This window comes from Myotis daubentonii, chromosome 1 (genome assembly GCF_963259705.1).
Source record: "Myotis daubentonii chromosome 1, mMyoDau2.1, whole genome shotgun sequence".
Taxonomy (NCBI): Eukaryota; Metazoa; Chordata; class Mammalia; order Chiroptera; family Vespertilionidae; genus Myotis; species Myotis daubentonii.
Window position 1 is genome coordinate 186253131 of NC_081840.1, and position 144179 is coordinate 186397309.

A 144179-nucleotide genomic window follows, 5' to 3' on the forward strand; every position below is an offset into this window, starting at 1 on the left:
AAGTTACTTTATAAGGGCTGGCTCAGATGGCAGGAACATAATATAGGCAGGCAGCTCCGTGAAGGGTCCTCCCTAAAGTGCTGGTTTGCATGAGAGGCCCCTGTTTAGAAATGGCTGCTAGACTCTGCTTGTAAATTTGAGCCCTGTAGGAGCTCAAATAGGAATCTTTTTTCACAGGGTCCACACATTCCAGTCTCCCCAGCACCTTGGGGCTTAACCTGAGACATAGTTCTGTAGTGGACAGACAGGCAGAGTAGGACAGATAGGCCAGGTACTCAAGGTCACCAGGGTGGATCTAGAAACTGGCAAACTGGAGTGGGTCCTCACCCCCCTCCCCACCCCAGGGTGACCTTTCCTCCCTCAGCATATAGCTATGTGGTTTAGAACCCCCTGACCTTTCCTCCCCTAACATGTCACTAATCATGCTGTAGACACCCTTAGGGGAGGAACAAGGAGGCTGAAGAAAAGCCTCATAGGACTCCGATACAAGCCCTTGCATCACCACTTCCTTAAGCACTAAACTCTCAGGACAATGAGGTTCTGGCCCACATCAAATAATTTTAAGAACAAAGCCTTGGGTCTGTTGACCACAGAGACAGAGTTTTGGTCAAACTAGAGATAACATCTAGGCCTCAGCTGTGTTTCAGCTCCAGGCCCCAAAAAGCAGCAAGTCCAGGTGGGGCAAGGCCATGGCTGACATCAGGATCAGCTGTGATGACTAATGACCCCCTGCCCTGGTGCCAACAAATCAGTGAAGACCACAACCCCGAGGGGAAACACCAGGAAAGCTGATGAATATTCTATTGAGATTCTCTCCTGAGACTTTCATAAAATCTTCACCTTTAAAACCCTCAAGACAAAGGACACAGTTTTCTCCCCCTGCCCCCCTTGAGCGCGCTCTCTCGCTCTCTCTCTCTCTCTCTCTCTCTCACACACACACACACACACACACACACACACACACACACACACACACACCTGTGCCTTTCCCACTCCTTCTCCCAGGCTTATTTTCTTTGCCTTTTTTTTCTCCTAAGCTCCAAGGGCCCTTTTTTTTGCTTCTGTAATTGTTTCTTCAGCCCACACAGCACAACTGGCTCACTTATTCCATGGCTCACTTCTGCCTCTGTGACTTTCTAAATAAACTTTTTATTGTATTTGAGTCTTGCCTCTGAATTCTTTCTTAGCCCAAAGTCAAGGACAGAGGTCTAACATCTGGTGCTGATTCACCATTAACAGTCCTAGAGGTAACCAATGTGTCCTTGTGGGAGAGATTACAGAAGTTTTATGATCTGTTAGGATCAGAGCAATTAACTGGACAAATAGCTTCAGATGTAGTACTCGTGGTATGTGAAGAAGCTAGGACTTTTCACAAGAACACTGAGGAATCCAAGGAAGTTTTATTTCCCACAGTGCTGGCATTTATGGAGCTTCCAGAATGGTTTGCATTTGTTCACCTCCATCCAATTTACAAATTGCTTTTCCATCTTATCTCATAAACCTGAGAAAATACCATTGCATTTACGAGGAAACGATTATAATGAATTTTCAGGGAAGAACATGGAGGCTCAGAGTAGCTGTACCCAGATGTTCAGGACAAGCTTGGTCATGCACCCACCATCTTCCTCCTATTAAAGGTTATAAAGGAACACAGGAAAGGTGCTGAGTCAGAGACAAGCACGCACCCTAGCTAGCCCTCCCACTTATGCACAAACTGCCCTCCTTTTCCAGGTGACTCTGATCTTTCCTTTCCCCTATCATTAGATGCCAGCCTTTGTGTCTGCTGTGAAAGCTAGATGTGTTCCTGACATCCTGGGGCAATGTAAATTCAAATTTACAGGTTTAGAAACATTTAAACCATTACCATCTCTGTGAGTCACCGGAACAGCATTATACTTGTGACTGTTATCTTTCCATGAAGGTTAGGAAATGAAGCCCTTCTCTATTAGCCCATTTACCTAGAGGAAGTACTCCACCAGTTGCTTTAATCTACTTTTCCCCCTGCATTGCACAAATTATTTGAGTTCTGAGGGAGAATCTGTTAGCGGTGGAAAAATAGCACCAGGTGTTAACTCAGTTCAGCAACCACAGTTGTTGAGTTCTGGCTAAGAGAAGAATTCAGAGCCAAGACTAAAGTTTACTTAAAAAGTCACAGAGGTCAAGAAAGTGGGCCACAGAAGAAATGGGCTTGGGAAACAAGTTACAACAAAAGAAGGGCCCTTAGAGCTTATGGGGCGGGGGAGGGGGGAGGGAAGGGTGGGGGGAAGGAAAGAGAGAGAGAGAGAGAAAGAGAGAGAGATCAGTCCTGGGGAAAGAAGGGAGTGGGGAAAGGAGAAAGGCAAGGGTGTGCTCCACAGAGAGAGCCACCCTGGGTCCTGCATCCTGAGGGCCTTTATCTAAGATTTCAGGGGAGGATCTCAATAGAATATTCATCAGCTTTCCTGGTGTGTCTCCACAGGGTCATGGTCTCCACTGGTTGGTCATTGCTGAGGTGGCGGTGGTGTTGGGGGCATTGGTCATTGCAGCTGGTCCTGAGGTCACCAAGGCTTGCTCAGCCTGGTTTTGCTGTTTTTCTGGGCCTGGAGTGAGTCCAGAATTTCCCAGGCCCAGGGATTCATGCTTAAGGGAATCCTATCTAATAAAAGAGAAACATGGTAATTAGCGTACGTCCACTACCCTTCCCATTGGCTAATCAGGGTGATATGCAAATTAACTGCCAGCCAAGATGGTGGCCGACAGCCAGGCAGCTTAAAGCGAACATGAGGCTTGCTTGCTTCAGTGACGGAGGACTCCAAGGTTCCCTGCCTGCCACTGCCGGGCTCTGAGCTGCAACTCTAAGCAACTATGTTACAAATATAGAAGCTAAACAAACCTCAGAAACCTGCTTTAGCCGGCCAGGCTTCAGCCAGCAGGATCGCAACATTGTTTCAAATACAGAAGGTAAACAAAGGCCAGAAACCTGCTTTCAGCAGCGGAGGCCTAAGAGCTAGAGCCAAGCCTCAGAGCTAAAGCTGGCCCAGAATAAAAAAGAAAAAGAAAAAAAGGAGTGGTTGGGAGCTTCAGTCACCTGCCAGCTTGAAAATAGCCCTCAGCCCCTCACCCAGACTGGCCAGGTACCCCAGTGGGGACCCCCATCCTGATCCAGGACACCCTTCAGGGCAAACCAGCCAGCCCCCATCCGTGCACCAGGCCTCTATTCTATATAGTAAAAGGGTAATATGCCTCCTAGCACCGGGATCAGCAGAGCTGCGAGGCCTCCCGGCACCAGGATCAGCGTGACAGGGGGCAGCACCCAAACCCTCTGATCACCCTGTGGCTCTGTATGTGACAGGGGGCGGGGCCACAACCTCCCTATTGGCCTTGCTCTGTTCGTGACAGGGGAAGGTGCCCCAACCCCCGGATCAGCCCTGCTCTGTGCCTGATAGGGGGGAGCTCCCCAACCCCGATTGCCCTGTTGCTCTATGTGTGACAGGGTGCAGCGCCCCAACCCCCTTGATGGGCCCTGCTCTGTGAGTGACAGGGGGCAGTGCCCCAACCCCTGATTGGCCCTGCTCTGTGTGTGACAGGAGGTGGCGCCGCAACCTCCCCATCGACCCTGCCTTGAGTGTGACAGGGGGCAGTGCCCCAACCCCCTAATCGGCCCTACCCTGAGTGTGACTGAGGGTGGCATCTCAACCTCCCGATCCGCCCTGCTCTGTGCATGACAGGGGGCGGCGCCCCAACTCCCCAATCAGCCCTGCTCTGAGCCCGACCAGGGGCTGCACCTAGGGATTGGGCCTGCCCTCTGCCTCCCGGGAGCAGGCCTAAGCCAGCAGGTCGTTATCTCCTGAGGGGTCCCAGACTACGAGAGGGCACCGGCCGGGCTGAGGGACCCCCCCTTCCCCCCGAGTGCACAAATTTTTGTGCACCGGGCCTCTAGTGGTCTTATAAGGGCTTACAGTTTGCCAGTTGCTGGGCACCCAGGGCTCTCATGCTGGTGACCCACTGCCCCTGGCCCATCGTTCCTGCTCTACTCAGACCTATCTACCTGCTTACTACAAATCCACTTGTCCACTCAGCTTCCAGCTTCATTAAGAGGGAAACAGATGTATAATTGTTTGAAAAACAACTTAACATATTCATTTCAAGGAGAGCTCTTTTAAAATATGTATAAACATTTGAAATACTTTAAACAGCTAGGTCCTAGCTGCTAGGATTAAGTAATAGATTATTTATACTAAAATAAAATGAATCTTTTATGTAAAACAGGGATTCTTAAGGTGAGGGCCTGCAGGACTTTCAAAATGTATCAAGTACGCTTTCACAAACAGGAGTGACACTAAGAGAGAGACGTGCCGACCAATGTCAGCCATGCAGTGGGTGCGAGCTACAGTCTATTGTAAATTTACAGCACTTGGGTATTCAGGAGGAACAAGACGTCACGATATTAAAACAAACCAAAGCAAGAAGTTTCTGTAAAAAGCTTTATTTTCATCTTATTTGTAAAAATACATCTATAAATATTTAACTTCTCTATTCCAAGATATAGAGAAACAATACATAATTGGCACTGAACAAGGCATTATGCCTTACTAGGCAGACATAAAATGTCCAAGGGATATTTAGAACATTAGTTCCTTCAATATCAGAAATGTTGACCACATACTGTGAAACAGTTTCAATAAATAACAACTGACATTCTTCTCAACAGTACAAAAACAGATGTACACAGAACATTTCCCTGCCTTCACTGTGACCTATTTGCTTGAAACCTCCACTATTTATCTCCAGCCTTCATCATAGTGGGTGGAAACGTGTGGTCTCCCACCCACCCAGCCGACTAAAAATATTAGTTGAGTGAAGAGCATTTAAAATGCATCATCATCAATTAAATAACAGGCTGAACTAGCTTTGATTTGACACAAAAATGACCATTTAAAATAACAGTACAGCAAATTACCAAACACTTTCCTGTCTTTAAATATTAGATAAAACTTTGAAAAATAAATATATTCATATGTAAATAAATAGAAGAACTCTCATAAAAAACAGTCAAACAATTTAAACACAGGTAGCCCCAGGAGCTCTTTGTCTCTCTTCTTTCACCCCGATTCCACTCAGGATGCAACAATAAACCTGGAAGCTTCCTCCTTCTCCCTAGATCAGTTGGTGCTGCTCCTGTGATGAGAAAAATGGTTGCTTATTAGGACTCAGGAACTTAACTGCTTAGCCCTGTACCAAATGGTTACTAGCTGTACCCCTGCTACCCTGTGTGGTAGAAAATGCCAGGCTACTGGATGCTGTTTAATTAGGAATAAGGGACTTGTGGTCACAATTGTATTATTAGCTTCAAGGAGCCAGAAAACAATGTTACACTAAAAAAGTACATGTATAACATCACTTCAGCCTCATAGCAAACCCCATGAGGTAGATGTTATCATTTCCCCCATATAATGGACTCTCTGAGAGATTAAATACTTTCTCCCTGCCTACATAATAGCAAAAGTAGCCTGCACCTACATTTGGAGCAGAGGATCACTGCAAAGTCCCTTGTCATCACCACTAAGATTTAGAAGCCCATGTTGCCCCAAATCAGAGGGTTCCACTTTCTGTTCTAAAGCAACCTACATTAACAGTGTTGTTCCTTAATGGGCAGGAAGCATTTGAGATCATTGGCCAAATCCACCTAATCTTTCAGGAAGACGTATTCACCCACACTCATTTGAAAGGGAATGGAGAGGGGGATGGTAGTGGAGGGCACCGGAAATGGCCCGTGCCACCAGAGCACATTCATGACGCTGGTGGCAAATCTAACTGTGAAATAATGACTTTTCACTCCTTCAGCTATACCCTGGGCTTCCCTGATTTAGTTTTCAGGAGGCAGAGGCCACTACCTGTCACAAATGACTCTAGTCACATGACTCACTTGTTTAACAGCTTGTTCACGAATTTCTTAACCAGGGGGGATGCGGGGTTGAGACAAACTTTCTGTCCATTCTTGAGAGTGGCTCTGCAGACAGAAGGGAGAACACAAGTGAGACAGGAGGACGGGCGAGGGTCAGGGTGGGGGCATCTGGGCGGTGGAGGTGACCAGGATGGTGGCAGCAGCAGAGCTGGTGGCACTTACATGACTTCTGTTCGGTCGCAGTGAGATGCTGGGGAAGTCACCTTCACACTCTGGATGTTCTTGGGGTGAATTCCCTTCATGGTCTCCAAGCACTGGCAGCGCAGTTCAGTGACCACGGTCTCCTCTGCGGGGACCATAGGCGCCGCTGCAGGGAGAACAGGCTCTTGGTTAGCGGGATGCCCCCAGTGGGCGCCCACCCTTCATCCCCTTTTCCTCCTTGGGCTCCAGGGGCTCGAGTCTCACCTGCAGCTTGCCGGCAGGCGGCGACCAGGAGCAGGAGCAGGAGCGCGGCCCGGAGGAACCCGGGAGCGCGGGGTGCAGCAGAGGCGGTGGCGGTGCGGGCCATGGGGCTGAGCTCGGAGGATCGGTGCTGCGGTGCCTGGAGTGTGAGAGTTGTCAGGAGAGCTGGTGGAGCGAGATCTGTGGCTCCCCAAGACGGGCGAACCCCTTTTATCCATGCTCGAGGCGGAAAGCTAGCAGCCCAGGGCCTGGGAAATTCCCGGACTTTGCAGGTCGTTCCCGGTCGCAGGGGGCGGGGAGGAGGGATGGTTGAGGGAGGAGGACCCGGGGGTGCGGCCCCGCCTGGCCTCCCCAGGGATTTGGCTGACTCTGCGAGGTTCTCTTTCAGCCCAAATCCCCAAAGCGGGAGCGAGTCTCTTAGTAAGAGCGATGTCACTTATTATCGGAGACAGGCACCCATGGGGAACGTTAATCTAATAGCAACATTTCAAAAGAATGTGTGCAGGGGAAACAACTGAATTTTCCCTGTTACATACGCCTAAATATCTTCTGGCTTGACGATTTTATTTTCCTTTGCGCAAAGGCACTCTTAAAATAGAGCTGTCATCTCAGATTATACAGAATATTATACATAAAATTGTTCATCTGGTATTTTACAAGCACAAATAAGTTACACTTTGTGTTATATCAGCGGTGAGGGGATGACCAATGTCAAAAGTTCAACTCAGTGTTTAATCTAGGACAAAGTGTCCTAATCCTATACAGTTTCCTTTCTCTGTGAAATTCTGGAACTTCCAGAGAGATCGTGCCACCTCTTGTGCTTAGAGGGCGTTGATTAATCCAGGAACTAGGAGCTGCTGACTGGAGGGAAGGTTGCCTTGGGCTCCCGGGGTCCACAGTTTCTAGTTTTGTCCAAACCCACCAAAAAGTCAAAGGGATCACAGCTAGTCTCTCCTGTTTCTACTATAAAGGCATCTGATGATTCCAGCCATCCATAATTGCTTAAATTCATGTCAATGATCTCTGAGCACCATCCAGTATATCAAATCTGGGCATTATTCTGAGGCTTTTAAAATAATGGATTTCAATATAAATTTTCTCTTTCCATTTACTTAAGATTTGTTTAAAACTTTTGTGGATAAGAAAAAGCTAAAGGAGTTCATCACCACCAACCCAGCATTATATGAAATGCTGAAAGGTATTCTTTAAGAAGAGGAAGAAAAAAAAGGAACTCTTACCATTTGCCACAGCATGGATGGAACTGGAGATCGGATAAATACCACATGATCTCACTCATTTGTGGAATATAATGAACAACATAAACTGATGAACAAGGACTGATCCAGAGACGGAGAGGCATTGATCGGACTGTCGGGCCTTGGAGGGAAGGTAGGGGAGGGTGGGGGGAAGGGGGAAAGATCAACCAAAGGACTTATATGCAAGCATATAGGCCTAACCAATGGACACGGACAACGCGGGGGGGGGGGGGGTGAGGGCATGAATGGGGGGGGATAGGGGGTAACGTGGGGATAAGGACACATATGTAATATCTTAATCAATAAAATATATATTAAAAAAATCTTTTGTGGAAGTAGTAATGAGTAATTGCATTACATATAATATAAACTGAAGAAAAAAGGAATGCCAAGATTACAAAAGAATATCAATAAATAGATATAGGAAATGAGGAAATGTCTTCATGGAAATATTCTTTATCACAGTATGAAAACAGCATGATGACCCTGTTTTGATGCTTCCTGTATAACGAAAGCAAAATTTGGGAAGTTGAGAGATGAGTGATAAACCACAGCAAACATATCACATGCTATGAAATATGCTTAAATATTTCAACATTTTGAAATTTGCCGACACACTTTTTATGGTCCATATAGTCTCTTTTTAAAAATGTTCCTTGTGTTTGGGGGGGGGGGGAAGGTGATTTATGCAATTATTGGGTGAAGTGTCTTTACACATCGCTCAGGCCAAGTTGGTTGATCATGTTGCTTAACACTTCTATACTGTTATTGATTCTTTATTGTTTTGCCTATTAAGTATTTAAAGAGGTTTGCTAGAATCTTTAACTATGGTCAATGTTTCATCTATTGCTCCTTTTAGTTTCTCTCCATTTGCTTCATATATATTTTTAAAATTTTTAAAAATATATTTTTATTGATTTTAGAGAAGAAGGTAGAGGGATTTATAATATAATATATTTTAAATATATTAACTTAATCCTCTAAGAGGGAGATAGAAACATCAATGATGAGAGAGAACCATCGATCTCCCACAGTGGGCATCTAGCCCTCAACCTGGGCATCGAACCCTGACCTCCTGGTTCACATGTTGACCCTCAACCACTGAGCAATGCCGGCCTACTTAATATATTTTAATAAATGGTATTAGGTTCATAAACTTTTAGAATTATTTGTTTCTTATAAAATTGCCCCCTTTTTATTTTGAATCATCTTTCATCTCTAAGTCTACTTCTTTCTTTGTGTCCTAATATATTAATCAGGCTTTCATTAATATATAAATTAGCCAAAGTGTTAATAATTTATTTCAATAATAGATTAACAATTAACAAGTAATTAATACATTAGTAAATCTATACTAGGTTTCTGTCAGTTTTAGCATGATATAACACTCAATTCTTTTAATTTCAAGTTGTCTGGGATCTAATATTTAAAGGGTGCCTTTTAATGCAGCATACATTTTTTGTCATGTTTTTGTAGTCTGTATTTAAAAAGTAAAACAAATTTCAGTTTTAATTGGAATGTTTGTTCTGTTTAAATTATTTTAATTTTTACCATAGTTGGATTTCAGTCTACTGTCTTGCTATTTTATCTGTCCTGTCTTTTTAAAAATAAACTTTAAATTTGAATAACTTCAGTTTATGAAAAAAATGTATAATTATAATTCATTTATCAAAGGTGGGTGGTTAACATTGGTACATTGTTATTAACTAAACTCTAGTCTCTTACTAAGATTTCACAACATTTCCATTGATGTCCTTTTCCTATTCCGGAATCCAATCCAGCATACCATATTGGATTTAGTCACCATGTCTCCTTGTCCCCTCGGATCTGTGACAGAGTGTCAGTATTGTCTTGTTTTTCATGACTGACAGTTTCAAAGAATACTTATTAGGGATTTTTTAGGATGGTCCTCAGTTTGGATTTTTATGATGATTTTCTAATGATCATACTGAGGTTATAGGCTTGGGGAAGAATACCATGGAGATGAAGAGCCCCCCTCTTCACATCATGTGGGGGAGTACATAGATTCCCATAACACAACTGGTGATAATAATCTCGATCACATGGCTATCTACAAGTGGTATCTGCCAAATTCTTCACTGTAATGTTATTGTTTTTCCTTTTTTTCTAATCTCTTCTTTGGAAGCAAATCACAAAGCCTGGCCCCCACACACAGGGGGAATTACTAGTAAGTCCCACTTTCACAAGGAGAGACACTACTTACATTATGTACGGGGCTTCTTCACAAAGATTTGTCCCTTTTCTCTTGCACCACCTGTTGTTTTGCTCCTTTATTTCTTTGTTTCTGACACCTTTTATAATATTCAGGTATTTTCTTATATTCCATTGTATCTCCTTTTTAGATTTTTATATCTAAAGTTTTGCATTTCTTTTCGAGAGGTTGCCCTAAAAATGCCGATATATCTTGCCACATTACAATTTTCCTAAACTTAATGCTTTTCTCTAACAATTGAAGAAATATATTATAAATCCATTCATCTCCCTATCTGCCCTTTGTGTTATTTTTGTCATGTATTTTACTTTAGAGTGTGTTTTACCTCTATAGATAAGAATGGTTATTAATATTATAAATAACACAAATTGTTTGAGTGTTTAGGAGGAATCTACTTTTTCACCTTTTGCGCCCAGCCTCATTAAAAAGGAAAAATTGCATACTTGTTTGAAAAACCACTTACCAAGCACATTTAATAGGAGCCCTTGTTAAGATATTTATATAAACATTCAGAAGTTTGTAAAGCGCTAATTTTAAATAATGAATTGATCAGTGTGAAAAACAGCTGAATGTATGTAAAACTAGGCTTCTCAAGGTAGGTGGGGAAGGTAGTGTGTCAAATATTCCTTCATAAGTAAGAGAAATGTAAGGGAAAGAACAGGCAGGAGTAGGCTTAAAGTTAGGCATGACCTACAATCCAACTGTACAACACCTTGGGCATCCGGCGGGGAACCAGAGGTCAAGAAGAATAAAACAAAACTTAAACATGTTGTATTTTGTAAAACTTTTATTTTTAAGCCATTTGTAAAAATGTAACAGTAGTTTTAACTTCTCTGTTCTAAGACAAAGAGAGACATTGCATAATAACATTAACCAAGGCATTATGCCTTACAATAAGACAAAGAGAGATATTGCATAATAACATTAAACAAGGCATTATGCCTTACAAGCAAGACATAAAATGTCCAAAGGAATCTTCAACATCAAATGTTGACTGTGTAACAAAATAGTTTCAATAAATAACAAGTGACATTCTTTTAAACAAGTACAAAAACAGATGTGCACACACTTTCCCTGACCCCAATATTGATCTACCTCATTGTCAAATTGCTTAGATTCCCCCCTCCCATACACCCCCCTTCACTTAATAGTCTCCCAATAAATATTAGTTTCATGAGACACTTAAAACCCCTCATCTTCAAATTAAATAACAATCAGAACTGAGTTATGTTTGATTAAACACATTCACATGTTTCACACCTTTAAATACATTAAAATGTTAAAATACAAGCTTTGAAAATAAATACATATATAAATAAATAGATCTCTGGTTTAAAAAACAACAAGCACAGTAATCCCTTTCTATTTGTTGATGAAACCCAGCTGTTCCCATCTTCATTTCAGTCCTGTAAGAGCAGGGACCTCCTTTCAGGAACTGCCACCACGAGCTTCTCTCTCAGTTGGTGCTGCCCCTAAGTTGAGAAAAGGGTTATTGTTACAGGTGTTACAGAAAGCCCCTCTTCTCTCCCAGGGCCCCTGGAGCTGGAGGAATGGCTGCGTGCAGACCCTGGCCAAACCCTGCACCCAGAAGGCCCCACTGTGTCTTCTACCCTGCACAGCAGACAGCTTGCTCCTTTATTGAGGAAGTGGGACTGTGGACTCAACTTTATTATGTCATTCTGGGCTAAAAATGTACATGCATGACTCCACTTAATCCTCATACAGTACCTTTTCCCCGAGGCTCAAAGGGATTAAAAATCTTTCCCAGAGATTTTAGACTTGACCTTAGGGTGGTCTTGCTGTCAAGTCCCTGCCCTTCACCATTTAACTGCCCAGGCCCATGTGGTCTCAAACCAGGGATCCCACTTTTCAGTGTGAAAAACAGCTGAATTTTATGTAAAACTAGGTTTCTCAAGGTGGGAGTGGAGGGTAGAGTGTCAACTATTCCTTCATGAGTTAGAGAAAGGAAGGGGAAGAAACAGGCAGGAGTAGGCTTAAAGTTAGGCATGATCGCCCTGGGCATTCAGCAGGGACCCAAAAGATCAAGAAGAATAAAGCAAAATTTAAACATGTTATGGTCCTTAACGGGTAAGAGGCCGTTTAGCATCATTGGCTGAATCTATTTAGCTTTATAGGACTACACATTCACCCATACGCATTAGAATGGGGTGGGAAAGGTGGGGGGATAGGGATGGGCGCACTGGAAATGTCCCGTGACACCAGAGCACATTCATGACGCTGGTGGCAAATCTAACTGTGAACTAATGACTTTTCACTCCTTCAGCTATCCCCTGGGCTTCCCTGATACAGTTTTCAGGAGGCAGAGGCCACTACCTGTCACAAATGACTCTAGTCACATAACTCACTTGTTTAACATCTTCTCCAATATTTTCTTAACCACGGGTGATGCGGGGTTGAGGCAAACTTTCTGTCCATTCTTGAGAGTGGCTCTGCAGACAGAAGGGAGGACACAAGTGAGACAGGAGGGCGGGCGAGGGTCAGGGTGGGGGCATCTGGGCGGTGGAGGTGACCAGGATGGTGGCAGCAGCAGAGCTGGTGGCACTTACATGACTTCTGTTCGGTCGCAGTGGGGTCCTGGGGACGTCACCTTCACACTCTGGATGATCTTGGGGTGAATTCCCTTCATGGTCTCCAAGCACTGGCAGCGCAGTTCAGTGACCACGGTCTCTGCGGGGACCATAGGCGCCGCTGCAGGGAGAACAGGCTCTTGGTTAGCGGGATGCCCCCAATGGGCGCCCACCCTTCATCCCCTTTTTCCTTTCTGGGCTCCAGGGGCTCGAGTCTCACCTGCAGCTTGCCGGCAGGCGGCGACCAGGAGCAGGAGCAGGAGCGCGGCCCGGAGGAACCCGGGAGCGCGGGGTGCAGCAGAGGCGGTGGCGGTGCGGGCCATGGGGCTGAGCTTGGAGGATTGGTGCTGCGGTGCCTGGAGTGTGAGAGTTGTCAGGAGAGCTGGTGGAGCGAGATCTGTGGCTCCCCGAGACGGGCGAACCCCTTTTATCCATGCTCGAGGCGGAGAGCTTGCAACCCAGGGCCTGGGAAATTCCGGGGTTCGCACGTAGGTCTCTGGAAGGCGCGGCCCCGCCCAGGAGGTGCGGGTTTGCCTGACGTCCGGAGGTGACTTGGGGACTCTGCGAGGTTCTCTTTTCGCTCAGATCCCCAACGCGGGGGGTGACTCACTGTCAGGCTGGAGCTGCTGCCTGCGAGGGGTGACGGTGGGCGCCCAGTGACCCCAGTGCCCTGGGCGAGAGCGTCAGACCTTTAGAACCACGTAGAGGCTAAGCCACTTCTTTAAGGGAGACAATGACTGCTTTCAAAGAAACTTCAGTGGCTGGGATTGAAGAGAAGAGGGGTAGGGCAGCCTCTCTGACCTATCTATCCTCTTTTCTTTTTCTTTAATGTAAAATGTTATTTTATGTTTATTAAAATATTTGACCGATGCCCACATGGTCTAATGATTCTCTGAAAAGGAAACATTTCGAAGTTTGTTTTCTTACACGAATTTTTAAGTATATACCTCTGCGTCGTAAGTATAACTGTTAAACAATGAGTTGCACATATTTCGAGTGAATACTATTCTGAATGTGGACATACATAGGCACCCATTGCACCATCAACCACCGCAATCAAAATAATAAATATATCCATCATTCTTGAAAGTGTCCTATTAGCCCTTTACAGTCTTCTCCCACTTCCTGTCCAATTGCCTTATGTTGAGGCAATAACTGATCTTTTTATCATTATATATCATTTTGCATCATGTAGAGCTCTTTATAGATGATTAATGAAATTTACATTTCTGTCTGAGTTTCTTCACTCAGCATAATATGTTTTCTTTATATACTTTTAACATTTTCAATTACAGTTTACAGTCAATATTTTTGTATTAGCTTCAGATATACAGCATAGTGGTCAGAAAATTGTGTAGTTTACAGAGTGTCTACCCCACCCCTGTTTCAAGTACTCATCAGGCTCCATACATAGTTATTGAGTATTATTGACTATAGTCCCTATGCTGTCACTTATACCTCTGTAACTATTCTGTCACTACCGATTTGTACTTCTTAATCCCTTAACCTTTCTCACCGACCCCTCTAACCCCCGCCCTTCTGACAATTGTTAGTCTGTTCTCTATGAGTCTGTTCCTATTTTGTTTGTTCGTTTAGGTTGGTCTTTAGATTCCACATATAAATAAATAAAATCATATGGTATTTGTCAGTCTCTGACTTAGCATAATACCCTCTAGATCCACTCATACTGTCATAAAAGGTAAGATTTAATTATTTTTTTATGGCCAAGTAGTATTTCGTTTTGTATATGTACCACCACACCTTTTGTATCCACTGGTCCATTGATGGGCACTTGGGTTGCTCCCAGATCTTGGCTGTTGTATGTAACACTGCAGTGAACATAGAGGTGCATATATTCTTTCAAATTCATGTTTCAGGTTTCTTCAGATATATTCTCAGAAGCAATTTGCTTGGTCATAAGGCAATTCCATTTTTCATATTTTTTGAAGAACCCCCACACTATTTTTTATAGTCGTTATACCAATATGCATTCCCACCAACGATGAATTTGGGTTTTCAATTTTTACATATCTCTGGAAGAAATGTGCTCTTTCAAAATACATCTGTCTTCTCAGATTGAACATAAGAATGTTTGTTTTATTCCTGGTGTCTTTGAGCTCAAATAAAATCACACTTAGTGTCACGTTTTTCTTCATGGCACAGGGGGGTAGAATGAGGGGGGCAAACCATTGAAGAGGTTAATTCGGAGTTTATTTGGGATTAACAATGTTGTAATCCCTCATCTTCCCTCTCTTTGAAATTCTCGGACTTTCCCAAATCTCCTAATCCAGAGAGGAAGGAAGAGAGGGACATCATCAATTTGTTGTCTCACTTATTTATGCATTCATTGGTTAATTCTTGCATATGTAAGGGCACATGTAAGGAACAAGTTCTATGAGTCACATTGTAAGTAATTTTGTAGGTAATGATTTTTGGCATGCCTCATCCTTTTGGCTGCTACTGAAGATAAATTGAAATTGTGCCCTGACTAGAGATCAAACCTGAAACCTTGGTACAGTATATTGGGATGACACGCTAACCAACTGAACTACCCAGTCAGGCCACCTATCAATGTACTAATTTATATTTCTAAGAATGACAATAAAGCATTTCAAAATCTGAGTATATGAAGCCATCTCATTGGATACAGTTGGCCCTCCATATTGTTGATTCCACATCCTCGATTCAACAAACCTCAGATAGAAAAAATATATATTTTTAATGCTGCTGTCTTTGTTGACATGTACTGTATAGCTACCATGGTTGTGTCTGTACTGACATGTCAGGAATTTTTCTTGTTATTCCCTAAACAATACAGTATAACAACTATTTACACAGTGTCTACATTGTATTGGGTATTATATGTAGTCTAGAGATGATATAAAGAATATGGGATGATATACTAGTACACAGGTTATATGCAAATACTATGTCATTTTATAAAAGGTACTTGAGCAGGGTGGGAAGGGCGTGTCCTTGAACCAGTCCTCCACAAATATGCAGGGATGACTGTGATTCACTTTTCACCATCAATATCTCCGTGTGGATTACATTGTAGATGGTTTAAGTTGCTTCTCCAGGGAGGATGCAGGCCTCTGGGATGGGCGACATATTCTGCCAGTGCCGTGAGAGGGCTGCATGTGCAGAAAGTCGTCTGCCTTGGGAGCAGAGAGTTCGGTAAAGCTGTCAAGGCTAATCCCAGCTACACATGTACATGCCATCTAACTATATGACCATGGACAATTTATTTAACTGTCGCTGTGTTCTTGTTTTCCTTCTGTAAAAGAGAGCCAACACTAGTGCTAACATTTGTAAAACATTAGCAAATATTAGTGCTGTATAATAGTTGTTAAGTAAACACAATAGACGTAGTGTTTTTCAACTTTACTGTTCTGGACTAAATATTTATGTCTTCTAAAAATTCGTTTGTTGAAGCCCTACACCGTGATAGTATTAGGTGATGGAGATTTGGGGAGGTAACTCGGTTTATATTAAGTCATGAGGACAGCATTATTGCATTTATAAGAAGAGACAACCAGAGAACTTCTCTCTCTCCTCTTTCTCTCTCTCTCTCTCTCTCTCTCTCTCTCTCTCTCTCTCTCTCTCTCTCTCTCTTTTTATCTCTCTCTCGGACACAGCAAGAAGACAACTACCTGCAAACTAGGAAGGTTCTTACCAGCTCCTAAGTCTGCAGCCACTTTGATCTTGGACTTCCAGCCTCCAGAACTGTGAGAAATTAGTGTTTGTTTTCACCCAGCATATGGTGTTTTGCTATAGCAGCCTGAACTGATTAAGACACTTACCTAAATAGAAGCACTCTATGGTGAATCTTTATGCAAACAGAAAAAATAAAATCAAATAAACATATTCTCATTTATTTTTAAAATTTTTCAGCATTAAGGCTTTTTGAAAAGCAATGCACCTGTATTCTTGGGGAATCTTAGAGTAGACTTTTAAAATTCAAGGCTTGTTTAAAATTTTAGTTTCAATCATTTCCCGTATAAAATAAAAAGAAAATACTCACCAATCTACTTCTGGGAAAATATTTGCTGCAGGCATTAACAGCTGGCTGCCCAGACAATAAAAAGTATTATCTGTAATTATTACCAGACCCAGCCCAAAGTGTTGATGTAAACAAATACTCAGAAAGAGTACAATTTCAATTTATCTACAGTAGCAGCCAAGAGGATGAGGCATGCCAAAAATCATTACCTACAGAATTACTTACAATGTGACTCATAGAACTTGTTTAATAATCAAAGTCATTTGCTGTCAGAAAGGAAGTAAAATTTTTTTCTCCTTTCATGACATCTCATTTCCATGATTTAATTTACGACAACCCCATACTAAGGAAATTTTAAGATGCCATGAAGCCTACTCTGATAAACAAATTGTTAATTTTTTTAAACATGTGCTGAATGCCACTTTTATATGCAGAAGCTGTAACTTCATGCACTCACTAACCCAACAAAGTTACTTCTAAAATAGGAGCTCAAGTTATTAAATTTCATTCTACCCTATAATTTTTATTGTACCTTTCAGATTTGACTACCACAATGTCATATGCCCTCAAAACCTAGTGTCACTGTTGCATGTTGAGCCAGCAAGAATGTTGCACATTGAGACAGCATGGCTCAGTGGTTGAGCATCAACCTATGAACCAGGAGGTCAGGGTTTGATTCACAGTCAGGGCATATGCCCAGGTTGCAGGCTCAATCCCCCGTGTGGGGCATATGAGAGGCAGCTGATCAACTATTCTCTCTCATCATTGACGTCTCTATTTCTCTCTCCCTCTCCCTTTCTCTCTGAAAGCAATAAAACTATATTAAAAAAAATGAATAGGTATATATGGCTCTGCTTTATCTTGACTTGCCTTGAGAACTTTGTTGACCTAAATACCACCTCTCCCTCCCCATTTATAACAGCAATATTTGTTGTATAATGGTTCTGCTTTGGAGGGAGAAAATGAAGATGCCTTAACATGTCACTAGATCTCAAGATCATTCCGTCTCTCTGACAGCATTCAGTTAATTATCATTGTTAACTTCCTCTTCTAATCTCCACTACATCTTCTATTTCTTCCTGACACCACCCTTCCACCTTCTTCTTAAAACAGAACCCTGGTTTTCCTTTGGAAATGCTCACCCCTGCTCTTATCAATCCATGTGATTAAGGTAAGAGGACTTTAATTCTGAACTCAGGAGGGTGAGTCTGTGACCCTAAGCCAGCATTGGTCCCTCTTTCCTGCCTATACTCTTGCCCAGGCCAATATGGGTTCAAAGTGAAGTCAATACGTTAAGATTGGTGGATTCAGAGACAATGCCAATCGTGTAGGAATGATGGGAATCAATAGACTCTTGCTTCTTGCTGGGATTGCTAAAGTGGTGAGATAGAAATGGAGTCTTGCCATTGATTAGGGAGAGCCTGCCTGAGAACTGTGTTGTCATAGAAAAAGCACAGACCTGGCCCGTACAAACATAGGATTATTGGGGACATTGTTTGAATATAGCTTTGTCCTACCTAATCCATTAACTTTCCTTGTTATTTGGCAATGGGTTATCTTTTCCTATTAATCCAGTTTGAGTCATGTTTCCATCACTCACTGTTAAAGAGCCCTGGAAAACATATTTCATTTTTCATATTGCTGCTAAAATTATCTTTCTTCACTATTGCAATCATTCCTTCACTTCTTTTCTCTATCTGTTCATTTACAAATTAGCATTTATGAGTTTGGGATCTAGTTTGGTTTTAGGAATACAAAAAGCTCTAAGATGCATTCAACTACCAACAAACAGTCTAACGGGAAAGGCAGACATATAGAAGGAAAGTTGTAAAGTAGCCTGATAAATCCCATGATGGATATAACCAGGATCTGAACGAGCACAGAAGTGGGATACCTAACCTTGTTCCTCAATGGAGTGGGTCGAACTCTAAGGGAACTTTAGAGAATTTTCTGTGGAGGTTTCTCCTGAGTTGAGTCGTAAAGGATAGATGAGATCTTCCCAGGTGAATGGAGAGATTGATGTGTGGGGGGAACATTTCAGAAGGAGATGACCAAATGATCAAAAGCATAGAGGATAGAATGAGCATAGTGTCTACTAGGAGCAGCTGCCAGTTGTTTATCTGAAGCTTCACCTGTGAGGCAGAGAGGGGGGAGAACAAGAGGTAGGACCCAGTCACTGAAGGCTGTGTGGACCCTGTTCTGAATCAGAAACCAGTTCAGATGTAACCTCCAGAACTGGAATGCTGTTAGATCCATCTCAAGGTGTTTCTATGACTCTATGTACAGAAATTTACCACTTACTAAGTGGTGTGCGGGAGGCTCAGGGTAAATAACAGACTTGGTATATGGCAAAAATGAGGAGATAGAGGACATTCAATTCAATAGAACCTTCACTAAGCACCAACTATGTACAAAATGCTATGACAGCTTTCATAAGATATAAAAAATTGAATAAACTCCAACTCTTGACATTCTTCAATATCCATCCTATATACTCCCTATACATGTTAGCTAACTTCTGTTAACTAACTTCTGTTATAAGGATTCTGATGATCTGAGCAATTTTCAATTATTTAAAACTAGGGGCCCGGTGCACGAAATTCATGCACTGGGTGTGGGGTGGGGGGGAGTGTCCCTCAGCCCAGCCTGCCCCCTCTCACATACTGGGAGCCCTCAGGCGTTGACCCCCATCACCCTCCAATCGCAGCCTCTGGCTGAGGCGTCCGGCCCGGGCAGCGTGGGCTCCACTTTAGGCCCAGGCAAGGGGCCCCTAGCTCCCGGGACTGCCAGCTTCGACCGTGTCCAGCTCCCATTGCTGGCTCCACCCCTACTTCCTGCTATCACTGGCCAGGGCGGAAAAGGCACCTGATTCTCTGATCATGGCTGGGGGGCAGGGCAAAGGCGGCCCCAGGGCCGCCTTTGCCCTGCCCCCCAGCTCTTAGCTCCCCCCTGGGTTTCCGATCACTGTCAGTGGCAGGGGGCTTCTTCCTGCTTTCCCTTTCGCCTCCCTGCATTGTGCCTACATATGCAAATTAACCGCCATCTTGTTGGCAGTTAACTGCCAATCTTAGTTGGCAGTTAATTTGCATATAGCCCTGGTTAGCCAATGAAAGGGTATCGTCGTACGCCAATTACCATTTTTCTCTTTTATTAGTGTAGATCATTTCAAGTTACACTAAGCATCATTAGAAAATATTGGCTTTGGACAATTTTTAAAGGATTTTTAAAAGTTGCTCTAAATTAGGTTTTCATCTCTATCTTCTTAAAATTGTTTTGTAAATGTTTATGGAAGCAGCCCTGATTAAATAAATACTACCATGATTATATACTCTAACAGTAAGAAACAGTGGTATGACAAATTTACAAAAGTGAACTAAACACAGGATAAAGGGAAACTCCTCCATAGAAATAGTGTTTCTTATAAGAAGATGTTTTTGGAGAATAAAAACATCATGATGATTTTGGTTTTATGGAAGCAAATTGAGGAAGTCAGTAAATGAGTGTATAAACCACTAATAAAAATGTCATATGAATACAATGTCACAATATGAATATAAGCTAGAAGAATTATGAATAAAGAATAAATAACTTGATTTTTCAATGTTGTTCATAGTACATTTTCTAATGTTTTATACTATACATCCACATGTATTTATAAACCAGAAATACTTTTATTTTTGTTTTTATTCTTCTTGACTCTGTCCATTTGTACATGCATTTTTCATTTTTTTTTAAAAAAATATATATTTTATTGATTTTTTACAGAGAGGAAGGGAGAGGGATAGAGAGTTAGAAACATCAGTGAGAGAGAAACATCAATCAGCTGCCTCCTGCACACCCCCTACTGGGGATGTGCCCACAACCAAGGTACATACCCCTGACCAGAATCGAACCTGGGACCTTTCAGTCTGCAGGCCAATGCTCTATCCACTGAGCCAAAACTGGCCAGGGCTGTACATGCATTTTTTAAAAACAGAGACACAGCCTGGCTGGTATGACTCAGTGGTTGAGCATTGACCCATGAGCCAAGAGGCCATGGTTGAATTCTGATCAGGGCACACAGGCTTGATTGGGTTGCGGGCTTGATTCCTAGTAGGGGGCATGCAGGAGGCAGCTGATCAATAATTTTCTCTCATCATTGATGTTTCTATCTCTCTCACCCTCTCCCTTTCTTTCTCTGAAATCATTAAAAACATATTTTTAAAAAGCACAGAAACGGCACTTAAAAATAATAAAATATATCACAAAGAAAATGATTGTTTGGTCACAAGTAATTAAAACCATATTAAACCAACATAAGCAGAATGAAAGCAATGTGTGTGTGTGTGTGTGTGGGGGGCGGTATTTAGTATTTATTTGATACATACAGAGGACTAAGAAGGAAGTTAATACATGGCCAGGGCAGAAAATAGCAAGTTATTACCTGGGGCTGGATCTGAGAAATAGAAAGTCAGAAAACAGCTTATTCGTTCTGTTTTTCCTGGACCATACAATTTCTCATTACAGCTTTTCTCATTGTATCTCCTCCTCCTCCTTCTCCTTCCTTCTTTCTCCTCCCTTCTTTCTCCTTCCTTCTTTCTCCTTTCTTCTTCTCCTTTTGTCTATCTACATCCCATCAGCTTGCAGCCAACTGAGACATTTTGACTCCTTCTAAAGTCTTAAAAACAGTCCTCATAGGATCATTATGAAAACTAAATCAGTTCACATTTGTAAAATGTACTTGAAAGTAAACACTATATGAAAATAATATAATCATGAAATAACTAAAATTAAGAATAGCTTTTATAAGTAAAGGGAATAAGTCATACATAAATTTGTACTTCAATAGTTGAGGTAATCAGTTTTATTGACTGCTTATATTTAGCAGATGGAGTACAGGTGGGTTAATATTCTTTACTATCAAGAAAGTAAAAGGAGAAAATGGTGACGATACAGAAAGATTTTGAGGACGAAGGAGGTAAGTTTAGGGATCATCATAGTAAAGTAGGAGGATTGGTCATTTGCTGAGTGGCCAGGACTAATGACAGGGCTGGTGTGAGAAGTGCCAGGGGTTTTGGACAACAGTTTTTGAAAGTTCAAAAGCAGTTGACTTTAATGAACAAAAAGGTTGCAAAATATCAGGAAAAGCTCAACTAGGACTAGAAAGTATCAAATTACATTGATACCAATCAAATTACACTGATACCATGATTTAATTTCTTCAGCAATATTTTGTAACTTAGGGATAAACACAGAGAAAGAGAATGGGAGTAAGCAAGAATGAGAGGTTAGTCTGAGGTGAACTATGTTGAGAGTCATTTGCGGACTTGACTAACCAGAGTTCAGGCTGATCTGGAAGGTGAATGAAGCAGGATAAGGATGATAAGCTGGAAAAAATGGTGATGGTGGGAATCTTTGAGGGACTTTCAAGTCTCTATGGATAGTTAGTATGTTCAGTGTAAATTTGAGACTAGAAAAGTTAGAAAGATAAAAGGGTGTGGTCTCAGAAGGGCCTTTCAGTATCTGTAATCTTGAGGCATCACTCTGAATTCAGATAATGCTGTCAAGGGTAAGGGTCTGCTTGTGAGTGACAGTGATAGTGTGTCTTTTGAAGAAGTGGAGGAGGTTAAAGAACAGTTAGGACCGATGAGTGGAAAATATGGAGGAAAAGGGAAAGAGGATAGCTTGATTATGTATCACATATGATACGCTCTCCATTTAAGCTACTTACATTTACTTAATATTATTTAGTGTGCACATTTTACGAGATTGTATGATTGTGATTGGAAGATGTGGCTGGAAAGATGAGTGGAACTCTTTGCATGATCCTGAAAGTTCTCAAACATACTTCTAACTGGAAACACTGTTCATGGTAATGACATGGCAGGAGATTATCATATCTGTAAAGTACTTTATGAGCTTGGAAAACAAGATCAGGGCAGTAATCTGGTTATCAGTGGCATTATTTCTCATATCAATGCTTGGTATCCCAGCATCAAAAAAAAAATCCTTACCAAAATTTTGTATTAACCACATTACCCTCCTTATGGTTAAGATTTGAAAAAAAAATAATAAAATAAAATAAAATAAAAAGGACCTGGAGAGTATTATGCTAAGTGAAACAAGCCAGTATCACATGATCTCACTCATATGTGGAATCTAATGAACAAAATAAACTGACGAACAAAATAGATCCAGAGACATAGAAGCATGGAACAGACTGATTAATTTCAGAGGGAAGACGGGTGTGGGTGTGGGTGGGGAGAGATTAACTGGGAATTTATATGTATGGACACATACAATAGTGTGGTAAAGGCTTAGGAGGGTGGGTGGGAGATCAAGGGGGGTGTCAATGGGGAAAAAATAAAGGGGACATCTGTATTACTTTAAACAATAAAGACATATTTTTAAAAAAGATTTGAAAAAAATTAGCATCTGCTATGTTTGGCATTTTCCTAGAATGTAGATATACTGGGTGGGGAGGCGGGAGGTAAAGTTTGCTCCTCTAGAGGAACAGATCAGAAACACAAGCAAATAATTCTAATAGATTTTAGAGTGAGATTTGATGGAGGTTGGGATATGGTATTTTAGAATTGTGGAACAGAAGACAGATTAGTGAAGGCTGTTGATGACTAAGATTTAGTCCTAACTCTGTTTATGCTTGGTGATTCCTTTGCTTTCAAGTTTTGCTGCCAACCACACAAAACTGGACACGGGTACAATCCCTTTGTTATGTCTGATTCGGTGAAGAAATAAATAATTGACATGGTTATATACTATGTTTATTTATTCTTATTTTTTTTACACACACAAAAAAGAAGTTAAGACAGCCTCTCAATTTCCAGATACTCTGTACACTTTATCGTCTTATAAACATTGTGGTTGACAAGCCTTTCTGGCTTTTAAATTTGATTCTTTTGGGAAATGTGGTTTTCATTCATTTTGCTAAATTGTTCTTTACTGACTATAGCACTGGATTGTGGTTCTGCTGAAGAAATAATCTTGTCTGTGGTGTGTTTAGTGGGTTGTGTGTTAGCTCAGGGATTGTGGCCATTGCTGTTTGATAATGATGTGTGTTCTGGGGATAAAACACCAAAGGAAGGGAAGGAAAGTAATATTTCCTAGGTCCCAATTCTGGGTCAGGTGCAATGCCTGAGCATTTCATAATGTAATTTTAATAATTGGTAATGATACTAATACTATGAGGTTGGTATCATTATTCTCACTTTATAGAAGCAGAGAATCTGGTAGAGGACCTCAAAAGTGTAGTTAAAATTCAAACTCAAAACTGACTCAAAAGCTCATTGGCTCCAAGTCAGTCTTTCTCTCAACAAGGAAAGAAGGTATTGAGGAATCTGATTTCTAATGAGTGCATTTCATTTTTTAAACCCTCCTAGAAAACAATGCACTTTAAAAAATATTTAATCTAGTTTATACTAGGTACCAAACAGAAATGTGGGGACAATGACAACTACTAGCCCCAGAGTGTTGACAGAGACTATCCTACATACCATGCCACTTGAACTCCAAACACTTCACCCTATAGAGTGCCCAGAGACATCCAACACTAGGTCAGAATCTGATAATCAGACTGAAGGTAGGTGATAGGCAGGGGGCGTAAAGGGCCTGGCTGCTCTATCTCTATAGACTTTCTAAGCATCTTGGATGGCACTAACAAGGACATCAGCCATCAAAGCGTGGCTCTGTCATCAAGAAACTACAACAGCCCTGACTGGTTTGGCTCAGTGGATAGAGCATCCGCCTGTGGACTCAAGGGTCCCAGGTTCGATTCTGTTCAAGGGCATGTACCTTGGTTGTGGGCACATCCCCAGTAGGGGGTGTGCAGGAGGCAGCTGATCGATGTTTCTCTCTCATCGATGTTTCTAACTCTCTATTCCTCTCTCTTCATCTCTGTGAAAAATCAATAAAATATATTTTTTAAAAAAGAAACTACAACAGTGTTTTTGAACAACTCATGATGCATTAGTAGGTCCTAAAATCAATTTTGTGGGTTTCAGTTTTTTTTAAATATAATGGAATTAAATACAATAGGATAGAATAAAAAGAGAATCTATATATAAAAAGCCTAATATGCTGTCTGCCAATCGGTTACAACCGCTCAACCAGTTGCTATGATGTGCAGTAACTACCAGGGGGCAGATGATCCGACTGCTAGGTTAGCTTGCTGCTGGGGTCTGGCTGATTGGGACTGGGCGAGATGGGCTGGACACACCCTGGAGCCTTCCCACAGTCCCTCCCTGGCCTCTAAAATATTTATTCTAATTAATTTCCTTTCAGTGTGCACAAATTCATGCACCAGGCTTCTAGTATATGATAATGCATCACATACAATTAGCTTAAGTATTATTTTGTGAAACTTTTATTATATTCATGAGTAACTGTATAAAACTAAATTATCGATGCACAATATGTAGAAAAGGAACTTCCACAAGCAAAATATCCCTTCAGTGATTTTGTTTCATTGATTGAGGTTGTGACTAGATAATAAGTTCCTAGTTTGTAAACACTAGCTGCTGAGAATTTCCAGTCAGGAAAAAAAAAAAAGTTGAAGTAATGCCATTTTGATTTCCTCACTCTCTGAAAGTTTGCAAAGACAGAGAGTAACAATACATTGTTGTACAACCTGTACTTTTCCCAATAGGAATGTTAGCTTCTGATGCTCTTGTTGATAAGAATGATAGCTTCTCAATGTTCTTAACAGAGTTCACCTGTAATTAAGATTTGCATAAAACAAAATTTGTTTTGGTCCTCTGACCAGTTGGGTCATACTTACTAATTATATCCACTGAGGAATGTTTTTTGTGTGCGGCAGTAATTCAAAGGGAAATAAAGGAGAAAGTAAAACCATATACCTTACAAATGTATCCCACTTTCTAGTGTGTAAACTTTTAAAAAAGTCAATTGAAGTACTTTCATTTCATTTTTTTTAAAATATATTTTTATTGATTTCAGAGAGGAAGGGAGAGGGAGAGAGAGATAGAAACATCAATGATGAGAGAGAACCACTGATTGGTTGCTTCCTGCACACCCTCCACTGGGGATCGATCCCGCAACCTGGGCATGTGCCCCTGGCCGGAACTGAACCCGGGACCCCTCAGTCCACAGACCGACGCTCTATCCATAGAGCCAAACTGGCCAGGGCTCATTTCAATTTTAACACTTTTTGCTTATTTTCACCAAAACATCTCTGCTAATTGTCTGATTCAACCAGCTTGATGGAGACTCAGATATAGTGCCCACCTGTCAGTTCTGTGTGAAGAAAGGACTCTCAGAAAAGGAAAAATGGCCTCTGCCAACACTTTTGTTTATCAGAAAACTGTCTACCCAGCTCTCGCCCTGATGCCAAACAATTAGTTCTTCCCTGTATGCCCCTGGTTTCTTTCCAGCTTCTGCCGCAGCACTGGAGCTTAGAGGGAGGGAGTTGGAGTCAGTCAGTGTACCGGACCTTTAAGAAGAACTGTCTGGGACTACAGCAGCCCTCTGTCTCACTCAGCCATAATCCCTGCTTGTTTTTACATCCAGAAATTATGGGGACTTGTCTTCCTAGCAGAGGAACTCTGGGGTGGGTGGGGGAGGGTGGGGGGAAGCAGCTGATGTGGGGCTGGGATCCCTAACTCCTCAGGAGTACCTCTGTAGCCAAGATATCCCTCCCAATTTTAAACCACCACACATAGGTGTGGGACTAGCTCATTCTGCATCTCTGCCCCTCTTACCAGTCTCATTGTGACTATTTTTTAGAGTTCCTAGTTGTAGGACTTCCATTTAGTTAGATTTCAAGTGGTTCTGAATGGTAGTTCTTCTGTAGTTTCATTGTATTTTTGATGTGGTTGTGGGAGTGTGCAAGTACCGCATTTACCTACACTGCCATCTTGACTGGAAGTTGCCCCAATAATAAATTTTTGGTAACATAATACCATAATGGCATTGTTAGAAAAAAATCAAAGAATTGTTATCTTGCTTTCAGTGGTTCCTGAATGTATCCTTGAAAAGTTGTTCAATGGGAGACAGACCTATTTTTTAGTGATTTAAAAATCTGACTCTACTCACTTGTTCAAAGACAGTGAATTTGGTCTGGTTTTAAGCAATCTCTTCCACTATTAATGTAAAAACTACTGGTCAGTTACTTCAGTTTACTGAAGCACTCCAAGGTGTAGAAATTTCAACAGCAGGAAGTTTATTTCCCAACTTGCACTTTTTACTAAAGAGACATCAAATTGCTCATGAATTAATACATTTCCTGTCAGGAGACTTCCATAGTTAGGTCAGAAGTCTGAACTGATCACTATGTGTTTTAGGATTTGTATGCAGATGGCTGAGCCTCATATTAAATTCACAGGAACAATATCATTGTATTAAGTAGAGGGGAATCTGATCTTAGAGTAAAAATGTGGAGTCACATGATCTTGTCATCTTTGGTCATTAACTTTTGGCCACAGCTTCTTTATGACTGACACAGGAAATGCTGCTTTGTGGTTTGAACTACTTGTGGGGCTCATGGCTCAACAAACCAAAATATCAGCAAAATGAAATTGTGTTGCACAATATGCATTACTTACAGCACACAGTATTGGGGAAAAAATCAATGGGACTCAGCCAGCAGCCTCAGATCTGCCAGCCTCGAGTCCACTAAGAGGAGCAGAAATGAAGCAAAAGGGGAAACAGTCTGACCTTAGCTGTAAAGGGCAACAGGATGCTTGCAGACTCAAGGTCATGCTCTTTTCCTTCTATTGAAATGGCTGACCTGTGACAAATTTATGCAAATAGAAAATAATTTCTCGAAGACAACTTCTTTGTGCCAAATGTTCCCTGGCTTTTGTTTTTTTGGCCCAGACTGTGGATAATATTGGCTCATTTTAGAGTCTAGCTCTACCAATTTTCCTGCAACCTGAGGCCAACCAATGTTTATTTCACAGAAAGGAAGGCCAAGGCCCTACAAGCTGGGCTGGAATGAGAGAGGCCCCAGGGCAGGGTGCAAACACAAGGATGTTTCACTTGCATTCTTTCTATTCCTCCCTCTGCCAGGGCCTCTCTTCTGAGAATGACTAGTGTTCATTTAAGGAATATAAATTAACATCTAAACCTGGGAACAGAGATGCCTGGCATCTGAGGTGTGAAACCACTTTATTTTACCCAAACCCCCCACTCAAAACACTCCTCTTGATGAACAGGATGTGCACACTGACTCCCTAGAGTAAAACATAGCCACAGTTTCATTAACAGAAAAGCTCTTTTCTGTAATTGGAGCGTTATCATCACAAGGATCCTACAGGAGCTCATCCTTGGTAAGTGAGTGTTCCCACGCATTGCTTATGGTCATTGCTGTGCTCAAGCCAGCTCATACCAGTGGGAAATTGTCAGGAATCATGTTAGCCAGTTATTAATCCTTGGTATCATAAATTTGACCATAGTGGAAATGTTTATACCACACACAGCAAATTTGGGCTTGTTTTATTTTATTTATTTATTGCCTGTTTGTTTGTTTGTTTGTTTGATTATTTATTTATTTATTTACTTAGAGATGTAGGCACTACTCTTGAATTCTGAGTGAAGCCATGTGACTTCACATGAGGGAACAGGGCCACCCTATTAAAGAAAGCACAGAGCAACATGCACTTGCAAGTTAGAAATCATAAACTGATCCAGGTTTTGTAGTGCCTGAAGCTCACACATTATGGACCTGCTCTAAAAGGAAGAATACAAATTACAACATACAGTTAAGAGAAAAAATGAACATTTAGCCCTGGCGAGTGTGGCTCAGTTGGTTGGGTCACTGTACCATGCATCAAAGGGTGTCAGATCCATTTCCCAGTCAGGGTGTGTAACTAGGTTGTGAGAGTTTGATCCCAAATCAGGGCAAACTGGAGTGGGGGTGGGTGGGGAGAGAGGAATCCATCCATGGTTCTCTCTCACATCCATGTTTCTTTCTCTCTCCCTTCTGCTCTCTAAAAGCAATTTTAAGAAATGAACATTTAGATTGAATAAAAATAGAAATCATGGCAATAGCAAATACATAAAGCTGAAAAATACCACAAATAAAAAATGGGAAAATATGGTATTTGTGTATTAAATATCTGCCTGCAACACCTCTAAAATGTTTTTACTCTACATTTTGGTTACATGCTCTTGATGTCCTCTTCATTTAAAAATAATTTTAAAAGATAAAATTCTATACAAAAAATTGTTCATTTTTCTGTTAGGATGGTTGAATAAGATTGGTTTTTATTATAGATAGCTGGATGTATAAAGGATGCCACTCACATATGGATGCATTTACTATTTGTCATGTTCTACAAACAGGAATCATGACAGAGTCTACGTAACATGATTCTAGTCAAATAGAAAAAGTGTGAAAGGTATATAATTGTATACCCTGCATTACTAAGTATATCCCTGAAATGGGAGAATTTGTTTTGTCTAGGAGTGGTTGGCAAACTGCGGCTCGCGAGCCACATGCGGCTCTTTGGCCCCTTGAGTGTGGCTCTTCCTAAGCCTTAGGAGTACCCTAATTAAGTTAATAACAATGTACCTACCTATATTGTTTAAGTTTAAAAAATTTGGCTCTCAAAAGAAATTTCAATCGTTGTACTGTTGATATTTGGCTCTGTTGACTAATGAGCTTGCCGACCACTGGTCTAGGGTTAGCATGAACTGAATTCTCTGCTTGTCACTTTTCATTTTGATGATTGGAAGAATTTTCCCCAGATTCACTACTGGCTCTGTGTAGTTTAACTTCTTTCTCCCATATCTGCATTATTTTGTTATTGTGTAACTTAAGATGCATTCTGATCTCCTCATCAGAAACCTGGGTGTGTAGGCACAGTAAGCAAAGGGATATTCCTAGAGCTATTCTCACATCCGGATGGCTAGTAAAAACAGAACCACTGCTAACATGACAGTGAACTGGTAAAACATATATTTCTAAACCTAAAGTAAACTTAGATATTTCACCTCAACTCCCCCTTAGCGAGATCTCAAAAATGCCGGGGTCCAACCCCAGCAGGTCCAGGGGTCCCCAAAGGTGTGGACGGAGTTGGCGAAGAAGGAATGACACGGAGACAGCGTTCAGTTGATCAGCAGCCTAGCCAGGATCTCAAGCCAGGATCTCCAGCCAAGTTCTGGTCTGGATCTCCAGAGAGGTTCTGCTTAGGATTTCCAGCGAGGTTCTGTAGCCATGTTCCCTCGCTAGGTTCTCCAGCCAGGTTCTGTCCAGGCTCTCCAGTCAGGTTCAGTGTCCAGGTTCCAGTCAGGTTCTCCTGCCAATCTCTGTAGTCAGGTTCAGTCCAGGATCCCTTGCCATGTTCTCCCGCTAGGCTCTGTCTCTAGGCTCCGAGGCCAGTCCCTCTCCAGGATCCTCCGGCATGCTCTCTCCAGCGAAGTTCTTCTGTCTCTAGGCTCCGTGTAGGTTCTGTCTTCTTGATTCTGTTCTAAGTTCTGTCCCTTTCTGTCTTGTTACATCTGTATTTATACCAGTTGATTCAATCCCATCAATCTCTATTCCAAAGGTTAGGGCATTTCTTATCTCCATTCCAGGGAGTAAAGATTATGTAGCTTAAGCATGATTGTTCGTAGTTAAAGTGATTAATTACCCACCTGGCACTTAGTTAAGGGGTTTTATTCCCTCCCTAACTTCAGGGGAAAATCCCTACCTGGGGAAACAACCTTTCTCAGAGGTGACCTTGGTTAAAACACATAGTGCCAAGAAGGTGAGCAAACATATTAAGAAAAGTATGCCATATATGCCAGGTCCCTTGAAACAGCAAGCATGGACCGGCTCCCGGCACAAAAACACAGAATTGTACCCCTGAAACCTATATAATTTTCTTAACCAATGTCATTCGAATAAATTCCATTAAAAACACACACATATTTACATCCAACATCATCCAATACAAGGAGAAGTGTAAAGAGGGAAGTGAAAGTAAAGAAAATAAGCAGTACTACCAATTTGGTTAAAATATCTGACTTTGGCAACTTTTATAAAAATACTAGAGGCCTGATGCACGAAATTCATGCAAGAGTAGGCCTCCTCTCAACCCCCCCCCCCACCTCCCGCACCCACTGGTGGCACCAGCTTCCCTCTGGAACCCGGGACCCAGGCTTCCCTTGCAGCCCCGGCTTCATCCAGAAGGACATCCGGTCTAATTAGCATATTGTGCTTTTATTATTATAGATTATTATAGACTAGGGGCCCGGTGCACGAAATTCGTGCACTGGGTGTGTGTGTGTCGGGGGGGGAGTGTCCCTCAGCCCAGCCTGCCCCCCTCTCACATACTGGGAGCCCTCAGGCATTGACCCCCATCACCCTCCAATTGCAGGATCGGCCCCTTGCCCAGGCCTGACACCTCTGGCCTAGGCGTCCAGCCCGGGCAGCGGGGACCTGCAGTGGCAGCGGGGGGGCGCTGCGATCGCACGGGCTCCGCCCCTGCCCCTGCAGGATGCCTCTGGCTGAGGTGTCCGGCCCAGGCAGAGGGGACCCACAGCTGCAGCGGCCCCTCGATCGTGGGCTTCAATTTAGGCCCAGGCAAGGGACCCCTAGCTCCTGGGACTGCCAGCTTCGACCGTGCCCAGCTCCCATCGCTGGCTCCACCCCTACTTCCTGCTATCACTGGCCAGGGCGGCAAAGGCACCTGATTCTCCGATCATGGCTGGGGGGCAGGGCAAAGGCGGCCCCAGGGCCGCCTTTGCCCTGCCCCCCAGCTCTTAGCTCCCCCCTGGGTTTCTGATCACTGTCAGTGGCAGGGGGCTTCTTCCTGCTTTCCCTTTCGCCTCCCTGCATTGTGCCTACATATGCAAATTAACCGCCATCTTGTTGGCAGTTAACTGCCAATCTTAGTTGGCAGTTAATTTGCATATAGCCCTGATTGGCCAATGAAAAGGGTATCGTCGTACGCCAATTACCATTTTTCTCTTTTATTAGTGTAGATAAACTTCCCTAGTGCCCCTCCCAAAGCCAACTGGTAGCAGTTACAAATACAAGAGGATTCTGCCATACCATCAAAATAGTGAATCAGATCTAGGTCACTGGAATGCTTTTATGAAAAGTTCCCATTAGGGTAAGTTCGAAGAGGTTTATCTTTTCTTGGAACTAAAGTGGCATGCATTTTGCTCCAGTCAGAGGCCTATCTTTCTCTCTTTCTGGCTCCCTACCCAAACCACTCATGAATCTGCTACATTAAAATTTGCATGTTAAACTTTAAGTCATCAAAGTTGTACACTGACTCTTTTTTGGTTTCTTCTGTTGTAGTCCCTAAGAGCAAAGTAAATGTGGCAGATTTTTTAATAGATGATTTATTCTTAGTGTAATAATGTCTTATTGTTATTTTTCTCTTGAGTCTTTTTTTTTTTTTTTTTTTTTTTTTTTTTTTTTTTTTTATAGAACGGCTCAGAGAAAGGGATTTTAAAGGGAGATTCTGAAATCCTTGGGAAATTCCGAAAGTGGTTAAGCTTTTATAGCCATGTCAACAAATGACATTGTCCAGGAATTAATGAGTCACGCATCGGGCAGGCTGACATCAGAATGGATTAACTGAAGGAAGCTGGCCTGTGACACAGCAACTCCTAGCTGCTGAGCCATAATAACCATGAAAGTCTTCCTCTTTCCTGTGGATTTTCCTTGAATGTTCACTCTCTGTGAGGTGCTTGGGATTCAAATTCAGTTCCCGTGGTTAAGGAGAAAAACAACAACACCAAAGATACTTAGAAAAGGGTATATTGGGCTATAGGAAGGCTCACAAGGCAGGAGAGGACAGACCTTGAGATCTTACTCTATATGATGAGATGAAAGTTGTAAGAATGAACTTCCAGGAAGTGCCCAAGCAGCAGTGCTCCCTGGATTGAATTTTAAAGGAAGTATAGGTTTTTTCCTGTAAAGAAACAGGAAAGGTATTCCAGACAGAGGGAATAGTATGAGCAAAGACTCAGAGGTACAAGAATCTGAGAGGCTGAAGCTGAGGGACAGCAGGAGAGAAAGAGCTGGAGGGGTCAGAAGGGGCCAAGCAGAGAAAAACTCTATCTGGGCAAAACTGTAAACTGTATTCTAAAGCTCATAGCACGGGGATAGACAGTGAAGATCGAAGCCAGGAGAATACATGGTCAGTTTTATATTTTAGAAAGTTCATTCAGCAGAAGTGAGTAAATGGTGGAGCGGGAGAGCTTGAGATTAGACCAGTGGTTCTCAACCTTCCTAATGCCGCGACCCTTTTACAGTTCCTCATGTTGTGGTGACCCCCAACCATGAAATTATTTTCGTTGCTACTTCATAACTGTAATTTTGCTACTGTTATGAATCGTAATGTAAATATCTGATATGCAGGATGTATTTTCATTGTTACAAATTGAACATAATTAAAGCATAGTGATTAATCACAAATACAATATGTAATTATATATGTGTTTTCCAATGGTCTTAGGCGACCCCTGTGAACGGGTCATTCGGCCCCCAAAGGGGTCGCAACCCACAGGTTGAGAACCGCTGGATTAGCCATTGAGGAGATTTCTGTGGTGATGTGGCTCAGGGAAAGGGGCTCAGTCTAGTGCAGTGGGGCTAGAAAGAGAGAATAAATTCACTAAGTAGTCTGTGAAAAGACTAGGCAAAGTTACATGTTGGAATACTTCACAGAAGCAAGTAGAAGGAGAAACAGAAATGCTGCCCAGACAATTATGAAGCAGAAGTACTGGCTGATGTTAAGAAATGTTAGAAACACAATAGAAGGTGAAATTGTAGCATACACACAACCCACAATATTAAAATGAAATATATTAAAGCCTTAACAGCCATAATCTCTGGATAGTGACATGACAAATCATTTTTCTTTTATTTTTTCTACTTTTCTATACTTAAAATGAGTCCTATTTGTAATGCAGAACTATGGCAAATATTAAGAAAAGAAGGATGGAGGAAGGAAGTGGGGAAAGGAGGAAAGAAGGATGGGAGGAAGAACAGAAACAGATTTCAAAGGTATTGAAAAGATATAATCAGTGGTGTATGGGAAGGAAAAATGGTTCCATAAAGAAAGAGAGAGTTATACCAACTGCATATTTCAAAGACCTAGAACAAACTCTACAAAAATTCATCTCGAATAAAAAAAATCCTGAATAGCCACAGCAATCCTTAGAAAGAATAACAAAATAGGAAGTATCACAATACCAGATATCAAGCTATATTACCAAGCCATGGTTCTCAAAACTATCTGGTACTGGCACAAGAACAGACATATAGACCAATGGAACAGAATAGAGGACCCAGAAATCAATGCAAGCCATTATGCTCAATTAATGTTTGACAAAGGAGGCAGGAGAATACAATGGCATCAAGACAGTCTCTTTAATAAATGGTGCTGGGTGCTCAAAGTCACTAATCATCCAAGAGATGCAAATCAAAACAACAATGAGGTACCATCTCATACTGGTCAGACTGGCTATCATCAAGAAATCAACAAACGACAAGTGCTGGAGAGGGTGTGGAGAAAAAGGAACACTTGTGCACTGCTGGTGGGAATGCAGACTGGTGCAGCCACTATGGAAGACAGTATGGAGTTTCCTTAAAAAACTGAAAATGGAACTCCCATTTGACCCTGTGATCCCACTTCTAGGAATATATCCCAAGAAACCAGAAACACCAATCAGAAAGGATATATGCACCCCTAGGTTCATAGCAGCACAATTCACCATAGCTAAGATCTGGAAACAGCCTAAGTGCCCATCAGTAGATGAATGGATTAGAAAACTGTGGTACATCTACACGATGGAATACTATGCTGCTCTAAAAAGGAAGGAACTCTTACCATTTGCAACGTCATGGATGGAACTGGGGAGCATTATGCTAAGTGAACTAAGCCAGTCAATGAAAGAAAAATACCACATGATCTCACTCATTCATGGATAATAGAAACCATTATAAACTTTTGAACAATAATAGATACAGAGGCAGAGCTGCCTCAAACGGATTGTCAAACTGCAGCGGGAAGGCCGGGGAGGGTTGGGGGGCAGGAGGTAGGGGGGTAAGAGATCAACTAAAGGACTTGTATGCATGCATATAAGCATAACCAATGGACATAAGACACTGGGGGATAGGGGAGGCTAGGGGACTGTCTAGGGCAGGGGGATAAAATGGACACATATGTAATACCCTTTGTAATACTTTAAGCAATAAAAAAAAAACCCTAAAAAAAAAATAAAAAAAAATAAATGGTGCTGGGAAATGTGGTCAGATACAAAAAAAAAAAAAAAAAAAATGAAACTAGATCACCAATTTACACCATACACAAAAAACCCCTCAAAATGGCTAAAGGACTTAAATGTAAGATGGGAAACAATAAGACTCTTAGAAGACTCCATAGGCAGACCTGGAATATCAGACATACGTCATAGCAATATCTTTACCAACTCAGCTCCTAGGGCAAGGGAAACTAAAGAGAAAATAAACAAATGGGACTACATCAAAATAAAAAGCTTCTGTACAACAAAAGAAACCATCAACAAAACAATAAGAAAGCCCATGGCAAGGGAGAACATATTTGCCAATGCTATTTCGGATAAGGGTTTAATCTCCAAAATTTACACAGAACTCATACAACTTAACAAAAGGAAGATAAACAATCCAAAAAAAAAAAATGGACAAAGGACCTAAATAGACATTTTTCTAAAGAGGACATGCAGAAGGCCAAGAGACATATGAAAACATGCTCAAAGTCACTAATCATCTGAGAGATGCAAATCAAAATGACAATGAGGTACCATCTCACACTTGTCAGAATGGCTATCATCAACAAATCAACAAATGACAAGTGCTAGCGAGGATGTGGAGAAAAAGGAACCCTTGTGAACTTCTGGTGGGAATGCAGACTGGTGCAGTCACTGTGGAAAACAGTATGGGTTTTCCTCAAAAAATTAAAAATGGAACTCCCATATGACCCAGTGATCCCACTTCTAAGAATATATCTCAAGAAACCAGAAACACCAATCAGGAAGGATATATGCACCCCTATGTTCATAGCAGCACAATTTACCATAGCTAAGATTTGGAAAGAGCCTATGTGCCCATCAGCAGATGAGTAGATTAAAAAACTGGTACATCTACACAATGGAATACTATGCTGCTACAAAAAAGAAGGAATTCTTACCATTTGCAACAGCATGGATGGACCTGGAGAGCATTATGCTAAGCGAAACAAGTCAGTCAGAGAAAGATAAATATTACATGATCTCACTCATATAATGATCAACATAAACTGATGAACAAAAATAGATTCAGCCTTGACTGGTTTGGCTCAGGGGATAGAGCGTCGGCCTGTGGACTGAAAGGTCCAGGTTCGATTCCGGTTAAGGGTATGTACCTTGGTTGTGGGCACATCCCCAGTGGGGGGGTGTGCAGGAGGCAGCCAATCCATGTTTCTCTCTCATCGATGTTTCTAGCTCTCTATCCCTCTCCCTTCCTCTCTGTAAAAAATCAATAAAATATATTAAAAAAATAGATTCAGAGACAAATGGCATGGGAGGGGAGGGTTAGAGATTAACCAAAAGACTTGTATGCATGCATATTAGCATAATCAATGGACACAGACACTGGGGTGGTGGGGGCTTGCCCTCAGGTGTGGGAGTGGCGGGGGGGGTCAATTGGGGAAAAAGGGGATATATGTAATACTTTAAACAATAAAATAAATAAATAATAAATAGATATGTAAATAAATAAACAAACAAACAAACAAATAAATAAACAAACAAACAAATAAATAAACAAACAAATAAATAAATAAGAGAGTTATGGTTCCTACAGAAGCCTCTTTAACTTAACTTGTTCTAGAAGTTTCCACAAAGCAGGCATTCTAGATAGACTATGGCACCCAGATCAGATGTGCAGTAAGTATGGGTAGTAAACATGAGATAGAAGCCGAGGTAGGCGAATAATTAAACTATGTTCTCTGGCTGTCCATTGGTTCAACTATAATTGCTGAGGTGGCTAGAAGGGGAATATGTGCTGTAGGAAAGCAGTGCCTTTGAGTCTGATTTCTGTGACAGAGGCTGCCGTGGTGAGGTTGGATCCATGGCTGGCTACCCAGCTCTGTGCAGTCCCTGTCCAGCCCTAGGCTGTGCTTCCCTGACTCAGACCGCTTGATATACTGATTGTTGATATGTGTTGAGAATTTGATTGGGTTGAACAGAACATGGTGGTAAATAAATACCCAGTCATTAACTATCTTTTTTTTCCTCCTGAGCCCTTGGAAAATAAACTATAATAATAATAGTGACCATAATGATAAAAAATGGGCAATACAATATTTGCCAATGGACCTGGAAGTAATATCAATAGCTTCTCTGAGTATTCAAATATTCAAATCTTTGAGTCATTTTTTTCCAAGAAGAGTCCAAAAGTGGCCTGAAATTCCATGCAGTAATTTCCCTTACTAGAGCTGTCTGCAGGAGCAGGCCCAGTGTTTGTGGAGGAGCACGTGGATGTAAATGCTCACCTAAGAGCACCACTTCTCTCCATGCCACCTTTGCCTTAAGACTCTATGCTCAAACCTAGTGCTCAGTTCATAAATCAACTTCCCTAAGGTGGTTGAATGATGTTGTCCTTGTGCTCCCATGGCCTCTGTACTTACCTGTATTCTGACACTCTATCCACTGCATTTTACTTGCCTGTCTATGCTCTAGATTTCAAGATCTATAAAGAAGAAATCATGTCTTATTCATAGCACCCACCACAATGCCGGCACATGCTGAAAAGTATTGACAAAATAATTAGGAACATGGATTTTATTAAATGACATTATTAAATTAATGAACAAATGATTTAAGTTAAAAAAAATTACAAAGTTAACAACATGAAGAACCAAATACTTAATATCATTTGCCTTGCTTCACTAGTGGGCTCTTTAATATAGATTTCACCCCTCCTTCCCCAAACACACACATATACACATACACACACTTCCATGAGCAGCTGTCTACTGCTGCATTGAGCTCTGGAAAAGAGAAAGGTGATAGATCAAAATAAAGTATTTATCAATTATAGCTACTGCACGGGCTCTTGGACAGTGCTCATTTTACCCAGATATGGAAACTATTCCTACAGAACAAAATGAAAAGCAGTGGGAACAGAGCAAGGGAGTTTCATTCAGCAATGTTTTTTTCCCTAAAGCATAAATTGATGCTTTAATGTTTTATTTGTTGAGGCACAAAATCCTTTTAACTATTATTTCTGCATATGGAACTAGGAATATAGTCTTATATGATGCAATGAGAAGTACACAACTTCACCTTGAGATATTGCTGCCCCAAATGAAGGAACATCAGACTTTGGAGAAATTCTGTGCCAGAATAAAGAAGACTAAAGACCCCTGACAACTAAATAAAATGTGTTATCCTAGATTTACATCCTGGAATTTCTCTTTCTCTCTCTCTCTCTCCCATCTACCATCTACCTATCTATCCAACTATCCATCTATGTAAGAAAATATCATTGGAACAAGTTTCATAAATTGAATAAAGTTTGTAGATTAAAAATAATATTGTGTCACCGTTATTTTTCTAGTCTTGATCATTGTAAATGTGGTTGTATAACAGAATTACCTTGTTCTTTGAAAATACTGGAAATCTGGGTGAAGAGTATTCTAGAATTCTTTTTACTCTTTTTACAGTTTTTAAATAAGTTTAAAGGTATTTAAAAATAAAAATATTATAAAATTAGGGCTATAAATTCATATGACAATTTGAGGGAGATATACTGTTATGGACTGCATTATTCTGTCCTCCCCAAATTCATATGTTAAAACCTAATTCCCAATGTGATGGCATTTGAAGATGGGGCCCTTGGGGGAAGATTAAGTCAGAAGGGTAGAGCTATCATGAATGGGATTAGTGCTCTTATAAAAGATCCCAGACAGCTCTCTCACCCCCTCTGCCATGTAAGGACACAGTGAGGAGGTCATCTGTAACCAGGGAGTGGGTCCTCACCAGTCACTGTATCTGCTGGCACCTTGGACTTGGACTTTCAGCCTCTGGGTCTGTGAGAAATAAGCCACCCAGTCTCTGATATTTTTGTCACAGCAGCCTGATCAAAACAAGACATGAACATTGAACACAATAGTAATTATACTAAATTAGGTTAAATTTTAAGCATGCTGGACATTTGCTAAGAGACCTACAGGTGTTTGTTTCTCTCAGGGTTAGTTTCAAAGTGCAGTGTAGCATATTGGATTTTGTGTAATTGCCAGTAATATAGTGTAAGGATGAGGGCCCGCAAACATGTAGTGTTGCAATAATATAAAAAGCCTCAAGTGCACTCTAGCCAACAAAAGTCCTCAGAGGCAGCTAAGCAGTCCAGTGCCTACAGGTAAGAAACTGGAAAGAAAGGATCCAAAGTAAACATGACTTGCAGGCTGACTATTGCACCATTGCTCTCTTGACAATTTTTTTGCTTTCTGTAGTACCCATGAAGGGAGGCCCATCCTTCCAACTGATAGATTTTTATTTTCTCTAATTATGATCCTCAGAAAGCAAGACTATCCAAAATGCTTTGTATTCAAACAAAAGAAATCTGTTTGAATTCATTTAATGTTGAAAAGGGTACACCCTGACTTTCATGGGCCCTAGACCTGCTTACTTTTGTGGGCTTCATCATAATATTTTTTTCTGTTTGAGACAAAATTTAGTATTTTTTTTGTGTCCAATATTATCTTTTTCTGTATGCAAAAATAACACATTCTTTCACTCTAAAGCTTTACATTTTTATTTTAAAAGAAATTAAAACATTTTCATGTGCTTCTAAAATTACTGTGCTTACTGTGCCTAATGCATAAGTCAATCCTGATTAGAATAAGATTTTTAATCATTTAGGCTCTATCTCTATCCCTCTGAGAAAAGTGTAATATTTTAATTGATGTAGACATTTGGTTGCTAAAAATCAAATCTTGTTCTATAACATGTATATTTATATCTGAATATTAGCTGAACTTTATAAATCTATCTATAACTATATATACTTATATCCATTTATATTATATTCCACTAGAAGCCATAGTTGAGAAATATTTTCTACTCATAGTTAGCCACATAACCTACATATTTTTAGTTAGCATTCTGTTGATGAAGGCACAGACAGCTATGATTTTCTGTCTGTTTTGAGGATCCTATAATGGACCCTAGACCCTCCTGACATCCTGCTCTATGACAAATAATATTGTTTTTAGCACACAGTTTCTGTACTTGCTTCTTTTCTTTTTATTAACATTCATTTTTTGATAAGATTTCTCTGAAATATTTATGTTTCTATTCATTATTTCTTCTTCTTCTTCTTCTTCTTTTTTTTTAGAAGAAATATGGACTTTAATGAAGATTCCTTCCCTTTGGTATGAGTGAGGCCGGTGAAAACAGCTAAACAACAAAAAGGAGGCGCGGGTCCAGACAGCCAGCTCTCCCTTGGGATGGGCTGGAGGCTTCTAAGTCACAGTAGCCTTCCCAGAGTCTCCCTAGGTCTTCAGTCACTGCAGGTGTCAAGGCTCCCCACCCCACCGACCCTGAAACAGGCCATTCAGCCGAACGTCCCGGCAGCCGGCAGCCTCGGTGAGAGCTCCCCACGGACTTCTGACCTGGGTCTCCTAGAAAAGGCAATGCTGTCGACCCCAAATGCCACACAGGCTGGGCTGAGGAAATGCCAGGAGTTGGAAAAGGGCTTTGAAAAGTCCAGGAGGTGATGTTTAAATGCCGTCGGTTACCAACCTTTTGTGCTCAAGAATAAGCCATAGTAAACAAATTAGGAAAGTAAGTCTACAGCCCTAAAATATATGCATAAAAAATAAATGCAGATCCAAATCTACAGATGGTATTTGGGGATTGTCTACTGCTTTTGAGTCTCAATGCCCATTCCTGCCTCCACAAAATCTACCTTGGAGAGCTAACAGTTCGGGAGCCCAAATTCAGTCACCACTCCACCACCCTAGCACAGGGAGGCAGCATGGAGGCTACGGAAGGGCTGCACTTTGGCTGTAGAATATAACATGCATGCAACATGGAAGGGGTGGGGTGAACAACATGTCTATACAAACCCCTGGGGACAAAGGCCCCGGCCAGGAGGCACTGAGCAAAGAAGGGGTCCATCTCCCCCCTGGCCGGGAGGGGAGCTCTGAGGCAATCTGTAAAGGGGGCATATGCTCAGGGGGAGGGAACAGCTGCCACTCCTGCTTCTGTTCCCCCAACCTAAACTGGAGGGATGCTGAGCAAGGAGAAGACAGGGTCCCGGAAGCCAGGGGATCAGCACCCCTATCCTTGGCCTCAGGGGCCCAAGAACTCTGCATAAAATATCTTCAGAACTAGGAGATGGTCAAAGGCACAAAGTTTAAACACTGGGAAGGGGGGGCTGTTGAGAGGGGCTGGAGTACCCTGAGCCCAGGGGTAGACCAGAGGTGTGATTTGTTGCTCGTTTCCTGGAAGGGTGACTGCCTGTCATCACAGGACATTTTCCATTACGAGGCACACGGCCCAGGCCTTGAGCACCCACCTTCCTGAGGAAGTGGATATCAGGTTGGCACAGGAAAGGCCTTGGGAAGGGGCCACTCTAGGTTAATATTTTGGTGAGGTTTGGGGAGAAGTAGGATTCTACCCCAGGCTCCTGACTCAAACCCTCTCCCTGAGCTGGATGCTAAACCCAGTGTCCACACTACCCCCAGCTCCTACACAAGGCCAAGCTCACAGAACACTCCAAAGTGAGGTCCTGAAGTCAGGGGATAGTGGACGGGTTGAAGGGAGTTTTCCGGCAAGCACCTGGGACGATCACAATTTCCGTTCCACTGGTTGCTGTAGACAGTTCGCTGCCCGCAGAGATGATGGGCAAGTGATTGTCCATGTGGTAACTGATGAGGTGACTGACGCTCTCAAAGCGGTGATCCTTTGTGCGAACCACACCCTCAGGGTCCCCCAGCAGCAGGTGCTTGGGCTGCCCGCTCTGCAGGCCAGTGAGCACGTACTGGTCAGGCGTGGTCGTGCTTTCCCGCACCAGGAAGTCCCGGTTGAGCTGCAGCAGGGCCTCAGCCTCCCGCCGGTTCAGCTTTCCGTGGAACCACGGCTCCCCTCAGAGCTGCTCAGCCATGGCCACTGACTGGGGAGGTGAAGGCACCCGAAGGGCATCTTCAAAAGGCTTCATGTCAAAGAGGTCTCGGGGCGCACTGCCATTGACAACAAGATTGGGAGGCCCGGCCCCGCCCCCTGCTTGCCGGGCCTTGTCCAGGTTCTGGATGTTGACATAGGAGGGGTCATCAAAGAGCTCTCTGCCTGCTGGGCAGGGTGGCAGAGGTGGCATCTGCTTGTGGACTTCTGGGTCTCCCCCTGCAGGCTGCCCCACAGGCAGCGTAGCTCCCAGGTGGCTGGGGTTGTGGGCACTGGGCAGAGTGGGTCGAGCAGGCCCCTGGGGGGCTCCTTCCCGAAGCCTCATGTCCACCACCACCCCAAGAGGGGGTTCCTTCCCCGGGAAGTCATTATAGTATTGATGATCAGGTGGCTCTTCCTCCTCCTCATCCCAAGCTGAGCCATCAAAGCCAGCCATCCCGTCATGGGGGGTGACCAGCTCTGAGGTATTGTTTGAATCGTAACTGAAGGCCTGGCCAGTGGTGCTGATGACGTCCTGAGCAAGCCCCTCGGGACACTCCAGGATGTGGCAGGCTCTCTGATTCACCGGGTCTTTGGCAACATAGGCGACATACTCAGCTGTGTCCGGGTCCCCGCCGGACACAAATGAGATAGATTGCACGTGATGGTTGGCGATGATCTGTTTGCAGTCTGCGGCCATGAGGTTGAGGCTGCTGGTGGAGACGGTGAGAGTGATTGGCATTCCAGCAAATTTCAGGTTACTCCTCCCCAGAATGGAACTGAGTGGGCGGCTAGAGGGCTTTCTCCTTCTCGAAGCCCCCTTAGTGCCTGGCACAGCCTCACACACCAGGCTGATGGCCTCCCTGGTGACCTGAGTCCGGGTGTTGAAGTCCAGGGCACGCATGGATTGCAGGACCTCCACACAGCCCATGTACAGGGCCTCATGGAGTCTCCGCACCGCACCGCAGGATGATTTGGTTCTGGATCACGCCAGTACCTCTTTAGGTCGCTGCTCCAACTTTCTCCCCTGGAAGGCCTCCCTGGAGAAACTTTATTGCACTCACTTCCGGCCTTGCTAACCCCTGACCCTCTACCCCACCGTCCCCCATTATTTCTGATTGTAAATTTTTTTGAGGTCATAGCTCACCTCCTGTAAAGAGCCTTGTGGTGTCACAGAAGTTTCTGCAAAATTAAATAGATGAAAAAGTGCCATTTGGAGGAATGATATTAATTATAAAATTACAAATATTAGTCTTTGCCTGGCCGGCGTGACTCAGTGGTTGAGTGTTGACCTATGAACCAGGAGATCACAGTTTGATTCCTGGCCAGAGCACATGCCTGTGTTGCAGGCTCTATCCCCAGTAGGGGGCATGCAGGAGGAATCAGTGATTCTCTCTCATCATTGATGTTTCTATTCCTCTCTCCCTCTCTCTTCCTCTCTCTCAAATCAATAAAAAAAATTACAAATATTAGTCTTCATATGGAATGTTATTCCAATAATCAGTGAGAATCATCCTATATAATAAAGAACTAATATGCAAATTGACTATCACACCCTTACAAGATGGTTGCCTCCGACCAGGCCATCAGGGGGGTTAGTGAGGGATGACCAAACAACTGAACAAGCAGGCTGCATGGGGCGATTAGGCTGGCAGGCAGGTGAGTGATTAGGAGCCAGTGGTCCAGGATTGTGAGAGGGATGTCCCAGATTGGAGAGGGTGCAGGCTAGGCTAAGGGGGAATACCCACCCCCCCGTACGAATTTCATGCACCGAGCCTCTAGTTTTAAAATAAAAGACATTGATCAGACAAAAATCATGTCTTTTATTTGCAATAACTGTTTCTTAAAATTGAGACATTGTGCCCTGACCATTGTGCTAAGTGGTCAGAACATGGGTCCTGTGCACCTAAGAGTTTCAGGTCAATTCTTGGTCAAGGGCATATACTTGAGTTGCAGGTCTGGTCCACAGCCCTGGTTGGGGCTCCTGCAAGAGGCAACCAATTGATGTGTCTCTCTCACATGGATGCTTCTCTCTCTCTCTCTTTCTCTTCCGTTGTCCCCCCCTTCTACTCTCCCTAAAAATCAATGGAAATAATGTCCTCAGGTGAGGATTAACACAAACAAACAAACAAATAAATTATAAACTAATTAAGATATTGTCCATGGTTCTCAAGTCATCTTCTTAGAGTTTAAAGAGGATCTGGAAGAATTGTGCCTTTCGGTGAACTAGTCCTTTCCCTACTGTTTCACTGCTCCCATTGTGCCAAGTGTTCATGCAGTGCTTTAATGCCAGGGCAGGAGGACATAGTCTACTTCTTTCCATCCCAAATTTATCAAAGAATCAAAAGTGATTTTTTAATAGACCACACTGTAAATACTGAGAAATCATGTGTGTGCTTTTTAAAGTGCTTACTTAGTTGGCTTCTGCAAATGTAGACTATTAAGTGCTGGGTGTTCAGTAGTGAACAAAATTGCGAAAAAATAAATTAAAAAAAATAATCCCTGCCTTTATGAAACTTAACATGCTACAGATATCTCTTTAGTTTTAGCTATTGTGTCCTCTAACTTCCGAATTCCATAGCAATGGTTTAATTTATTTTATATAATTAAATTCCAAAACAGCCTGGGGAGCTGGCTCATCTTCATTCTGCAGAGGTAATCAGAGAAGCAAGAGAAGGTTTCTGAAATAAGAACTAAATTTGAATTGGGAATGAGAGTGATTGAAGCAACTCTAGGTGTATGTTGGCTAACCCTAGCAACCTGACCCAGGTGATCTGGAATTCCTTTCACTGTGACAGCTTAGTTCAATGGCCTTTGGCCCTATAAGTGAGGTGCCCAGGGCTTCCAAGAAATTGTGAAAAAACAAGCGGGGATCATTTCAGTTCACTACTGAATTCAACAGACAATGGTTTCAATGACAAAGGCATATCTAAACCAGATAAATAAATCATTTCTTTTTTTTTTTCTTAGTGTGAAGCTCATTCATGAAGAGACCTCTGCTCGGACTTAGAGTAAAAATGGTACAGAAGCCTGTACAGATAGTTTGGAGGAGGTTTTTTGTTTTTTAAATCCTTACGCAAGGATATATTTTTATTGATTTATTTTTATTGATTTTTTTTTTTTTTTTTAGAAAGAGGGAGAGATTGGTTACCTCCCCAACATACCCTGACCTGGGATCAAACTACAACCTTTTGCTGTAGGAATGATGCACCAACCAACTGAGCCACCTGGCCAGGGAGGAGGCAAATTGAATTTTAGCAATTAAAAATCTTAATTTATCTGCCTGGCTGTTGTGGCTCAACAGTTCAGCTTCGACCCAGGAACGAAGAGGTCATGAGTTCTACTCCTGATCAGGGTACATACCTGGGTTGTGGGCTCGATCCCCAGTAGGGGGCGTGCAGGAGGCAGCTGATGGATGTTGTTTCTCATGGATGTTTCTATCTCTCTATCCCTCTCCCTTCTCCTCTCTCTCTAAAAATCAATAAAAACATATTTTTAAAAATCTTCATTTAGCATGAAACTAACAATAAAAACTCAGAAAAGTCAGCTTAATTATGTGATAGAATTGCACTAACCTTTTTTTTTTTTTCAGCTATTGAAAAGGCTTCCTTCATGCATTTGCCTCTTCAATGGTAGAAAAAAGAGCAGCAATAGCAATTTTGCTTTTTTAATAACTGAAGATATGGGTTAAAACAGTAAACCCAAAAGAGTATTACTTTCTCAAAGAAAAGCGCAGCAAAAGTTCCTTTATTCTGTCTTAACTTATTGTTTGTTATTAATTGCTTTTGGGGATCTTAAAGCCTCTGGGATTAGGGTCCCAAGGAAAACACTGGTCTTCTCAGAGGCTCCCAGTACGCTGGTCCCAGAGATCAAGATGAAGCTGCAAGTCTAGCTGGTTTATCCTGAAAGTCAGACCACATCATTGGTGCCACATCCTGTTTGGTAACTATCCTTTCATTAGGAAAAATCAGCCATTAATGTCAACTCAGATTTAAGAGGAGGGGAACTAAATTCTACTTTTCAATGGCAGGAGTAGTAAAAAATTCTCAGCCATCTTTAAGTTGCCAAAATAGGACTGAAAACCATTGTAATAGCCTAATCTCCCCATGTTATAGATGGAGATGCTTTGATAGAACATCAATTTTGAGTAAGTGCAATTAACTCTAAAACTTCAAACATGATGTTCAGAACTCTGGCAAACTTTAAGTCAAAAACTTTGTTGGAGACCAGCCACATTGCTTTTGGTCTCTCTCTAATAAAATATACCATTAGTTGTCTGCTTGAAACTTCTTAGGAGGAAGCCTTTTAATTCCTATCTATTTTCCTTAAGAGCTAAAAAAAAAGAAAATCCAAAATTTTCAAGTTAAATGGTAAATATTCACACATCCCATGAAAAAGGGGTGGGGGTGTGATCTTTGCAAATACTCTGTATTATGTGTTTTGTGTCACCTATCATCATCACGATTTCATATTGTAAGCCTGCTGAGGGTATTACTGAGAAAGGAGAGCAGCACTTCAAAACATCTGAAAAGGATTTAGGTCAGTGAAGAAAGTATTGCCACAAACTGGCTTCTCAAGAAGCAGATTCTGATCAAAAAGTTCTAGAGATCTATTGTTCAACAACATGCCTATAGTATGTACTGTACTATATTCCTAAACACTACTGTACTGTATTCCTAAACATGGTTGAGGTAGTAAATTTTAAGTCATGTGTTTTTTGCCGCAATAAAACCCAAAACCAAACAGGCAGGATGTTCTGGGATGATTTTGGCGTTTAAGACATTTACTAAGGATCAAATCCTATGGAAAAAAAAAAAAAGCGGGTGAGGAAGCAGGATTGGGACAGGTGAACAGCCGAATTGCTTATGTAAGCCCTACCATAGACTTAGACAACCCAGCAGCAAGCCCTAGAGCAAATAATGTTGTCCAGCCTAGAGCTGAACAGCCCACCTTTATACTCTCACTGGGCCACTGGATGCAGGCTGCCCCAGGAAGGCTGTGGCCTTGGCCAAGGCAGCTCCAGCGGGGTCTTAGTTGAAGGCACGTGGGGACAGTGGAACACCATTCTACTGCCATTGTTTAAGAAAGAAAATACGGTGACAACACATGGGAACGTAACAACTGCACTTTGAAGATGTTGTCTGAGATCCCTGGAGGAATAATATGAGACACATGATTTAATGACAACTTCAGTTCACTGAAAATCGAATCTAAGAGTATTTAGTATTAATTTTAGCTAGAAAAATCCGCTCCTTTGTTTTTACACACATACACACCCACACATAAATCCTCTTTTAACACAACATAGTCAAAGCTCAGGAATAAGTCAAAGGGGTGTGAGTATGAAGAATGTAATATATTTAAGCTTTGTAATTTCTACACTAGGAAATTTTTTCATAATATTATCTGTTCTTATGGATTTCTTCCAAGTTTTCTGCATTTATTTTCAGCTTGTATAAAAAGAGCCATGGATTACCAGCACATGCTAATAAGATACAATTTGAAGTTTAAAAATGTTACTAAAAGGAAATTTTGTTGATTTGGTTCTTAATATTCTCATGTAATTTTGCACTTTCTTATTTAACAACATTTTCACATTTTTGATCAGAATATTTTGAGGCTTTCAAAGATCTCCCTTGCTCTCAGCATGAACTTGGACAAATTCTTATTCTCTCTAAACTACAGTTGCCTGATCTGTAAAATGGACATACAATGGCATGTACTTCATAGGCTCATTGTGAATGTTAAATGATATAATGTTGTAGATGGTTTAAGACAGTGGATGGCACAAAGAAACAAGTCAATATGTGTAACTGACTGTCTTGTGATACTGTTAACTGTCCTTTCATTAGTAAAAATCAGCCATTACCATATGCCACACTTTTGCAAAATATATTTGTTGAAAAGTAATGACTTAGGAATGGAAACCCAAATCTCTGATCCTAGGGTTCTGTCTCCAAGAATTTTCTAAATCCGTCACAAGGTGGCCCCAAATCCATGTACTCTCTGACTCCGCACTCATGGAAAATGAATCAAACAGCAAGAAGACGTTGTAGCAAAAACCCATGTTAATAATAATTCAAAGTGTAGGTGGTACGCTTAATAATGAGCTGTCTATTTGGCTTCAAAAAGAGAGAAAAGCAAGCCTCATTTATTTGAAATGGGCAAGAAGGCTATTAAATGTGTCTAGACATTTTTCTTCAAGGCTAGTTTCAATAGAGTGGTGAATAAATCATCCTATTGACGCTGAAAACACTTCAAGTAGTACATGGCCTAGCATGTTTGAGAAAAACCTCTAATCTTTACCTTTTACCTCTTTTATAAATGGGCTATTTAGCAATTATTTATTTTTTGGTTTTACCTGAGTACTTGTAAAAATGGTTTGAGAACCATTTCTTTCCCCTTTATCCTCTCCTACTCGAAACAGAGAAAAACAATAGATTATAAATGATGTAAGATCCTGTCAGAAAAGCCTCAGATTAAAGGTTTTAGAAGTTCATGACTAATTCATTACGTCTTCCTCTTATCTCAGAATCCTTGAAATCTTAAGATGGAGCCTCAACAATTTATTTCCAGACAGTGACCAATTCTTTCCAGGCTAGGTAGTGCAATGCTAAAGGCAATGCTTAGCAACTGACTGCAACTGATAGGCAATCCTATCTAATAAAAGAGAAACATGGTAATTGGCGTACGACCGATACCCTTTTCATTGGCTAATCAGCGAGATATGCAAATTAACTGTCAGCCAAGATGGCGGCCGGCAGCCAGGCAGCTTGAAACTAACATGAGGCTTGCTTGCTTCAGTGACGGAGGAAACCAACGTTCCCGCCTGCCGCTGCCTCTGAGCGGGCAGTTTAAGAAACATTGTAACAAATACGCCCAACTTCAGCCAGCAGATTCGCAACATTGTAAGCAAAGGCCAGAAACCTACTTTCAGCCGGAGGCCTAAGAGCTGGAGCCAAGCCTCAAGCTAAAGCTGGCCCAGAATTAAAAAAAAAAAAAAAAAAAAAAGGAAAAAAGGAGCGTTTGGGAGTTCAGTCACCCCCAGCCTGAAAACAGCCCTCAGCCCCTCACCCAGACTGGCCAGGCACCCCAGTGGGGACCCCCACCCTGATCCAGGACACCCTTCAGGGCAAACCAGCCAGCACCCACCCATGCACCAGGCCTCAATCCTATATAGTAAAAGGGTAATATGCCTCCCGGCACCGGGATCAGCGTGACGGGGGCAGCACCCAAACCCCCTGATCGCCCTGCGGCTCTGTGTGTGACAGGGGGCGGGGCCCCAACCTCCCTATCCACCCTGCTCTGTGCCTGATAGGGGGGAGCTCCCCCCCCCACGGGCCCTGCTCTGTGTGTGACGGGGTAGAGCCATAACCTCCCCATCAGCCCTGCCCTGAGTGTGAGAGTGGCGGCGCCCCAACCCCCTGATCCGCCCTGCTCTGTGGGTGATAGAGGGCAGCACCCCAACCCCCTGATGGGCCCTGCTCTGTGCGTGACAGGGTACAGAGCCCCAACCCCCCTGATGGGCCCTGCTCTGTGTGTGACAGGGGGTTGCTCCACAACCTCCCCATCGACCCTGCCTTGAGTGTGACAGGGGGCGGTGCCCCAACTCCCCAATCAGCCCTGCTCTGAGCCCGACCAGGGGCTGCACCTAGGGATTGGGCCTGCCCTCTGCCACCCGGGAGCAGGCCTAAGCCAGCAGGTCGTTATCTCCTGAGGGGTCCCAGACTGCTAGAGGGCACAGGCCGGGCTGAGGGACCCCCCCCTCCCCCCCCGAGTGCACAAATTTTTGTGCACGGGGCCTCTAGTCTATCTATATAAAAGGCTAATATGCTAAGTCTCCAACCATCTGGGTAATGACATTAAGCAGCAACACCTGGCTTCCTCTCCCTAGCAATGACTAGCCTCAGGTGGAAACACTTTACACTATAACCAAATGTCTGTGAAGCATTTTCCCATGCATCATCTCATTTCATCCTCACAGAAGTCCTGGAGTAGGTAGATAGGAGACTCCATGGAATCCTATTTTCTCTTCATTAGCCGGAAAATGGAGATTTAGAAAGCTTAGAAACTTATCCCGACTGAAAAGAAGTAAGATATGATGGACCTTGGAAATTACTTCAGGTTTTCTCACTTCTCAGAATAGTCAAACACTGCTGCTGTTAAATATTTTACCCTTTGTTCCACCTGTGTGATCTACAATAATAATGTGCTTCGTGTTGATGACAATTACCTGAAAGAGAAGTTGGGGTGCTTCACTGGGCTGAAAAAGGTGTAGCAGCATCAGAAAACAAGTCTAATTAAGCAAGTTTGTTCTATATCTGTAAAAGTTGACTAGCACATGTGCAATACATATAAAGCTCTCGCTGGCACCAATTGCAGGTGTGTGTTTTGATCTGTCATTGTCGATCATGAATTTGGTTGTTTTTGTTGATATTCTGAAGCTGAAAGAAAGTGGTGTCATCGCATGGAAGTAACAATGACAATTAAATATGATTGTAATAGTGATCTGGATAGATGTAATTATCCCCGTGTTGCCATCATATTCAGAAACAAAGATGAAGGACCTCCTTTGGAAAGGGACTTTCTCATTCATTGTAAACCAGATCCCAATAATCTGAATGCCACTAAAATGCAACAAATAACTATCTTGTTTTCTACATTAGATCTAATTATGTATCCTATTCTTTTCCCACATGGTGAAAAGTCTGGGGAACGGATATATTGCATTAAGACTCAGAGATAACAGTGTAATCCTATCTAATAAAGAGGAAACATGCTAATTGACACATCGTTGCAAAAGATGATGGCACCAATAAGGAGGGAATATGCTAATTGACGGCCCCACCCTCAAAGATGGTGGTGCCCACAGTCAATAAGGAGGGAATATGCTAATTGACTGCCCCATCCTCAAAGATGGTGGTGCCCACAGTCAATAAGGAGGGAATATGCTAATGGCTGCCCTGCCCTCAAAGATGGTGGCGCCCACAGCCACAAGATGGCTGGCAGGGGAGGGCAGTTCTGGGCAACCAGGCCTTCAGGGGAGGGCAGTTGGAGGGGACCAGGCCTGCAGGGGAGGGCAGTTAGGCATCAATCAGGCTGGCATGGGAGTGGTTAGGGGGTGATCAGGTGGCAGGCAGAAGCGGTTAGGGGCAATCAGGCAAGCAGGCAGGTGAACAGATTGGAGAAGGTGCAGGCTTGGCTGAGGGACACCCCTCCAGTGCATGAATTTTATACACTGAGCCTCTGGTTGACAATAATACTAGATACAATGGATGATGCCAAAAAGGAAAATTTTCCCGTCGAATTTCTTAAAAGTATTACTTCTTTGGGAATCCTGTGTCATAAATTAGAATTGAAAATAGGTGCAATCATCACGCTACTGAGAAATCTTAATAGTGAATGGGGTCTTTTTTAATGGTACTAGATTTATTATCAAAAGATTGTGACCTAACATAATCAAAGCTGAAGTATTAACAGTATCTCCAGAGGAGAGGTTGTTCTGATTCCAAAAATTGATTTGTCCCTGCCTGAGACTGGCCTCGGTATTAGAGTAAGTTTAATGAATTTATCAGTCATTGTTTTTTTTTGTTCATCAGATTATTTATTCACTTGATTTTTAGATTCACTTGTTGATAGATGTGTATTTGTTGTTCATAATTTGTATCTTTACCTTTTTCTTCTTCTTCCTCTTCTTAAAGAATACCTTTCAGCATTTCATATAATACTGGTTTGGTGGTGATGAACTCCTTTAGCTTTTCCTTATCTGTGAAGCTCTTTATCTGACCTTCAATTCTGAATGATAGCTTTGCTGGATAAAGTAATCTTGGTTGTAGGTTCTTGGTATTCATCACTTTGAATATTTCTTGCCACTCCCTTCTGGCCTGCAAAGTTTCTGTTGAGAAATCAGCTGACAGTCGTATGGGTATTCCATTGTAGGTAACTGACTTTCTTTCTCTTGCTGCTTTTAAGATTCTCTCTTTGTCTTTTGCTCTTGGCATTTTAATTATGATGTGTCTTGGTGTGGTCCTCTTTGGATTCCTTTTGTTTGGGGTTCTCTGTGCTTCCTAGACTTGTAAATCTATTTCTTTCACCAGGTAGGGGAAGTTTTCTGTCATTATTTCTTCAAATAGGTTTTCAATATCTTGCTCTCTCTCTTCTCCTGGCACCCCTATAATTCTGATGTTGGTACGCTTGAAGCTGTCCCAGAAGCTCCTTACACTATCTTCGTATTTTTGGATCCTGTTTTCATTTTGCTTTTCTGGTTGGGTGTTTTTTGCTTCTTCGCATTTCAAATCTTTGACTTGATTCTTGCGCTCCTCTGGTCTGCTGTTGGGAGTCTCTATAATATTCTTTATTTCAGTCAGTGTATGCTTAATTTCTAGTTGGTCCTTTTTCATATTCTCGATGGTCTCACTAGATTTCTTGAGGATCTCACTACATTTATCAGCGGTTTCTAGAAAGTTCTTGAAAAACCTTAAAAGTGTGGTTTTGAACTCTATATCCAGTAGTTTGCTTTCCTCCATTTCTGTCATTTGTGTCCTGTTTCTTTGTCTTGGCATTTTTTATGCTTCCCTGTGTTGATAAAGTGGTTTTCTGTGCTAAGTGTCCTATAGAGCCCGGTGGCTCAGCCTCCCCAATTACCTGAGATAGACACTCTTGGTGCACCCCCTTGTGGGCTTTGTGCACAGTCTTGTTGTAGTTAAGCCTTGACTGTTGTAGGTATCACTGGGAGGAATTGACCTCCAGCCCAATTGGCTGTGAAAATCAGCTATGTCTACAGTGGGAGAACTTCTGTGCTGAAGACACCCTTCTGGGGCAAGACTTGCTTCAGTGGGGCTTTGGTGCTCACTGAGTCTGCCCCCTGAGTGTGTCCCTTATGGATCTTCAGAGTTATAATTGGATGGTCCCACTCTGACCACTGGGTACACTGGCTCCTGGATCTCTAAGGAGGTGCTAATCTAGCCTCTGCCTGAGGCTACCCTGCAGAAGCCAGCTGTGAAGCAATGAAAGTTGCCCTGGGGCCTTGGGCAGCTGCAGTTTGTTAAGTAATTTTCAGACTACAAAGGGCTGGGCCTTTCATATGCAAAAGCCTCTGTGCACAGCTTGGGCGGGGCGGAGCCCCAGGGGATCAACTGGGCGGGTGGAGGGAGCAGTATGACTGCTCTCAGTCCTGTCCTCAAAGGCCCCGGCAATCGCTGCGTGTGCCTCCGAGAGAAAGCTGCCCTCGAGTTTCGACCGATGCCAGACAGTCCCATTTCTCCTGTATGAGTCTGGGTCCCCAGACACTCACTTGGAACTGGAGCTCAGAGCCTGAGACTCCATCCCAATTGAAAAAGACAATCACGACCTCAGCCGCCAGCCCTCTCCGCATGCACCTCCACACCTTTGCATTTTACTTCCACACCGCACCTCCTCTGAGTCTCGGTATGCTTTTCTCTTTCCTTCTAGTTGTAGAATTTCCACTCAGCTAGCCTTCCTGTGGTTCTGGATGTTGTCCGTTCCGTCTTTTAGTTGTATTTTTTTAAAAATATATTTTATTGATTTTTTACAGAGAGGAAAGGAGAGAGATAGAGAGTTAGAAACATCGATGAGAGAGAATCATCGATCAGCTGCCTCCTGCACATCTCCTACTGGGGATATGCCCGCAACCCAGGTACATGCCCTTGACCGGAATCGAACCTGGGACCTCTCAGTCCACAGGCCGACGCTCTATCCACTGAGCCAAACCGGTTTCGGCTTTTAGTTGTATTTTTGAAGTGGTTGTGCTAGGCAGCAATCTCTGGTGTTTACCTATGCCGCCATCTTGGTTCTCCTATCAGTCATTGTTTTTATCAATGTTGTTTTTATATCATGTTTTTGTTGTTTTATATCATGTTTTTATCCTTTTTATATCATGTCTTTATTATATCATGTTATTGTTTATTTATAAATCAATCTATACATTATTTTCATATACGTTTTACTAATTTTCTTTCATCTCTGACACTTCTATTACAGAGAAAGGGCAAATGGTGATATTAAAATATTTCTTCTAATGAATTTCCTTTCAATGTTCATGAATTCATGCACCAGGCCACTAGTGTTTAAATAAATGGTAAAATAAGTAATACAGGGGAACTGAGAACATAAGAACTACCATATGTAGTTAAGAGCCTTAGCATGGAGTCAGAAGTTTTGGCATTCTAGTTTAACTTAACTTGGATTCTAATAGTAACTTGGATAAGTGTCTTCAAGATACTCATGCTTATTTCATAGAAGTTTTTGTGAGAATTAAATGAGATAACATATAAAGTGTTGAACATTTTGTCTGGAACATGGTAAGGACATAATAGTACCTTTTATTACCACCACTGCTTTCACTCACAATACTATGGGATAATGAAAAAAAATTAATTTAATCTCCAATGGAAAGATCCAAACATATCCCTGCTCAACTGATTTTGACCTAAGTCTCAAAACCAGCTCTAAATGATGAGATATTGTCCCTATTTATGAGAGATGGTCAGAAATGTGAACAAACAAACATTGCTTGGAAGAGTGCAACCTAGAATTTAATAGAATGATCTGAGTATATAATTTTAGTAAAAAATATAGAAAATTATACTTTTGAGTGACTTTATATACTTTTGAAAGTAAATGAGACTTGATTTGATTCTGTACACTCTACCACATATTTGATTTTACCTCAAAAAAAGAAGCAGAAATAAGATGGAATTGTTAAATTTCATAATCTACAGAAGCCTCTCTTGCACCTGTCTTGAAAGTAAAAAGATAAAATTAGCAGTTCAATTGGAGTGTGGATGCATCATAACTCATAATCAAGTGACTCACCTTATACTCCAAATTTCTAACTTAATGTTTGACATGAATTGTTAAAATTGTTGGTTGATTTATGGCAAGGGCTTTTGCAGTCAGCCAGCAAGACCAAAACCTTAAATAGCATTTGTAGCACTAGATATAAGGCATATCTTTGATATCCTCCCTGTATTTTAGAGAAAGCTGTACAGTGCTTATTTTGCAAGATAAATCCATTATTAAGACACAGCTGTTTTCATAAAAAATACCAAAAACTAAATTACACTTTCAATGACTAAAAATTGGAACAAAGATTAGCATAAACAGTTGCTTATACACATACATACAAAGTTAATGATGTGTGTATATACATGCACACACATACCAAGCACTCTGCTGCATACTCTTCTATATAATTTAATCTAATTTTAACATCAATAAGTATTATTATTTCAATTTAACATGTTAGGTAATGGAGAGTTTGATATAGTGGATTAGTGCTTTCCATAATGTTGGCTATATACTATTTTATTATGTAATAATTACTACATGTGAAAGAAGCATTTACCAAAGAGATAAAATGTAAAGCACAATGAACAGTATGAAAAACCAAATGTGCTTGAATCTACACTGTGAACATCAGAACTAGAACTTGATATCTAATATCAGATCTATGGGCTCTTCCACTCTTCCATCCCTCTGCTTCCAGAGTTAATTACAACCCTAAGACATGTAGTTATTTTCCAAAACTAACCTAGACATTAAATTATTGATGGTAGTCATAAATTTAATATAAACACTGGAAGCATAATTCTCAGATTTTATACTTTCTGCTCAGAATTGATCCGTTTGTTTTGTGGTTTTAATTTAGTACTTACATGTGATTTATTGACAATCACTTACTTTGCACTGACTCAATAAGAAAAACTCAAATTAGCATTACATTTGAAAATAGTTTTCTTAAAACTGTGCAACTTTTAAGATTAAACAAGAAAACGCCAAATGTGCTTTCTCATAATTTTTTTTACCAGTTTATTATGGTATCAATGTGAATGTGGAAAGTGCAATAAACAAAATATTATATCTCAGAACCAGCAGATTGCAAAAATATTATCAGCTTTTACTTTGGTTACTCTTGCAATATATCTGCTATTTGCCAGGCACAGGCTGTAGACTTTATGCACAAATCATTCAATAATTTCTATCTGCATTGTTGATAGAATTGATAAGATGCCCCTTCCTTCCTTTTCCTGATCAAGTATTGATTATGTACCTACTAAGTGCTGGACATGATAGTCGTATCTGGGGCTTCAAATATGAAAGGATACAATCAAGAATGTCAAAAGACCATACAATATTAAGAAGACATGAAAGTGTTTATATTTTAATTTATTTAATAAAACATTTATGAAAACAAATGGAATCCAAGATGTAAAGGAGTTCATGTAAGGCACTGTCGTTGTCTGGAATTCTGGATTATGATCCTTTGTGACAGGTAGCTGTTGCCTTAGGTAGGTGTCAGTGGAGGATTGAATGTTGGCATCTTTTCTCTCCTATGTCACCCCTTATGGTGAGCAATATCCACACACTGAATAATACAGGGGCCCAGCACTTTAATGAAGGCTTAAGAGCTACCAAAGACAAAGCATGGGGTGAGCCTGGTGTAGCTTCTTATGCAGAAAAGTATGAAAGTGCTAAAAAACAGAGGGATATGTCAAAAGGACAAAGGAGGCAACTTGAGGAGTAGTCATCATGGAGTAGGAGAGATGTGAGCAATGTTCTCAAGGAAGTGAGGGATGTAGTCAAATAGAACCTGGTGGAAGAGAATGCCAGGCAGAATAATCATTCCTGTAATGGAGGCCAGGTTGCTGTATGTTTGAGGAAGAGTAAGGAGCTCAGTGGGGTTGGATGAGCAAGGGGGGAAACAGTTAAAACTGCCACCAAATGCAATGACTAATTTCTAAAGACTTGGATACCAACTCTGAGTGAGAGAGGAACCAGTGGTGGATTTTGAACGCAGTAGAGTCCTGGCCTGGCCTATATTTTGAAAGACTGCTCTGGAAAGTGTTGTCAAGAATAGACATAGATGAACATAAGGTTACCAGTTAGGAAGTTACTGTAGTCATTCAGGTGGCTGACGATGGTGGCCCAGATCAGAAGGGTACCAGTGGGAGGGGTTAAAATTTGAGAGTATAGCCAATTTGAGAGTATACCTGGTGAGCTGGATATAGAGTGTGTGAGAAAAGAGAGAGTTGAGGATGACTTTTAAGTTGGCTTGTGATAATAACCCAGGTGACAGATACATGGATAGAGACAATGGAGCTGGACTGGTCGGCTTGAATTCAAAAAATATTGTGGAGTAAAATTGCTAATATTTGGTGATAAACCTACCATTTGAACTTGAAATGCAGGTACTTTTCAGTTTAGGGCATATTTTATACTGCCTTCTACCTTTATTTCAAAAGCCTCCTCATAATTAATTCTGTCCTGCAGATCACCCAGTACTAGCTGTCTCATTTCTCCTTTTTGGAACCATCATTTTCTTCTGTGCATTCTTGATGCTCTGCATAATAATTATGAGAGATAAGTATTGGGGATATAAATCCTAATGTTTTTAATGTATTGGTAATTAAGAAAGGGGTGTGTGTGTGCGTGTGTGCGTGTGTCCAAACACTTGTGTGTGTATGTGTGTGTGAGAGAGACAATATACAGATTTCTCTTTCTTTATAGCTCTTTTTATCCTTTTTCTTTTTTTCATTTGTAAACCAGATGTGACTGGGAAAGCTAGGATGAATTGATAGGGAGCTTTGTCATTTCCATGGACATATTCTTACAAGAATTCACTAGGCAAACTTGCAAAGTCAACACACGTTAAGCACTTTCCCTTTTGTCACCTTCTTCCCCCCCTCCTAAACCTTTTTGCCCTCCATCCACCTTTTTCCCTACACTCTGGCTCTCTGAGCTTTGTCACTCTGTCATGCTCTCTGATAGACCAGAACTTGCAAGTTCCAGTGCCTCCACCTCTCTTTCCAAATAAAAACTACCTTATCCTCCACTCCCTTGTCCCAGCTCCACCCTCACCTCAATGCTACAGATCAATAAGGAATTGATCTGATTATAGTGTTTGATCATAAGATAAATGAGTGAGCCAAAGCTTTTACCAAAGAACTTGAAAGAGAATTCAGAGCACCAAAAGCTTTTTCCAATAGGATAATATGTGGGGCTTATATTTTATTGCAGACTACCTCTTTTTTAACTATTCACAAACATGAGCCAAGGCACACATGCACATGTGCATTCTCTCTCTCTCTCTCTCTCTCTCTCTCTCTCTCTCTCTCTCTCTCTCCAAAGTAAAATTGCAAAGCATGAGCTTTGTGCCCAGATGCAACCCTTTGCTCCCATATCTCTCTGAGAACTTTAAGTATAGGAGAGGTTTATTTACATGTTACAACAGTGTGCTCTTAAATGCCATCCTTAGCTTCCTAGAAGCATCCTGTGGACCTGTGCATTATTTTATCTGGAGGAATAATACAACCTTGTAAAATTGGAAGGCAAAGTGGTATTGACTAGGTCAGGATAAAGTTCAATAGGGGAGGTAAAAAACTAATAGGCCATTCAGTATTTAAAATGATTTTGTTTCCCTCACTCAGAAATAGTTTAGTCTCTCTGTATCAGAATTAAGTTATTACATAAAAACAAGAAGGATCGTTCTTTCTTCTTTTGTAGTCAGAGAATATTTCCTACTACATCTAAACAGGACGACTAATAAAATTGTCTTTGATTGTAGACATCAGAAAGTGCAGCAGAATTGGAACCATTCATGACTTAAGTATTGAAGAGACTCCCAGTCCCATTAAGGCTGTTTTTCTTAGTCTGGGACACAGATAAGTGCTGGGTGGCTCCATGAGAGATGGAGAAACTTCCTGGAAGGGTAGGAGGTTTCTCAACATAATGAGTTGAATTATGAAAAGGAGTCAAGGCTATCTGATTCATAGTCCAATGTTTTCTAAAGGAAGACCATTTTTAGATGTTTAAATTCATGACCAAATACCTCCAAACACAACTAAACATAGGAACTCTGAGAAAATCAGCCATTTGGGAAAAATATATAAGAACTGTAATCTCAGGGCAAGTGTTAAACATATCCCAGAATTATGGTGATATCTTAACTTTGTTTACTATTATGCAAAACTAAAGAAAGTGAGGGGGGAGAGCAATGGGGACGGTACTATCACCATCCTGAGACTTAATTAAGATAGGTATTTAGGGATAACTGGATATTTCCTAAAAGAGAAGACAACATAAGACCAAAGAAATGCAAACCAAGGAAGTTTAAAATGGGCAACTGGATAATGGAAAGCTAAATAGTTTTATAATCTATAGAACACCTAGAGAGAAATGTACCTTTGCAGACAAAATATTTTTGCCAACCCCCCCCCTTTTTTAAAAAGAATTGCCATAATTTTTATTCTTGTAAAATCAGGAGCTGAGACAAGAGCTTACTTGTTTGTAGTTCATTTGCAAAGGGACCCTGGACACCAGTGTGAGGAAGTGAAGTGGAACAGAGAAGGGTGGAAAGCCAGTGTAGGTAAGTGTGCCTCATGGAGTCGCTGCTGTGGGCAACAGGGTTTCTATTTCCCCAAACATCTGGGAAGCACACAGAATGCCTCCTAGAATTGTTTGCCTTAAAGCCATAGTGTGGAATATGTAACCAGTAATTCTCCTCACCCAATGGTTGGTCCCCCAGGCATAAACTTCCACCCTCTACTTGTAGCTCTCCTTGCACGCTAGTCAAGCAGCCTCCCATTACCTCCAGGAGAGCTCTGAAAGTAGAATGCAAAAGATACCTGCTCTTGAGCTAGGCAGCTACCAGTGCAAGGTAAATCTGAGACTGTATGGAACTCTCCTCTACACAGTTGTGATTGAAATCAGAGGTAAGCCTGGGGTATATGATGTGGAGAACAATAAATGAACATCAGAGGCTATCTCTCACACCCCTTAGAGGTTCACTACAATGCCATATGAGTTCTTTGATCACTGGTCTTTGTGGGATAAGCTACACCCCCCCTCACGCCCCCCCCCCCACACACACTATTTCAACTAGCTCCAAGCCATCATTGATATTAGTCATCTCTCTTGTCCACATTGTTCTAGATTTTTGTTTTCCTTGGTTAGAAATTGAGCTGATTTTATTTGCTTATTTGGTGGAATAACATAGTACTTTATATCCCTGAGGGGTTTTAACTTTTGTTGTCTTGCCCTTATTTGGCCACAGTGTTTGAAATTGCCCCTTTTCCATGGCATAGAAACATCACAAGTCCCCATGTGTATCAGCAATTCTAACTCCTCATGATAATCAGGGTCATTATATCAACCAGGAGAGTAACTCTTTTCTTTATCTGCTAGTTTATGAGCATGAGGAGTCCAAAGTGACCAGAAGGAAATTGTAGTTTTAGGTTCAGAAAATTAAAACTACAACTTCCTTCTGGTACCAATGTTTTTCTCCTTGGAACCAAAATGTTGATTTGTCAGAGCTTAGCACTGTGAGTTTCAGAAGCATAAAATCTGCTCATGGGTTGCTGAACATAGTGGTTAGAAAGCTGAATATTATGTCTACCTGGAATTTCTCTGATCTATGTATGTATTCCAGCACCATACACTGACCACTGTTTGAATATATATACCACATCCTGGGTGGTGCTCCGACCTTTGAGTGTCATGTCTGAGCTGGTACATTTCAGCTAGAAAGTAATTACCAAAATCTGTCTACATTGTCACAGAAGGAAATTACATGAAAATATATCTAGCCCGGTGGGTGTGGCTCAGTGGTCACAGTTAGATTCCCCATCTGGGCACATGTAGAATTGGTCCCCAGTGGGGGGTGTGTAAGAGGCAGCCAATCAATGATTCTCATTATTGATGTTTCTATCTCTCTCTCCCTCTCCTTTCCTTTCTGAAATCAATAAAAATCTACTTTTTTTAAAAAAGAAAATGAATCTAGGTTTCAGTTTTAGCTCCTTCCAAATCTTCCGCCATTTCCTACTCCAACGAACGTAACAAAGACCCTGGAACGTGCTGGCTCCATCTTTAGATGAAAGAGGAAGGAAGAAATAATGGATTATACTTACTCTTCTCATACTTATTAATATTGAACAAACTCTCAAGTATACAATGAGTTCTTATATAGTTCCTCTTTCTGGAACAGTTTCCAGGAAAACTGTTCATCAGGCTGTCTAAGGAAGGGAACATCGACGCTGGTTCTGATCCTTTTCTGAATGTTCCATGCTGCTTTTGTCCTACACTGTCTTTGCAGGCATGTCTATTTTTTGCTTTCTTCTATTTCCTGCTCTACATTATTCATCCCTGATAATTCTTATTCCATAGTTAAACATTTTATTAATAATCAAACTTCAATTATTGAGTTGCATTATTATTTCATATCTTTAGAAAGTTTGGCTTCTTCAATATGATCTGCAAAATATTATGTACTATTTATTATCTTGGAAAAGAGTTGTGTGATTTTGCAACTCTGTTTCTCTAACCTAAACTCTCTATATTTTGGGGAGCAGGAGGGGTAGGAGGAGGGCTTTGCTATGGTGAGAATTTTCAGCACCATCTATACTAATAATAGGGTAATATGAAAATTGGTCAGGATGCTGTCACAGTAACAACCGACCAGCAGGTTGTGTGGGCAGCAGGCGGGGGTGGGTGGGGACTTGCAGCATCGGGGATGAGGGCAGAGCCATGGCAGAGGTCCTGGCCAGGGGTCCGCAGGTGCATGGAGGTCCACAGGCCTCCGCCACAGCCCAGCCTGGGGGCAGGGCCGTGGCACGGGCCGCTGTGTGCCTGTGCTGGGGGTCTGAAGGCCTCTACTGTGGCCCAGCCTGGGGTCCATAGGCCTCCCCTGGCTCTGGCCTACCTCTTTGGGGCAATTCATCAAGGAGTCCTGGATGGGTGGGCGGGGCCTACCTCTTTGGGGTGATGGGTAGTAGGGCTCCTGCATTGTGACAGGGCACAGGCCTGGCTCGGCGACCGCACAACCCCCCTCCCCACCCCGAATTTCGTGCACCAGGCCACTAGTGTGACAATAAAAGAAATGCTAGCAGGGAGCGGCAATTCCTACTTGGAGTACAAGCTGGCAACACATCCTCATTTCACAGTGGACCACCCTTTCTCTTTAAACACTCCCTCAAAACATTAGTTAGGGTGGTTGCTGTTTTATCTCTTCATTCCCAAAATAATGTAGGCTACACTATGGTCAAGGCCATTTATTTTCATTGCTCAGAAATTATCTCTTTACTGATAGTGGATAAAAACGTATAGTTAATCTTTCACAGTGTTTCTGACCTTACACAAACATGTACGGGACTGAGTACTAATAAAGAGTGACTTATTCCTATGATACCACATTTCTCCTCTCAAACAAGAGCTTGGGCTAAAGCCACAATATGAAGGAGTTTTTGTATTTTATTATAGAAAACAAAGTAAGTGATATTGTGGGAAAGCAAAGGGAAGGAAGATAAGTAGGGAGAAAAATGAAGGGTATGTGACCCTCAACTCTCTACTTAAGATGTTTCTTCCTCCTTTTGGTGGCTGAAATAATGGGGGAAAGAGGATGTAAACAAGATTGGGAGGATGAGACTGGGATTGACTTGTATCTCAGATAAACATCTAGTTATTTGAGTGGCTATTTTGAGTTGTTATTCTGTTTTATTAGAACATTGGCAGATTTTCCCCTTTAAAGAGCCAAAGTTCCTTATCCTAATTCTCTCTGAATATTTTTTATTTTGAAAAATTCTACTACCAAAAGCCAGTTCCAAAGTATTGAATATTGGAGTAGCTATATTGGCTACAGGGTTGCCCAACAGGGAGAACTTCCATGTGATTGTGCATCATTTATCATCAAAACGAAAATAGGGGCCACCCTTGGGAATGCAATTAGAGAGAGTCCATGGGGGGCTCTTGCAGTGGCAACATTTTAGTTCCCTAAAAGGTATGGTGGATATACTATTTCTTAGATTATTTTTACACCACTTTGAATGTCTGAAATGTTTTACAATAACAATTTTTAAACTAATCAATTGAATAAGGAAAAATGAAGATAGATTTTATGATTATTTATTGGTAAATACTGAAGCTACACTCACTTGTAAAAAGGTAATCAGTACAATATGATAACTCTTTCAAAGACTTCATACAAGCTCTGTTATTCATTTACTTAACAGGAAGGAATTATTACACAGTCAAGAAGAGGTGTTTTATATGAAAGGATTTTTTAAAAATACCCTCTTTTTCTCCTTTTATACATTACTAGGGGCCCGGTGCACAAAAATTTGTGCACTGGGGGGGGGGGGGGGAGGCGTTCCATCAGCCCGGCCTGTGCCCTCTCGCAGTCTGGGACCCCTCGGGAGATAATGACCTGCTGGCTTAGGCCTGCTCCTGGGTGGCAGAGGACAGGCCCAATCCCTAGGTGCAGCCCCTGGTCGGGCTTAGAGCAGGGATGATTGGGGAGTTGGGGCGCTGCCCCCTGTCATGCACAGAGCAGGGAGGATTGAGAGGTTGTGATGCCACCCTCAGTCACACTCAGGGTAGGGCCAATTGGAGGGTTGGGGCACCGCCCCCTGTCACACTCAAGGCAGGGTTGATGGGGAGGTTGCGGCGCTACCCCCTGTCACGCACAGAGCAGGGCCAATCAGGGGGTTAGGGCGCTGCCCCCTGTCACGCACAGAGCAGGGCCCATCATGGGGGTTGAGGAGCTCCCCCCTGTCACTCACAGAGTAGGGCCGATCAGGGGGTTGGGGCACCGCCCCCTGTCACACACAGAGCAGGGCCGATCAGGGGGTTGGGGCGCCGCCACTGTCACACTCAGGGTAGGGCCGATGGGGAGGTTATGGCTCTACCCTGTCACACACAGAGCAGGGCCCGTGTGGGGGGGGGGGTGGGTTGGGGCGCCGCACCGTGTCACACACAGAGCAGGGCCGATCAGGGGGTTGGCGAGCTCCCCCCTATTAGGCACAGAGCAGGGCTGATCAGGAGGTTGGGGTGCCTTCCCCTGTCACAAACAGAGCAGGGTGGATAGGGAGGTTGTGGCCCAGCCCCCTGTCACACACAGAGCCGCAGGGCGATCAGGGGGTTTGGGCGCTGCCCCCTGTCACGCTGATCCCGGTGCTGGGAGGCATATTACCCTTTTACTATATAGGATAGAGGCCTGGTGCATGGGTGGGGGCCAGCTGGTTTTCCCTGAAGGGTGTCCTGGATCAGGGTGGGGTCCCCACTGGGGTGCCTGGCCAGCTTGGATGAGGGGATTATGGCTGTTTTCAGGCTGGTGGGTGACTGAAGCTCCCAACTGCTCCTTTTTTTCTTTTTTTTTTTTTTATTCTGGGCCAGCTTTAGCTCTGGCTCCAGCTCTGAGGCCTCTGCTGCTGAAAGCAGGTATCTGGTTTGTTTGGGTTCTATAATCGAAACACTGTATCAACTCGAGCTCTGAGATCCTGGCTGGCTGAAAGCAGGATCTGGGGTTTTGTTTAGCTTCTATATTTGTTACAATGTTTCAAACTGTAAGCTCAGAGGCCGGCTGGGGTGATTTTGTCTCCCTATCCCCGCCCCCAGCCCCTTCCAGGAGCTTTTGGCAAAGTCCAGGGACATTTTTAATTCTCATGACTTGGGAAAGAGAGTATGGTTGGTATCTATTGGGTAGAGGCCAGGGAAGCTGCTAAGTATCCTACAATGCACAAGACAGCTCCCTGCAACAAAGAATTATCTTGCCCAGAAGTGAATGGTACTTAGGTTGAGGAAGCCAGTTCTAGAGACAAGAAAAGTTTTTTTTGCTGGTGTGGTGATAAAGTGGATTGAAAGGATGGGAGGGGATCATGACAATGTAGATACTGGTGGGCTCCAGAAAGAGAGGAACCCCATGCTCTCTCTCCCAGAAGAGTGTTGGAGAAATGGTAAAACTCCTAAAGAATTTGCAGGATCTGATAAAAAGCAGTTTGCTAAAGAAGTCAGTAATACTCTCAACAATAAACATAAGTTACAAAAAAGAGAGAAGTCTGGGAAAATGAGGCTTCAGATCACCTCACAGAGCATAGAAATATCCCCTAGCAATAGCATGGAAGAGACATAATGCTTCATCTCTTCTTGATCTTTTGCCAGGGGCTGTGGAGAGAGCCATATACCTAAGGAATTCAGGCAGATGGAAACTGTGGACAGACATGGCTGCCAAGCAGACAATTGACAATGATGTCCAGAGGGGTACATCTATGATCTCAGTTCTGTGTCTACCTCCTATCTTAGGAAAACCTTTCTGAAAGGAAAGAAGCAACTACTGAGTGAGATGTCCACCACCAAGGTAGACTAGGATTAAGAATAGGAATAGAGCTGGACTGCAGAAAAAGAGAAATATTTCTTGCATACCTGTGATTATGGACTGACCATAAATTGTGTTAGTTGATGTCTTAATTGAAAATGTAGCCAATGTTAATAGATGGTATACATTTCTTCAAATATTACCCATACTCTTAGCTGCTCCACAGACCCCAGATCTTACCATTCTCTGCCTGTGTTTACAGGTGTGTGCACATCTGAGGTAACAAATGGAGGAAGTGTTTTATGTTTTCAGATAAACTTCTTCTCTAGTACTCTCTAAAAAATGTTGCATGCTAATTTCAATGGAGATGGTTATTGTAACCATTAGCATAGGTAGTTGGCATCTTTAAATGAGGGTCATTTTGTATAACCGAAAAATAGAAGTCTAAAATAAATCATGAGCTTTTCTAACTACTCTGTGTCCCAGCTGGAATATCAAACACATTCCTGAACTACCATAGCACTTCCATAGCCAGTAAAATGTTGACTCAGGAGTTTAGATACGCACAGCCACAAACCACTTACATATGAATGGTTTAAAGTTATGTGAAAATCTTATTTTTAAAAAATATTCATATAATTAGAAAACAAGCATATTGTGTAAGAATCATTTATTTTTTCACTCTTCCCTGAAATGTTCGTCAATTCACTGTTTTCAATAAATGCTGTTCTGAAAGATATCTTCGGAATTCAGATTTATTACAATGACTTTAATAATTCTTTGGCATTTGCTTTCTTTGATGTCATAATGCTGAATAGAATTTTTTAAAAGGACTTTTTGTTCATATGCATTTTATTGCATTGCCTAACAGATTACTAATATGCAAATCACAAGGTATCTGATGTCAGCTACGTTTGTGGCCTCAGATTGTGACCTAGTCTCTGGTTATGATTATTTCTATTGTATAATAGCTGGTTCAAATTTTTACACATTTTTTGGGTTAATTATGTGGACACAGGTCTTAAGCAAAGCCAGATGAAAGAAGTGGACAATGCTGTGGTTGATTTGACAGGTTCATGGAAACAGCAGAAAATGACGAAACACGGAATTGGCAGCAGAGAAACAAAAATAGCGATACAATCCATAATGCCCAGTATAAAATTGGTGGTGATGAATACAAAGTTGCTGGGGTCCAACCCCAGCAGGTCCAGGGGTCCCCAAAGGTGTGGACGGAGTCGGCGAAGAAGGAATGACACAGAGACAGCGTTCAGTTGATCAGCAGCCTACCCAGGATCTCTAGCCAGGATCTCCAGCCAAGTTCTGTTCAGGATCTCCGGCGAATTTCTGGTCAGGATCTCCAGCCAGGTTCTGTGTCCATGTTCTCTTGCTAGGTTCTCCAGGTTCTCCAGCCAGGTTCTGTAGCCATGTTCCCTCGCTAGGTTCTCCAGCCAGGTTCTGTCCAGGTTCTCCAGCCAGGTTCAGTCACCAGGTTCTAGTCAGGTTCTCTTGCCAATTTCTGTAGTCAGGTTCAGTCCAGGATCTTTTGCCATGTTCTCTCGCTAGGTTCTGTCTCTAGGTTCTGAGGCCAGTTTCTGTCCAGGATCTTTTGCCATATTCTCTCCAGCGAAGTTCTTCTGTCTCTAGAGAACGTTCTGTGTAGGTTCTGTGCCTAGGTTCTGTCTCTCTTGGTTCTGTCTTCTAAGTTCTGTGTTCTAAGTTCTGTGTCTTGCTGTCTTGTTACATCTGTATTTATACCAGTTGATTCAATCCTATCAATCTCTATTACAAAGGTTAGGGCGTTTCTTATCTCCATTCCAGGGAGTAAAGATTATGTAGCTTAAGCATGATTGTTCGTAGTTAAAGTGATTAATTACCCGCCTGGCACTTAGTTGAGGGGTTTTATTCCCTCCCTAACTTCAGGGGAAAATCCCTACCTGGGGATTCAACCTTTCTCGGAGAGGAGACCTTGGTTAAAACACATAGTGCCAAGAAGGTGAGCAAACATATTAAGAACAGTGTGCCATATATGCCAGGTCCTTTGAAACAGCAAGGATGGACCGGCTCCCGGCACAAAGTGATGAATGATCTTGATAATTATTATTAATTCTGATGTCCAAGTATGAAAATATGTATTGTAAATGAAGAAGATAAAATGAATCTAGTCCCCTGTAACCACTGAAATCTTTTTAAAAAAATATTTTTTTATTGATTTCAGAGAGGCAGAGACATGGAGAGAGAGATAGAAACATCAATGATGAGAGAGAATCATTGATTGGCTGCCTCCTTCTGGTGCCACACTGGGAATTAAGCCTGCGACCCTGGCATGTGCCCTGAACAGGAATCGAACTGTGACCTCCTGGTTCATAGATCAGTGCTCAACCACTGAGCCACGCTGTGCACCAGTGCACCACTGAAATCTTAAATGAAATGATTTTACCTCTGAAACTAATATTGAATGTAGACTGTAATTGAAAAAAATTAAAAAATAATGAAATAAAATGAACTTCTGTACTGAGCATAGTACTGATTTCCAATCACAGAGGCAGTTGGATTCTCTTTAGTTTATGTTTATTGTATATTTTCTGCAAGTCAGAAAAACTTGGGAATATAAATTATGGTTTTTGTCATTTAAGAGTTCACAATCTAGAGTAAGAGAACAGACATTTTATAATAAAGATATTGTGCTGCAAGTAACTCTACTCCAAAATGATTGTCATACTTAATAGCCTTATTTATGAAATAGAGAAATTTAATATTGTGGAAGTTAATATTGGATAAATTAATAATATTATCCAACTCAAAGCTGTTGTGATGATTACCTGCATTACCATAGGTAAAATGCTCAAAACAGTGCTTGACACATATTAAATATCTACAAGTATTAGTTCTTGTTATCACTGTGGAAACTCTACTAGTACATGTCCCTTTGTTCCCTGGTTCTTGTCCAACAGTAACTACCATTTAATGAATGACTACTATGTACCACATAGTTTATCCCAAGTAATATTTCATTAATCCTTCCAATATCTCTATGAAGTGTCTATTATCAATCTTGATTTAAAAATGGGAAGTATAAGGAATCCAATAGTTTACTCAATTTCAGCTCTAGTAAATCCAGAGCTTAGATTCAACCCATCTTTTTCTGCCAATGCACACAACTCCATAGATAGAGATTACTATGGAGAATGGAGATTAAACTGCAACATTAATTCTTTAGCAGTTATTTTCTCTGGGGGATTGGTCCTTCCAATCTACTTTGCTCTCTTTTGGAGCAAATAAAGACCCTGAGATAGAGACCTACTATAATTTGTAGGGCACTGGAAAAGTCAATTCAATGCATTTTGCTAATATTTATTATTTTGTACAGCCAGCCTGTAGAAAATATCATTTTTATAACCCTTAGTGAGTGGAGAAAAAGCATTTGAGCATTGTGCTCCCACATTCAATGTTTTGTTGAAAAATCTGCATTTCTAGGTGTGTCATGTCACATTTATAAAACATTATTAATAACCTCAATTAATTCCTAAGTACTGATCAATCAGGAGAGAAGTGGACAAATGTGATCCAAGCGGAACAGTGATGAATGAAGCTACAGGCTGAAGATGCTTTGCTTGCACAGGGAGTACACTTATGGCCCTGACCAGCCTACTCTCCATCAGTTTCCTCCCTATGTTTTATTTAGTGAAAACTAAATGTGATTAAATTGGGTTCTTAACAGTACTCAATGGTCTTAAGAAATGAACAGCTGTGTTTATGTTCATTGCTTTAAAACCTAAATGTATGTGTGTGTATATATGTGTAAGCATTCATGCACATGTATGCCCACGCACATTTTTAAAGGTAATGAATAGCTAAAATTTATCAAATTGTTAACTATATGCCAGGATTGTTCCATGTGCTTTACATTATTTCCTTTAATCTTTAAAACAGCTCTTAGATAGGTGACAAAACTGAGGCCCCCAAGAATTTTAAGTAAAGATAGAAAAAAAATGAGAAGCCGGACAGCCAAATGCTGATCTCAAGTTTTCACTCATTGTTAGATTGCTTCCTATGTTCTTTAGCAAGTTTGGAAAATAATGAGAAGTAATTTTATTGCTAAGAGATAATCATTGTTCATATTTTTAAATTTTGTGGATATGTCAAATATTATGCTGGTGCAAAGTTTTCATATTTTTATTTGATTATTGTAACACACAATTTAAAATATTTTGAGTTGTTTGAATATTATGACTTCATTTTCTATGGTATATTATTATTTATTTCATTATTTAATTGCTTTTAAGAATATATATTGCTCTCATTTTTCACTGTAAAATATTAGAGTGATATTTTGTGTTTAAGAATTTTATGCAATTATTTAAGACTAGAGGCCCAGTGCACGAAATTTGTGCACTGGGGGTTGGGGTGTCCCTCAGCCAAACCTGCACACTCTCCAATCTGGTCCCCTTGGGGGATGTCTGGCTGCCTGTTTACCGGCAGTCAGACATCCCTCTCACAATCCCGGACTGCTGGCTCCCAACCACTTGCCTGACTGCCTGATTTCCCCTAACTGCTTCTGCCTGCCAGCCTGATCACCCCCTAACCACTTCCCTGCAAGCCTGATTAATGCCTAACTGCTCCCCTGTCAGCCCTATTGCCCCCAAATGCCCTCCCCTGCCAGCCTGGTCACCCCCAACTGCCCTCCCCTGCAGGCCCAGTCACCCCCAACTGCCCTCCCTTCTCTGCCAACCTGGTTGCCCCTAACTGTCCTCCCCTGCTAGCCTGATTGCCCACAACTGCCCTACACTACCGGCCATATTGTGGCCACATGGGAGCGGCTATCTTGTGCGAGAGTGTGATGGTCAATTTGCATATTACCTCTTTATTATATAGGATTATCTTTTAGTATATATATTCCTATGAATTTGATTCCTATGCCAAAGACATGGTTTTGTTTTAAAGCTGCTTACTCTTTTGAATGAAAATTTATTTAGAACTTCCCATGAGACTTCCTGTCCATTTTTTCTGCCTGTTGACCCCTTATTTACTCTTCTCTAGTGGCTTTTACCCCCAAACAATTCTGAATTTTCAGTCATTTAGAGGACAAGTTAATTTCAAAATGTAGGTCATTTTAACCTTTAAAGGTAGGCTTTGGATTCTTTAGTGCTTTCTGGATCCAGGGTTCTGTCTGTGTTGCCACTTACCCCAGAAATCTGGCTCTTCTTGGATTTTTCTGGTCTCTATCCTCCAGGCTTTCACATTCTCTCTGCCTCACAATATTAGTTAAATGTGGATTCTTCCTCCTGGTTCAAGCTAGTTCTATTATTTCCTAGCTTCTCTAGTGGCTGAAGGTTTTTTGGGGTGAGGGGAAGGGAGAAGAGGGAGTCTGAACAAACAGACCTTACATTTGAGGACAGCTGTATGTCCCCCTAAGTACCCTGACTTCCCTGGTGCTGGGCTCTGTGGTTAGGCTTTTCCTTGGAATTGTTGAGGCAGGAGGGAAAGGGCAAATCTCCCAACCCACAAAAATGTCTCACAGATATGGCCTGAGTAGAAGCCAAGATCCTGAGGATAAGTGGGACTGATTATTCTCAACGCCTTAACTCAACACATCACAAAGTCCTTGTGAAGAGATAAGTTCCAATTTTTAGTTGCACACTGGGTGCTAAATTCATACTGCAAACAAAAGATAGGTTAACACAAGTTAATTAGCTGGCAAACAAATTTCAACTTTTTAATGAAAGGTCTGGAAAGAGTTCAGTGAGTTGCAAAGAAGATGATCATGGGAACCTACAGAAGACCATCAAAGACCAACTGCATTGTCCATGACAGCTTTCTATTTAGGTGAGATATTGGGACCACCTTATATAAATAAGGATCAGAGGGAATAGAATCCTGTGGATCAAGTTTAATACTAGGAGAAAGGAATAAGAAAAGCTGGGGTCTAATCCCAGCTTTGACAATGACTTTACATATTTGGACAAGTTATTTTATCTTATGTTTTTCAATAACAAGTGCCAATTATGAGGAAAATTACATTACAATAGCAAGTGCTGGCTATGGGAAAAATTACAAGTCAATCCAGACAGGTCAAGTTCATCTGAAGCATAGGTGGGAATAGAAGTAAGTCACTGTTCAGCTTACAACCATGTCATCTTTTAACTGTATGTATATGCACTTTAAAATTTTTTCATTGAAAAAATTTTATTTTAATACATGTGTGCATTAATGTTTATAAGTTCTTTTTAAATGATAGAAAAATAGTTCTGATAGTCTAGAATATAACAGTTAAAATCATTCTAAAATATTGGCCAAATTGCCTGGCTGGTCTAGCTGTTGGTTGAGCATCCTCTCATGCAGGTCAGGGCACATGCCCAGGTTATGGGCTCCATCCCCAATAGAGTATGTGCAGGAGGCAACCTCGATGTTTCTATCTCTCGCTCCCTCTCTCTTCCTCTCTCTGAAATAAATAAAAACATATTTAAAAAATAAAAAATATTGGTCAAATGAAAATGTTCTAAAATTTCGGCCAACTCTAACAGAGAACAAAGCCTTATAAACATACTAATTGCTGACAGTGCATCTCTTAAATTATTCATTTCCAAAAGAAGAAAACTGCAGACTCATTCTGTCAACCACAAGTTGACAGATTTTTGGAATCATGGAAAAGAAAATAGTCTTTTTAAACACTTGTTAACATTTATCTCTGATCATTAATAAAATTTCTTAGCAAATTAAGTGTCCTGCGCATGTTGTTAGGAACTAAACAGAGTGACAATGAGATATTACAGAGTCAGACAACCAGAGCTTGGAAGATTTAAGAACTCACTTAAAAAAATATGGCTTGTCTATGACCAAAAACTTGACCTTAGATAAGAAAAAACTAACTATGAAGTGGAATAAAGTATGGATTTGTTTTCATGTCAAACCAAACAGACTAAGTGAAATATATTATAAACATCATTTTGTAATGAAGTTTTGTAGCAGAAAAAGCCTGGGAAACTAATTCATTATATAGCTTACCAAAGAAGCATAATACTAATAATAGAGAAAATTCTTTCATTTCTAGCATGGTCATTGTCATTGTAATGTGAAAGACAAAAATATACCTATATTAATCAATCTCCAAGGATCTCATAAACCAGTATATGAAAAAATACTGAAAAGTAAGTTTATATATTTTTGCTTCACAGAGAAATCAGATAATAAAAGATTAGGCTGCAGATCCAGATTTATATTTTGTGTGATCAGTTTCCAACTTATAAATGGGTTATATTCTGAAAATAAAATTTAATCCCAGGTGGTTTATTATTACTTAAATGTTTTTCTCTTGAAATAATGTTCTAAATGATGGATTACTTCATAGAATAACTCCTGTTCTGACACCACCAATACACACATACACACACTCTCACACACACTCCTACACTCTTTCTAATCCTAAATGTGAAGCACAAGATTTGGAATAGAACATGGAAATAATCCACCAGCAATAGTTATAGTCTACATTAATGGCCTTAAGAAATTTGCTTAACTTCTATTAATGTTATTTAATCACTGGAAAATGGAAATAATATTAACTCACTCAGAGGGTGGTTAGGTATGAGCATTAAGTAAGGCACATAAGAAACAGCTCTTTTACAATGCAATCTAATCTAATAAAAGACAAACATGCAAATTGACCGTACCTTCGCTATGCCTTAAGCCACACCCACCAGCCAATCAGAGTGACTATATGCAAATTAACCCAACCAAGATGGCAGCCGGAAGCCTCGGAGCTGGAGTGAGCAGGAGGCTTGGTTGCTCCAGTGATGGAGGAAGCCAAGCTTCCTGCCTGCCGTGGCTGGCTCTGAGCTCCACTGAAGGCAACAAAGTTTCAATTATAGAAGGTAAATAAATCCCAGAAGAAAAAAAAAAGGAGAGGCTGGAGTTTCCATCACCGGGGGGCTTGGCCAGCCTGAAAATGGCCCTCAGTCCCTCACCCAGACTGGCCAGGTACCCAAGTGGGGACCTCCCACCTAAAGGGGGTGTGGCCAGCCTGAAAACAGCCATCAGCCCCTTACCCAGGCTGGCCAAACCTCCATGGGGTGAGGGTCCCCACTGGGGGGGGCTTGACCAGCCTGCAAAAAGCCATGAGCCCCTCACCCAGGTTGGCCAGGCAACCCAGTGGGGACCCCTACCCTGATCCGGGACACCCTTCAGGGCAAACCAGCCAGCCACCACCCGTGCACCAGGCCTCTATCCTATATAAAAAAAGGGTAATATGCAAACTGATCCTAACAGCAGAATGACTGGGAATGGCTGGTCATTATGACACACACTGACCACCAGGGAGAAGATGCTCAATGCAGGAGTTGCCCCCTGGTGGTCAATGCGCTCCCACAGGAGGAGCTCTGCTCAGCCACAAGCCGGGCTGACGGCTGCCAGTACAGCGGTGGTGGTGGGAGCCTCTCCCACCTCCTCAGCAGCACTAAGAATGTCCGACTACAGCTTAGGCCTGCTCCCCACTGGCAAGTGGACATTCCCCAAGGGTTCCTGGGCTGCCAGAAGGATATCTGATTGTCAGCTTAGGCCTAATCCCCTGGGGAGCAGGCCTAAGCCAGCAGGTGGTCATCCCCGGAAGGGTCCCAGACTGTGAGAGGGCACAGGCCGGGCTGAGGGACCCCCCGTCCCCCCCCGAGTCCACAAATTTTTGTGCACCAGGGCTCTAGTATTCTATAAAATGTTAGTTATTAATGTATACTTGTACTCTATAGTACAGCTGCTCTCTGAATGTAATCATTCTGTGTAAACTATAAACAGCAGCAAAGTGCTGTTTATAATTTCTCTAAAGAGGAAAGTGCATTGTGTGGCAAGAAAAGGCTGCAGTAGATTAAACAGTACAAATCCCCCAGCTGTGGTGGTGTCAGCCAACCTTCTAACCAACAGTTCTTCACTGCCTCCCCTCCCTTTCCCAGCTGTAGTGATTGCTGTTTCCAAGAAAACAACATACTGCTTATAGAGTCTCACTCTTCTCTTGGGCCCATAGCCAGTGTTTACCATATTATCCTCCTTATTTCCATAATTGTCTTGACTCTGTTCTCCACTCATTTCATGCATAGGAGATTTGTCTCTTTTATTAGATTCCAAACAGTTGGAGGCAGGACACATGTTTTGCATCTGTAGACTCAGAGTACCCAGCACAACCCTAGGCACAAAATGGATGCTTGATAATGCTGGGTGGAGGACAAGAGGGCACTTCCCAGGTAAAGAAAATACTCTCAGAAAGCTGGAAGGGAGAAGGGCTTTGTTGCCCACCAGGGGTATTAGCAAGATTATAATGTCTGCATTGAGTAAGAAGGGAAGACAGTAAGATCCAAACCACAGGGAGGAGCAGTAATGACTAGATTAAAGATCTATGAGCTATAGCCAAGCCTGAAAGTACTGGAGAAGCCACTTGATAAAAACTTTTAGTAAAAGCAGTTTCTCAAGAAACAAAGAAGTGCCATATATCAGAAGATTAGAAAAAAGATAGTTTTAAAAAATGGGAAAAGAAGATGGATCTGGTAGGGGAGTCTTTTTCAGGAGAGTATTCTATACTGAGTAAATCTAATACATGAAAGTTGTTCAGGCTGCAACATAAATGGCTATTTCATTCTACTTGTCATCTGCATCACCTAGAAAGGATAGATATTACCTTTGCTTTCTGAATTTTGAGCTGTGCTGACTCAGCTAAAATCTTAAATCACAATTACAAAAGCTAACATTTTTTAATATGTATTATGTGTCAAGACTATTTCACTGCTTTGTGTGGATTATAATAGTTATTACTGCAGTAATGTAATGATTTAGGAACTACTAAGGAATCTGCAGATCAGAAACTTCCAATAACTTTCAGAAGGCTGTACTTCTCACAAGTGGTGGAGCCAACGTTTGCACCAACAACCACTATTCCTAAACCACCTTTCTTAACCTTGGTACCATAACACCTCCCAGTATAAAGAAAGCTTATTTATTTAGGTGTTCTAATTTTGTGTGTTTTCATGTAGAAAAGAACACAGCTCCCTCTAAATTAATGTATGTGCTGTCTTCTGCCCCAGATTCATTAAAATTACCCCTTTATCTTTCACACACACACACACACACACACACACACACACACACACACACACACACACCTACCTGTCTCTTGGTTAGTCCTTCTTTCCTTATTTTCCATGCTTTATCCAGTTGAAAACATTGCACAGTTGCTTACCTGCCCATTGGAATTCTGTGGCTGATTTCTGTTAGGTGTTAGTGGGAATCAGATAACAAGAGGTCTGGCAAGTAAAGGGGTTGGATTCGTTTGGTTCTACTTTTGCCCTTTTCTGAAATCCATAACTCACGTTCCAAAACAATGTCTTATCTCTCACCTGGCTTTTCGCCAAGATTGTCTTTGAGACTAGACATACCTAGGCTGAGGTCAAGGTGTATCACTTTTATCTCTCAGAGGAGATGTGAAAGGGACACCCAAAATGATGGGGGTTGCAGCTGCTACTCCATGCTTACTGTGCATTAGTCTGGCTACCCATTATTTCATGTAATCTTCACGGCAATTATTTGAGGTGGGAAGTATTTTAATTATCTCAGGCAGAAACAAAGTGGGCCCAATTTTAGAAAATGCCCACATTGGCACTGTTTTAAAAGACAGAACAAGAATTCATTTCAAGTTTATCTGATTCCAAAGTCTGTGCTCTTTGCACTATATCAATAGTACCCCAAAGAGTTATGAGATTGCAAGCTCCTTCATGAACACTTTTTTGGTAATAAAATCTATCCTTTTGTGAGCGATCACTAGGTGCCAGGCTCTTTGCTGAGCACGTTGGATGTGTTATCTAAATTAATGCCTCTTAACTCTAGGAAATATTAATGACTATTGTTGAATGAATTAGAATATGAGTAAATAAATGTAAGTATTGAACATGTGTTTAGTTTTGAGGGAAAAACATTAGAAGTTCAAAGTGTTATTGAACTAAATTGAATTTCATAGTAAATAAAAATTATTTCTGTATTGCTGCATGTTTCAGAGTGCAATAATATTTTCTGTTTTTGATCAAACTGAACAATTAACTTGTTCAACAAGGCATTGATACATAGGAGTTTGATACATTGATTCTTAGTGGGGAAGATGAATCAAGTTGGCTCTTTATAATGATAGAGGGCACCATTTTTCAAGCTGTTTTTGAACATAACTCAAGGAATTGGTATGACATCTTGATCCATGATCTTTTTGTTATAATTCCTTTCTAATTGTATGACCAACTGTGTAGAATTTCTCTTTGCAGGATATTTAAGAGTAGAAGAGGAAACTCTCATTCTGATAATGTTTTAAGTCACAGCTCATAGCTCTCAAGACACACCCTGTATATTTCCTGATTCCTTGCCTTTGCTTTGCACTTTGTCCAAATGCTCTTAATCTTCCTCCCATGCCCCTATCCAACACCTCACACCCATGTTCTCAGTCACCAAGATCTTTCTAAAATGTACCATTCTCCACAAACTCCCCAGGAAAAAAAAATTAATCTATTCTGATTCTCTGCTACCAAAACCTGGTGTGTGTTTGTAGCTTTACTAACATTAATTATGTTTACTTCTCTATTATCTCTTAGTGGATTGTAAATGGATTGGAGAAGGGGATCCTGCCATTGAGGCCTATATTATACCACTTTCCCCAAGCCAGCCTAGTCACCATTAAGTTTCTTTAGCATTCCAAGTTTTTTCCCATGTTATGTTTTGGTTCCTCTACCTACGTGTTAGACACCTAGGGGAAACCAAATTTGTCTTCCCTTTTACTCAGAATATAGCTGTCTGGTGATAAACTACATTTCCTAGCTTCACTTTCTTTGAGGTGTAGCCGTATTTAAAAAACATATGAATATGAGTGTAAATGATTATCTCATTTAATCCCTCAATGACACATAGAGAAGGCAAGGTTCAGGAAGTATTAGAAACTCAATCAATTAAAAGTGTATACTTTCAAGCCTAGACTCTTCTATGCCCATGCTTCTCTTGGGATTTTTGTTTGCAGGAGTCAGGTGGATTACTGACCCTGGTTTGTTAAGTGAAAGAGAAATAAACTTTCGTATTGGTTAGTCATTGAATTTTAGAGTCCATTTGCTAACCATTACCTTCAACAAATACACCCTGCAATATTTTTCAACCAGTAATAAATGCTACTGGTATTTAGGTCTCAGGTTAAATATTCCTTCCTAAGAGAGACTTTCCAAATCTCTGGATATAAACAGTTTTGTCTTGTACATCCTAACTTATGACCCAGATTTTTTCTCTTAGAAATACCAGCATCATCTAGAACTCTTTTTAACTTATGTGATTATTTGTATCGCTCCTTCACTAGATTGTAAACTCCATGAGTGCAGGGACCACGTCTACTCATTCACCAGCATTAACACACTGTCTGGCACTGAATTGACACACAATAAAGATTTGTTTCCAGATCTTAGCTATTCTAAATAATGCTGCTATGAACATAGGAGTGCATATGTTCTTTCTGATTGGTGTTTTAGGCTTCTTAGGATACATTCCTAGAAGTGAGATCACTGGGTCAAATGGTACTTCCATTGTTAATTTTTTTGAGGAAACTCCACACTATTTTCCATAGTGGCTGCACCAGTCTGCATTCCCACCAGCCGTGTACTAGGGTTCCCTTTTTCCACATCTTCACCAGCACTTGTTGTTTGTTGATTTATTGATGGTAGCCACTCTGGCAGGTGTGAGGTGGCACCTCATTATCATTTTGATTTGCCTCTCTCTGATGGTTAGTGACATTGAGCATTTTTCATATGTCTCTTGGCCATTTGTATGTCCTCTTTGGATAGCCCAAGTGCCACCAGTAGATGAGTGGATAAAATAGCTGTGGTACATTTACACCATGAAATACTATGCAGCTGTAAAAAAGAAGGATCTCTTACACCTTGTGGCAACATTGATGGAACTAGAGAATATTATGCTAAGCAAAATAAGCCAGTCAGAAAAAGACAAATATCACATGATCTCACTTAGATGTGGAATCTAATGAACAAAATAAATGGACAAACAAAATAGATCCAGAGACATGGAAGCATGCAACAGACTGAGGATTCTCAGAGGGAAGAGGAGGGGGAGAGATTAACCAAAGAACTTACAGCATACATGCATAACCCATGGACACAAACAATAGTGCAGTGAAGGCCTGGGGAGGGGGCAGAAGTGGGAAGGAGAGAGTGAATGAGGAAAAGCAAAAAGGGGACATCTCTAATACTTTCAACAATAAAGATACATTTAAAAAAATTTGTTAAGTAAATAGAGCTAATAGTAATAATTTGGGAAATCATTGCCACATATCAAATTTTTATAATTGGTACGAGTTATACTAAAAGTGTTTTAGACGCATCATCTCATTTAATTTTCTCAACAACATATAGGGAAACCACTAAATAATATAGTTATCTCACTTCACTAGCTCACACAGGGTTGCACAATTCAAAGCTTATGTTCTCAAATAGAGATCCTCCTCTGTGCACCTCTATCTCTTAGTAGTACAATTAGCAATAGTCAGTGCTAACATCCAGGAAGTTCTAATTGAGAAATCCAGGATTTCTGCTAAGTGAGATTCAGATCCTAGTGAATTATGACCACACCATAGCAGGCCAATTTTAGTGACAGGTCTAAACACCCACCTCCATTCTTATGCAAGTGCAATTCTTACTTCCTTGTCTCTATGTGACTGCAAGAGAAACCCTGACTAAAACACTGTTTATAAGTGAAAAACTGTAGTCTAAAGCCTGTGTATTTAATTCAAGGTGCAGCATAAAGAAACATTGTTTTTGAACTCTATATACTAGTAATTCTCAAAGGGGCAACTACAAGTTTTTAAAAATTATTATTTTTTGAATCAAAAATTTGATCTGGAATGTATCCATATTTCAGAGCTATGCATAATTATTGTCATACTGCATGTTTGTTGTTAACAAAACTCTTACACGCCACACAAGCCAAAAGTTTAATAGTTAGCAGGAAAAAAATATTTGTAACTATAAAAAAAATTGTGCAAAAAAGATCAGGAAAAGCATTAAATCAGGGCACTGAGAGTCTAGGTCTGCACTGCCCAATATGGTAGCCATCACCCACAGTGACTCTTTACATTTAAATTAAATAAAAACTAAAAATGTAATTCCTCAGTTGCATTAACAACTAGCCACATTTTAGGTGCTCAATAGTTACATGTGTCTAATGGCTTCTGTATGAGACAGTGCAGATTTGTAGAATATCTCCATTACTACAATTAATTCTATAGAACAGCATTGTTCTAGACCAGTGGTCGGTAAACTGTGGCTCGTGAGCCACATGCGGCTCTTTGGCCTCTTGCGTGTGACTCTTCCACAAAATACCACGTGTGGGTGAGCATGTACAGTGAAATTGAAACTTCGTGGCCCATGTGCAGAAGTTCCTATTTTGTGGAAGAGCCACACTCAAGGGGCCAAAGAGCCGCATGTGGCTTGCGAGCTGCAGTTTGCCGACCACTATTCTAGACCAGTAATGTTTTGTTCTTGAGACACTTAAAATTTATTGAGGACCCCCAAAAGTTTTCTTAAAAATAGGAATTATAACTAATACTTACTGTATTAGAAATTAAAACAAAACTTAAAATACCAACTTACATTCCATTAGCCTTCAGAACAATGAAATCATCACACATCCTATAGTCCATGGAAAACTCCATTATATACTCATGAGAGTCAGGTGTGGGGAAGGGGAAAGGCAAATAACATCTTAGTGTTGTGAAATGTTTTAACCTCACAGACACCCTGAAAGGGTCTCAGGGTCTCTTTCCTAAGTGTCCCCATATCACACTTTGAAAATCATTGGTCTATGTCCTACTCTGTCCCTACCTAGTTTCCTTGTTCTTTTTTTCTTCTAAATTCTAAGGTGCTTCTTTTGCCCAAAGATAGGTGTTATGCCAAGTGTGCAATGTTTAGTTTAGCAAAGTAAAATAAAATAATCTGATTTCTTTATCAAACCAGGCTTCTTTGAGAAGGAAATAAAAACCTCTTCTACCCAAAGACTAACTTCTAACTGCATTGAAGCTGAACTGACTAATATGAATAAATTAGCCATGGTTTGAATTAAGTGAGGTTTAAGGATTTCTCTGCTTTGGCCCCAATACATGTTCCTAAACATATATGAAAATCACAGTGGCTCAGGCAGAAGAGTCTCAGACAGCAACTAATATTTATGCTTTGAATTATTCAAAAAAATTTTGTGTTTATCATCATGTTACCATGTTAGATAGGACCTCTTAAAAGATAATTATGCAGCACCAATGTCATAAGTTCTAAAAGTGAGAAAACATTATGCAGTGCTATACACATCTTGAATTTTCAGAGTAAAGACTTGCTTTGTCAATGTACTGAATGGCTGATAAAGCACATTGTAATACTTTAACCATAACAGACTTTGCAAAGATGCTTTTAGTAAAAGCTGGCTCTTTTCTGGTACTTAATAAATGTATATTCTGTAAATATTCTTAATTTGGATGATTTTAATGATAAAAACTTGAAAGAGGTTCCAGATTTTACTGGTATCTGTGATTTATGTTACCCCTTGCTAAGCTGTCTTTTTATGTCAGTGCATGATGTTTGAGGGGTATAAGGGAATGAGAGGAAGGGGAGACTTTTCACTGCAGCAGTAAAGGGTAGACCCAGCTGGGTCAAACATTTCACCAAGCGCAGTTATAGGCTCTTTTCTTCTGACAATTCCTTGATAGTCATTGGCAAGAGAAGTTACTCACAAATAACCTCAACACTCGTCTCTTCTATCTAGATGACACCAGTTCACCCTTAAAAACACTTCAATTTTTTTTCCCTAGGTGAGCTAAGTGTGTATTAAGAATAAGTGTGACCTTTGAGGCCACCAAAGAACTTTTCCCAAGTGATGCTGTTTGGTTGTGTGCTGAATTGGTCTGTATTCATTTTCAACTTCTTTCAGGGTTTGAGATGGGGCTGCCACTGAAGGCTGTGGTGTGAGGAGGGGCTTCTTCATATGTGACCTTAAGACAAAGAAGTCATCTCTGTAGATTCATACCAGCCTGACTCTTAAGAAAGAACCAGGACTAGACACAATTTTTCTGTGATTGATCTGGACCTCATCTAGTTACTTCTTCCAGCTTTGCTTTGGAAACGTCTCCTTATGAAAACCTCACAAATGCATAATCTGTTATTGTGGCTGGGAACCCACAAGGCTTGACATCATATGATAGTTGGACCATGCGAAGAGTTATGAGATTGCAAGCTCCTTGCATGCATATTTTTTAATAATAAAATCTATCCTTCTGTGAGTAAACCCTAGGTTCCAGGCTCTCTGCTGAGCACTTTGCATGTCATCTAAATAAATTCCTCATAACTCTATGAAATAGATACTGTTATTATTTCTAACTCACAGAGAAAGAGTCTCAGTAAGATGAAGAAGCAATTTTCCTGGGATTGGATATCAGGTTATCTATTTCCAGATCCCTTGCTCTAACCTTGAAATGTCCTTTGTAGGCTTAGCATAAACTAAGTGGGTTTTTTTTATCCACCTACCTTATTTTAATTTATCTTCAAATATATATTGTTGTTTGTTGATTTATTGATGCTAACCATTCTGGCAGATTATATATATGAGAGAAACATGCAGATTGGTGTCACTCCACTATGCCCACCAGCCAATCAGAGCAACTATGCAAATTAACCCAACAAAGATGGCAGTTAATTTGCATATGCAGGCTGAAGGCTCTGGCCAGAGTGAAGACTGAAGACTGAAGACTGAAGACTGAAGGCTGAAGACTGAAGAGGCTTGGCTTCTCTGCAGCAGCTGCAGTGTAGAAGCCAAGCCTTGCTGCGGCTGGACCAAAGGTCTGGGTCCTGGGTGCTGGAGGAAAACCAGTGCCAGCAGCCAGGGGAAGGAAGGCCTATTGCGTGAATCTTCGTGCAACCGGCTTCTAGTGTGTGTGTGTGTGTGTGTGTGTGTGTGTGTGTGTGTATATATGTATACTTTGACCTGGACCCTTGACATGGATTATTTCATTTAATCTATACAACTCTATGGAGTGATTATCATTATCATCTCATCTTGATTTGAAAAGAGAGGCTTTATAAAATAAGTTACCCTATATTGTATCACTACAAATTATAATGTCTGTGTAGCACATTATAATGGATTAAATCAAAGATCCTTTAAAGAACTCTTAAATAATATTTTAAAAATAATTGCAAGCAACCAGGCTTGCAATGACCCATGAGCCAAGAGGTCAATTCCTGGTCAGGGCACATGCCTGTGTTGTGGGCTTGAGCACCAGTGGGTGGTGTGCAGGATGTGTCTCTCTCATTGATGTTTCTATCTCTCTATCCTTCTCCCTTCTTCTCTCTCTAAAATCAATAAAAAATTATATATTTAAAAAACCATTACAAGCAGAATCAGCCTTATACTAAAACTAGAGGCCCGGTGCACAAAAATTTGTGCACTCGGGCGGGAGGAGGAGATCCCTCAGCCAGGCCTGTGCCCTCTCACAGTCTGGGACCCCTCGGGAGATAATGACCTGCTGGCTTAGGCCTGCTCCCAGGTGGCAGAGGGCAGGCCCAATCCCTAGGTGCAGCCCCTGGTCGGGCTCAGAGCAGGGCCGATTGGGGAGTTGGGGCAACGCCTCCTGTCATGCACAGAGCAGGGCAGATTGGGAGGTTGCAATGCCACCCTCAGTCACGCTCAGGGTAGGGCCAATTGGGGGGTTGGGGCACCCCCCCAATACGCTCAAGGCAGGGTCAATGGGGAGGTTGCGGCACCACCCCCTGTCATGCACAGAGCAGGGCCAATAAGGGGGTTGGAGTGATGCCCCCTGTCATGCACAGAGCCGGGCCCATCAGGGGGGTTGGGGCTCCATACCCTGTCATGCACAAAGCAGGGCCCATCAGGGGGTTGAGGAGCTCCCCCCTGTCACACACAGAGCAGGGCGGATCAGGGGGTTGGGGCGCCGCCACTCTGACACTCAGGGCAGGGCCGATGGGGAGGTTATGGCACTACCCCGTCACACACAGAGCAGGGCCGATCAGGGGGTTGGGGCGCCACACCCTGTCACACACAGAGCCGCAGGGCGATCATGGGGTTGGGGAACTCCCCTGTATCAGGAACAGAGCAGGGCTGATCAGGAGGTTGGGGCGCCTTCCCCTGTCAGGAACAGAGCAGGGTGGATAGGGAGGTTGTGGCCCCGCCCCCTGTCACACACAGAGCTGCTGGGTGATCAGGGGGTTTGGGCACTGACCGCTGTCATGCTGATCCCAGTGCTGGGAGGCCTCTCGGCTCTGCTGATCCCAGTTCTGGGAGGCATATTGCCCTTTTACTATATAGGATAGAGGCCTGGTGCATGGGTGGGGCTGGCTGGTTTGCCCTGAAGGGTGTCCTGGATCAGGGTGGGGGTCCCCACTGGGGTGCCTGGCCAGCCTGGGTGAGGGGCTGAGGGCTGTTTTCAGGCTGGTGGGTGACTGAAGCTCCCAACTGCTCCTTTTTTTCTTTTTCTTTTTTATTCTGGGACAGCTTTAGCTTTGGCTCCAGCTCTGAGGCCTCTGCTGCTGAAAACAGGTATCTGGTTTGTTTGGGTTCTATAATCGAAACAATATAACTCCAGCTCTGAGATCCTGGCTGGCTGAAAGCAGGTTTCTGGGGTTTTGTTTAGCTTCTATATTTATTACAATGTTTCAAACTGCAGGCTCAGAGCCTGGCAAGGCAGGCGGGGAACGTTGGTTTCCTCTGTCACTGAAGCAAGCAAGCCTCATGTTAGTTTCAAGCTGCCTGGCTGCCGGCCGCCATCTTGGCTGTCAGTTAATTTGCATATCGCCCTGATTAGCCAATGGGAAGGGTAGCGGTCGTACACTAATTACCATGTTTCTCTTTTATTAGATAGGATTAGTATTTGGTGTGCACTAAGTCTTGCTTTTGCTTCTTAACAGCATTTTCTCTCTCTTTCTAATTGGTGACTATAAATCTCTTCATGTTAGAGAGGTTTATAAACATCCTTCCTTAGGGCCATCTCTTGCAAAGATGTCACATCAAGGTGTAGTCAAATTTGTTAGACCATCTCCGGCACTGTTCCAGATTCACCAGCTGCAAATGTCATTCTATCCTCTTAAGGCAGCCCATACTTTATCATGCTTCTTCATCTAACTTTTATGCATGGAGATTACTGGCAATTAAGGCATCATGAGTTTCTGGTTTTAGGCAAATGATTTCCTCCCTGTTCCACATCATTTCATATATTGTTATGAAGTTTGGTATTCAGTCTTGCTTGACCACATCTGTAAAGAATTAGGCTCCTTGGAAGCCAAATTCTTTCTTCCCCTGTGAACTGGGGCTACTTTGTGAGTTCTGTGAAGTAGCTTGATGAAACATGTTTATCATCAGAAGTTGAACTAATGGTGATTGAATGTTCCAGCAGCTGATCTTTTTAGAAGAATAAACTAGGGGCTGCCACATTACTTGATGTAAACTCTGGCTAAGTGGAATGTGAGGGAAAGGCTGGGGAACTTTTTTTATTGCTCAAGACGATTTCTTGCTGCAACTGAGAAATGTGGGAAATAACCAAAGTGATTGTTTCAGGGTTGGTTTCTCAAGCAATACTTTGAAATCTTTTTCAATTAAATAAATCTTAAGTGCCTGGCTTTGTGTAAAGCTTAAACTAGTTGTTTTAGGGGATAAGACATAACACCTGCCGTTTAGAATCTAACATAATAAAGCCCTGAGTGCACTCATGACTAATAGTTAAGAAAGGGTCAGAGAGGTGATATGAGGTTTTGAGGAAGGAAAAAAATAACATATATGCATGAAACAAAGAATAAGAGCACTGTGGGAGCAATGGCAGAGCTTTGAAAACATGGGTAATCTTTTCTCAAGTACAGATGTGATTGAGACTTCTGGTTTCTCATAATGGCAGGCTAGGTTATTTGGAGTCATACTCCCACAGAAAACACACAAAAAGCCTTGATAAAAGTATTTTAAAAAATATTTGAAAAGTTGCAAAGCCAAAAGAAATAAAGAATTATTAGCTAAAGATTTGAAGAAAATCAGGAACTCAGAAAATAAGTGGAGCATGAAAGAACCCTTTGTCCTAAAAGAGATTTGCTAATTCCCCCAAATCTGAACTTTCTTTTTGATCACCCACATATAATGGCCAGTCTAACAGAAGACCACCTTCAATAAGCTCCTAATCCAAGAGACTGTACATTCACAATAAAGAAGAACCAAGTGTAAATCAGCCCTCAAACATATTTCAAGTGAAATGGTTAAGTCCAGGTAATATTAAACCTCAGACTTTAAGATTTAAGGTGGCCTTGGACTGGTAGTGATTTGGAACACAAGTAGACTTGGAGAAAAAATCAAGTTCAATACAGGCACTCAACATCAATTTCAGTAAACTTTATTTGCTGCCAGTAAGGTTACATCCATGCAGAAACTGAGAGTGTGTAAAGAGGTGTGTGTGTGTGTGTGTGTGTGTGTGTGTGTGTGTGTGCAGTTGTGTGTAGGTATTGAGTACGTAATGTAATGGTGGCACTATAAAGTGACAAGTTACTCATAGTATTTACCTCTTTTTTTAAAAAATATATATTTTATTGATTTTTCACAGAGAGGAAGGGAGAGGGATAGAGAGTCAGAAACATCGATGAGAAAGAAACATTGATCAGCTGCCCCCTGCACACCTCCTACTGGGGATGTGCCCGCAACCCAGGTACATGCCCTTGACCAGCATCAAACCTGGGACCCTTCAGTCTGCCGGCCAACGTTCTATCCACTGAGCCAAACCGGTTAGGGCTTTACTTCTGTTTTTTTTTTTTAGCTGGTATCTTTAATGACAAGGAATCTGCATGCTTTTGTAATTTTCTCAAAATAAGATACTGGTTAAATATTTAAGTCAAGCATATCCAGTTTACACATCTTTCTTGCCATGGAATAGTTTCTCTTACAGTTGTCTTTTTTTATTTAGATAAGATAGCATTGATTTATAACATTCTATAAGTTTTAAGTGAACAACATAAGTAAGTACATTCACAAGAGAGTACATATATGCTAAAGAAGGTATTTAAAAACCATGGAGGAAAGGGATAAGCAAATAAATGGAGTTGGAACAAATTGTTAACCATCTGAGGAAAAGCTGAAGCTGAAGCTGATGGCTGAAACATCTTAATTTGAAAAAAAAAATAGTTTTGGAATGGGAAAGTACTATGGAAGCAAAACAAAAATAGATCCTATTAATAAATAACATAATGAATTAACTATACTGAAAAATAATATTTTTCATGGGAAACAAAACTGAAAAAATACAAATACAAATGGTAAGTACAAAATAAATATTTTGCAATTTATATTTTAGAAAAATATTTGTTTTATGTATAAATGTTATAAATAAATGATAATATCAATAATCTATAGAAAAATTTCCCAGAATGTAAAATATAAATGGCTGCCAAAAAAAGGAAAGAATCCCAGTATCACTCATTAGAAAAATACAAACTTAAACAATAAAATATTAGTTTTCATTTATCAGGCTGGTAAAGATAAAAAAAATGACATACAGCATTATTACTAAGATGCTGAGAAATAGGCATTTTCATAATTTAATAGAGTGAGTTTAAATTAGAGCAAATTCTTTGGAAGTGTTTTCGCAATGATTATCAAAATGTAAAATGTGTGTACCTTTTTACTCAGAAATTTCTAATCTGTGATTTTACCCTATAGATATACTTGTATAGCTTGCACACAAAAATGAATACACAAATATTCACTAAAACGTTATCATATAAAAAGTCTGGAAACACTTAAATGCCCATCAGAATGGACTGGTAAAAACAAGGGTACATATTTTATAAAATATTCTATTCCCATTCCCCACCCTGAGTGAGTAAGTAAGGAAAGAAAGAAAAAAAAGGAAGAAAGGAAGGAAAGAAGAAAAGAAAGAAGGAAGAAAGAAAAATGTATTGAGTGAAACAATGCTCCCATTATGTCACAAATATGATAGTGCATGCAAAGAACATTTCTGGAAATATATTGAATTATTAGGTAAAAATAATTACCAGGAGGGTAAACTAGGAAGTTCAGAATTTGGGGTGAGAGGAAATTTTATTTTTCTTTTTTCAAAAAAAAAAAAAAAATCCCACTATCTAACCCCTTACACTATTTGAATTTTTATCATGTACATGGTTTTTTTTTTTAAAAAATATACATAACACATGTAACTATTTTCTGATGTAAATTTTGGCCAATGGTTAAGAAATTTATTTTGGGTGCTGTTCACGCAATGCAATATACAGTTGTTGTATCATAGAATTTCACACTTGAAACCTGTATTATTTTATTAATCAATGTCACCACAATAAATTTAATTTTTTAAAAATTAATTGAACTTTACATGTATGACCTATGCAGAATGCTGTATGTACATTATACCTCAGTTAAAAAGATACATTAATAACAATTAATAACAATAGTAATGAAATCATATTTCTCTAAAAAAAAAAAGAAATAGCAAACTGAATAAAACGATGTGACAGTAGAAGTATGGCTATCTTTTGACAGAAGGCCCCAGGAGAATTATAATTGGCTCTAAGAGAACTGGGTTACACCTGAGTATACCCAATGTGTTCTGAGGTAATTCTTAAGAATAATGAAGACTTTTCATAAAGGATCTAATTCATGTTCTTCCTTAATTATTGATTGGCCTGGCTTATAAATGAGGGATCCATCTGACCTGGTGAGATTTGCATTTTAGAACAATCACTTTGCAGTGACTAAGACAGACTGAAATAGGGACATACTGGACCCATGGAAATTAGCTGGGAGGCCATTTCAGAGATAGAGGGAAAGGTTTGATAAGGCCAGAAGTAAGTTGGTGGCAGAGGGAAGAGAGCAGAGGATTAAATGAGGGTTGAAAGGGGTTTAGAAATGGCAGGACTCAAGTCTGGCTGGTTGTGGGGCTGAGGGAGAGGGTCAGTCTATAATGACCCTAAGTCCCTGGCTTGGGCAGATGGATGAACTGTCATATAATAAAACCTAAAAACAGAACAGAGGATTCGGGGAAGATAAAGAATGCATATCCTTCTCTTTGAACTCTCTGGCCCATGAGGTTGGGTATAGTCATGGATAAACATGTATGAGAGGTGAGGGAACAATTCTTTTTAGCAATGACAATTATTTAGTTGCAAGGGAAGAGAAAACTCTCCATGTGAATGGTGAATTCTGGAAGGAGATTTGACTAAATAAAAATGATACCATATTTTTGTTGGTGAAAGAAGAAAATACAAAAGACAGGTATCAGACAGGTATCAGTCTAGCGCCCAAGATTATAGCATCCGATTACTGGGAAGGGAGGCTGATAGAGCTGGGAAGGAGTAGCAGTCAGGATGTCTTAGCCTGATGAATTGCTGTGCCGTGGGAAAGAAATGCACCTCACCTAGAAATACACAGAGGGTCTCTTTCTGGAGAAGCTATGTCTCAGCATCCCACAGAATCTGGGTGTAACCAGGGTGGAGCTGGCTGGGGCAGAGGTAATGGAGATGACTGGGGATAAAAATCAAGAATCCTGGAGTCATGCCTTGGCTTTGTCACTAGTTGGTTTTAGAAATCTTGCCAAAAGGTAAAATGTGAAGCGGTCGTAATTTTGACACGGATATAGACGAGGAGAAAATACCCCAGGCTTGAGGAGTATGGGAGTGTTTCCTGGAGGAGGTGATATACAAATTAAAATCATTCTTCAGATCTTAGTTCCTTTAAATGTTAGGTTAGGTGGAGTGTAAGAAAGCAGGCCAAGGGGAAGAGGTCCAAGGAGAGGAAACAGTACAAATAAAAGCTTTAATCCAAGAAATACAATCGTACCTTCAGAAAGATGATAAGTAATTGGATATGACTTCTAGAACGTAAACAGGTGAAAGAGATTTTCTTCTTCAGTCCTTGCAATCATCCTCTAATTATATATTAATGTTGACATACTGAAGAAGAAATTGAAATTAAGAACAGTTTCACTTGCCTCAAATCTCATATCTTGTAAATGGTAGAACTAGTATGGTCTGCATGCTCCAAATCCTGTTAACTATTAATTTTTATTTCTTCCCCACATTAACATATTAAGATGGATGTGTGGTACAGCAGTAATGAAGGAATACTTTTCTGAATATATCAGCAGGCTACACTTTGAAAAACTCTTTGAGTCTTTAAGAAAAAAAATTACAGTGAAAAAATGTAAAATATGTGAGTCATTAGATATATAATGTTTAAACAACATAAGGAAACAAATTTTCATTGTGAAACCAGTCAAATAATTCAATGAATCACTAACCTTGGTTTCTTCTTAGTAGTTCATGGTATCCTTTAGAAACTGTCTCATATTTAAGCAAAATTAACACAAGCCAAATTTGGTGGCCTTGATTATTACAAATGTATATAAAAAGCCACAGCAATTTGATTTTCTTCTATGAATAATTCACTGAAAGCAATTCCATTTTAGCAAAACCATGTATTTCCGGGAATCCATCACAGATTTGACCTTCCCTTGAGTCCTCCTTTTGGAGCTCTTGTCACATGGTAGGTCATCCTTATCATTCCATGGTCTTTTCTTTGTATTTTGTCTCTTTCATGTTCACTACAATGCAGTTGGGTGTGAATTTTATTTTTCTCTACTGCTTAGACACTATTAGGCTTCCTGAATATGAAAGTTTCATCTCAATCATTATCCTTTCAAATATTACTTACTTCTCACCCATTTTCTCTCTCCTCACTGTCTACACTCCTTTCAGAAATAAATGGGATATTCTCTCCTTGGCCAGTGTGGCTCAGTTGGTTGAGCATCCTCCTGTGCACCAAGAGTCACCAATTGAATTCCTGGTCAGGGCATATGCCTGGTTGCAAGCTAGATCCCCAGTATGGGGCATCCAATCCATGTTTTGTTCTCTCCCGGTCCTTTCCTCTCTCTCTAAAATCAATAAAAATGGGGAATAATTATTAACAGGATGGGAAATTTATATGCATATATGCATAGCTCATGGACACAGAAATAGTGTGTTGAAGGCCTAGGAGGGGTGGGTGCGAGATGGAAAGGGTCAATGGGGGGAAAAAGGGATATCTGTGATACTTTCAACAGCAAGGATAATTTAAAAAAAAACTATTAAAAAATAAGTTGGATAGACTCATAGTTTTCTCAAAGTCTCTCAACCTCCTTCTTGTATCTTCTATATTTATATCTCTGCTGCATCCTAGATGTGTTTAAAAGAATTGTTTCTCTAGGTGAATCTAATCTTCTGTTTAAGTCATACCATGAGATTTTACTTTATATAATCACATTTTTATCTCTAAACTTTCCTTTGTGTGTTTTTTAACTTGCTGTTCTTTTCCCTATTATTTATTTGTCTGCCCTCCCACCAATCTTCTTGGTTTCATAGTATCTTGTCCTTTCCTTAGGATCTAATTTCTTCTTTGATGTCAAATGATTTGAAACATATTTATAATGGTCTCCTTGTTGATTTTAACACTTTCAATTTAGGGATGCTGTTTATTGTGGGTCTTAACTCTTGTTCAGGGTGGATGGCTCCTCCAGAGTTGTGTAAATTTGGAGTGTGGGCTCATCTTCAGCACGGCTTTATCTTTGAGACTTCTGTGGGGTCCATCCTGCTGGGAAATTTTACTTTCCTTTCTGTCAGATATTAATGTGGACCCCCTTCTCTGCTAGCTGGAGTTCCCACACCATAGAGATGTTATAATGTTATAATGGAATTCCAAATCTGCTTGAAGATAGACTCTTAGTAAAGATTTTTCAGGGGAAAAATTGCCTCCCCACCCCCATCATTGTTTATGTTGAGGCACACATGCTTCTTATCACAAACCTATGCTTTTTAATAGCTTTATTTTTATTGAAGTTCCGATTTTATACAAGGATCTTTGTTACAACTCTCTATCAAGATGCACAATCATGGCATCTGCCCTGATGTGAAATTAAATGTCAACATCTAGCTTATTGATAAAACTCTTTGTTCTTCACCCTGCTCAACCTAAATCACTTACCTATGAAATGTCCTCTCCTACTTTCTGCTTCTGTTTTTGAGAGGCCTAGGGGAATATCCTGAGTTTTTTTCCTACTCTCTGGAGAATTAAGCTATTCACTTGAAAAGACATTTCATACCTCATTTAGTATTTCTAGGTGATTTGTAGCATAAGGATTTTTAGGTTATTTTGTCCAAAATTTTTTAATTAAATAAATAAACCACCTTCTGGAACCAGAAACACCATATTCATTTTGAGAAGAGTGCTCTCAAAGTTGTGGAGCAACCCCTGAGTTGTCTGCCAGCTTCTCTGGAAATCACCTGCCTCACTCTGGCTGGCCATGTCTCTGTGGTGTGTTCCCCTCTCCTGTCCACAGGAGTCTAGACCATAAGTGGGTGCATAACTCAACTGTGCCAAATGGATCCTTTTCTCTTGAAATTTGGAATTTTATTTTCAAAATACTCTGAATCTTCTACTTGTGGTTTCTAAAATAGTTCTTTTGTTGAGAGTGTTCCAGATGTAACAGTAGAAGTAAAAATGCTCACCATGTAACGTGGTCCCTTGGCCACAGTTGATTGGACCTATGTGGACACTTGAATCATTGTGGTCAATAAGGTCTTCTATCCTAAGAATTGGAAATTGAATCTTAGGGAAAGCAAGTTACTTTTTGTGAATGACTTGCCATAGAGACCGGAGGAGCAGAGAGAGAAAAAAAGAAACATTAAGCCAGTGGGGAGAGGAAAAGACACAATACGTCACAAGAAAATTGCTGAGGGCTCCAGTGCCTCTGGACTGAATCCCATTCTGCTACATACTGAATATTTGCATCCCTCAGAGTTCATATGTTCAAGCCCTAATCTCAATGTGATGGTATTTGAAGGTGGGGCCCTTGAAAAGTAATTCGGTCATGAGAGTGGAACTCGCATAAATAACACCAGTTCCCTTAAAAGAAAAAGCCGCCGCAAGAAGGCAGCAAGAAGGCCATTGGTAAAGCAGGAAGAAGCCTTCACCAACAGCCTGACAAACTGGCACCCTGACCTTGGATTTTCAGCCTCCGGACTGTGAGAAATAAGTGTTTGTTGTTCGAGCCACCCAGTCCATGTGGTTGGTTATAGTAGCCCCAACTGACTAAGGCACTTTCTGAAGCAGCATTCCAATTCATTGACAACATGAGAATATCACTCAGATGTTAACACATCTTTCTTTAGAAACAGTAAAATAAAAATGATGCTCAGTCACTCAGCATGGTGTTACACATGCAGAAATTCCAAGAAGTCCAATGACTAGAACATTACTTTAGCTCTGAGTTCTCCATCTGTTCCTTCTGAGGTAGCATCCTTGTGGTCTTCCCTGGGTCCTGCTGGTCCTGAATCTCCTCGTCCTCTTCTCCTTACATGATGACTTCACAATTTCCCGGGATGGGTCACTTCTACTCTTGGCTGATGTTATCTACTAGTTTTGCTTAATTTAAAAGTGAATTCTTAAAATTTAAGACAATCTTGTTATACAACTGTATGACATCCCATTTGCTTCTTTTTAATGAATTCTGTTTTCAGATCTTATAATGAATGACATATTTTATTATTGAACACTGTAGATAAATAATCTTAATTTGTTCTGAGTACAAGGTGGTGGAGGTTTAGGCCTTTGGAACTCAAAAGGTTGAGTGTTGAGACCAGAGTGTTGATAAGTTAATAAAAAACAATATACTGATGTTATCCTATATAATAAAAGGCTAATATGCAAATAGACCGAATGGTGGAACAACCAAACAACTGATCCCTATGACGTGTGCTGACCACCAGGGGGCATGCACGGAACATGGCGGGCATCGGCAGCAGGTGGCAGAGCATGGAACATGGTGAGCATTGGCTATAGCAGATGGTGGAGCAGGTTAGTGGGGGTGCCAGACCAAGGCGGGACGCTGGTTGCTGTCATTAGGGTGAGCCTCTGGTGGTTACTGAAAACTCTTTGCTCCCATGTGCCACGGTCCCACCCAGAGTTCACACCTGCTGCCGGCACAGGCCCCACTTGCACATGCTGCCAGTGCCTGGCGCTGGCCCTGATTGCTTGGTGCCATAAGTGGGTGCGAGTGGTGGTTGCCTGCCCTGATCACCCCTCTGGGCTTCTCCACCTCCCCATGCTCCTGAAGGGTGATCTGGGCAAGCAGCCACCGCTCACACCCGCTGCTGGAGCTGGCCCCAATCTCTCTGTGCCATCAGTGGGTGCGAGTGGTGCTGGCGCCATCATCTGCGGGAGCGGCAGCAGGAGGAGAGGGGCTGCCAGCAGACAGGGGATTGGGGGGGCTGTGGCAGAAGGGACCAGGCAGGGGCACGGAGGATGGGCTGAGACCTGCCTTTGTGCCCACTGCAGCCTCATGGCCCATAGTTTCTTTCAAGGTGCATGAATTAGTGCACTGGGCCCCTAGTTAAGAATAATATCAAAGGATGGGTTGGAGAGAAAATCAGTGATCCAATGTTAGAGTTAGCTGGGAAGTTAAATGGACCACAGGGTATTAGTGGACAGCATGAAGGAGGTGAAATCTGTTAAAATATATTGAGCTTAACAGGAAAACCTCTTACCTACGATATGAGTTTCGGGGACTATCCTTTCTACATAATGGAAATTTCAACACCTTTTCTCCTCACAAAAGCCAGTCACTTGACTGAAAACAACCTTTTAGGTCTGCAACGTAAATAGAAGAAGCAATTCATTATAGCCCTAAATTAGCATAAATTGGTGCCCCTTTCAAAAACAATTCTGAAGGATGAAACCAAGGGCTCTTGATGTCCAGAGGATGTGATGTTCCTTGTGTGACCGTCAATTAGGGGCACTACAATACAAAGAAAGTGACATGTAACTATACAGATACACAGGATTACTCCTATGTAGTCCCTTGTAAGAAAAAAAAAACATTTTAAAAATAACTAAAAAATAACTAAATAAGTCCATGTTTTGGTAAACTGAAAATTAATAATAGCTATAATTAAATACTTCACATGTATTATCTCAGGTTCCCCAACGATAGATCAAAGTAAGAACAAGTAAAAGTATAAAAACCCCAATGTTGTCACTTATCCAGAATAACATAACTTGTAGCTGGTGGATCTATAGAATAGCTATAGAATTAAAAAACCCAAGGTCCTCCCCAAACATTGAATCACTCAACTGCTGAGGTGACCCTCAGATGACTCTAAGCTTCATATAACCTTAACTTGTTTTCCTTTTCTTTTCAATTAAAGAAAACACAAAATTTAGTTTTTTCATTATGAATGGTCACCTCTTTCTTCTTACCTCTGCCTGCTATGACTTAAAAATCTAAAAAATATATTGTTTATAAGTTAATTCAAATATTCTCCTATTATCACCTGTTAGTCCTCATTTATACCTGCTCCATCCACCAATTTTCAATTCCATTTGGAGTTTAGTTTTCAGAACTATTGTCAGAAATACATCATTTTTCAAAGGAGGGAATTTTTTTTTCTTAAAGTTTCTTTTATCAAATGGGTCTATTGCCTGCAAAGTTGGTCTACATAAAACATCTTCTAATCATTTTAAACCACTTTCATATTCAAGGAGGTTATTTATAACACATGTCATTTGGATATCATGTTAAATAAAAGGTGTGGACCAGTGATTCTTAACTTGAGCATTCATCAGAATCACCTAGAGATTTTGTTAAAGCAGACCAATCCTGAGTTTCTGATTCAGTGGGTTGGAGGTGTGACCTAGGAATTTGCATAACTAACATATTGTCAGATGATGCTAATTTTGCTGGTGTGGGGACCACACTTATGGATTCCCTGGTATAGACCTATTGTAATCTTATTGTAATTTTATTCTAATTTATAGAAGAGTCTGTGTATTAAGAAAATAGAGAGCATGAATGTGAATGTGAAAATCTCTGGTATTAATTGTACCTGTCCATAATCTTTTTTATAATAGTCATCACCCATTCAGCCTCAGGATCCAAACAAATTAATTTCCCATCTTTCAATGTGACTCTGAAAAGAAAAGAGTGTTTTGGTTAAATAATAACTGTACTTAATAATGCTTTAAATTTATTCATTAGAATTTCTATAACAGTTAATGCATATGTTTAAAATGAGCACATGGTTTTCTCAAAATATGTTAATCATATTATTAGAAAATGACTTTTAGTCACATCAGTATGTACAACTAAATTACTTTTAATCAACAAAAAGAATAACATTTTTTTCTAAGAGACATTTTACATATCAATTAATCAGCAAACATTTATTGGTTTTAAGATGTGTAAGGTACAGTGCTAGTCTCTGAAAAATCTACGTAAGTATAATCTTCCAGGCTGCCAGTTATCAACCACTTACTATGTATTTTATAATTATATCTATGCTAATTTTGTTAGTTTTTAGGCTCTTGGTAAGCCTCTTTTATTACTGAGAGAGACAGGGAGACCATAAGTTGCTTATTTCAATTAATTCTGTAGGGGTTCAGAATGTACTGTTTTGTTCTGCACTTTACAGAACCACAAAGCTCCACTCCTTTGACATTCATTACAGGAGGAACAGATCATCTTTCTACACTCTGAGCTGGGGTGTACATTTCAGAGTTTAAGTAAATAACACAATTTAATATTCAACTGTGAGAAAATATAATGACAATAGAATAATAATAAATCTTTATCAAATAACCTGTACAAGGATAACCACAAAACATCATGCATAATGATGAAAACTTGGAAGTATTCCCTTTGAATGGAGAAACAAAATAAGGGTGCCTACTACCACCCCAGCCATCTCAGTCAAGTTAGAAAAATGAGTAAAAAGTATAAGGTTTTCAAAAGAGGGAAACTAAACTGCCATTATTCCCAGGAGATGTGAATACCTAAGTAAAGAGTTGGTGGTTACAAAAGCAATAAAAAGTTTTATTTCTCAACACAGAATAGCTGGAATGTAAAATTTTGTAAAGCTATTGTTTACAATATTATCAAATAATATGAAGTGACTAGAAATAAGTTTTAATAATAAAAAATGTATAAAAGGTTTTTGTAGAGAAAAATATAAAACAATTACAGAAAGCCTCAATAAATTTGAAGCTATTCTATGTTCTTAAAAACTCAAAATCATAAAGATGTCAATAATTCACAAATTAATCTATAATTTCAAAGAAAATTCACTCAAAAATTATAATCAGTGCAGATTTGCAAGCTACTTCTAATATTTATCTGGAAGAGCAAAAGTCCAAGGAAAGAAAAGCCACTCTTGTCCTAGTTGATTTGGCTCAGTGGATAAAATGTTGGCCTGCGGACTGAAGGGTTCCAGGTTAGATTCCAGTCAAGGGCACATGCCTGGGTTGTGGGCTTGATCCCCAGTGGGGGCGTGCAGAAGGCAGCCAATCAATGATTCTCTCTTACCATTGACGTTTCTATTTCTCTCTCCCTCTCCTTTCCTCTCTGAAATCAATATATATATATATATATATATATATATATATATATATATATATATATATATATATTAAAGCCACTCTGAAAATGGGAAAATTTTTCTTCCCTGATGTTAAAAATTATTATAAAATAATAATAAAGATAGTATACAAGTATAGACAAATTTATTAATGGGACAGAATAAAGAGATCAGAACCATCCCTACACATTGAGAGAACTCAATTTATAGCAGAAATAACATGGTAGATCAGTAGGGAAATGATATTTTAATAAATAGTGCTGGAACTATTGGTGAACTATATAAAATAATAAAATTAAATTAAATATGCCCTAACCAGTTTGGCTCAGTGGATAGAGCATTGGCCTGTGGACTCAAGGATCCCAGGTTTGATTACGGTCAAGGGCATATACCTTGGTTGCCAGCCACATCCCGGGTAGGGGGTGTGCAGGAGGCAGCTGATCTGTGCTTCTCTCTCATCGATGTTTCTAACTCTCTATCCCTCTCCCTTCCTCTCTGTAAAAAATCAATAAAATATATTTTTTTAAAAATTAAAGTAAATAATTCCCTCACATTATATACAAAAATAAATTTTGGATGGGTTAAATTTTTAAATACAAAAAGAACTGTAAACTTTTTAGAAGACAAAAGAGAAGTATATTTTTATAAGCTCTGTGAAAGTTTTTGAAACAAGACACTAAAACTGCTAACCAGAAAAGAGCATATTGCTAAATTTACATATATTAAAAATGTAAACTTATGTTAATAAAAAGGTACCATACCAAGAATAAAAATATGAGCCCCAAATTGGAAAATGAGCTTTCCTATCCATAAATCTGACAAGGAGTTAATATCCACACTATGCTAACAAAACAAAACAAACAAATGTGAGGCATTGGGGAAAGGATAGTACCCAAGGAAAAGAAGCAATGAAATTAATAGTTATTTCACAAAAGAGGGAACAAAATGCTCATAAATATATGAAAAATTCAACTTCATTAATAATAGAGAAATGAAAATTAAAAAATAAAAGATACCAATGCATACCAGTCAGGTTGACAAGACCAATTACTGGCCAGTATGTGAAGAAACAGATTATTAAATGTAGAAAAGAGTGTCAGTTTGTGCAATTACTTTGTAATAGAATGGGATTACCTAGCAAGATTGAAGATGTGCGCATCCTAAGCTCAGCAAATAATTCCTAGAGATACTATCATATACATGAACCAGGAGACATATACAGAATGTTGATAAGGGTAAAAATCTAGAAAGAACCTAAATGTGCATCAATAGTGGATTGGATAAAATAATTTTGTATTTGTTGATTTAATATTCCTACAGCAGAATACTAAATATCACTTACATTGAATTAACTACAGCTAAACACATCAAAATGTGTGTATTGAAGAATATAATGTTGAATAATAAGAAGCAAGTCACAAAACAATACATTTAGTGCGATTCCAGTGACCTGGAGTTCAAAAGCAGGCTTAGTCCATTTCAGCTACTGTAACAAAAGTATTGACTTAAACAACAAACATTTATTTCTCACAATTCTGGAGGCTGGGAAGTTCAAGACCAAAGTGCAGGCACTTTAGGTGTTTCGTGAGGATCTACTTCCTGTTTCACAGGTTACTATCCTCTTGCTGTATCCTCCCATCATGGAATGGTCAGAGAGCTCTCTGGGGTCTCTTTTACAAGGGCTTGAGTCCCATTCCTGAGGACTTCACCTTCAAGACCTAATCACCCCCCAAAGGCCCCTAATATCATCACATTAGGGATTAGAATGTCAACATATGAACATAAGGTGTGGAAACACATTCAGTCCATAACACTGACAAAATAAATAATAATCTTTTTAAGTATTATACACTGGTGTTAAAACAATTTTTAAAAAGCAAGAAATATCACAGTTTAAAGTGATAGTTACTCCTTGGAGTGGGGTGAGTATATGATTTAAGAATTGTATTAGTTTGCTATGCATAACAATATAACACTGACTGGATGTCTTAAAAAAACAGAAATTTGTTTTCTCACAGTTATGGAGTCTAGTAGAAGTCTAAGATCAAGATATTGACAGATTTGTGTGTTGTTTTTTTGAGGCAACTCACCTTAACTTTCAGATGACTGCCCCTTAACTGTGTCCTTTTCTCTGTGCTTACACATTCCTGGTGTCTCTCCCTCTTCATTTTAAAAAAAGTATATTTTAATTGATTTCAGAGAGGAAGGAAGAGGGATAGAGAGATAGAGACATCACTGATGAGAGAAAATCACCAATCAGCTGCCTTCTGCACGCAATACCAGGGATTGAGTTTGCAATCCAGCCATGTGCCCCAGTGGGGAACCAAACCTCCTGGTTCATAGGTCTATGCTCAACCACTGAGCCATGCCAGCTGGGCTCTCCCTCTCCTTAAAAGGACACCAGTCATATTGAATTAGGCCCCACTCTTATGACCTCATTTAATCTTAATTACCTATTTAAAGACCTTACCTCCAAACAGTCACATTCTAGGTATTGAAGGTTGGGATTTCAACATAAAAATGTATAGAAGACACAATTCAACCCATAACAGGAGTGTCACATGTGGAGCTTTCTGATGTACTAATTATGTTCTATATTTTGGCCTCTGTAACAAGTGAGCAGGTGTTTATTATTGCTCTTTAAACTGTACAGATATCTATTCATATACTCTTCTGCATGTGTGCTTAAAGTAGAATCTTAAGAAGGCCCACCAAGTTTCTTTCCTTAATCTCCAAGAATGTGAACTTGATTAGATATCAAATCCATGACTTTATCACATTACATGGCAAAAGGGATTTTGCAGATGTAGTTAAGGTTACTAATCAGTTGAATAAATTAAAACAAAGCATAATTATTAAGGTGGGCCTAATGCGTGGTCCCTGAAAGCAGGGAGTTGTTTCTGCTTATAGCAGAAGAGGTAGAGAGAGAGAGATGTGAGGCATGAGATAAATTCAAGAGACAAATTCGAAAGCAGTTTCTAGAAACTGAGAGCAACCCTGAGCCAAGAATATGGATACTTAGTCCTATAACTGCAAAGAACTGAATTTAATCAACAACATAAATACTCTTAGAAGTGGATTCCTCCCCAGAGCCTCCAGATGGGACTTTAGCCCAGCTGACACCTTGACTTTAGCCCCTTATGAAATCCTAAGAGTTCTTACCACAAAACAAACAAACAAACAAAACAATAATTATGTGATGTGATAGAGGTGTTAGCTAACAGTCCAGCCACCTGGACTGTTGAACTACAGAGCAGTGAGATAATAAAGAGATTTATTTTAAGTCACTAAGTCATGGTAATGTGTTACTAGCAATGAACAACTCAAACAGTATGCATGATATAGTTCACAATACAAAAAAGTTTCAGGAAAATGCAGAAGTGTTTCCCACAGCCTCTAAGCTCTATATTTTTAGGCTTCAGAAAGATTGACAAGTCAACCTCCAGAGCCATTAGACCATATTGATCTTATTGTGTGTGTCAGTGTATAATAGAGAGATTTTCAGACAATTAAGAATTACCCATGTACCCTTACAGAGGACAATGTATCTCTGCTTATTGTACATGTTCATTGACCTCAAAGTCCACTCAGAAGAAGTCATACCCTAATTATGTTCCCATTTGAGAGCCCTTTATTTTTGGAGAGAGTACATGATGGTTTTATAAATGAGAGCATAAACACTGAACAATAATCTTCCCACACTATGCAGAGATAATGCTCAGAGCCTGGTCATCTGTACTCTCAATTTAGTACATTTGTAAGCAAATGTCAACTTTGAAAACACAGTACTACAAATGACCCAAACAGATATTTTTTTCCCCAAAGAAAATATGCACATAGTCAACAGACAAGAAAAGCTGCCCAACATCACTTGTCATTAGGGAACTGCAAATCAAAACCACAATGAGCTAACCGTTCACTCCTGTTAGAATGGTTATCATCCAAATGATGAGAGATAACAAATGTGGCGAGGATGTGGAGAAAAGGGAACCCTTGTGTTCTGTTGGTATAGCCACTGTGGGGAAAAAAGTATGGCAGTTCTTCACAATATTAAAATAAAACTACATATAATCTAGCAATTCCACTTCTGGTAATATATCTAATGAAAACAAATACACTAACTCAAAAGGAAATCTGCTCTACCATGTTTATAATAGCTTTATTTACAATAGCCAAGATATGGGAACAACCTAAGTCCATTGATGGATGAATATATAAAGAAGATGTGAGATTTGACCTCATTCAACCTCTTTCATACATATATGAAAGTTAAGAGAGTAGACCTTAAGAATTCTCATCACAAGGAAGAAAGAAAATTTCAATGCTAGATCTTTCATTCTCTCCCATATCTTCACTACTTACATAATTTCTTTTCTGCTGCAGTAGGCACCTTCAGGTATCAACTGAACATTTGTAATAAATTTGGGAGAAATAAAGTCAGAATGTATCTGAATACACTGACATCGCAACTCTTGGCTCTCACAGGGATCAGCTGTATGAGAAAAGAATAGCAAAACCCTGAGTAAGAACAAAGACAACCACAATGCTTAATTCTTTACCTGAAATTTGAAATCAGTGCAGCAGAACACTCAACACAGAGTAAATACTGATAGGAATATTTAGAGAGACAATCACACAAATCTAATCATCTGCTCTTCTGTTGACCAGTGAGCATTTATTGAGCATTTACTACATTTGAGAAGCTGATCTCAAACACTAGATCAATAATTCATTGCTTAAAAGTATATATGGTCAATAAGAGTTTATTTAATGGTAAAGTCAATTTTCTTTTATGAAAAGATGTAAATATACAGATTTTGTGTAAATTCCATCCGTTGAAGACAATGATTTATATCTGCCTACCATCATTAAAATAAACACCCTAAACCTATTTGCAGTAATGTTCTTGCTATAATCTCCAACAAGAAAATTATAGACCATTATAGTCAGATATTTCTAGGAAGTTAAACAGATTTTTTAAAATTAATTTAAGAATTGTTGACACTGTAATCTAAATATATGTTTACTTAAATATTAATTGCAGTTTCTACATTTTGCCTAATGCTAAATACAATCTCATTAGATTGGGAATCTTTTTTTTTTTTTTGAAATTTTCTAGTGTCTAGAAGAAAAAGGCATGGTTGGCTTACCAAAGATAGCCAGGACAAGAACAGCCAGAAGTATGACTGCCCATGAGCTCTCAGCAGCCATGCCTGTGCTTGACCTTGATCCCTGTCTGAATGGTGAAATCAACACTGCAGCCCTCTTTTATGTACTCTGAGAATTTTTTGTTGTTCTTGCATTCTTTCTGCCCATTGAAGAGTGAAAAGAGCATGTTCATCATTACAAGCCAAAAAGGAAGCTGGCTTTGTTTTTCGGTTTTGTTTAATTTGGGGTTTGGGACAGGATAAGGTGGATTTGTTGAATAGAAAAGTGAACCTATTATTTCCTGAGGGTGGTGAAACTGTTATTATGAAGGTTCAGTTCCAGTTGCAGTTAATGGTGATTTACAGAATGGAATCACAAAACTCTCTACATCTCTTTTCAAAGGTGATATTTGTACAAAGTAGGAAATTAATATGCTTTTTTTTTGTTCAGCAAGTATTTGCTTATGTCTTTTATGCTTATTTGCATAATCCAACTCAAGGTTATAATAGAATCGGCCAAGCTCTAACTATACTTACAGTATAGATAACTTACAAAGAAACTGAAGTTCAAACTATAGTAACCCTTGTTCTCCTAAGAACAGTTTACTCTTGATTTGAAGGCAGCAGTTTCAATGAGTTTGAAACTAAATAATCTAATCAGGAACTATGAGCTTCAATTTTTTTTTTCCTTAAGATTTATAGGTGACCTTAATTATTTCATACTGACCACATTTTTTTTTTGCATTAACAAATCAAACACTAAACTATTTATATTAGATTCCTAGGGCTGCCATAGCAAAGTACCACAGACTGGGTGTCTTCAAAAGAGAAAGTTTTGCCTCACAATTCTGAAGGGTAAAAGTCCAAAATCAAGGTATTGTCAAGGTTAATTCTTATGGCTGTGAGTAAGGGATTTGCTTGAAGCCTCTCTCCTTGGCTGATAGATGGTTATCTTCATCTTCACATGGTGGTCTCTCTGTGTATATGTCTGTCTCCCAATTTTCCCTTTGTGTAAGAACACCAGTCATGTTGGATTAGGGCCAAACCAAATGACCTTATTTTCACTTGGTTACTTCTGAAAGAACCTGTCTCCAAATGAGGTACTGGGGTTAGGACTTAACTTGATGACATTAGGAGGGGGGCATACTTCAACCCATAACAGCATTTAAGTGAAGAATCAATAATTACTGAAGGGCTGATATAGTAAAAAGGTAAATCTAGCCTAAATAATAAGATAATTTTGCCAATTCTTATTGAGCATCTATTACCTTCCAGAGCTATTGCTGGACACTAGGTATTTGAAGATAAAAATTGAGTTTCTGCTCTTGAGAAGTTCACCGACTGTTTGGAAAGAGACATGTAAACAAATTAAACTAAAAGATGATCTGTGTTATACTAGATATGTACCTGAGGCACTCTGAGGAAGAAGAGGGAAGACTTGGCTAGAAGAGGGGGGAGGTAAAACATCAGAGGAGATAACATTGGAGTTATTAAAGATGAAAAAAAAACACCTCATCATAATAACAAACCTTCCAGACAGAGAAATGCACAGAGAGGCACAGCTTTGTGAAGAGTTGCTATGGTCTGAATGTTTATGTCTCTCCAAAATTCACATTTTGGAATCCTAACCCCCAAAGTGATGGTGTTAGGGGGAGTGGAGCCTTTGGGAGATGATTAGGTCTTGAGGATGGAGGCCACATACATGGGATTAGTTCCCTTTGCAAAAGAGACTCTTGGGGAATGTGGAATAGAGGGGGTAAAAAGGGACATCTGTAATATGTTCAACAGTAAATCTACACTAATAAAAGACAAAGATGCTAACTGACCATACCTTTGCTACACCCAAGCCACGCCCACCAGCCAATCAGAGTGACTGTATGCAAATTAACCCAAACAAGATGGCAGCCAGCAGCCATGGAGCTGGAGCAAGCCGGAGGCTTGGTTGCCCTGGCGATGGAGGAAGCCAAGCTTCCTGCCAGCCCTGGATGGCTGTATCCTCCACAAAAGGCAGCAAAGTTTCAATTATAGAAGCTAAATAAATCCCAGAGACCTGCTTCCAGCCAGCCTCCACTGGGAGCTTGGGTGGCTGGGGGCTGTGGACAGGCTTCAAACAGACATCAGCCCCTCACCAAGGCTTTCCAGGCACCCCAAGGGGGACCCACAGCCTGAAGGGGCTGTGGTCAACCTGCAAACAGCCATCAGCCCCTCACCGAGGTTGGCCAGGCACCCCAGCAGGGACACCCACACTGAAGGGGCTGTGGCCAGCCTGCAAACAGCCATCAGCCTCTCACTCAGACTGGCCAGGCACCCCAGCAGGGACCCCTACCCTGAAGGGGCTGTGGCCAGCCTGAAAACAGCCATCAGCCACTCACCCAGGCTGTCCAGGCACAACAGCAGGACCCCCCTCCCTGAAGTGGGTATGACCAGCCTGAAAAAAGGCCCTTAGCCCCTCACCCAGGCACCCCAGCGGGACCCCCACCCTGATCTGGGACACCCTTCAGGGCAAACCAGCCAGCCCCCACCCATGCACCAGGCCTCTATCCTATATAATAAAAGGGTAATATGCAAATGGACCCTAACAGCAGAGCGACTGGGAATCACTGGTCACTATGACACACTGACCACCAGGGGGCAGATGCTCAATGCAGGAGCTGCCCCCTGGTGGTCAGTGCGCTCCCACAGGGGGAGCTCTGCTCAGCCACAAGCAAGGCTGATGACTGCCAGTACAGTGGTGGTGGTGTGAGCCTCTCCCACCTCAGCAGCACTAAGGATGCCCGACTGCAGCTAGGCCTGCTCCCTGCTGGCAAGTGGACATCCCCGAGGGCTCCCGGGCTTCCAGAGGGATTTCTGACTGCCAGCTTAGGCCCAATCCCTCGGGGAGCGGGCCTAAGCCAGCAGGTGGTCATCCCCCGAGGGGTCCCAGACTGCGAGAGGGCACAGGCCGGGCTGAGGGACCCTCCCGAGTGCACAAATTTTTGTGCACCATGCCTCTAGTATAAATTTAAATAAAAGAGAGATCCCACAGAGCTCTCTAGACCCTTCTGTCATGTGATGACTCAAGGACTAGTCTGTGATCCTGTCACCATTATCTCAAACTTTTAGCCTCTAGAACCAGGAGAAATAAATTTATGTTTTTTATAAGCCACCCAGACCATGGTATTTTATTATAGCAGCCCAGACAGACCAAGGCAAGGGTATTGGCAAGTCCCGGATGGGGAAAGTTATTGCAATCTCAAAATGAGATAAATTTTAATAACTTGACAACATTCCATTGACTGATCAGGTCTTGGCCTTTATTCAAACCAACAAGCTAAAAATAAGTTAGAAACAATATTCAGACATAACCTTAATTTCTCTGAGTCTCATTTTTCTTCTGTACCAAGTAGAGATCATAAAATGCGGTGTTATCTACACATGTAGATATTATCCTATCTAATAAAAGAGAAACATGGTAATTAGCCGTACGTCCAATACCCTTCCCATTGGCTAATCAGGGAGATATGCAAATTAACTGCCAGCCAAGATGGTGGCCGGCAGCCAGGCAGCTTGAAGCTAACATGAGGCTTGCTTGCTTCAGTGACGGAGGAAGCTAACGTTCCCCGCCTGCCGCTGCTGGCCTCTGAGCTTGCAGTTTGAAACATTGTTACAAATATAGAATCTAAACAAACTCCAGAAACCTGCTTTCAGCCAGCCAGGATCTCAGAGCTAGAGTTGAAACATTGTTTCAATTATAGAACCCAAACAAACCAGATACCTGCTTTCAGCAGCTGAGGCTTAAGAGCTGGAGCCAAGCCTCAGAGCTAAACAGAATTTTAAAAAAAAGAAAAAAGGGAGCGGTTGGGAGCTTCAGTCACCCGCCAGCCTGAAAACAGCCTTCAGCCCCTCACCCAGACTGGCCAGGCACCCCAGTGGGGACCCCCACCCTGATCCAGGACACCCTTCAGGGCAACCCAGTCGGCCCCCACCCGTGCACCAGGCCTCTATCCTATATAGTAAAAGGGTAATATGCCTCCCAGCACCGGGATCAGTGGAGCCGCGAGGCCTCCCGGCAATGGGATCAGCATGACAGGGGGCAGCGCCCAAACCCCGTGATCACCCTGTGGCTCTGTGTGTGACAGGGGGCGGGGCCACAACCTCCCTGTCCACCCTGCTCTGTTCGTGACAGGGGAAGGCGCCCCAACACCCTGATCAGCCCTGCTCTGTGCCTGATAGGGGGGAGCTCCCCAACCCCCTGACCTGCTCTGCTCTGTGTGTGACGGGGTAGAGCCATAACCTCCCCATCAGCCCTGCCCTGAGTGTGACAGTGGCGTCGCCCCAACCCCCTGATCGGCCCTGCTCTGTGGGTGATAGAGGGCGGCGCCCCAACCCCCTTATCCGCCCTGCTCTGTGTGTGACAGTGGGTGGTGCCCCAACTCCCCTATCGGCCCTACTCTGTGCGTGACAAGGGGAGCTCCCCAACCCCCTGATCGAACCTGCTCTGTGCATGACAGGGTACGGAGCCCCAACCCCCCTGATGGGCACTGCTCTGTGAGTGACAGGGGGCAGTGCCCCAACCCCCTGATCGGCCCTGCTCTGTCCCTGCGTGACAGGAGGCAGTGCCCCAACCCCCTAATCAGCTGGCTCTGTATGTGACAGGGGTGGCACCAGAACCCCCTGATCCACCCTGCTCTGTGCTTGACTGGGTGGCGCCGCAACCTCCCCATCGACCCTGCCTTGAATGTGACAGGGGGCGGCGCCCCAACCCCTCAATCGGCCCTACCCTGAGCATGACTGAAGATGGCATCATAACCTCCTGATCCGCCCTGCTCTGTGCATGACAGGGGGTGGCGCCCCAATTCCCCAATTGGCCCTGCTCTGAGACCGACCAGGAGCTGCGGGGCAGGCACCTAGGGATTGGGCCTGCCCTCTGCCACCCGGGAGCAGGCCTAAGCCAGCAGGTCGTTATCTCCTGAGGGGTCCCAGACTGTGAGAGGGCACAAGTGGGGCTGACGGACCACCCTCCCCCCCCCAGTGCACAAATTTTTGTGCACCGGGCTTCTAGTCTATATATAATAAAAGCCTAAGCTACAGTTAAGGCAGAACAACCAGTCACTATGATGCGCTCTGACCACCAGGGGGCAGATGCTCAACACAAGAGCTGCCCCCTGGTGGTCAGTGCGCTCCCACAGGGTGAGCACCGCTCTGCCAGTAGCTGGGCTCAGGGCTGGCGAACGTAGCAGCAGTGGTGAGAGCTTGTTCTGCCTCCGAGGCAGTGCTAAGGAGCAGTGAGCTGAGTGGTAAGGAGTGAGGGGTCCTGGACTGTGAGAGGGCACAGGCTGGGCTGAGATATGCGCCCCCCCCCTCCAGTGCATGAATTTCATGTACTGGGCCTCTAGTGATGATAATAAGGAAGTATACAAAGCTGTGATAACCAAATGTTGAAAGATCCAAAGTACTGTTGCATTTTAAAACTGTAAAGACAGGCTTAGGACATCATGAGAGTTGTTAAGAAGTTTGTTAAAGAGGTGGTGATAAATGATCAGATCTTCCTTATCAAATGTGGGTCTCTGATTCTAGACCTACTAAAATCCATACTAGATCTGGAGAAGAATTAATTTGCAATTAGATCTAGATTATTTAACATGTCCAGATTGTCAATTTCTAAGGTTTTATAGACATTTTATTTTATTAGTTGAATTTTCACACAAACCTGAGACCTATACAAACATGCAAATGACTGAAAATATTTTATTTTTCATTGTAACCTTATGTTTCATTCTTCAAAATATTTATCTACACTAATAAAGATACAATGTAATGTGATAATAGTAATGATCATTTATTGAGTTCTGTTTTGTGTCAACACACCTCTATGAACTTTTTGTATGATATATGGAAATTTTACAAGGAATGTTTCTATCTTATGGATGAGGAAATTGAATATCCCAGACAGATTAAAAATATCACAAATACTTAGCAGCTTCTCACTTCAAGGTATGGAATCGATTTCCCAAATCCCTTGACTCTGTGCTAACCTTATAACTTGCTTTGGCCTATAAGATGTGATAAAAGTGCCCTAACTGGTTTGGCTCAGTGGATAGAGCGTCGGCCTGTGGACTGAAGAGTTCCAGATTTGATTCTGGTCAAGGGCATGTACCTTGGTTTTGGGCACATCCCCAATACAGGGTGTGCAGGAGGCAGCTGATCGATGTTTCTCTCTCATCGATGTTTCTAACTCTCTATCCCTTTCCCTTCCTCTCTGTAAAAAATCAATAAAATATATATATACTAGAGGCCCGGTGCACAAAAATTTGTGCACTCGGGGGGGAGGGGGGCTCCCTCAGCCAGGCCTGTGCCCTCTTGCAGTCTGGGACCCCTCGGGAGATAACGACCTGCTGGCTTAGGCCTGCTCCCGGGTGGCAGAGGGCAGGCCCAATCCCTAGGTGCAGCCCCTGGTCGGGCTCAGAGCAGGGCCGATCGGGGAGTTGGGGCGCCGTCCCCTGTCACACTCAAGGCAGGGTTGATGGGGAGGTTGTGGAGCAACCCCTGTCACACACAGAGCAGGGCCAATCAGGGGGTTGGGGCGCTGCCCTCTATCACCCACAGAGCAGGGCGGATCAGGGGGTTGGGGCGCCGCCACTCTCACACTCAGGGCAGGGCTGATGGGGAGGTTATGGCTCTACCCCGTCACACACAGAGCAGGGCCCGTGGGGGGGGAGCTCCCCCCTATCAGGCACAGAGCAGGGCTGCTCAGGGGGTTGGGGCCCCGCCCCCTGTCACACACAGAGCCACAGGGCGATCAGGGGGTTTGGGTGCTGCCCCCTGTCATGCTGATCCCGGTGCCGGGAGGCATATTACCCTTTTACTATATAGGGTAGAGGCCTGGTGCACGGGTGGGGCCGGCTGGTTTGCCCTGAAGGGTGTCCTGGATCAGGGTGGGGTCCCCACTGGGGTGCCTGGCCAGTCTGGGTGAGGGGCTGAGGGCTGTTTTCAGGCTGGGAGTGACTGAAGCTCCCAACCGCTCCTTTTTTTTTTTTTTTTTTTTTATTCTGGGCCAGCTTTACCTTGAGGCTTGGCTCCAGCTCTTAGGCCTCCGGCTAAAAGGAGGTTTCTGGCCTTTGCTTACAATGTTGCCAATCTGCTGGCTGAAGTTGGGCGTATTTGTTACAGAGTTTCTTAAACTGCAGGCTCAGAGGCCTGCAGTCGCAGGCGGGGAACGTTGGTTTCCTCTGTCACTGAGGCAACCAAGCCTCATGTTAGTTTCAAGCTGCCTGGCTGCCCGCCGCCATCTTGGCTGACAGTTAATTTGCATATCTCGCTGATTAGCCAATGAAAAGGGTATCGGTCGTACGCCAATTACCATGTTTCTCTTTTATTAGATAGGATTTTTTAAAAAGATGTGGCAAAAGCGGTATGGATACTCCAGGTGACTAGAGACGTTATGGAGTAGAGTGGCAGAAAGGTAAATAGAGCTCCAGAAGGTGCATCAAGTTTCCATTGGATCTCTTTGATCAATACAAAGTCACACATGGATAGAGTGAATCTGAGCAATTCTCAGGCCTCACATGGGATAAGAAGATTGTTAGAGTGGAGAGACCTTGTGAACACTTGGGGCATTTGGTTGAAACACAGAAATAACTTTACTTAGCAGTTCAGCTCTAGGTCAAAGAATTCTCTCTAGACCACCATGACAAAGCTTAAAAACAGCCTCAGAAATATCAAGTTTATGCTCTAGTAATTTAATTGCCTACCAGAATAGAAATCAAGACTCTAAAAGAAGAAAAAAAAATCTAGACACTCATCAACACAAAATTCAAAATTTCCTACACCAATAAAAAATTACTACACATGCCAAGAAGTAGAAAAGTGTGATCCATAACTAGAGGAGAAAAATTAGTCAATAGAAATAGACTCAGAAATGACAGAATGATAGAATTAGTAGATAAGAATTTTAAAATAGCTATTATAAATATGTTCAAGGGTTTAAAAGATAATGTAAACATAATAGAGAAGTAGAAAGTGTATCAATAAATGATATAAAAATTTGATATACATCTAGATATAGATATAGGATATAGGTATAGATGTAGATGTAGATATAGATTATATAGATATAGATGATATTAGATATATAGATATAGATATAGATATAGATATAGATGATATAGATATATGATATAGACATATAATATAGGTATAGATATAGATATAGCTATAGATAGTTATAGATTTAGATATAGACACTGATATAGAAATAGATATATAGTGTAATTTCTAAAACTGTTCAACCAAGGGGGACTGAAACATAGAATACTAGTATTCATCCACTAACTCCTGCCCTCAGTAAGGGTTGCCTTTGAAGGCATAAAATCACTGGCCATCCTGCCTGTGAGCTGAGAAAACTATCCCTGCCATTTCCCCCTTCTCATGCTCAAATGAAGAGAGCCCTCAAGAAAAGAATCAGAAGGATAGAGGAGACTGAGTTGAGAAGCTGTTAGCAGGAAGGTATGCTGCCCATTGCAACTAATTGGTATGCAGAAGGGATATGGAGTGGGGCATTAATGGTGAAGACAGGACTAGCCCTTTCTGCTATTATTTGTGTGGCTAGTCAGAAACAAGAGAGATAGTGTCATCTGTCACTTTGGATGGCCTCCATTATGCAACTACAAGTCTGCCATCTCTGCCTCCCCCAGTGTCTCTCCAGTTACTTCTGGGAGTCCTGAAAGGACATTCGGTAGAATTCACAAAGAAGAACTCTCAAGGACAGACTAGGGACAGCTATATTTCCTTCTTTCTGGCTCTAGCTCCTTTGGTTATACTGCTCAGGAAACCTCAGTCATTGTTGCCTTTGTTCTTTCTTTCCTGCTGATGACCTCCAAGGTTGGGATGTGTCACGTAGGATTATTTACTTATGTCACCCATGACCACCATCTCATACACCCTTTTGTCCCATTTCCTGTCACAATACTCTCAATGAAAGACTGTTTTGTACTTGAAAAGTCTCATGGATATTTGGTGTGAAAACTACACTACATATCCCATGAGATCTGGGACTAACGCTGAGACAATGTTCATGGAGTTGGCCTGAGGATCAGTGGCAGATTTCTGGAGCCATCCTTGCAACAACTTCAGAAAGTGTATTCCGCTATTATCGTCATTCTATAGAGGGTAAATGAAGTCAAGAAACTTGTCCAAGATCACAAAGTCAAAACGTAATAGAGCTGGAATTTAATCTAAAGTTTATTTGGTTCTTTGAAACCTATGTCTTTACCCACCATAAAAACAGAAACATCTTTTTCTGTTTTATGCTCCATGTTACATATTGACAAGAGTTAAGTGGACAGTCCAGACGAACAAGACAATGTTTGGGTACAAGAATTGATCTTAGGTGTGAGGGCTTTATTGAGCCCTTGGGGTCCTACCTGTAAATAGTTTCCAAAGTCCTTTGACTTGGGGCAAGGGAATGAATGGCAATTATGGAGCTTCTAGAAAGGTTTCCATTTATTTACTTCTGTACAGTTCACAAATTTTCTTCCTTTTCATCTCATTCATAACTAACTTAATAACATTAGCATTATAAAGAGATTATTATTTTTAACTCTTTTAAGTGCAAAGAAAGCTCACAGAGGTTGTTTAGGGGTGAAAAGGATAGGTTTTAGGAAATTTTAGAAATTAAGGGGATCATGGAAGAAACACAGGGCTGCAGAGCAGCAGAAGGTATATTTCCATAGAATAGGGAAGCTGAAAAGCTGCAACAGGTACATTTCCATAGAATGAAGGAGTTGGGAACAGCAAAAGGTCTATATTTACAAAATAAAGAGAAGGAAGCCCTTCATCCAGAAGAAGAAGAAGAAAGCCCAAAGGGACTAGGGAAACAATAAGGAAGGAGCGGGGAGAACCTCTCATGTCCCATGTGAGGTTCAACCTTTGAGCCAGGAGTTACTATAGTAACAAGTCTAAGGGAATAGTGACCAATCAGAGGGGATATCAAGGCACCAAGGTCTGCAGCCTGATAAGCCGTGGGGAAAAGGAACTCAGTGGGGCCCTTTTCCCCTCCCCACGTGGGAGTCTGTACTTGTTCTTTAATAAATTTCCACCTTTGCTATACCACCTTCTGTCCGTGGAGTCATTCTTTGACTCTGGCGGATAAAGAACCCGGGTTCCAGTCCAAAAATTCTGCTTCATTGCTACTTAGAATAAAAGCCCATATTTACCCACCTACTTGGGGCAAGCCAGAACTTGATCTCAAGTATTCAGGCTGCTTCTTGTTTCTGCTAAAGGCTTTACCACAGGTCTCAGGATTTACTGAACAAGTCCTGAATCAGAGACAAGCACACCCCCCACACATGCACAAATATTCATGCTTTTAAGGTTTGGAGTGTAGTTTCTTTTAGATTATAGGGATCTTTCCTCCCTTGACTTACAATTTTGTTTGTCTTGAAAACCTGAGTGCTGCTGTCAACCTGGGGCAGGACTGAATACGAAATTCCAGTGGACTTTCTCAAGTCAAGCAATCTATCAGGTTCCATAGAAATTGCACGAGGAAAAGTAGGAACTAATGCACTCAAATCTTAAAACCATGCTACTTGATAAATTGGTGTAAAGGATTGGAACAAACATTAAACTCACTGGTAGTTCCTTATAAATGACCTGGAGAGTGTTATGCTAAGCGAAATGAGCCAGTCAGAGAAAGACAAGTATTACATGATCTCACTCATATGTGAAGTCTAATGAACAAAATAAACTGTTAAACAAAATAGACCCAGAGACATAGAAACATGGAACAGACTGTGGAAACTTAGAGGGAATGTGGGGGGTAGGTGGGCGGGAGGTATGAGACCTATCAAAGAACTTGTATGCAAATATGCTTATCCTGTGGACACAGACAATAGGTTAGTGAAGGCCTGGGGTAGGGAGTGGGGGGCAGGCTAGAAGGGGTCAATAGGGAAAAAAGGGGGACAAATATAATACTTTCAACAATAAAGATTTAAGATATATAAAGTGTATTAACTCCTCAAAAAAAGTAATTGAACCCACCTGGCCAGTGTAACTGAGCAGCTGAACACTGACCCGGGAACAAAGAGGTCACCAGTTTGATTCCCAGTCAGGGATGTTTCTATCTCTCTATCCCTCTCCCTTCCTCTCTCTCTAAAAATCAATAAAACAAATTAAAAAAAATTGTAACCCAACTATCAATTAGATCTTTTCCTATGTGAAGTATTCAGCCATTCACTTTTTCTGCTTCGACTGATGAATCAAATTATTTAGTTTTGAAAAAAATAAATCCGCTTTACCACCATTTCACAGCCATGCTTCATGAAACTGTCAATAATCGTTTGAAAACCCATTCAGCAAAAACAATGCAATGGGAGTTCTTGTTAAGATAACTATAAAAATGTAAATCTTTTTAAGGAGGAGGTAAACTTGAGTAGCTAGGTAGCAAGGAGCTCCTTATTAAAAAAAGAACAACAACATAGCAGTAGCCCTGCTCCATGTGAATCAGTGGGCTGAATGTCCTCCTGTGCACAGAAGGGTTGCTGGTTAGATCTCCGACCCACGTCCAGACACATACCCAGATTGGGAGTTCAGTCCCTGGTCCCTGGTCTGTCTTTCTCTCTCTCTTTCTTTCTCTCTCTCTCTCTCCTCTTCCCGCCCCCCCCCCCCTTTCTTTCTAAAATCAATGAAAACATAGGACTCTTGCACTAAGAGGGGAGAGGTTGGTTCACAGTTGGGAAACCACATTCTTGGGTAGGTGAGAGCCAAGGGGAGTGACAGCTATCACTAGATGAAGTTAGCATAACCTGGACTTTGATTTATATGTGTAGCCAATTGGATACCCAAGGGAGGGTGGGGTGTTGAGAAACATTGATGTAAATTTTCAGATTATCCAGTAAAGCTTTTTTTCCAGAAAATAAAACAAGCACCATTTATTTTGAAATATTTTATTTATGTTCTTTTTTCACAAAACCATCAATAAATACTTAAATCTTTTTTGTCTTAAGACAAAAGAACATAAATATTGCATAATTGACACTAACCAAGGCATTATGCCTTACAGGAAAGACATGAAATGTCCAAGGGATATTTACTTCTTAAAGCTTCAACATTAGAAATGTTGACCACATATTGTGAAATTGTTCCAATAAATAACAACTGATATTCTTTTAAACACTTACAAAAATAGATGCACACATACATTCCCCTACCCTTATTAATTATTGCTTGGATCCTCCATCCTCTATCATAGCAGCTGACATTGCTGTGGGCTCCTCTGAAATGTTACTTTAATGGCTAGAGAATATTTGCAAACATTTTACCTTCAAACTGAATAAGAATCAGAATCGTATGAAGTTGGGTTTGCCATAATATAAACAATAAAAATAACAGTACAATGCCCAAGTAGAGGCAATGACATCCTTAATGATTTCACTTGTAAAATATTAACATAGGATATTTGAAAACAACCGATAAATAAATAAATAAGTAGAAGAAGTCTCCTAAGAGATGATCAAACACAGTAAGTCCAATCAAGGTGACTTTGGGGGCTGATGATTCCTCTTTATCCTTTTCAATTTCTGTAGGGCAGGGCCTGCTTCAGGTAGAGCCACCAATCCACTTCCGGCTTTGTCTGGTCAGTTGGAGCTGCCCCTATCATGAAAAAAAGGGTGTCCTTAGCAGCTGCTCAGGAAATCCAGAGGCACAGCACTCTCCTCCTGCCCTCTAGATTCCAAAGACTTCTGAATCTAGTTTTCCTGACCTGCAGGAAGTGCCTGCTTCTAGGCTGTGTGACTGAGAGCTCTAGGCCCTTGGATGCTCTTATTTAGGAATGCAGGGGTCCTTACCACCACCTCTGCATTCCTAAGTAAGGACTTATTCCTCAATAAGGTGAATTGTTGAATTCAAACAGCCAGAACCTCTTGGGTAGGTGAGTGCCAAGGGGAGTGACATGGGATCTTCTGTCACACTGGGCCTCACTTGAGCCTCACAGCAACCCCAGGTAGTAGCTACTATTGTTTTTACGGAGTGTAGAGAAGCTAAAGTATTTTCCTTGAGGTATATGGTTATTAGGGGGTCAAACCCAGATTTGTACTCAATGCAGTGTCACTGCAAAGTCCCTGTTCATCACCACTAACTAAGAATTGGGGCCTGTGATGCAGAGATACAAGGATTCTGACTTTCAGGCTTGAAGCTCAGAAAGAATTGGGTGGGGGGAGGGCATTAACAGATGGGAAGCTTTTTAGCATAACTGCCCAACACCAGTGAGAATTCTAATGAAAGCTGCTTTCCCACCTTCATCTGAATGGGGGTGGAGAGGGGAATGGGGATGGCAAGCACTGGAAATATCCTCCTGGACCAGAGCGCCTTCACTATCTAAATGGCAAATCTAATTGTGAACTAATGACTTTTCACTCCTTCAGCTATCCCCTGGGCTTCCCTGATTTAGTTTTCAGGAGGCAGAGGCCACTACCTGTCACAAATGACTCTAGTCACATAACTCACTTGTTTAACATCTTCTCCAATATTTTCTTAACCACGGGGGATGCGGGGTTGAGGCAAACTTTCTGTCCATTCTTGAGAGTGGCTCTGCAGACAGAAGGGAGGACACAAGTGAGACAGGAGGGCGGGCGAGGGTCAGGGTGGGGGCATCTGGGCGGTGGAGGTGACCAGGATGGTGGCAGCAGCAGAGCTGGTGGCACTTACATGACTTCTGTTTGGTCGCAGTGGGGTCCTGGGGACGTCACCTTCACACTCTGGATGATCTTGGGGTGAATTCCCGGCAAGGTCTCCAAGCACTGGCAGCGCAGTTCATTGACCACGGTCTCCTCTAAGAGGACCATAGGTGCCGCTGCAGGGAGAACAGGCTCGGTTAGCGGGATGCCCCCAGTGGACGCCCACCCTTCATCCCCTTTTCCTCCTTGGGCTCCAGGGGCTCGAGTCTCACCTGCAGCTTGCCGGCAGGCGGCGACCAGGAGCAGGAGCAGGAGCGCGGCCCGGAGGAACCCGGGAGCGCGGGGTGCAGCAGAGGCGGTGGCGGTGCGGGCCATGGGGCTGAGCTCGGAGGATTGGTGCTGCGGTGCCTGGAGTGTGAGAGCTGGCGGGAGAGCTGGTGGAGCGAGATCTGTGGCTCCCGAGAGGAGCGAATCCCTTTTATCCATGGTTCGGGAGGAAATTGCCTGGGGCAGGAAATTCCCGGACTTACACGTGGTTCCCTGGTCGGGACCGAGGGTGTGGCGGGGCCCCTGAGGGGTGTCGGGGTGGAGGACCTGAGGGTTCGACCTCTCACTGACTAAGCGGACTGTACGATGTTCTTTCTGCCCAAATTCTCAAAGCGGGGATGAGTCGCTGCCATGCAGGAGCTGCTGCCTGAGAGGGGGGGATCATGGGCGCCCAGTGACCCTAGTGCGCAGGGTGGAGAAGGGCTGGGGGCGGATCCATGAGATCCTCCAGGAAAGGTGACACATCTTTAGAGGGAAAGAGCTGTCTCTTTAGTTAACAGACCTGGGGCAGTCAAGGAGGGGTGTGAGGGTAAATTTTACTTAGCTATCTATATGTACTATATTTATATGCACCGCATGTCTCTCTAGATTTCAGGTTTATATATAATGCTCTCTGTTAAAAATAACCCAGTCATCTCGGATCCGGAGAGGAATGTTCTACCTGTCTCCTTGTTTTATAGTCTCAAAGGACACTTAGCATATCTTGGTTTTATTTTCTATTTGGTGATAAGAGGGATTCGTGTCAAAATTTACTCGTGTTAATTTCAATGACAATTGAAGGCTGTAATATGACCTCTTCTGTATCCTACTGAACCTCCTTATTCCCTCTTTAATGTTGCAGCTTCCAAAATTCCTGGGAGATCTCCTTTCCCACATGAGGGGTTCCGATTTGAACTATGACATACAAGACTGATGCTCACGCTGAAGCTTCCCAGGGGCTAGTCGGGCAGGCTCACCGCATCCCCTTCTCTGGTCTATCCTTGGACAAAATAGCACCTGAACCGGAGGATGAGGGACCTGCTGCACCCTGACTCCCGTTGCATGGGAATGAAGCAGGGTTTCATTTACTACAAGAACTCAGTGTTGGTCCCCCTTTCTCTAGAAACAAACATTGACACATCTGTTTTCTGACCAGGAATTTCAGTCTTTTAACCTGATGGGTTTACTATTTTCTCAAATAGTAAAACATTGATTCAACATGAGGTATAGAGGATTCAAATGTAATTCTCCAGGTTGGATTCAGACCTCTTGGAGACATGGAGTAATGGGAGGAAGGGGAGGAGAAAGGAATGGCCACTGGCCCAGCAATGCATGTCCAGGGACAGGGGTCCAGGCAGCCCCGCTCTGTGGGTATGAGTCTGTACCCCATAGCCAGACACTGGGTATGCAGTGAAGCCACCTGCATTTAGTTGCCACCTGTCACTTGCAAGGTAAGTATTTCTTTGCCTTCCCTAATGTAGTTAAGGGAAATGAGTCATTTGTGAGAGCCAGCATGGATTAAGTGCCTTATAAAAGTTTGTTAAATAAATAAACTGGAAATAGCTCTTTTTTTTTCCAGGTTGCCGAAACAGAAACTCAACCTGTGTGAATCCTAGAAAGAAAAAAATTTGTGATGAAAGAGTCACTCCTCAACTTTTCTTTTCACATTTAAACTTTTCTATATCAGGCATTCTAAAAGCAAGGCACATCTGAATTCTACTAGGAGATGCATTTATCTGTTTTTTGTTTTGTTTTGTTTTGTTTTGTTTACTGCTCTATCATTGATTTCTATTGTAGTCCCACTTTCAATCATTTCATCTGTAAAAATGCAGTTTGCATTGAAGACTCTCCATCTGCCCTGGCTGGTTTGGCTCAGTGAATTGAGCTTGAGCTTGTGGACTGAAGGGTCCCGGGTTCGATTCTGGTCAAGGGCACGTGTCCAGGTTACAAGCTCCATCCCCAATGTGGGGCGTGCAGAAAGCAGCCAATCAATGATTCTCTCTCATCATTGATGTTTCAATCTCTCTAGCCCCCTCCTTTCCTCTCTGAAATCAATAAAACATATTTTAAGAAAAGACTCTCCATCTTATTTATTGAAAGTAATTTACAAAATGCATGTCTATTTTTTTTAAAAAAAACTCTAGTGTTTATCAATATGGTCCTGAGAGAAAAACCAGGGAAATGAAAGAGACATAAAAATTTGTGTTAAGCAATAGAAAAGGAGAATCAATCTAAAGCTTATAAAATATATGATAGCTCGCCCTGGCTAGTTTGGCTAAATGGATAGAGCATTGGCCTGCAGACTGAAAGGTCCCAGGTTCGATTCCAGTCAAGGGCATGTACCTTGGTTGAGGGCACATCCCCAGTGGCGGGGGGTTGGGGGGGGGGGGAGTCCAGGAGGCAGCTTATCAATGTTTCTCTCTCATCAATGTTTCTAGCTCTCTATCCCTCTCCCTTCCTCTCTGTAAAAAATCAATAAAATATATTTAAAAATATATATATGATTGCTCATGAGTAATCAAGAATTTGTGTGGTTATTCCTCTTGTTATGGATCATTTTCTGGAATTTGATGGGAAACTGGCCCCAAAATACAAAAGCTACTCTAAAATTTAAAAGATGTGGGGTGGGTTTTTTTGGCTTGTTTTCTAGTTGCAAGTTTTATACTGACTCATTTTATAAAGTTTGTAAAAGTCAGAAAGACATGAAGAGATTTTTTCCCCTCTAATCTCTCCTAACTTCTGTTTATGGAACAAATTTTAACAGGTCACTGAAAAAAATTTTTTTCAACCAACATATTAGCTGACAAATTACAAGAACTTACAAGACACTGCATGAATATGAAAGAGGCCACTTCCTTTATTTATTACCACAGACCATGGGCAAGTTACTTAACGTCTACACTCATCCCAAGGTACAGCACAAATATTTTGTGCTAAATTCCAGGTGGTGGTCTAACAGTTTTACAAATATTTATTCATTCAATATTCCAAACCTCCCCGTGAAGTAGATATTATTGTTTTCTTGATGGGGCTTTAAGGTTACAGATAAAGAACTGAGGTGCAGAGAGGTTAAGTAACTTTCCTAAGGTCACAGAATACTGAGCCTTGTTCTCAAACCCAGAGAGATGGCATTTAACCATTATGCTATGATGAAAACGCTCTGTGATATATGGGTAAGAACTTCCAGAGAGGAATGATTTAAAAAATGTTATTCTGATCATAGTAATAGTTATCCTACCATGGAGTAATCTATGGAGAAATCTGGCAAATGTCCATCCATTAACTACATGATGAAGGTTAATATCATCAATGTGATGTCAGATGGAAATCATGTACCCACTGGTATGATATGATACCAGAAGGGTACATCACCTCTTTGGTATTTTTTCTAAAAGTTCATAAACCCAGTCTAACCATGAGAACAACATTCTTCAAAACTAAGTTGAGAAATATTAAATAGATGACTATATTCTTCAAAACTGTCAAGGTCATGAATAATAGGAAAAGACTAAGATGCTGTCACAGTTTAGAAGGAAGTATGGAGACATGATAACCACATCCTGAAGCAGAAAGAGGACAGTAAGTGGGGGGGAAAAAACGGTAAAATCCAAATAAAGTTTGGAGTTTTGTTAATAGTAATGTGTGATTGTTGGTTTCTTAGCTTTGGTAAATGTACCGTGGTAATGTAAAATGTTCGCAATGGGCAACTCGGAGAAGCTTACACTGAAACTACTATTTTTTCGACTTTTGTAAATTTAAAATTATTTTGAAATGAAAAGTTCACTTTGAAAAACATTTCCCTTTCTCAATCAATGTAGAATACGTACCACCAAAATAAAATCAGTGGACATGCATGCTTTACATCATAGCTTCCTAGAAAGGGAATTGAATTTTTGTTGAGTTCACATTTTCTCAAACAATCCAAACTATCTGCTTCCCCCTTTTGGACACTTCATCATGTTTCATAGGCTTACTTAGTTTGTCTTCAGCATTAATCATGATGTCTAAATCTCTCATCTATTTCTTGTAACTGAAGACAAATACAAGTATTGCTGTAATGGTCTCCAGACCCAACCCTCAACTGAAGCAAATGAGGAGTACACAGGGAGTTCAAAATTCCAATTTATGAATGGAAGCTTCCAGAAAATCAAATTAAGCCTGTTCATCATTTGTGTAGATTCGATTCCTGGGAATGGCTTCATCAAAGTTACTTGTTTTCAAAAATGAAATAGAAAAATTTTCTTCTCAGTTGTTGTTATTTTCTTCTTAACATGTCATTTGAATCCATAAAATCTCCATCAACCAAAATATATAAATATTTATAAGCACAGGGATAGGTAATCTAGTGCTTACTCTCTTGCTTGAACAAGTGCTTCTATAAGACAATGACTTTTGTGGAGTTGATCGCCAAGTATTTATGCACAATCTTTGAATCCGTGCAATGGCTCTTAAAGAAATGGAAGAATCTTTAAAGTGGAAACTTTGGGGATTAAATTCTTTTTGCCCTGTAATCATTATGAATCAGAGTTTATATTTAGTACAATCCAGGAGGATTACATCTTCTAGATCCACTGTTTTGCCCGGTCATTGGGTCATTGCTACAGCCACCAACTTCATGCATACGTAAACTTAAAGCTCCTCACCTCAACAGTACCAGGTATCTTTCTGTCCTAAAGTTTCTCTGTCACTACCATGGAAAAATCTCTTGCCCAACAAGGAACAGGAGGTAATCAGTAACATTTCCCCTCCTTTCATGTTTTAGGCAAATATTCAACCTGATTTCCCAGAGTGTCTCTAGTAGGTCTAAACCCCAGTTGCCCACACCCTCTTTTCTACTTCACACTTTCCCAGTTTTCCAGTCCCCATATTGGGGACATTTCCCCAAATAAATTTTCCTGCATGGCAGGCTGATGACTAGCTCTGCTTTTTTGAGGGCACTTAGGCCAAGACACTGCTGCATCCTGAGAATGAGCCATGATGACTGGCAGGTGGGAATGGGCAGTGGAGCTCTGCTCTACCCCTAGAGCTTATTCGCACACAATTTCCAGATCTATTTCCCTAAAATTACCCAATGACACTGGCTCCGTGGGAAGAAGAGTGGAGATTTCTGAACTTGACATTGAATTCTTGACTCAATCTACCCCTATAGGCCAAGGGCATGAGTGTGCACTGGGAACAGAGTCAACATTTCTATTCAAATCTCCCCAGAGATAGCATAACTGCCCCTCCTTTCTCTTTCTTTAATAACACACCCTAGATTTACCTGTAAGTGCATGGGGTTCATTCCCCAGTTACTTCCTATAGGGGCCCACCCCACAACCATGCTGATTGATTCAGAGATGGGCAAATGACTTAAACCTGGTCAAATGAGAAACAGTCCCTAGGGCAGGGGTGGGCAACCTTTTTTGTGAGTGCGTGCCAAAACCAGCAAAATCTCTGACTCAAAATTCTTCTGCGTGCCAACCCTAATTGTTTGAGAACATGTTACGCCTACTTGATATAATGTGTACGTACGTGAAGAACCTTGAAGAAATAATAAAATTTATTTGAGTGACAAAAACACAGTATATGATGATGAAAACTACATTTATTTTTTAATGTATACATGTACACTGATAGTTCGACAGAAAACTTTATGACTCCGTTTGATATTATCAGTGAGACTTTTGCTACTGCATCACTGATGACAGAGATTTTACATCAGGTTTATATTTCGTGACCTTCAGAGATATGCACGAGCTACTACTTTCATCCGTCAGGCTACTCCTATTACGAGACTTAACAAAATTCATCACTGAGAACAAAGATTCACAAGTGTATGTGGATGAAACCAAAGCACTGGTCAGATCTAGGAAGGCAGGGAGAGTTAAGGCAGAGGCATAGAAATTGCTCTTCTCCTCTCTCGTCAATCCATGTCTATGGTCTTTAAGATAACTTGTTATGTAAAATTATTTATTTATCTAAGATGCACCTACACTGAACTTATCTGAAAAATAAAAAAGTTGATATTAAGAAAAAAATTGTAGATGGAATATTATAAGAGAGGGTTTTGGGTGCCAACAAAAGTTACTGGCGTGCCATGTTTGGCACGCGTGCCAGGGGTTTCCCACCCCTGCCCTAGGTTTTTTTTTTCTTGAAACAGTGAAAAAGAGGTTGACAATTATTCCTGGATTTTGGTAAACTGGTAAAATGGGGCCTAGAGTTAGCCATTCCTCAAGTAATGACACCCAGAGGAAAGTGCATGCCAGAGGGCTCTGACTTATTTATGGACTTTTCAATTATATAGACCAACAGATTTTCTTTCCTTTGTTTTTTAAAGACCATTTAAACTAGATTCTGTATAGTTTAAATAGTTTTGCTTAACACCATTCATTTTTTGCTTAACACCATTCATCTTTCAGACTTCTACTAGAAGTAACTTTCCAACACAAACTGCTCTATTTACTCTATTTTTAATCCATCTATCCATTCATCCCTTCAACAATTATTGCCACTTATAAGCTAAAACTAAGATTCTCAATTAGGCTACAAAGAGGGAAAAGACAAACCTTGCCACTACCCAATTCACAGTCTATGGGAGTAGGACAGAAAGATACGGGGTTGTCTGAAGGTTGATGATACTCAGGAATGTTCAGAACCTTATTGGCACCCGGGAAGGGGGGCGATACATCTGATGCCCTTTCTAAGAAGGGTAGCAGCTATCAGAGAAAACATTCTAGAGGAGGGTGTTACCTAAGGGAAGTGAGTCAGGGACACATTCTAGAAAAGAGGACCAAGTAAGCAAAGGCATGAAAGCTGAAAGCAGTATGGTATGACCCGAGAACAAAAGTAAGTAGTTTATTTTATTTTTTTAACCTGAAGTTTCACACCAAGGCAGGGAGTGCAGAGATAGAGCAGATGGGTAGGGATGGCCCAGTCACCAGAGGCTCCTGCTTATCACTCACTCAGGAGCATTTTCAAATGTCAGCTCCATCAGAAAGCCCATAACTTCATCCCAGCAGTTTCCTTGGCCCTTGGACACAAATCACATTGTCAGGGAGCACTGGTTTACACACTCCCATGCTAGATCATGTACTCTGCAAGGGAGATAACAGATCTCATTTCTCTTTGCATTACCCATTGCCAATGTCTATCTGGCTCATACTAAGCGTTCAGCAAATGTTTGTTGAAAAGTGCATGAACAAATCATTTCGGGTCACACTGTTTTCTGTAAACAGTGTGTCCTGAGGTCAGGACACCCTTGGAGGATAGCAACAACCTAAAGTGTCCTTACTTTCTTTTGCCTGTTTTGATCACTCAGCATGAATAAAACCTCTCGGCAGACACAGATGAGCCAGAGTTTGAAATGTGTAAGAGCTGGAGAAGAGTAGTCTACCTGACGAAGCAAGAGAAATGAGTCTGAACCAAAGTTCCTAGGAGGTTCTGAGGCCAGTGTCTGTCAGCATGTCCAAAGAATACAAGAGAGCTGCAGATATATTCAAAGCCAGAAGGCATAAGAGAGATGCCGAGGTCTAGAACAGAATTTGAGCAGTGTCAGGAATAACAAAAGGAAGGCTCTGGTTGACTGCCACAAAAGGAGCTAGAGAATGTTTGGTCTTTATGGACCATCTACCTCATGGAAGACTGGAGGGCCCAGCTAAGGAAAGGTACAAGGTCTGGGCAGGAAGTTCAGGAATAATAGCTATTCATCCCATACCTTTTAAATTTTTATTTGTGTGTGTAAGGCAAAGTGATAGGTGTAGTAAAAGATGTAACTTGGATAAAGCCCAATTTCTGCCATAAAATTCTTCCTTTAGTCTGCCTACTTTTTTATGTAATGCTAGATTATTTATTTTTCTGTTCTTGGTATGATAATCTGATGATATGATCAGCCTACAAATATTTAAAATCATTCACTTAACCCTGGGAACCATTTGGTATATTAGCTCTGTGCAATTTTTTAAAATGTTTATTGGTTTTAAAAATATTTTTATAAATGATTTTTCATCTCCATTTTTTAAAAATTGTTTCCTAAACTTTCTGGAAGTGGTACTCACTAAACAAATAACAGCGTGACCATATTGTGTACAACAATAAATTCAGGATTGCCAAAATTACAAAAGAATAAGGAAATGAAGGAAATTTCTTAGAAATAATAACATAAGAAATTTGTTTTGGAGATGAAGACATCATTATGACATTACGATTTATGGAAACAAAATTTAGGAAGTTGAAATATAAACTGCCAAAGAAAATAGCATACATGGCATAATCATAAATAGATTTCAACTAGGAAAATTATGAATAACCATAAAAACTTGATATTGAGCTAATGTAAACAGCATTTTTCAATGTTCATTATTCCCCAATATTTGGCCAGAAATACATTTATTTTTATTTTTCCTTTCTAGGCTCTGTCCATATATTCAGGTAATATTGGAGGCAGGGAATTTGAAATGATATTTATTTCAAAGAGGTGTTTCTGCAACTGTATAACTGAGCTAGTCCATTGATTGACATTTCTAAAATAGTTGAGGACATTAAAAGATATATGATATCCAATTAGGTATGGTAGAAGTGGTGAATGACTTGGTTGTATATATTTTATATGTGTGTTTGTTATACATTGAATGTGAATATATACAATCAAATACATTTAATGAGCACATATGGCATATGAGTGTGACTGGAGGAGTACATGGACAGGTAAGGAAAATTCTTAGCAGATCCCCTAATAATTACAGGTGTGACTTTAACTTAAAATCATATAAGTCACTGATGGGATAAATGGCATGAGTGTGTTATAATATCTATGAATAATTTGGCACAGTCTCTGAGCCTAACAAGGTCAGGAGTTGGGAATATAGTCTTTAACCAACTTTCTGTTGGCTAGATGCCTTTTCTAGCACTCTGCTAACTGCATTATTTCCTATTTGACATTTACTTAGCACCTATTTTTTTCTGGAAATAAGGATAAAGAGAGGTTAATAAGTATGACCTCTACTCTCTGATCTAAAAGCGGGAAACAAACAATTACATATCAGTTTAATCATATTCTGTGGCAATATGTATATTGCTTTATTACTTATTTCCCAATAGATCCTACCATTATCTCTAGAATTACTGCAAAACAGAAGACTTAATCTCTAAACACAGCTGGTAAGTGAGAGGTGATCATTTCAAGCTCATCACTAGTTATCTGCTTGATGACTGCTTTGAACTTTTACTACCTCTCACCACAAGGCAGCTGATAATAGCATAATCCCCATGCTGTGCCTGCTTCAGCAATGAAATAAATATTTGGCAATGTTAACATCCAAAATTTATTTCTTTTCCTTGTTTTCTTAGTCGATAATTAAGCCAGGCTCCAAATTGCCAGCGGTACTGTGTATCTTTATAGATATGCTGGTTGATAAGCACTGTGGTTTTGTTATTTGACTTTAGCTGTTACTATGAAGGGAAAATACAGCTTGTTTCTATCCTGTTAAACTTTTTTGGTTCTTAACTAGTTATCAGCACAAGCTTTGGGTTGTGGTTCCATGAGGAGCAGGCGTAGAAGGGAGGGGGAAGGTCTGGCTTGTTGTCTGTGTTCTTAATGGATTGCTTATTAGCTCAAGGATTGTGGTCACCGCTGTTTGTAAATATGTGTTTTGGGGATAAAACTCCCAAGAAATGGAAGAAAAGTAACTTGTACTTATTGGGTTTTAATTATGAGTCAGACCAATATTGTGTATTCCTTTCCAGAGCCCTGTGAGGTGGACAGTACTGCCTTTGTTTGGCAGATGAGGAAACCTAGGAGACTCAGGGTCACACAGAGTCAAAATTGAGATGTGACCCAAGACAATCTTATTAAATTCCATTGGGCTAAAACTAGAAACTACAGGGATAAGGAAAAGAGCTATAGGTGAAGAATAAACAATTATAAAAACATGACTTAAATTTATTGAGTATGTTTGCTGTTTCCAAATGATTCTAGAAAGCAATGTATTTTCAACCCTCAAATCAGTGTGCATGAGATCCCAAACTGGGATGTGCAATGGCTGAAGCAGAGTGGGCAGTGAGTATAAATAAGAACCCCCAACAGTTGGGTGGGGATTGTCTGGCCTGCAGGCCATATAAGGCCAGTGAAAGCATTTGGTCTGGCCCTGCCAAGGCAATAGGGGTGAGTTAATTGTTTGACCAAACATAGCAGGCTAATTTTTAAGTTGATAACTTTGTATGGCCTGTGAATGATGTTATAAATATCCAAATGGCCCTTGTCAGCAAAAAGGTTCTCCACCCCTGAAAAGGGTGCAGATCTCAACAACCCAGAAAATGTCCTACTTGCTGTTACATCTTCCCCTTAAGAGAGCGGTTCTCAACCTTCTGGCCCTTTAAATACAGTTCCTCATGTTGTGACCCAACCATAAAATTATTTTCGTTGCTACTTCATAACTGTAATGTTGCTACTGTTATGAATCGTCATGTAAATATCTGATATGTAGGATGGTCTTAGGCGACCCCTGTGAAAGGGTCGTTCGACCGCAAAAGGGGTCGCGACCCACAGGTTGAAAACCGCTGCCTTAAGAGCTGCTCCTCATGGCATCCTCAGAACTTCAACCCTAGGTCAGGCCAGAGGGTTGGGATTGAAGGTGGATTCCAGGCAAAGAGACTTAACTATCCTGCTGGTTCTGAGCATCTTGCAAGTGCTGCCCTACATATCTTGGGAATCACTAATTAGAGTATGGAACCAACATAGAATGTTAAAACGTGACTCTTCAGTCAAAGAACTAGAGCAATGTTTTCAAACTATGACTTATAAACCTGTAGTGGGTTCTGAAATCACTTTATAGGCCTGTGGCCACATGTTTTTTTCAAGAGGATAAAGTAGAACAGGAGAATATAGAAAATAAAATATCAGAACATATTATACAAAGCAAGAATAAGTATTGTATTATGAACTTGTTTTGGGGTGTGTGTATGTAAATACAGATATACATACATATATACATACATAAACACACAGTGACTACATATATACACAGTACTTAAAAATGTATAAATGGGTTCCACATTCTTTCTCTGGCCAGGGAAAAACTTATTCCATTATCCCAAACTGGGACAAGAAATGCTTTCTAACTAATGGCAATGCAATGAGGTCATTAACAAGTGTTTTCTTTATGACTATTAACAATGGTATTTTATTGAAAATTAGTAGTTTGCCTGATAATCATATTGTCAAGGCCCAGGGCAGGCTGCCCTGAGATAGCCCACAATGGCATATTGAGTAATTTGAACTAAAATCACCTGAGGAGCAGGAAGAGCTCCCTGACTCTCCTGACTGCTCAAAAACAGTAAATAAAATCTCTATTCAGGTGTTCTCTCTGCTCCTGAAGGACTGAGAGGCAACCTTATCACAAAAGGTATAAAATCCAGGCTTGAAAAAACGTGTTTAAACAAACCTTATAACGCCCAACTTTTGTGCAGGTTCCTCATCGATGAATCCCCAAACTTGCTTAGATTCCTTTCTAATGAGCACTTTGTTTGTCTTGTTGATTTTCTCAAAAATTTCTTGTTTCTTTGTCTAAAAAGTATAGATAGGTCCTAGTTCAATCATTTCTTTGAGCCTCATTTTATGATGTCAGCATCAAGTTGTGAATCTCCTGTGCACATATTAAATTGTTTTTCTTCTGTTGATCTAGTCTTGTGTCGATTTTCTTATTTTATAACTAGTCCAGTCATAAGAACTAAAGAAGCATAGAGTGTGGGAAATTCTCTCCCACTCTGCAACAATATTAAATGACTAATTTTTTTTTTAAAAAAAGAACATTTTGAGTAGTGAAATTAGTTTTTTAAAGTTTTCTCCTTATTTCCTCTGCATTTTCTGTTATCTATAATAAATATGCATGCATTGTCTTTTATAATGAGAGAAAAATGTGTATATCTTTAAAACCAAGTAAACCTCAATGCTCTATGCATCATCGAAGAGGAAACTTTGTTTTTTTTTGTTTTTTTTTTTAAATCACAAAGACCTTAGAAGCGGTGGTTGGTTGAGGAACCAAAAAGTAGAAAATGTGGAACAACTTCCAAGAGCAAAATAATCTCTGGTGGTTTTGGTTTTTGATAGGGTTCTTGACTGTGCAGTAAGGGCCTAGTTTGTGAACATTTACTACTGACTGAAGTGCTACAAGCCAGTAAAAATAAATGAAGTAAAATAAAATAAAATATTTAAGTATATCCAACCTTTATCACTCCATAAATGTTTAAAACAGCAAACAGCTACAGTAAACTGCACCTGACTTGGCCACTTCTCAGCAGGAAAGAGCTCTCTGGATAACAATGTTGATAAAGGCGGCAGCTTAAAAGTGTTCTTTAGTCAAGGTAATTCTGAAGGGAGTATTTACAAACCACCAGCATTGGTTGACATTGAAAAATTTGTTTTGGTCCTTTGGCCCTTTGAGTCACACCTACTCATTATTGATTTCAACTAAACGTGCAGTAAAAGGAAACTAAGCAAAAAATATTGTACTTCTCAAGGCTTTCTCTCTCAAAATTCATTTGGTTTGAGGAAATTTTATTGCCATTGCAAACATTTTTGCTACTTATCACCAAGAATAACTCTTTTAAATGACTTATTCAGCACTCCAAAATGACTGAAATGGTGCAGTGAGAGAAATATTGAGAGCAATCATAATAATTAAGAGTTACCAATTGTTGCCCGGCCGGTGTTGCTCAATGGTTAAGCATTGACCCGTGCACCAAGGGATTACCGGTTCCCAGTCAGGGCACATGCCCAGGGTTGCAGGCTGAATCCCCGGTAGGGGGCATTCAGGAGGCAGCCCAATTAATGATCCCTCTTCCTCTCCCTTCCTCTCTGAAATCAATAAAAATATACTTAAAAAAAAGAGTTGCTAATTTTTAAGCACAGATTATGTATGAGGAGCTAGGTCACGTGTTCTGCATACATCATCTATTTAGTCCTTACTGTAATCTATGAAGAGACACTCATAATTTTCCCATTTTACAGATGAGGAAACTAAGACACAGAGCGGAAGTGAGTGGGGCACAGACTTGGGTGCCATGCTCAGGACTTTGGACCTTGAAAGTGTTATGCAGGGAAGTGTCTGTGTTTTGAGAAGATAATTCCTTTGACTCTGCGTAAGTTGGGCTGAAGGTAAAGAACACAAATGGGTGAACACTAGTTGGGAGGCCATCATTCACTCTCCCCACAGACACTCCAGCTCTGCTAAACAACAACGTGCTGGCCTGTGTGAATGGCAGCATAGTGTGGAAGCAAGAGCAGGGAGTTGGTAGTCAGACTGATCTGCTCAGCCTCTAACAAACCATGGCCTTAACCTTTCGGAGGTGATCTTATCTCCATAATTTGAATAATATTACCTAACAGGCAAAGTGGGTGTGGAAATCTGGAAGATAGATACTGTGGTAGTTCGTAAGTCTCTATAGTGTTTATTAAGTAGTTTGTTAAAGCCTCTCCAGCTCCTCCACCCTCAGCCCTCCAAGGAAATTGAACTGTTTTTCTTAACAGTTGGATTCCTTCCTCCCTCTACCACATGAGGTTGAAATGACTTTAGCTCAGGAGTGAAGGTCTGCAGCTTTCTCCTGCCTCAACTAGATTCTGCCTTCTTGCCCATTATGGTAGGCTGAATAATGCCCCCTCCTCCTGAGATTTCTGTACTGTAATCCGTGGAAGCTGTGGAAATATTACCTTATATGGGGGAAAAAGAAGACTTCTCAGATGTGTTAAGGATCATGAAATAGGAATATCATCCTGGATTAATCACCAGGGTGCTTTTAAAAGGCAGGCAGTGTATGAGAAGTAGAGGGTCAAAGTGACAACAGAATTCGAGGTTGAAGTGATATAGTCTGAAGATGGAGGAAGGGGCCACAAACCGAGGACTGCAGGTCCCCTCTAGAATCTGAGAAAGATGAGGAAATGGATTTTCCCTTAGAGCTTCCAGAAGGAATGCAACTCTGAGGACACTGAGTTTATCTCACAAAACCCAATCGGGACTTGTGACTTCTAGAACTGTAAGATAATAAATCTGTGTTGCTTAAGACATTGAGTTTGTGGTAATTAATTATAGTAGCAATAGGAAACTAACATACCAATCTTTCAACACCTTCCTCTCTCCACAAAGTATAGTAGTGTCTTCCTAAAGCATGAATGAAAATACAACCTTCCATCTCTCCAGGTTTCCATAGCTGTTTAACATATCATCATAATATTTCCAATGTGGTAAACTGAAAATAAGGTTTCACTGAACTTGAGAATACTGAGGAAAATATCTATGCAAGACATTCGCATGCTCAGAACAACACTCATGGTATACAAATGGAATGTAATAGGAACCAATTCTGTAGGTTTGCCAAAGGCAGGATTCATTACAGGCAGTAATGTGGGTATGAGAACTGTTCTTAACATTTCATTTTTGTAAAATGTCAACATTATCAAAGGACCAATAAAGAGTTAAATATTTTAATATAATTCTCTGGAAAATATACATATAATTAGTTAAGTAGTAGAGGTTCTGGTTTTATTTTTATTAATCCCTAATACTGAGGTAAAGTATAAATCTTAAGGGGATAAAAGCAGAGTCTGATTTATTCAATTTTTTTACAAGGCATCCCAGTAAGGCTTAAGTGCTATTAATATTTATTGACAAAACTAATTATAATATTAATACTAAAATAAGTAGCTATTAAGTAATGCAAACATGTAAATATGCAAATATATCTCAGCCAACATATAGCACCAAACAAAACCAGTGTTTTTAAAACAAGTCTTTCTTCAAAATATATTTTTGCTTAAAATTTTGGAGATTTTCTCTTATAAATAACTAGAGGCCCAGTGCACAAAATTTGTGCATGGGGGGCGGGCTGTCCCTTCAGCCCAGCCTGCACCCTCTCCAATCTAGGACCCCTCGGACATCCCTCTCACAATCCTGGACTGCTGGCTCCTAATTGCTCATCTGCCTGCTTGCCTTGCTGCCCCTAACTGCCCCCCCCCCCCGCCAGCCTGGTCACTCCTAACTGCCCCTGCCCCCCCACCAGCCCGGTCACCCTCAACTACACCCCCAATCCCCACTGGCCTGGTCACCTCTTACTGCCCCCCTGCCAGCCTGGTCACCCCATGCAGCCTGCTTGTTCAGTCGTTTGGTCATCCCTCACTAACTCCCCCACCTGCCTGGTCATAGGCAGCCATCTTGTGAGGGCCAATTTGCATATTACCTCTTTATTATATAGGATTATGATGCTTTGCTCTATTAAGAAATATCACAACTTGATTGATTTTATTTGTTTATAATTTGAAGGATGATGAAACATAGATTTCCCATAGTTACATTGAAAATGAAAAAGCAAAGCAAAACATCATACAGTAAATGTGCAGATTTAGTCAGTTGGTGGTTTACTTTTCATAAGTTTCTTCATTATTTTCTTATAAAGGGGGGCATGAGGGTCCAGGCAAATTTTCTGTCCATTCTTCAATGTGGCTCTGCCAGGGAAAAGAGAAGAGGTGAGCGCCTTGGTCTCTGGGTTTGAACACAGGTGGACCCGGATGTGGGGGGGGGGGGCATAGGCAAAGGTGGAGGAGGCAGAGGGTGGGCACGAGCACGTGAGAGGACTCACATCATTTGGGAGGTGGGGCAGTGGCGTCCAGCCCGGATCACCTCCAAGCTGGCAATGTGCTTGGGATGGACTCCGGAGACGGTCTTCACACACATGCATTGCAGGAACCCATCTCCTTCCTCAGGGTCTGCTGGGGAAAACAGGAGTGGGGGGAAAGGGGGTCATGAGGGAGGGAGGGAAGGAGGGAGTGGTGACTCCTAGAATGACTCCTTAGGGATCTTTCTCTCTGCATTCAGCCTTCATTTCCCCATCCACAGACCATGCCTCCGCAGTAAGAAGTAGTACATACTGCCTAGATGTGAAGCTCACGGGACAGCGCTTGGCCCGGTGCCTGCACACACCTAACTTTGATCAGTAAAGTGTGGAGGATATTGCTGTGTTTACAGGCCTGGCCTAGCCCCGGGGTTTCCTGGCCTCTCTCCAGCCCTTCCCGGCCCTTCCCAGCCCTTCCCTCCTGGCTTCTGTTCTCACCGCTGAGTTGGGCGACCACAGCTGGCAGGAGCAGCAGTCCCAGGAGTAGCAACCTGGAGCTGGGCCAGGGGCGGGAGGCCTGGGAGCCCGCTTTCAGGCTCATGTCGAGGAGGTGCCAAGAGGAGAGCGGAGTACCAGGGCAATCCGGGCTGGAGCTCTGCAGACCAGTGGTTCCGAGACTCTCCAGCCCCGTTTTATCCCCACTGCCTCTCCAGTCCGGAAGCCTGGGGTGGAGGGTGAGGAGCTGTGGTGCAGAAGCCAGAAGAGTTGGGTTCTGGCCAGCCAAGATTGGGGCGGGGAGGAGGAAGTGGGGAGCAGGGGGAAGAAGAAGAAGTAAAAAAAGCCCAGGTCAGCTGTCTCTCGGCTGCAAGCTGGTAGCAGGGTCCACACCCCAAACCTATTCCATATGCATGCACATTTGTGGAATTAGAAACAGTGCTTGTAAACTTATAAAATACACTAGAGGCCCAGTGCACAAAATTTGTGCACTCGGGGGGAAGGGGGGGTCCCTCAGCCCTGCCTGTGCCCTCTAGCAGTCTGGGACCCCTCTGGAGCAAACCATCTGCTGGCTTAGGCCTGCTCCTGGGTGGCAGAGGGCAGGCCTAATCCCTAGGTGCAGCCCCTGGTCGGGCTCAGAGCAGGGCCGATTGGGGGGTTGGGGCACCACCCCCTGTCACACTCAAGGCAGGGTCAATGGGGAGGTTGCGGCGCGACCCCCTGTCACGCATAGAGCAGGGCCAATCCGGGGGTTGGGGCACTGCCCCCTGTCACACACAGAGCAGGGCCCATCAGGGGGGTTGGGGCTCCGTACCCTGTCATGCACAGAGCAGGTTCGATCAGGGGGTTGGGGAGCTCCCCCTGTCACGCACAGAGTAGGGCCGATAGGGGAGTTGGGGCACCGTCCCCTGTCACACACAGAGCAGGGCGGATCAGTGGGTTGGGGTGCCGCCCTCTATCACCCACAGAGCAGGGCCGATCAGGGGGTTGGGGCACCGCCACTGTCACACTCAGGGCAGGGCTGTTGGGGAGGTTATGGCTCTACCTTGTCACACACAGAGCAGGGCCCGTGGGGGGGGCGGGGGGTGTTGGGGCACCACCCTCTATCACCCACAGAGCAGGGCCGATCAGGGGGTTGGGGCGCCGCCACTGTCACACTCAGGGCAGGGCCGATGGGGAGGTTATGGCTCTACCCCGTCACACACAGAGCAGGGCCCGGGGGTGGGGGGCGGGTTGGGGTGCTGCACCCTGTCACACACAGAGCAAGGCTGATCAGGGTGTTTGGGCGCTGCCCCCTGTCATGCTGATCCCGGTGCTGGGAGGCATATTACCCTTTTACTATATAGAATAGAGGCCTGGTGCATGGTTGGGTGCCGGCTGGTTTGCCCTGAAGGGTGTCCTGGATCAGGGTGTGGGTCCCCACTGGGGTGCCTGGCCAGCCTGGGTGAGGGGATAATGGCTATTTGTAGCTGGTCACACACCCTTCAGGGTGGGGGTCCCCACTGGGGTGCCTGGCCAGTCTGGGTGAGGGGCTGAGGGCTGTTTTCAGGCTGGGGGTGACTGAACTCCCAAATGCTCCTTTTTTCCTTTTTTTTTTTTTTTTTTTTTATTCTGGGCCAGCTTTAGCTTGAGGCTTGGCTCCAGCTCTTAGGCCTCCGCAGCTGAAAGTAGGTTTCTGGCCTTTGCATACAATGTTGCGAATCTGCTGGCTGAAGTCCGGCGGTATTTGTTACAATGTTTGAAACTGCAGGCTCAGAGGCCTGCAGCCGCAGGCGGGGAATGTTGGTTTCCTCCGTCACTGGGGCAAGCAAGCCTCATGTTAGTTTCAAGCTGCCTGGCTGCTGGCCGCCATCTTGGCTGACAGTTAATTTGCATATCTCGCTGATTAGCCAATGAAAAGGGGTCGGTCGTATGCCAATTATCATGTTTCTCTTTTATTAGTGTAGATGTTCTTTGTTAAGTAGAGTTCTCTGCAGTCACCAGGTTGCAATTTACACAGCACGTACCCTTGGGACTGAGAGTTTCTCTCCCCTCCCAAAGTCCAGCTGCCTTATCAAGAACTGTTCCTCACTCCTGCCTTTCTTGTTGATTACCACTAAGTTGAGTTGAGTGTGTTCAAGGTGTGTAGTCTGTCATTGTTTTCTGCTACTCAAAGGTTGAATTCGGTCTCTGGGCAATGACGCAGGCTTGAATGTCACCTGGCTGTGGAAGGCTTCTGAGTCTCCTGAATGGGACCCACCAGCTCTACCAAGCCATCATCCAGTTTACTCTAGGAAGCAAGGCCTACATCCTAATCGATCCTCTTACTCTGAAAAAAATTGTGGAAGTAATATCTGAATGCACACTTTCTGTAAAACATGGTGCCTGCGTGTTTCTCCATTCTGCTCAGCCAAGAAGAGAGGTCAAGAAGGAGAATTTCCAGGCCACATCTCCCAGTGCCTGCTGTGACCCAGGTGTCAGGGTGAGATGGGCTGTGCTGTTGGCAGGATCAGCAATGCTCTTGGGACACTGAGCATCTGGGAGTTGTGTGGGAAGTCATGGAGGACAGGATGGAGGGCATGCACCAGAATCCTGCACAGGAAAGGTCGGGAGATTAACAGAGACCACCTTCCCTTCCCGGAAAACAAAAGGCTTTGGCTTTTGATCAGAGCCCCTCACTGCACAGGCGGAGGCTCTCTGTCACACTGATTCACAGTGCTGCAAGGCATCGGGAGCCACGGCATGGAGCTGGCTGACGGCTTCATGCTCAGCAGGACCGGACTTCTGCAGGGATATGCAATTTAATTTCTGGGCCTACAATGTTCTTTATCTTACTCCCCCACCACCTGCTCTTTCAGCTGGCTAAGTCCTATTCATATTTCTGTGTCAGCTTAAATAGCACTTCCTCAGAGGGCCTTCCCTGACAGCTGTGGTTGATTGTGGTCCTTGTGGTTGTATCTTGCAGCACCCTCTGTTTTTCCTATTTCTCAGACATCATACAAACACGCACACGTTATACACAGAGATATGCATGTGCCTGTATGTTTAAAATGATTTCTTTTCCTAAATGAGAAGCTCTATGAGAGATCATAATGTTTGTCACTATCACACTACAGGGACTCAGTATAAAATTACCACATTTAGTAAAGATAATAAACGTTGAAACTAGTGACATTGAGGCTTTGACTTGTTCATGTATCTGTTTCTTCATGCAATAGGGGCATACCTCTTTATTAGTAAGAGCCTCATGTGGTTGTGATTATTTGTCAACATGTCTGCCTCTCCCACCAAACAGTGATCTCTTCAAGGGCAATTCTCTGTGAATTACACTTTTTTTAATATCCAGCATCCAACACAATGGCAGATACAGACTATGTTTATGGGTCTGAAACTTGAAATCCCAAGTCGGGTTAGTGGCAGTGGAAATGAATAGGAGAGGTGGTTTTGGAGATGGATGGCAACATGATGGATTTATACAAACTTTCCCCACAGATTTCAATATTTGAAGTGTAAAGGAATCCAGAGAGTAGTAAGTGACAATTAATCCAGTCTTTCTGCATCTAACTAGTATAATTCTATATGTATACACAAAAAATAAAAGACACCTACATCTCAGGAGTTATTAGAATAGTGTAAAAACTGTGGCATGTCTCAGGAGCTGGTCCTGTTGGAGTTCTCTAGGAAATGACTTCAAAATTAATGAGATGCTGAGCTATTTTGAATTATGAGAGAAAAACTGGCAATGACTACTATCCTCATTTACTTCTTTTTTTAAAATTAAATCTTTATTGTTCAGATTATTATAGTTGTTCCTTTTTTTTCCCCCCATAGCTCCCCTCCACCCAGTTCCCACCCCACTCTCTGCCCTTATCCGCCCCCACTGTCCTCATCCATAGGTGTATGATTTTTGTCCAGTCTCTTCCCGCACCCCCCGCACCCCTTTCCCTCCCGAGAATAGTCACTCCACTCCCTTTCTATGCCCCTGATTCTATTATATTCACCAGTTTATTCTGTTCATCAGATTATTTATTCACTTTATTTTTATTTTTTTAATTAAATCTTTATTGTTCAGATTATTACAGTAGTTCCTCTTTTTCCCCCCCATAGCTCCCCTCCAACCAGTTCCCACCCCACTCTCTGCCCTTACCCCCCCCACTGTCCTCATCCATAGGTGCACGATTTTTGTCCAGTCTCTTTCTGCTCCCCCACACCCCTTTCCCCCCAAGAATTGTCAGTCCACTCCCTTTCCATGCCCCTGGTTCTATTATATTCACCGGTTTACTCTGTTCATCAGATTTTTTATTCACTTGAATTTTAGATTCACTTGTTGATAGATGTGTATTTGTTGTTCATAATTTGTATCTTTACCTTTTTCTTCTTCTTCCTCTTCTTAAAGGATACCTTTCAGCATTTCATATAATACTGGTTTGGTGGTGATGAACTCCTTTAGCTTTTTCTTATCTGTGAAGCTCTTTATCTGACCTTCAATTCTGAATGATAGCTTTGCTGGGTAAGGTAATCTTGGTTGTAGGTTCTTGCTATTCATCACTTTGAATATTTCTTGCCACTCCCTTCTGGCCTGCATAGTTTCTGTTGAGAAATCAGCTGACAGTTGTATGGGTACTCTCTTGTAGGTAACTGTCTTTCTCTTGCTGCTTTTAAGATTCTCTCTTTGTCTTTTGCTCTTGGCATTTTAATTATGATATGTCTTGGTGTGGTCCTCTTTGGATTCCTTTTGTTTGGGGTTCTCTGCGCTTCCTGGACTTGTAAGTCTATTTCTTTCACCAGGTAGGGGAAGTTTTCTGTCATTATTTCTTCAAATAGGTTTTCAATATCTTGCTTTCTCTCTTCTTCTGGCACCCCCATAATTCAGATGTTGGTATGCTTGAAGTTGTCCCAGAGGCTCCTTACACTATCTTCATATTTTTGGATTCTTTTTTCTTTTTGTTTTTCCTGTTGGGTGTTTTTTGCTTCTTTATATTTCAAATCTTTGATTTGATTCTTGCGCTCCTCTGTTCTGCTGTTGGAACTCTGTATAATATTGTTTATTTCAGTCAGTGTATGCTTCATTTCTAGTTGCTCCTTTTTCATATCCTTGAGGGTCTCACTAGATTTCTTGAGGGTATTACTAAATTTATCAGCCGTTTCTAGAAAATTCTTGAAAAACCTTATAACCGTGGTTTTGAACTCTATATCCAGTAGTTTGCTTTCCTCTATTTCTGTCATTTGTGACCTGTTTCTTTGTCTCGGCATTTTTTATGCTTCCCTGTGTTGATAGAGTGGCTTTCTGTGCTAGTTGTCCTATAAGGCCCAGTGGCTCAGCCTCCCCAGTTACCTGAGGTGGACACTCTTGGTGCACCCCTGTGTGGGCTTTGTGCACAGTCTTGTTGTAGTTAAGCCTTGATTGTTGTAGGTATCACTGGGAGGAATTGACTTCTAGGCCAATTGGCTGTGAGAATCAGCTGTGTCTACAGTGGGAGAACTTCTGTGCTGAAGATACCCTTCTGGGGCAAGACTTGCTTCAGTGGGGCTTTGGTGCTCACTGAGTCTGCCCCCTGAGTGTGTCCCTTATGGATCTGAGGAGTTGTAATCTGGATGGTCCCACTCTGACCACTGGGTACACTGGCTCCTGGATCTCTAAGGAGGTGCTAATTTAGCCTCTGCCTGAGTCTACCCATTAGTAGCTATGGAGAGATCTGCAGATTCCTCTTCTTTGTTTGGAGTTTGGAGGTGTCCAGATGAGGCCCAGCTGTGAAGCAATGCAAGCTTGGGCCTTGGGCCTTCTTTTGGAAGTTCTGGGTCTCTCTGACCCAGCTGCAGTTTGTTAGGTAATTTTCAGGTTGCAAAGGGCCAGGCCTTTCATATGCAAAAGCCTCTGCGCACAGCTTGGGTGGGGCGGGGTCTCAGGGGATCAACAGGGCAGAGGAAGCAGCTATGGCTGCTTCTTAGTCCTACCCTAAAAGGCCCCAGCGTCTCAGTGTCCCGGTAATCGCTGCAAGTACCTCTGAGAGAAAGCGGCCCTCGAGTTCCGACCAATGCCAGACAGTCCAGTTTCTCCCCATATGAGTCTGGGTCCCCAGAGACTAGCCTGGAACTAGAGTTCAGAGCAGTTGGGAGCTTGAGACTCCCTCCCAATTGAAAAAGACAACCATATCCTCAGTTGCCAGCCCTTTCCATGTGCGCCTCCATACCTCTGCACTTTATTTCTGCACCTCCTCTGAGTCTCAGTGTGCTTTTCTCTTTCCTTCTAGTTGTAGAATTTCCACTCAGCCAGCCTTCCTGTGGTTCTTGATGATGTCTGTTTTGTCTTTTAGTTGTATTTTTGAAGTGGTTGTGCGAGGCAGCAATTTCCGGTGTTTACCTATGCCGCCATCTTGGTTTCTCCCCTCATTTACTTCTTTATTACATGTTTATTTTGGTATATTTTGGGTTAACTATTAAATGCATTTATTTTATACACAAACCATTTTAAGGCATTGAACTTATAATGGTGAGAAGATTATAGGAGGAAACCTAAATAATGTCAAATTTGCTTAATACATGAATGTTCCCAAAATTCCATGCACAAGTTGGGGAAGGTGAACTTACTTATTCTCCTACACTTATTGCAGTATAGGCAGCATGCTATTTATGTATCAAGTCCAATTTTGTGTGCCAATAACTCTGTGATATATAGTGTAACCTCTTCATTAGAGAAAGAAGAATCAAGGAAAGTGGTGTGGTATGGTGGTTAAGAGTATATATTCAAGTCCTCACTCTGTCACTGACTTAGTTATCTGATCTTGTGGCAAATTTCCTAATCTCTTTGAACTTCACTTTTCTTCTCTGAAATACTGGGGATGCTAATGGTAATAATAACAAATAATCACTAACATTTATATATGGGTTATTGTGTGGCATGCTTTATTTTCACTCTTTGAATTTATTCACTCTTTTAATTTTCACATCAACTCTATGAAATAACCAATAGTATTATCCCATTTCAGAGATGAAGAAAATTAGGAACAGAGAAGTTAAGGAATTTGTCCAAAGTTAAACAGCTAGCAAGTGGTAAAGCTGAGTTACCCAGTTATTCTCTCTCTAGAGGACATGCTTTTAATTAGGTCATTTTTATCTTATAAGAATTATTTATTTCATGCCTGTAAAACACTTAATAGACCTGCTGAGCACAGTACCACATTTAGCCAAGAGTTAGGGAGTAAACTATATGTTATATTTTGAAACTAGGCTTCCTCACTTTTATCTTCTCTCTGTCATCTATTTATTAACCAGCTTCCTCAGAATAAAATGCAACTTCTTAAGACACAATGGGAAACATATCCAAATTTATTACAGCATGAATAGGTATCCTGGATAAAGAAAAAGTTCAGAAAGGTAAGGCTGCAGATTCCTACTCCTCTTGGGAGATAAAAAGATATGACAGAGAGTGAACAGATTAAGCAGCTGACTCATCACCTTCCAAAATCTTCTGGACTATCTTCTTGAGCAGGCGAGCATTTGGATCCAGGCAGATTTCCTTCCCATTCTTCAGCGTGGCTCTGCAAGAGAATATATAATTTTGTGTGTGTCCTGTCCTATCAGAGAGATTGCTGGAGCTGAACAAAATAGTAGTGGTGAGGATTGAGGCAGAGGGCTTCCCTAATGAATTAATAATACAAAAGCATGGACTTACATCACTTCGACAACGGGGCAATGGGGTCCTGCCCTGAACACCTTCAAATTTTGGAAGTTTCTGGGATGAATGCCAGAGGTGGTCGTTATACACGTGCAGCGAAGTTCAGCATAGCGCTCACCTTCCACACTTACAGCTGGGATAGAAACTGAGAAGTGGTCATGAGCACCTTTAATAACTATCGACTTGATTCCTCAGTCCCTTTCTTTGTGAACTGTAGCTGGCTCACAGCTCTCAAGGCCACTGTGAATATGATCTGAAACCTATATTAAAGAACCAGAGCTGAATGCCAGGCATATGTTAGGTACCCATTAAGCTTAGCTCCTCCATTTAGAGTTGTTAGTATAATGGCCTACCCCAGCCTCAGGAGCTGGTCCTGTTGGAGTTCACTAGGAAATGACTCCAAAATTAATGAGATGCTGAGCTATTTTGAATTATAAGAGAAAAACTGACAATTACTACTATCCTCATTTACTTCTTTATTACATGTTTATTTTGGTATATTTTGGGTTAACTATTAAATGCATTTATTTTATACACAAACCATTTTAAGGCATTGAACTTATAATGGTGAGGAGAGTATAAGAGGAAACCTAAATAATGCCAAATTTGTAAACTAAATGCTTAATACATGAATGTTCCCAAAATTCCATGCACAACTTGGGGGAGGTGATCTTACTTATACTCCTATAATTATTGTAGGATATGCAGCATGCTATTTATGTTTCAAGTCCAATTTTGTGTGCCAATAACTCTGTGATATATAATGTAACCTCTTTATTAGAGAGAGAAGAATCAAAGAAAGTGGTGTGGTATGGTGGTTAAGAGTATATTTTCAAATCTTCACTCTTTCACTGACTTAGTTATCTGATCTTGTGGCAAATTTCTTAATCTCTTTGAACTTCACTTTTCTTCTCTGAAATACTGGGGATGCTAATGGTAATAATAACAAATAATCACTAACATTTATATATGGGTTATTGTGTGACATGCTGTATTTTCACTCTTTGAATTTATTCACTCTTTTAATTTTCACATCAACTCTATGAAATAAGCAAATATTACTATCTCATTTTAGAGATGAAGAGAATTAGGAACAGAGAAGTTAAGCAACTTGTCCAAAGTTAAACAGCTAGCAAGTAGTAAAACTGAGTTACTCAATTATTCTTTCTCTAGAGGACATGCTTTCAATTAGGTCATTTCTATCTTGTAAGAATTATTTATTTCATGCCTGTAAAACACTGAATAGATCTGCATATTAAGAGTTATTCAGAGAGTTTAGCTATCATTCTAATACATTAAAAATAGAACAGATTACCAACTAGTGACTTTGGCTGGTAAAAGAGAATAAAAAGATAATTAAGGTTTCCCCTCACCAATTCTGTTTAAATTAATAATATGTGACAACAAAGTAATAACAAATTTTGATTTTATGCTAATAGTACTATAAGACTAGTGTGGTTATAAATTTAAGGGATTAAGAAATAAATTAAAGTTCTGTTGATTATAAAATAATTTCCAGTCTGGCAAAGTTTTAATTATTATACTTATTTGCAAGATTGACTTTAATACTAAAATTATAACTTTGAAAATATTAACTAAATGTGAATATGTGCAAACATGCCAAGGTAAAATATTTAATACCAACTAGAATCTGTGTTATTATTTTTATTAATACTGGAGGTTTTAATAGAGCTTGTTAATGCTTTTTAGCATATTATTTTTGCTTACTAGTATTAAATATATTCACTTTAAAATAAATCATCACTGTCTACAAGACTTACATTTTACAACTTTTTAAATTTTAGGGTTTGAAAGCTAAAATAAACTTTAGAAAACTCAGAGAATTCTCTTCAACAAGATATCCTAGGACTAAAGCAATGAAAAACTCTATTAAATCTCTACATATATTAGCAAACATTCATTGAGCAAGTGCTCTCTGCTGGGCTCTGTGTGATTCCTAATATCATTGGCCACTATGGAATCTATTAATCACCATGGACATATCTAGTCTAACAGCAAAATAGCTCAAGATAAGTTAACACAAATGTATTTGGAAAGAAAATTTTAAATAAAGAAATGCAAAGCACAGTACCACATTTAGCCAAGAGTTAGGGAGTAAACTATATATTATATTTTGAAACTAAGCTTGCTTACTTTTATCTTCTCTCTGTCATCTATTTATTAACCAGCCTTCTCAGAATAAAATGCGACTTTTTAAGACAGAATAGAAAACATATCCAAATTTAATACAGCATGAATAGGTGTCCTGAATAAAGAAAAACTGCAGAAAGGTAAGACTGCAAACTCCTACTCCTCTTGGGAGATAAAAAGATTTGACAGAAAGTGAACAGATTAAGCAGCTGACTCACCACCTTCCAAAATCTTCTGGACTATCTTTTTGATCACGGGAGCATTTGTATCCAGGCAGATTTCCTTCCCATTCTTCAGCGTGGCTCTGCAAGAGAATATATAATTTTGTGTGTGTCCTGTCCTATCAGAGAGATTGCTGGAGCTGAACAAAATAGCAGTGGTGAGGATTGAGGCAGAGGGCTTCCCTAATGAGTTAATAATACAAAAGCATGGACTTACATCACTTCGACATTGGGGCAATGGGGTCCTGCCCTGAACACCTTCAAATTTTGGAAGTTTCTGGGATGAATGCCAGAGGTGGTCGTTATACACGTGCAGCGAAGTTCCTCACCTTCCACACTTGCAGCTGGGATAGAAACTGAGAAGTGGTCATGAGCACCTTTAATATCTATCGACTTGATTCCTCAGTCCCCTTCTTTGTGAACTGTAGCTGGCTCACAGCTCTCAAGGCCACTGTGAATATGATCTGAAACCTATAGTAAAGAACCAGAGCTGAATTCCAGGCATATGTTAGGTACCCATTAAGCTTAGCTCCTCCATTTAGAGTTGTTAGTATAATGGCCTACCCCAGCCTCAGGAGCACCAGGACAGCTGACACCCCGCCTCCCCGCCCCCCAAACACACAGGCGCGCGCGCACGCACACAGCAACAGCAGAAGCAGCCACAGAGGAGGGGAAGCGCACACAGCAACAGCAGAAGCAGCCACAGAGGAGGGGAAGCGGGGACTCCACCTTCAGGTTCCTCTAAGTTTCTCTTTCTTTCTCCAATGGTGGAGGGAACCATCACAGTCAGGAGCAGTGACAGCTGCAGCAACACCTGTAAGACAGGAGCGGAGGTGGCCCTGGGTCTGAGGTTCATGGCGGAGAGAACTGACCTATGAACCTTGAGTTGTTCCCAGAACCTGGAGGCCTCAGCGTGAGGTGGACTGTTCCCAAGGAGTCTGCGGCTAAGTGGCTTTCACGCTCTCCTGGTGTCTTTTATATACACTCCCTCATGGCCAGTAAGGACAGAAGGATGGGGACGGGGGAAATGAACGCATGTGGTAATATTTGTATAAGGGTAGTTATGCCCAACCCAGATAAACACCAGGCAAGTTAAAGTTCCTGCTAAATTTCATTCTGCACATTACTCCACACTCCCTCTCCCACTTTCTCAATACTGATCTCCCTTACACATATTTAACGCTGCACTTAGGTAAGAACTAAACTGAAATATTACATATCTCTTCTTTGTGTAACCATGAAATATGCCCTGCCTTTCCTATAACCTAATTTATGTGAGGCCAAATAGAAATATGTGACTCTTTGCAAAGAGAATTATCTTCCCTTTCTAGTTGCCTAGGAAAGCAGGTGTTCCTATCTTGGTTGTTGATAAACACTGGGATTCCCTTCCAGTGTGTGTGGATGAAATGAACTGCTCACCACCAAAGCCTCACTTTGCATGTTAGTTTATGTGGGTTTTTTCTGTCTTTGAAATGTATTACTTTTTTGTAATTTTATTCAGAAAAGTAGAATCAAACTTATCCTCCCTTGTGTTATAAAATAAACTACTTGTTTTTACTGTTAGAATATACCTTGAAAAGCAAGACCCAGCATTCTTATTTTTCCTTTTCTTTTTTTTAAAAAAAAGAAATATATATTTATTGCTTTCAGAGAGGAAGGGAGAGGGAGAGATAAACAGAAACATCAATGATGAGAGAGAATCATTGATTAGCTGCCTCTTGCATTCCCCACACTTGGGATCAAGCCCGCAACCCGGGCATGTGCCCTGACTGGGAATCAAAGGATGACCTCCTGGCTCTAGGTCAACTCTCAATCACTGAGCCATGCCAGCCAGGCTTCCTTTTTTAAAATTTAACACAGAAATATATAATTTATTTTAAAGGATTCATGTATGTGGAATAAAACATGCAAGATTCTCTTTATTATTATTCCACATTCCCACTCTGTGGCAGTAACCATCAGTAATAATTTGGCTTTAGTGTTTTATTCTGTCTGCATTTATGTATACACATGTAATATACACAGAGACACACAGAATACAGAGAGATACACATATATACATAGAGGTAGACATAGATGTTTTTGTATAAATGGGATCATTATACAGCCTTCGTCCTTCAAAAAGTCTCCCGCATCCTCTCATGCTACTGCCATGTAGTTTGCCCCATTCTTTTTAATGACTGCGTGAGATTCAATGGCCCTGGCAATCATTGTCCAACCCATGTCTTATTGGAGACTTTAAGTGTGTTCTCAGTCTTACACTATACAGATTGCAATAAGATCTTTATTCCTTAATTTTCAGACCCTAATTAATGGTCTTGATCTCAAACTCCACTTGATATAGACAAAGCCCCACAGAGATACAGAGGTGGACCTACACACACAAGGGGGCTTGTATATGTTACTGTCTGGATCTCTGTCCCATCTATAAGGTTTGCTTCCTCGGCTGGGGACTGTACACTTTTAAAGGCAGAGGCATGTCCAAGGTTTCTTTGAATGTCTCATGGATCCTATAGCATGTAGGGTAATGAATGCAATGTACAGGGGTTCTAAACAGTGCTAATGAATAAATCAATGAATATGTATCACATGGAGGAAAGTTTCTCTTTGTTTTCTAATCAGCTACAATTCTCAAACCAAATTCCACATGGCCCAAAGTGCCCATGATTTTAAAAGATTTGGAAGGCAGGGTATAAAGGATAAGGCCCTGGCCACAAGTTATCTTCCTTTGACAACTATATTCACATCTTACACAATATTTAAACTTCTGATTTTCTTTTTGCTTAATTTTCATACTTTTAAAATTCTAGAAGAAGCTATAAAAATATTAAATGTACAAAATTACTTTTTATCAAAAGAATGATTACAGTAATTAATTTT

At 41.3% G+C, this 144179-nt stretch overlaps 4 protein-coding genes and 1 pseudogene across 11 annotated transcripts; all 5 read right to left on the bottom strand.

Annotated features, from left to right (window-relative positions):
* Positions 1-4446: 4446 nt before the first annotated feature.
* LOC132218030 (growth-regulated protein homolog gamma-like) lies at positions 4447-115364 on the bottom strand. Of its 4 annotated transcripts, none has more exons than XM_059668693.1 (4): positions 6350-6545; positions 6107-6251; positions 5906-5989; positions 4447-5157 (listed from the first exon to the last, which is right to left on the bottom strand). In XM_059668693.1, the coding sequence occupies exons 1-4, from the start codon at positions 6450-6452 to the stop codon at positions 5142-5144; spliced, it is 348 nt and encodes a 115-aa protein (XP_059524676.1). In that variant the 5' UTR covers positions 6453-6545; the 3' UTR covers positions 4447-5141. The 4 variants fall into 4 exon arrangements, with proteins under 4 accessions (XP_059524676.1, XP_059524648.1, XP_059524666.1 ...); XM_059668683.1 differs by lacking the exons at positions 4447-5157; positions 5906-5989; positions 6107-6251; positions 6350-6545 and adding exons at positions 113150-113871; positions 114724-114807; positions 114925-115069; positions 115166-115364; XM_059668665.1 differs by lacking the exons at positions 6107-6251; positions 6350-6545 and adding an exon at positions 114925-115358.
* Positions 10605-12833, bottom strand: CXCL2 (C-X-C motif chemokine ligand 2). Its single transcript, XM_059668706.1, has 4 exons — positions 12644-12833; positions 12403-12544; positions 12202-12285; positions 10605-11307 (listed from the first exon to the last, which is right to left on the bottom strand). Exons 1-4 carry the CDS (start codon positions 12744-12746, stop codon positions 11292-11294), a joined length of 345 nt encoding a protein of 114 aa, XP_059524689.1. The 5' UTR covers positions 12747-12833; the 3' UTR covers positions 10605-11291.
* On the bottom strand, positions 39702-42583 carry LOC132218024 (SHC-transforming protein 1-like; annotated as a pseudogene).
* A 15098-nt stretch (positions 115365-130462) lies between the features above and the next one.
* On the bottom strand, positions 130463-131550 carry LOC132218075 (platelet factor 4-like). 2 transcript variants are annotated; one of them, XM_059668784.1, is made up of 3 exons: positions 131277-131550; positions 130806-130935; positions 130463-130671 (listed from the first exon to the last, which is right to left on the bottom strand). In XM_059668784.1, exons 1-3 carry the CDS (start codon positions 131377-131379, stop codon positions 130569-130571), a joined length of 336 nt encoding a protein of 111 aa, XP_059524767.1. In that variant the 5' UTR covers positions 131380-131550; the 3' UTR covers positions 130463-130568. The 2 variants fall into 2 exon arrangements, with proteins under 2 accessions (XP_059524767.1, XP_059524775.1); XM_059668792.1 differs by having other exon boundaries at positions 130806-130932; positions 131277-131546.
* A 6937-nt stretch (positions 131551-138487) lies between these two features.
* On the bottom strand, positions 138488-142290 carry LOC132218049 (platelet basic protein-like). Of its 4 annotated transcripts, none has more exons than XM_059668750.1 (5): positions 142029-142290; positions 141517-141655; positions 141300-141382; positions 138925-139060; positions 138488-138790 (listed from the first exon to the last, which is right to left on the bottom strand). In XM_059668750.1, the coding sequence occupies exons 1-5, from the start codon at positions 142153-142155 to the stop codon at positions 138688-138690; spliced, it is 588 nt and encodes a 195-aa protein (XP_059524733.1). In that variant the 5' UTR covers positions 142156-142290; the 3' UTR covers positions 138488-138687. The 4 variants fall into 4 exon arrangements, with proteins under 4 accessions (XP_059524733.1, XP_059524723.1, XP_059524715.1 ...); XM_059668740.1 differs by having other exon boundaries at positions 141297-141382; XM_059668732.1 differs by having other exon boundaries at positions 138925-139072; positions 142029-142287.
* Positions 142291-144179: the final 1889 nt, after the last annotated feature.

Bases quoted from the DNA above. Each gene is read 5' to 3' on its own strand.
- CXCL2 (XM_059668706.1), bottom strand. From the start codon at position 12,746: ATGGCCCGCACCGCCACCGCCTCTGCTGCACCCCGCGCTCCCGGGTTC. The intron at 12,545-12,643 runs GTGAGACTCGAG...TTCTCCCTGCAG, and splicing joins CGCCTGCCGGCAAGCTGCAG to CGGCGCCTATGGTCCCCGCA. The intron at 12,286-12,402 runs GTAAGTGCCACC...TTCTGTCTGCAG, and splicing joins TGCGACCGAACAGAAGTCAT to AGCCACTCTCAAGAATGGAC.
- LOC132218030 (XM_059668665.1), bottom strand. From the start codon at position 115,268: ATGGCCCGCACCGCCACCGCCTCTGCTGCACCCCGCGCTCCCGGGTTC. The intron at 5,990-114,924 runs GTAAGTGCCACC...TTCTGTCTGCAG, and splicing joins TGCGACCAAACAGAAGTCAT to AGCCACTCTCAAGAATGGAC.
- LOC132218075 (XM_059668784.1), bottom strand. From the start codon at position 131,379: ATGAGCCTGAAAGCGGGCTCCCAGGCCTCCCGCCCCTGGCCCAGCTCC. The intron at 130,936-131,276 runs GTGAGAACAGAA...TGTTTTCCCCAG, and splicing joins TGTGGTCGCCCAACTCAGCG to CAGACCCTGAGGAAGGAGAT. The intron at 130,672-130,805 runs GTGAGTCCTCTC...TTTCCCTGGCAG, and splicing joins TGCCCCACCTCCCAAATGAT to AGCCACATTGAAGAATGGAC.
- LOC132218049 (XM_059668722.1), bottom strand. From the start codon at position 142,155: ATGAACCTCAGACCCAGGGCCACCTCCGCTCCTGTCTTACAGGTGTTG. The intron at 141,383-141,516 runs GTAAGTCCATGC...ATTCTCTTGCAG, and splicing joins TGCCCCAATGTCGAAGTGAT to AGCCACGCTGAAGAATGGGA. The intron at 138,791-138,924 runs GTAAGTCCATGC...ATTCTCTTGCAG, and splicing joins TGCCCCGTTGTCGAAGTGAT to AGCCACGCTGAAGAATGGGA.